This window comes from Sprattus sprattus (genome assembly GCF_963457725.1).
Source record: "Sprattus sprattus genome assembly, chromosome: 5".
NCBI classification, from domain to species: domain Eukaryota; kingdom Metazoa; phylum Chordata; class Actinopteri; order Clupeiformes; family Clupeidae; genus Sprattus; species Sprattus sprattus.
Genome location: NC_137924.1, coordinates 37,148,076 through 37,292,254, shown reverse-complemented (window position 1 = coordinate 37,292,254; position 144,179 = coordinate 37,148,076). Strand labels below are relative to the sequence as shown.

Here is a 144,179-nt window from a genome sequence, read left to right as displayed (position 1 = left end):
CAATAATAGGTTAGGTTCTGTAGGCACAAACCATCAATGTCAAGTTCTGTGTAATGACAACCATTTCAAATCTCAAACAACCATTATAATAACCAGAGTATCACACTGGCGCATCGAAATGGTAGATAATTATCTGTTCTTCTGTAGCAATGAAACAGACACCACCATTCATCAATGTATTTATTTAAATACAACATTACAAACAACACATACCTGATTGCAACCCATCTTTCTGAAATGTCTTTTAGGAAAAAATGAATTGAAAGACTGTGCCCGTCACCTCCTCCGCCATACGACGGAGAACCCGAAAAGATGTACAGCAAAGGCTTGACCAAATTAGGGATGACATGATGACTGACATGGACATGACTGAAATAGGGGCAGGGGACAGGGACAGGGACGATGGACTTTCAGAAAACACCAACTCCATGCAATCAGCTGTGCATGCAGTGTCAGAGGTTGAAGCAGATATCCATCACGATGTGTGTTGGGATGAGTGCCCTGAAAGTGGGACATCAGGCTCCGATGATGAGGACCTGTATGAAACCTCACTGTCTGAAAACATTGCCAACTGGGCAGTAAGTTTGGGCATTTCTTTGGTTGCCCTGACTGCACTTTTGAGCATACTGCAGGAAACCCATCCCAATCTGCCAAAGGATGGTAGGACCCTTCTACAAACAAAAACCCAGTATGCTATTCAGGAGAAGGCTGGGGGGACCTATCATCACTTTGGCATCCTTAACTCCCTGAAAGCCACCCTAGGCAAATATGCCAACACACTGGCAGAGGGCATGACACTGTGGCTGCAGATAAATATAGATGGCCTACCTCTATGTAAGAGCTCCACTGTACAGCTGTCGCCCATCCTTGGCTTACTAGTTACGGTTCCAATGAAGGAACCTGTGGTCATTGGGGTGTACTGTGGAACCCAGTTCTGCGACAGAGTTCCTCTCCGATTTTGTTCATGAATTGCAGGAGCTAGAGGCTGGGTTTTGTTTTGGGGATAAAATCTTTCACATTCTGCTTCACACAGTGGTTTGTGATACCCCTGCACGTGCCTTCGTCAAAAACACAAAGGCCCATAATGCGTACCACGGGTGTGATAAGTGCCTCCACCCAGGGCAATACCAAAACCGCCGTATGACTTTCCCTGGACCAGAGCACCCAAACAGAACGGACGTCGCATTTGACCTGATGGTGGATGAAATACACCACCATGAGGGGCATCATCCCTTCACAAACATCAAGGTTGGCATGGTGTCTCAGTTCCCCTTAGATTACATGCACCTAGTGTGTTTGGGCATTACTAAGAAACTGCTCCAGACCTGGCTCCGGGGTCCGTTGACGGTAAGACTGCCAGCATCTATTGTGGAGAAGATGTCTGGCAAACTATAGTCAATGAGGCCCTACGTGCCTATCGAGTTTGCCAGGAAGCCACGGTCGCTTCGGGAGTTGGACCGTTGGAAGGCGACCGAGTTTCGGCAGTTCCTCTTATAAACTGGCCCTGTGGTGCTGGCGGGGTTCCTAGACAGGAATATGTATCACAATTTTATGCTCCTGTCCGCTGCCATATCCATTCTGGTCAGCCCTGAGCATATAAACCTGGTTGATTATGCTGGACAATTGTTAAAATCATTTGTTAGCCATTTTGGAGAATTATAAGGAGCAGACCAGATTGTCTACAATGTCCACTGTCTGGTCCACCTGGCAGACGAGGCGAAAAGGCATGGCTGTCTGGACTCTTTTTCTGCTTTCCCCTATGAGTGTCACCTGGTCAGAAAACCAGAGTTCCCTCTGGCTCAGATAATTCGGCGCCTTTCAGAGGTCTCCGCTACGGAATTAGATACAGATACATCTTTAATAGCACATAAAAAGGAGCATTTTGTGGGTCCTACTGTTGTTGGCATGGACGTCAAAGCACAATATGCAGAAATGCGGTGTGAAAGATGGACAATTAAATTAACAACGGGGGACAACATGTTTCTGGTAGGGGGGAAAGTCTGTCTAATAAAATGCATTGCATTGCTTTAAATATATAGTTGCAGGGCTGAAAGCAAGGAAATTATCTGCGCCTGAAATGATCAAATATCTTCAAAGATACAATAGAGAATGGCTTTTCTTGGGGTCATAAATGACCAAGCTCACACCTGAACGTCATCAGGCCTGTAGTTGACTACTGACTTCTGACTATGACTTCCATTACTCTGGATCATAATTGGCTGTAAGTATTTCAAAATGGGTAATCTTCCATGTATAGGCTACATGAAACTCAATATTTTATGCTGAATTATTTCCAATGCATTTCACAGATGTATTTTTTTTGTGAGATTATAAAACAATACCCAAACACATTCTGCCACAAAATTGAATTAGCACCCTACTTTACAGTTGACCTGAAGTTCTACCTAACTATTATGACCTGTACTTTTTCCCTTCCTTATACTTCTTCCCACCTTGGGGCCCCATACAGGTGGACCATTTTAGTTGCTTATCTGTATACACTGTACACTTGTGCATGCTTTAGTCCATGTTATTACTTTTTTATGATGAATAAATAACCCCTTAACTTTCTTTCTACTTTAAGGATGCCTTTCCACCTTGTCCAGTTTTTGATCAGCAAGGACATTGCGGTTGTGCCAAGCAACTGGCTGGATGACGGCATGGTGTTCTGGCCCGGGTACAAAAGTACAGAACGTGTAAAAAGGGCAGCTGCCAATGAGGAGGAACACGAAAAGAACTGGCCAAAATATGACATTAAAGTCGTCAGGACTTGTGGTATGCCATTTTTTTATTTTATTCTTGTTTAAAAATGATTTCATGTTTGCTGCTCCTTCTGCCTGGAAGAACCTATTTTGTCTATGTTCTGAAAATGCACCTGAGATTGTCTTGTATTGTTTAAAATGTTCCATTTATATCTAATGCTGCTATTCTTGACCAGGTCTCTCGTAAGAGATATTTTGTGTTCAAAATTAGACAAATCTGGTTAAATAAAGATAACAGTAATAATAATGATAACAATCTGTGCAGTTCTACAGCTAATTTGAAATGTTTATGTACATTTTAACATTCAATTCTAGACAGCTACAAAGACGGCATGATGCTGCTGAGGCAGTATGAAACTGGCTGCAACACCTCAGACCTTCATTCTGAGGCAGAAGAGGAGGGTCAGCTGCCAGTGAGACGCTTGAGGAAGCCAATGTAAGTGTGATTTGTCTTGGGTTTTTGTTATGTTTCATAATTATGTAACATAATTATACGGTTATTTAACAGCCATCGTTTTGGGGACTCTGATGTGAGTGAGGAGGAGGGCGATCTGCCAGGTGAAGCCTCAGGCCTAAGGCAATTGCCCTGGCAGAGTTAGTCAGTGGGCTGAGACCGTCTATCTTGCTTAGTTCTCGAGTTGATAGTTACCCTGCAGCTGTGAAGCTAATTTTTTGAAGGAAGCTGAACCAGATAATAAGAAACATATAGCCGTTTGTTTCCAACGCGGGAAGTTGCACATTTAATAGTATTTTACGATTAAGTTCTCAAAAATATCATCAAAAGTTTTCCGGCGTGACGTCCAATCAAAACCGCGGACTGGGGTATTTCAACCAATTGCGTTTCTCGGTGTCGCATCGTCACACCAGGAAATGCACATCGACTTCATCTCCCACTGGTAAATAGCTGAGCTACAGCTTTGAGGTAAGAATTGTTTAACTTCAAGTGGATATTTCAACACATGACTATTTTTCTTGTCATAAATGAAACCTGTTTAAGGCTACATGTTGTTAATTTCGTCAGTATAGGGTGTGAAACATTGATTACAATAGACGTGAAGCGAGATCCCCTCTCCTCATATGAACATGGCCATAGGCGTCTACTGAACAATTTTCTCCGACAAAGTCTCTCCTCCTGTTAGTCCAAACGACGAGCTTAATTACGACAGTCATACAATTTAAACATTGACAACTGCGTAGCACTTCTGTGAACTAACTTATGTCAAATAATATCTCTACAGGTAGCATCTTATCATGCATATGAGGCAACCAGCTGGGAGTAAACCACATGGCAACACAGACAACATGTAGACAACAAACTCATGCCAACATAATGCATTTACTGTGATGCAGTTTCACATGTAATATGACATGGTTTGTAAAGCAATGTTTGAAATTGCAGTTGAAATACAACGAAGTTATTTTCAGGGGATCTAGTGAAGGTGGGGTCTGTTGTAAAGGTGACCACGTTCAATATAGGCCTAAAGTGCTGGGGGAAAATCCTTTTGTATCCATAGTACGGCCCTTGGGGCTTTATAAAAAAATTGAAATGACATTTAAAATGAATTATTCCTCACCCCTGTTGTAATCCCCTCACCGATGTTCCTGCCTCCTGGCACAGACGAGGGAGCATCATGCTCAGCTGGTTCACGCCAAGGGGAGCTGACGTGTACCAAAGCGTTCCAGATGGCGAAAAGTCCTTCTTGAGCCGCAGTTAAAGTGTGTTTGCACCTGGGGGGATCTTGGCGAGGTACTTTATCAGAGAGGCGACGGGGCAGAGATGCTCACCTGGCTCTTCGTACATAGCCCCCCTCTGATTTTCCTTGGCCCTCTCCATGGGGTCTTTGTGATTTTTCGTGTCCTCGTTGAACGCCATGGAAAAGTATCTGCACCCGTTCTCGTCCTGTTTTAGTATGAATCAGGCTTAAGGTGTCGGTTGCCTTCACTCCCTCTGCGGCCGAAGTGGAGCTGGATGTCAAACCAAACCTTATTCAAAAGGCTTCTGGGGTTGGATGGTTTGAGGGCATCAGAGCCCTTAAGGATGGCCTGGTCCGCGGATGTAATCGGTGGGTGGTGCGTTGATTTGTCCCTTCCAGCCTTTCGCAACTGTTTCAGGACACCCTTGAAAACGTTGTTTGCAGCTGTGAACTCGGTGTCCTGCATAATATTCCACATTCGGCCGAGGGGGGGCTCATTGATGTAACGGTTCAGCCCTGCCCGAAGTCCAGCGTAGCTGCTAACGCTGTACTGCTCCCCCTTGCTGGTTCTGACAGCTGCATACAGTTCCCGCAGTATTGCGCCGAATTCTGATTTACTGATGGTTATTAGATTCATCTCGATCTTCCTTTCGCTTAGCCAGGTTTTTAGGCAGTTAACGGCCCACGAAGTTTGTTTTACGGTGTTGGCTTCATGTCTGCTCCTTTCGATGGAGTCCAGATCAGCTGCACTGATGGAGACGAACCTGGACACAGTGCTCTCCTCCCGCTTGAATGAATTAGGCCTATCATTTTTCTCGTCATCAGACGATTCATAAAATAAATCAAATGTTATCTTTGATAAATCGATCTCCATTTTTTTTTTAATAATGGAATTTGAATTAACGGTAATTGCTAAATTGTATCAACGCGCTATAGAATGTTTCATCATTAATTTCAGTTAATTAACGGTTATCGCTACATTGTATCAACGCGCTATAGAATATTTCATCGCGGAGTGATTTATTATTAGCTGTGAAAAGTCCCGTCCCGTAACTGTAGGTATGTTGACGAATAACCTATAGTATGGGACGTCTCTCGTCCAATCAGAAACAGCTAAATGACGCTCCAGAACCCAATTGTTTTATAATATAGTATATTTTTAACAAAGTCCTTTATGTTCAGGAACAAAAACATTGCAGCTGAGTGGGGAAATCCAGAAATCTCCACCCTGAGGTGATCAAGCAGTGTCAGTGTGGAGGCCATGGACCTTAATGTCTCAGTAATGAAGGAGTTTCATCTACACCATTTCTCTCTCATGTCAATGTCTTGAGTTACTTGCTCAAACCCTGTTTGGTACACAGACCTCATATAATACAGGCGAAAAGGAAATCATACTCCGAGTACAAACCTTCACTGTCGTCCTTGGCTGCCTTTTCTTTCTTCTTTCGTGCTCTTTCAATGTGTGCTTTGGTGAACAGCATGTAGCATTTGCGGTGGTATCCTATTGCCATATTAGCTGGCAATTCTTGGTCTTCTTCCAGATTTAAAGCCTCTAGGGCATTTCGGGCCACTTCCCCCTCTTTGCAGGGTTGCAGGTTCAGCCATGAATGGGCACACTGCAGGAACTTTGACCAACTTATATTTGAAAATTGTACTACAGGTGTTTTTTCTCCAGGCACTAAATGCATACAGCACTTAATTTTGTCCCATTTTGCTACTGCTAGCATTCACACGTGTATGCAATACATGTTATGAATTCATGTTGTTACATTGTTTAAGGGATAGGACCACCCATCATGTTAGAGTAGGCATAGCCTTATGGTTAAAAAATCAATTACTTTCTTAATGTATGAAATTGCAAATTAAGTTCCCATTTAATAAATAAATTCAATTTTGTCAAGTGAATTTTGTGTGCTTGTGTTTTTATCAATAGATTAAGTTGGCTCTGGTCTGAACTAAGGCTATGCCTTATGAAACCATATCAAATATGTGTAGTAACAGTTTTAGAAAAGCAATAAGCCCCGCAAGTCCGTGCTTTGCACTGATTTTAGAACAGGTAAGGGGGTTTTACTTTTTAACCATAGAAAATGATTGGAAACGCAAAGATGAGGCAACATCACCTACTCCAAGACTTAAAGTAGAGAAAATGGTGTTTTAACATTCAGTAATAATGTATTACATATTATAGATAATGTGCCTTATCTAAAATATGTCACTCCAGTTGCAATCTCCCCTGGAGAGAAGAGTATTTGGTAAGGTTCAGCAAGATTTTTTTCTCCAGACAGCGACACCCGAGGTTGCTTACGTCTTCATTGAAACGCACGGTCTCAAATAGTTGCCCTGAAAATTCGCCCAATCAAAAAACAGAGACTCTACAACGATATGTTCGCCAAATGTGCACGAAACGAAGGTGGAAACAAAGCAAATACAGTTTGGTGTATTTTTATGAATCCATCCTTAAAAAATGGGCTTCACAGCTGGACGGTAAGTATTAAATTCACAATTCGGGGGTCCAGCCCACCACCTAAGTAAGGAATAATCTATTAACATCGAAATAACACAATTATTATAATATTAATATTATAGATAGACCTGGTTAACATTCATAGTGCTAAAGATATTCCACTGTCCTTGTATCCATTCCTCCAGCTCCACCATCTCGCCACACCAGTGCAGTACCAGGTGAAGACTGATCTCAGAAACAATATTGAATACAGTGGCCCCATCTGTATTAACACAGGGATGGTCATTCTGTAGTGCATACCAAAAATCTTATAAAACGTACGCCACACACAATTTATTTTCAATGCTTCAATTGATTGTGTATCATAATCAGATATTCACACACATATATACTGATCCACCCATACCCAGATTCACACACACATTTAAACTCCTACTACAAAATACCAAAATATTCCTTTAAAATTAATATTAACTTTAAATAAAGCAGGGAGACAAATGTTCAATGTTAACATAAAAATTCATGTTCAGCTGACCAGATTTTTGTCTGCATTGTTTGGCCCTGTAGCTCACAGCCTACCATCCTTAACAGATCACAACCATTTAAGCCTGATACAAATGTCTCTCCCTCAGCACCTCACCTTGGGGCAGGACCAGCGATGCAGGACCTGCAATACCCTGCACCACCTCAACCATTTCGACTGAAGAGAGTTTCTCAAGGTAGGGACTGAGCTTTGAAATATCATCAAATAGAGAGGCCCCATGAGTATTATAAGTCATAGTTAACAGATGACTACCATTTAATACAATTTTATCCCCCCTCTCTCACACCGCTTACCTCACCATGGGGCAGGAACGGCGGCCCCTCCTCAATTTTCTCCACCCCCTGCACCAGCCCTCAACATGGGGGAGGCCACTCCAAGCCAGGTCTACAGACCAACATAGCGGGGGGGGGGGGGGGAAGAATCCCAGAGAACATTCCCTGCTCTTGTGAGTAATACCTGACAAATACTCAAGGGTCATTTTGTGCCACAGAATCCCACAACCATCATATATTTTCTTCAAACTTTGTCAATAACTGATGCCAATAATGTGGTAAAACACTGAAACATGATATTTTATACACTAGATTTGACCTATATTTCATGTTTGTCAACAGCGTCTGAGGTCCACATCCTTGGCCTGCTGGAGCACACGAGGCAGCAACAAGACGAGCTCATAGCCAAAGTGAACCACCTCAGCAGCAGGCTGAACTGCATGCAGGGGCCTGAGGTCGAAATGCCTGATCATATCCAGTTACCCCTGGAAACCTTTGAGGCAGTGGAGGGGTTTGATGGTTTCCTTAAGGATACAGCAAATGGCCCAGCTCGACAGAAAGTGGTGAGTTTTTTTTTCAGGGTTCCCACAAGTCCTTGAAAGTTTGTGAATTTAAAAAAATGTCAAGGCCCTGGAAAAGTTTTTGGATACAGTCATTGAATCTTGAATCATCTGCTTGCACAGCAACAAAAGCTAACTCATGCAAAACCATCTGAAGTAATGCCTTGTCGATAGAATTGACCTGATTTTTGCTTTTGTCAGATTTGTTCCTTTACAACAACATAAAGTAGACACATTTCTGGACGCTTTCAACAAGAGCAATACATTTTTAAATGCAACTTAAGCTTCGGAATGTGTTCCTTGCTGTCCATTAAAAAAAAAAGTCTTTGCCTTTTAGATTTCTTCTTTGGCCACCATTGGAGGCCAAGATGTTAAGAGGGTGACTTGGAACAACCTGGGCAGGCTGTTCACCGATGGGGTGGCCCATCAAATCAATTGGAAGGGCGTGAACAATAAAAAGCCCTTCAGCCGGCTGGCTACGAAGGCCTTGGTTTTCAGTCACACACAATTTATTTTCAATGCTGAACTGAATCCAAAGTCACATTAATCACGTTAATCAGTATATATCAATTCAAATAACTTGCACGATTCATCAAGTTTGGCACACGCATACAACATAAAGCGTAAGGCACAACTGAATCAAATAACAGCAACAAATCATGTTGCTAACAAAACTTCTACTTTGCCACTAAATTGGCGGGAACTCGCTGGCCATGTAGTTACTAGTCTTTTTTTTAAAGACTGTACTAGCCTACACCACAGCGGTTTTTCCGAAGTTTTATATCTTTCTTTACTCGAAATCAAACATAATAATGATTCCCTATGCAGCTGATGGCTATTGTTGCATACAAAACAAGAGCAATTCGAGATTTCTGACCTCCAGCAAGGAGGTACACAAATCCGGATCCAGACCCGGATCATCCTGAAATTTTAATGGGGATGTCCCAGGACTAATATTTCAGAAAGATCCGCCCAGTAGTTTCTGAGAAATCTTGTCCACAGACAAATAAATAAATAAATTAACGGACCCGATCGCATAACCTCCTTGCTGGAGGTAATCAGTAAGCCTGACGTTACGTGTCACACAATTACGGCATCAGTAAAAACCCGACACGGTCACTTTGTTTAGTACGGAAAATAGCCCACTAAAAATATTCGTGTTAACTATCGGGCACTAATGATAATAATAAAAATCATACCTTTCTGATAGCGGTAAATCTTCGCAATTGCTGTGGGTTTCAGTTTGTCGCTGGCACTGACAACCAAAGATAGTAGAGCGCCCAGACACAGACAAATACGTCTCCACACTGAAAAACATCGGAAACACATCACAGTGTGAATTAAGATCCACACAACAAACAAAAAACACGCCATATACATTTTGTTAAATGCCCTGGCCCAAGCCTGAATCCCGAGTCAGTGTCTGATAACTTTATGCCAGCTACATGCTAAAACTCTCCCTCTATCTCGAGAAATCATCTCAGCTGAGACGGTGCTTCCGTTGATAACGGACGAAAAAAACGGCATCGAGAATATACTAATCTAGAGTTTGTACATCTACACCTCATGGGAAGTAACGTTCGCTACTAACGTCAAAGCAGTCCTATCCAGCAGCAGCTAATCACGGACAATGTGCTAGCGACAAAAAACTAGGGAAAGCTTACAACGAACACTGTTCATTTATGTATTTGATCAGATATTAAATTGGTCAAAATGTGATTCTGTATTACTGCTTACCCTATACGAGACAGGAGATATCTGTCATATGACTAATTTAGTCCATAATCAGTCGTCAATTCTAACTAGTCTAGGTTACGTGAGTTTAGTGCAGTGAATGCAGCTCAACTTACCTTCGGTATAAGGTTAATGAGAATTATTAGAGAACAATTTGTTTTTATATAAAATGTATAATATACATTTATAATATATCATTTGTTTTTTCTTTTCTTAATGTACTCACGTAAAAGAGCTCTGAACGATAAGTAGTATAACGTCAGGATAACGCCACATGTTGCCAACAGGTAGCGTCTGTGGCAGCACTTGAGCATACTAAAATGGCGCCCATGGTGTCATAAAACGTACTTCAACAGTTCCAACATATTTTCCGGCCAGTGATCTATCTATCTTCTATCTTTGCTGACAACGGTGTGGGTCTAAATCAACATGGCCGCTTAAAACCAAACCTCACATGGCATTTTATAGAAAATATCCTCCTAAATATTATATATACAATTGAGTGAAATTGAAAGCTTATAAAATCATTGTAGTAACACTGTTGACATGCGATACATCCACACTTGACTCAAGGACTACTTTATATACAAAAAGAGGAGAAAGCATACCTTGGTGTCTTGCCAGTCTTTTCTTCAGGCGGAAATAAAATCTTCTTCTTCTGTTGAAGTCGTGTCGTGTGGAGCAGGTCATATCATTTGGAATTAGTATGCTTCCTGGAGGGGTGTTTTGTAACGGGTAACTGAAAAGTTTAAAGTGATTTCTCGGACATAGATACGATATGTTATTTAATATATTGACAAAAAAGAAATATCTATGACGATTATCCCTACTTAATAAAAATAACACAATCAAAACCAGTTTTAAATAAGCTCATTTTATTATTGTTTAGAGTCTAGCTAATTAGAAGGTGGTTGTTTTTAAATTGGCACGGTTATTTAGTTGACATTTTAGTGATATCCAGTAATCTTTATTGATTATTGTTTCCATTATACATAACTGTTGAATTTGTAAAGACATGATCTTAATGAACATAAAAACATTATAGATATAGCAAGATATATCCCATGGACTTCAACAGTCCCTCAATTATATATTGACCCGCCTAATGTGTTGTAAATGACCATGTGAGTTATTTAGTGTAGTGTTGATTTTGGAATGTTTTATGTGTAAGTCGTCTTTTTTTGTTTTCATAAACATACAATCTGTCTGTTTGATTACAGGTGCAGTCAGAAAAAACGTTCTGACACGGTCCGCTACGGACGCTGAGGTCACGCGACACATTAAGGTGGTTCAATCTGGCTGGGGATCGGGCCACGAGAAGACGTGCTGTGCCGTCCGCACCTGAGTCCCCACACACGGAATAGCCTATTAAATTGAATCGCCAGACTAAATCAACTGTTGAATAAACTTTTTTATTGCACTTCTCGTCATTCATCAGTTATTCATTTTATGATAGTTAAGCTGTGCTTATGGACAGATATAATGCAAATTGTAGAAACAGGGCAAAGTAGAATAAGGAAACAACTTAGACTGTTTGTGGCGCAGCATTTCATTGAAGTTGAATAGGCAAGCTATTTGATGTCTGCAACGTCCTAGGCCTATTATTATTATTATTATTATTATTATATAGCACTGAATATAGGCTATTTCGATGCTGTTTGAAGATGAGGGTATAATATAAACAAATATTCCTACTTTCATTATCTACATTAGGCTACAGGGTTCTCTAGGAATAGGTTTTGACATAATCTCACAATGAATGTAGGCTAGGCTACTAAACAAAAGAATATGTACAATATACCTCCACCTCCGCGGAGGTAATAAGGTGTTAAGCACGGATGCGGATAGGAGATTCAGTGCGGTGCCACGACGGGTCCACGAGTTATGCACGGATGCGGACCGGATACAGTGCTGAGCCACGGCGGGTCCTCGAGGTAAGCACGGATGCGGACCGGCTACAGTGCGGAGCCAATGCGGGCTCCACCACCGCCTCTGTACCGGATCTGTTAGACTGTGCAAGTTGATCCCGATACGGTCTGTTTCGCAGGTCCGTTGCGGAACCCGCGACACCTCCGCGGCGGATCCGCTGCGGTGTCCTTTTGCTGTGAGGGCCCTTACCCTTGAAGTTGCCCGTTCATGTGAGCGCTAGTGGTGTCTAAATACCAAATTTGATCAAGATTAAGGGATAAGATTGAGGGCTGTATGGCCCTTGGAGTTAAGATGATCCGAGACCTTACTTGCTCCTCCAAGGGCTATCCCAGAGCACACAGCGAGACCAGCTCGGGAATTTTCAAAAAAAAACATGGCTGCTTGAAGTGAGGAATATTTTACATGAATAAAGCTATCTACACAACTTTTTATATGTTTATAATGACTCGGTTTGATCTGAAATGTGCTACACGAACGATGCAGAGTATTGTAGGTCTTAACTGAAGCTTTCAAACAGTAGTTTTAGGTTACAGCTAGCGCGTATGCCACCACTCCATTGGATTATATGGTAGCTTGCTAGGACTAGCCTGACTCCATGCATGTGTACAGATAACTTTATTATCCACGAATTACATTTGATATCTGTGAATGACAGCACTTGCTTTGGAGACATCGATCCGTGCTTTACATGTACCGTCCACAAAAAAATTACGACAGTCTAGTTTTGTGCTCTATACAGTCGTATATATATTTGCAACCATAATTGAAACTTTTTTTAAATCGCTAGTTTCATAGCTCATACAGTCACGCATGTCTACAGATAACTTCTCCGCGAATTCCGTTTGATATCTGTGAATGACAGCACTTGTTTGAAGACATCGACCTGTGCTTTACATGTACCATCCTGTATTATCCAGGGACGCCAAGCCCTTACACTTGCAAGTGCTAGGGTTAAGACAAAGACAAAGAAAAAGGGGCAAGGGGAAGAATCGAGATTCGGCCTAGGTTAGCTAAACTAGCCACTGACTGCATTCGCTCAAGGATGATCGTGGGAGAGAGGACAACCTATTTCCGCTGAACAGGGAAGTCGTGAGTGGATTACTTTTGTTTTTATTTACGAGCTCCAACGAAAGTGCACCAACTATAAATTATACTGGCCAGTAGAACATGTTGGTATTGTGTGCAATGTATGCAGTGTTTAACTGTTTACTTGTTAAAGGCACAATATGCAACAATTATGCTTCAGGATTACGGTTAGGATAAGCAGTTTAACCTTAAAATAACAGCTTAAAAAAAATTGGGGCGTATGGAGAATTGCGTCCGTGCCAATGGCATAGCAGGGTGCGATAGGCGTATAACTGCGTTCTGTAGTTTTGCCTGCCGATGCCCGCCGACCTGAATTTGATTACCTTCTGCCGATCTAGGAAGTAGCTTATTTGCCGTCTTGCTTAGTCTTGTGTTGCACATTATTGATGTTTGACTGTGTAAGGACAGTCGTTGAGTAATTAGTTTGTCATAATGTCAAAGTCAGCATATTTCAAGAGATTTCGTTAGTTTTAGCTGCTAGCATACCTTTAGCGAATAGCTTTTAATATGTTGTGTAAATAAATATGTAATTGTCTTTTCAAAACTGTGTCCGAGTTGGGCAAATGGTTATTTAAATTAGCATCCCACCACCGTATATTTTCTCCAGACAAAATTAAATGAGCCATATTATTGGTGGAGGGCTACATACTCTAGCTTGTAACTATTAATATCTTATTATTAACTCATCATAATACAATAAAAAAACGATCCTTTAAAAATAATGGTATTAGACAATAAAACGTAACGTTTTTTCAGTTCTGATCAGATGACAATTTTAAAACCATAGACATATATACATGTACACAACTAGAGCTCAAAATTACGTAATCACTTCCGGTTGCTGTGCCTCACCAGCTACGAACCTCACAGCACGTCACTGAATAAAACGGAGTTGTTGCAACGACTCAACTGTTGCTAAATCAGGTTTACCAGACTGATGAATTCCAATTCGTCAGAAGTTATCACACGAATGGCTCGCAAATTTCCGTTCAAAATCAATGTTTGATGCCAGTTCGACCACCAACAGTTCACATTTCTTCAGTGGCTGAAGAGCAAGTCTGGAGTGGACAGCTGAGCGCGAACTCCGAACGTTTGCATTTTGATGGCCAGAACTAGCACATGGGTGAGGCATTCTCTCACTTTGCAGCAAATAACCTAGAAAAGTGAACGGCAAACTCCAGCGATCTGTTTTACATTTTCATGTCAATGTTATGTATGCATAATTTTGCACTATACATGTGTTGATGTATATATTATGGTGGTGACTGGTGTGTTTTTGTATATTAAATATTAATAAGAAGATAGCATCACCTGGTGTTTAATTAGCCTGTGACAAACCTGTAACTAGTTAGCTGGGGGCTAACGACTAGCATCATGGTTTTATTTAGCATGCTATTGTTATCCACTGTTGGGGTTGAGCTAGGGTCAAGATTAACCCCAACAGTGGATACCTACGATCCTAGTCGTAAGCCCAAATGCAGTCGCTGTTACCGTTTTTACAACTCATTTTATTCTGACCTTTGATATTTACATACTAGGTCTCACTAGAATTATTGCCCAACAGGTTGGCTAGTCTAGCTAGCTTCCCTCGTTTTTTTTTCAGTGTGGAGCTAGGCTAGTTTCATAGTATAGCCTACTGCACAACGTTGGGCAACACAATGTTTCTTCAAGCCCCACATGTTGTGCATGTCACTTTAAACTATCAAAACCAATCAGAATGCTAGATTAGACATCAAATTAAAATCCAGTGTGGTTTGGGTTCATGTATATTGCAACATTAGAAGACGGGACTTCCTTTCTTGACCAGCAGTCAATGGAGCACATGGCATGACAAAGAGGTAAGACCATTTGCATGATTAATGGAATTAAACGTGATAAAAACTTTAAATAAAAAAGACTGTAGTATGCATGAAGGTGTAAAGAAGATTTTTTGAAGGTTTTAAGAAAGTTTTTCACTTTATAATTATTTAGAAATACACTTTTTCTTTTCGTTGTGCGGTAAGGGGGTAATTTTGTTGATGTCCTTTTTATCATTGCTTTCTTTGTGTGTGGTTGAGTTATCACTCACATGTAATGTATTTTCATACTGCAAATGGTGGGAATTAGTATATCTAAAGGCTTTATCATTTGTAATAACTGATTATACACATTGACAGAAAAATGGACACAAAAGTGTTCTATGGACGAAAGCGGATAGATCTGCATGTTAGGGAAATACCAGCTGACAATGAGGACAGTGAGATAGACAGCAATGCCAGTGATGAGGAGCTGAATGCAGAACAAGGTTTGAGCAGAAGTGGGAAAATAGGGTGTGAACTTTTGACTGTGACTGCTATCTTATTTGTTAACAAGTAAATTAGCCTAAATATAGATTGCCAGGTGTCAACGGAGCATCAAAAGTTACGTTTCATACGCATACAAGGCTAGAGAATTCATATTTTGTTATTTCCTGTTTTTATCATTTCTATAGCCATTGAAGGTGTTGAGGATGAGGCCATTGAGGATGGTGAGGATGAGGCCATGGAGGATGGTGTGGATGAGGCCATGGAGGATGGTGTGGATGAAGCCATGGAGGATGGTGTGGATGATCCAGAAAATGATCCATCTCATGGAGGAAACAATTCCACCCAGACCCCAAGATGGAAAACATCACATACCCCTGCTTCTTCAGAATATCCCAAATGGACAGGCATTCTCCAACAATCTGGCGGTATCCAGTCTCCTTACCGTTACTTCAAGAGGTTCTTCTCAGATGATTTGATTGAGTCCATTATTCAAGAATCCAACTTGTTTAGTGTGCAACAAAATCCAGCCAAGCCACTTAACCTTACAGTTCATGAGCTTGAACAGTTCCTTGGTACAGTAATGTATATGTCCCTCTTCCGCCTCCCAGCCACCCGAATGTATTGGAGCCACAGTACACGTGTTGCGCAAGTTGCAGATGTGATGTCCCTCACATGGTGGGAGACCATCAAGAGATTTCTCCATTTCAATGACAACAATACCCACACAGCAAAAGTACTCCGCGGTGGATCCGCCCCGGAGTTCATCCTCCGGAACGGATCCGTATCATCCGCCGCGCGGACTCAAAAAGGACCCGTATATTATCCGTAACGGATCCGCGCTCAAAGGCTCACCTCCGCAACTGGTCCAGTTCGGAGCCGCGACATTCGAGACGGACTCATTTCGTGTCTGCATATTGCATCCGTCACGGATCCACTATTTTTTATCAGCTACGGACCCATTCCGGACTCATAAATGTTCCGGGCCGGGACCATTTGGATCCGTGTTAATGAACTTGCTTTCTTATTATGCCATAGGCCTAATCCAAATAAACTAAAGCAGTTAAGCAATTGTTTCAAACAGCATTAGATTATCTAATTTTACAGATAACCCACTTGTCTTCAATTTAACAATGCTGCACAAGGTAGACTAGGCTACACAGTAAATATCAAACTTCCAGAAAACAACATTGAACTTCAATGCTGCACAAGATGGACACAAAATAGCCTCTAAGTTTCCAGTACATAAGTTTATTAATCAGTTGACTGACGAGGTGGCAAGTTCGCGTCCCCCAAGTCCCTGGTGGCCCGATCCCCAGCTAAATTGAACCATCGGATGGCGTGCTTGCCGATGTCCTCGTCCATGGCAGATTTAGTGATGGGGTTTTTCCTCACGGCACCTGTAATCAGACAGAATTCATATTCAGACTATGGTGGACGAATTAATATCTTTTCGTGTGTGAAGTAGGCCTATACTCCTTGTCAAATAACTAGCAGCTGGATGTTATTGATTAGCTTGGGCATTCAACGCATTGTGTTAGGTCTAGATACCTTAAAGAAAATCAATTCAGACCGACAATACAGCCGACTGCGAGGAGTTGTGATGTGAACGTGTTTAATTCATTTTAATATCTTAAGTGACCATCATTTCTGGCTACTTTAATAACTCCCGAACGAACCTGAGAAGGAGCTCATTAGTTGACCCCAGGATAGACAGCGCTAGTTAATGGCCTGGCTATCACGTAGATTAGCTGACTCCCATATCTTGTGTTGCTTGTATAAGTAGCAACACGGACATAATTCTGTTCTCAGACCAAACGACCAGTGTGAGGGCCACGGGTTATGTCTTATAAGATATCACGAAATACATGATATGAAGTATGATATGATATCATAGAGTGTATCACTAACTGATATTTAATAGCATTTCATCACTCAATGTGGTTCGTGGTTTTGGCTAGCTCTGGCTAGCTGGCGTTCTTGCTAAAACACAGGCGCCCACAAGATAGATCACTTCTTGCATAGCACCGATGTATAACAATTGTATTCCAAGTCATAAGCAAGTTTGACAATATCCATAACATCAACTTTATATAGGGGCAATCAAGTTTTATGTAACAATCTATAAAATGTGAAAATCAATACTTACTTCCCGAGCTCAATGGATGCTGTGCGGGCCAAATATTCGTCCGTTGGGATGATGGCGCGTCTGCGTCAGCGTATCCGATACTGGTGCGTCGCGGATCTGGTGATAGGCTTCAGATATACTGTTTGTACTTTGTGTATCACAGTATGTCAATACATCAACACTTACTGGGGGGAACTGTTCAGTCGTGTCTGCTCCGGCAAAATTTTTACCAACGTCCGTTAAATGTCACGGCGCGTCCGCGTTTGTGAATCAGATTTGGATCCGGTCATGATCCGCGTTTTGACAGTAGAATGTGCGGCGGTGCGCGGTGGCGGCGCTGATCCTCCAAGCAGAACCAAAACGAACGTGACTGTGACGCGAATGTGATGACTTGAAAGCTGATCCGTACCGGAGTCCTCTGCTGTGTGGGTAGCCTCCCTACACGATAAGGGTGTGCCAAAATATCGATATGACGATATATCGCGATATTTCGTCTTGCGGGACGTTATCGATATACTGACGCCAAATATCGATATTTAAACAATAAACATACAGCCGTTCTAAACAGATTCTTTCACAAAAACCCGCTACAGACTTAATCTACAGAGTCACTACTTCAAGACCCCACATGAGGGCGCTCATGAATTAGAGTGAAGGCTAACGTGCTGATGTTAGAAAGTTGGCTGAGTGACGCCTCGCAAATCACATCAACCTTTATTGATGGTTACAATGATGGTGTTATCGGATACTGCAGTGTCTATTTCTCGGTAACTTTTGAAAAATCTAAGCGCGAAAACGCTGACAACATGTACATTTACATACAAAACAAGACCGTCAGCGGAGTTGGTCCGCCATCTTTGTTTACATTTTTACCTGCGGAACGTGTCTTCTCTACAGCAGGTGACATAATCAGCTCTCATAGGAGCTGTCTCACCTCTGAGCATGCTGACCAGTTGCTCTTCCTGAAGAAGAACATGCTGTTTTGAAACGTTTGCACATTACAGATTTACCGTTAATCCTCAAATAAAGGCCGGGATTCAATTAGAGGCCGGGCTTCAGATAGTAGCCGGGGTCGTGGTCCATACGGACAAATAAAGCCCGGGCCCCGAATACAAGCCGGGGGTAAAATAAAGTAGCCTACCGGTATATTACTGTAGCCTACCAGCATCAGTCCGTCGCCTCAAAGTAGGCATCACAATTTAATTGAATGCATTTCACAAATACATCTTCTCCTCATGTTTAATATTATATTATATGATATTGTTGGCTAATCTCATGGGCTGTTTGCAATTAAAAAAGAAATTTCCTCACGTAGGGCTATAGGCGAATGTTTAGCCTAAATGCACGTATCGTATAGCCTACTGTTGTTTATCTGTAACGTTTTAGTTGGCTAGGTTACTTTTTCCAGAAGGGATCATAAAGCAGTAATAGACTTACGTAACTTTGATATTAAATTCAAAGAGATGGTGTATGATTGCTGAAGAACATTCGGGAGAAAAAGCAGCAAAGAAGTTTGACATTGACCCGAGACGAATGCGATAGGCTACGACTAGCAGGTGGAGGTAGAAAGAAAGAAAGGCTGAATATCAAACCAGCTCGTTGAATATATGTTTTCAGCCCGCGATAAGCATAATAGAGTGTCTAGAAAAATTATTAAATTGAAGGCTTTGGAAATATTTGCCTCCGTGACTGACAGTGAAGACCATAACTCCGATGTTTATTTTTTACGTTGACACACCCTGACCTAAAGCGCTACGCGATGTGCAGGAAGTGTTGAACGCATATGCAATTAATTATATTCGCCTACTGCAATTATGCCCATTATTTAAATAGTACAATTCTATAACAGAAGATAAGTAAGAAATAAAGGCCTGCCCCTAATACAAGCCTGCCCCAAATAAAGGCCGGTGCGCTGTGCAGCCTAAGTAAATACAAGCCCCGGCCACTATTTGAGGATTTACGGTAGTTGAATTGTACAGAAGTTAAATACTAAGCATAGGTTAAATGCTCTGTGTTCACAAAGAACAAAGTTTTCATAAAACAATTTGATTCTGCTTGTTCAGCAGCACTGTGTCCATTGTTTACAGAAAAGTTGATAACTAAGCGCTGAAATATGTTTTCTGCATTTATTTTGTTTTCAAATTTTCTGTTACTTTGCAGAAAATATTTTTGAAGCATTACTTTGCATCATTCTGTACACTGTGCAGTACACTTTATTTTACTTGTTTTTTCTTGATTCTTGATTTTTCGTGTAATTCATGTGAAATGGATTCAGTGCAATTAATAAATTCTGAATTTCTTCAGTGGCACAGATATCGTGATGTATCGTGGGTGAAATTTCTTGCAATATATCGATAATCGCAGAATCGCTGTATCGTGATATTATCGTTATCGTGGGTAAAATATCGTGATAGTATCGTATCGTGGGGTACCTAGTGATACCCAGCCCTACTACACGAGAGATGCCCAATATTGATGAGCTGTACAAGATTCGCCCTCTCCTCGATCATATCCTGCCCAAGCTGAGAGAAATTCCAATGCAGGAGATGCTGTGCGTTGATGAGCAGATGGTACCTTTTAAAGGAAAAAGCAGAATTAAGCAGTACCTACCCAGTAAGCCAAAGAAGTGGGGGTACAAAATTCTACTTCTTTGTGGATCCAATGGCATTCCATACAATTTGGAGGTGTATGTGGGGAAAGCTGTACATCCACCTGAATTGGCAGATATAGGGGCAAATGGCAATGTGGTGCTTCGTTTAGCCGAACCAATCCCAAGACATCAAAATTTCAAGATGTTTTTCGAAAAACTGGTTTACCTCCGTCAAACTAATGCATGTGTTGGCACAGCAAGGCATTTATTGTGTAGGCACGGTGCGTCTAAACCGCTTGCCAGGCAGTTGTATGGTGCAGGAGAAGGATCTGAAAAAGGCAGGCCGTGGGTCCTTCCAGGAAAAGACGGCATTAGTTGGCTCCACTGAGTTGTTGCCGTGAGATGGTACGATAACAGATCCGTTACCCCTCTCAGTACGCATCAAGGAGCTCAGCCCATGTCCCAGGTTGACCGATGGGACAAACGGCAAAAAAAAGTAATCCAAGTGGTCAACATACAACCAACACATGGGGGGTGTTGATTTGCTTGATTCCTTGATTGCATTGTACCGCATACATATCAGGTCAAAGAAATGGTACCACCGCCTTGTCTTCCATGTGATTGACCTGGTGGTGGTGACAAGCTGGCTACTCTATCGACAGGATTGCATAGAGAGCGGGATGGCAAGAGGTGACCACATGGCCCTTTATGCCTTCAAATCACAGGTGGCACAGAGTCTGTGCAAATTTGAGAAAGAGGGGGAAAAAAGAGGCCGACCCAGTGGAATCGCACAACAATATGAGGGAAAGAAGAGCAGACAGGGACCAACGGCTCCCAACCAAGATGTCCGCTTGGACAAAACCTCTCACTGGCCAATTATGTCAGAGAAAAAGGGAAGATGCCGGGTTCCTGGGTGCAGAGGAACACCCAAAGTTTTGTGCACAAAGTGCAATGTGCACCTGTGTTTTACTGCGCAAAACAATTGCTTTGTGAAATTTCACATGGAATAAGACTAACATTTTTGGTCTACATGATGGACAATTCAGTTGATAATGTTATAATGTGTTTAAAGTGTTCTGTTTGACATATCAGTATTAAAAGTTGTATAGCTTTACTGCTTTGTTGGAATTGTCTAGTGTTCTGGTTCTCGTTGTGATTTTATACCTTTAGCGCACAACGTTGCCCTCTGGAACAGAAAAAAATATCTGTGAGGGGGGGTTAAAAAAAATAAAAATGTTTTTTTATCAATAAAATACCCCAAAATAAACTAAGAAATGCCCTGCAGTATTTTTTTCCATCAAAAACCAGATTGTGTGCAGTAGAGGGTTAAGTTCGTGAATTTGAGTGTTTGACTCTTTTTTTTTCTACATTGACCAAACTCTTCTGACGGCCGTGTTTTGTATGTACATTTTCAGTGAATATGTCAACGTAATTGTAAACTGTAAATATATATATATATTGTTCTAAATTGAAAATATTTGCAATGACTGGGTGTTGACTGCTTCCTTCATTTTGATAGAGATATCAGGGAAATGTTTGCCGATATAGGCTAGGAATATATCATTTTTGTGTTTTAAACAAGTTTGATCAGTTGGATTGTTAGATTTAGTTTTGACTAATACTTAACAAACCGAGCTAAATAGATGGCTCGAGAATGGTTGATTGAAGTAAATACTTTTAGTTGTTGTAACTTGGTTATTAGTACATTAAACTTGCATTTCCCATTCTACTCAATGTGGGGTGTAAGTAGATTGAACTTAACAAACTTAGTTTGCTCAACTCATTGCATTACTTAAATATTTTGAGGCATCCGGTTTCTTTAATTTTTTTTAAGTAGATTCTACTTATCCGGGCTAACAGTGTGGATGAGAAGAAGCTGGCGTGTGTAACGACGGATAACGGGGCAAACATCGCCGCAGCAGTGAGAAAATTGGGCTGGACGTGGCTGAACTGCTTTGGACATAATTTACACTTGGCAGTGACAAACGCAATGGCAAGCGTTAACCCTCTATACCCCAATAGAATTCTAGAACACTCCAGCAAAATCTCACGAAAAACAGAGAATTCCTTCATTTTTTTGTTATTCTGTAAACAAACAGTTACAGTTAGAAAACAAAAGAAAAATTACAAGTTTGTTTTGTTTGAAAGGGCATAAATTATTTGTTAATATGATATCAAATATGTATTAGTGACTTCTACAAATATTAAAATACAAATCATGTATACACCCTAAAGTTCAAAACGTACAGCAACGTAAGTTTTGAACCGTACAGCAGATGTAGTTATTATATTCAATATATTCTTAATGTATTTAATTAGTATTTGTTTTATATTTTGTAAATAAATATTAACACTCCCATACAGATTACCAACATTTTTGCTAATTTGGTGAAAAACACGTAACTCTGCCTCTTCAAAAGCATCCTGGTGCAATACATTTGTGGAGGAGGTGAAGGTGTTTGTGAGGATAAACATCCTCATGGGTATCCATCATACACCCTCTTTTCTTGACTACTGTTCATCTGATTCAGCCTTACAAGTGTCCTATGTGGCAGACACCAATGCCATGAAATAAGTATGAGGAGTTATGCAGATACCTACCCTGTTCAAACCCAACGATAGCAGACTCGGGTGACAAGCTTCAGAAAGTGAGACCATTACAGTTTTTTCCAATCATTTTCACACTTGGTTCAATACCATGTACTCTTTCTCAAAACACTTAACACATCCAGCAGTAGACCAACTTAATGGGATACTTTTCCATTGCTTAGATACAAAATGCAGTCAATGACCACTTCCAAAATTCATGGATACCTACCTGTCTCAGTCAATGTTCACCACCAGCAAAATGCTGTGCAACTACGTCCTTAAACTTCTTTAACCATGTACAAATCTTTCAGTGGGTGAGGCCATGATTACATTTGACGGCATGTTACTTTGGAAACAGTATATGCCTAAGAAACCTGTCAGATGGGGTATTAAGATTTGGGGTCTCTGTGACTTCCTGAAAGGATACTGTTTAGCATTCAATGTATAAACAGGCATAGAGGGGTGTGTGGCAGTTGATCTTGGTTCGGGATAGAGGGAAGTAATGGATCTAATGTCAGACTACTATAGACTACAGACTGTAATGTCAGACCACCTATACAAACACCACCACTTGTAAGCTGACAACTTTCCATCTTCAATTCCGTCAGTGAGAAACCTACTATGTCCTACTGAAGCTTCCTTACGCTCATCAGGCCTCTCGCTGTTCCTCTCCCCCCATGTCCTCACTTCTCTTTGCTGCCACAGCACCCTCACTCACTTCTCTACTAGTGTTGCACCGATGCCATTTTTTGGCTCCGATACCGATACCGATACCTGGCTGTGCAGTATCGGCCGATACCGATACCATACCGATACCACTGTTTGAAATTTGAAAAATATTTTTTTTTTAATCAATGGTTTGGTCCCATGTATAATACTAGTGTAACAGTAAGAAAGTCAAATTACATTTCTTGACAGTTTCAGCACTTCAGACATAACTGAGGACTAGTCCTCTATAATTGATGGTTTACCTTACTGAGCAGCACAGTGGCTTTTCTGATTTTGAACACAATAGAGTTAAAGTTTGGTCAGTTCTTTTTTTTTTTTTCTTTCCCTGTAATGTTTCGTGTGTTTGTTTTGTTTGTGGACCAAACCATTGATAAAAAAATAAATAAATAAATAAATAATAAAAAAAAAAAAAGTATCTGCACTATTTGTTGGTACTCGCCGATACCGATACCACCATTTTAGTGCTGTATCGGGGCCCTATCCGATACTGGTATCGGTATCGGTGCAACACTATTCTCTACCCTCAGATGAGGTGGAACAACTGACATCCTGACACATAAAAAAAAAAAAACTATCCTATTATTGTAAGCCATCACAGTGGAAGTCATTATTGTTTCATCCATTTTTATGTCAATTGTTTTATGCCACATCAGCTCAATATCCCAGTGTGTACTACATACGGACAAGCTATATCACATATACTATACATTTTTGTAGTAGTGATGTCCTATACCTTGGTCCTGATTTCATTGTGATTAGCTTTTCTACAGCATAAAAGCTGTACAAGCTCAAAATTTAACATCACAACATATTACTAGTTGGCTGTCGAATAATCTGCTGAATATCATTTCAATATAAGGTTTTCAATATTCAATGATGACCTTGCTATTGATTGTAGCTACTGATGTTACCATAAGCTTACAGCTCAAAACAAAGGAGGGATTTGAATACTAGTAGAGACGAAGTTTTTTTTTTTATACATGTTATTTATCTAAATCTGATCAGTTTAGTAAGTGATGAGGCTGAGTCAATAGCTGGCTATCAACCACCTCCAGACGAACTCCTCAGACTAACGTTACCTCAGTCAATGTAGATAGCTAGCAAGTTAGCTGGCAAACTGGTCATGGAAATTGAGATGACGATACAAATTGTAAGACATTTCTTCTGAAAACCAGAAAACACAACCGAATACCCACGTCGTTTATTTGTGCAAATAATAGCTCTCACCCACAGACGCGGGTGCTTCCTTCGTAAATTGCGAAAGTCACAAATTGACCACCATTTCCACAAGTGAGGTAACGTGAAAATTAGCTTTACTGAACGTCCCTCAAAGACCAATTATTAAATGTTACATATCTCAGGTAATAAAAGTGTCATGGGTTTACAATCTATTCAAACATCACTGATCTAGCTATGACTTTTGTCTATGTATACGATGAGGCTGGTGCTATTTGTAAACCAACACTTCTCAGTTACTGCCATACGAAGACGTTACTGGCGAGTTAGCTAGTCAGAAATAACAGGAGGATACTTATGACAGGATCGTTACTGTCATACAAACGTGATTAGTCGTCTTCATTGGTGCACAAAAATACGGTATCATCCAGTGAGAACAGATGTAGACGTCTCTGATTTCTAGCCTTTACTCAAGAGACACTGTAATCTTCAAGCCATCTGTCAGTAGCGAGGTTAAATTAGCAAATACTTTAAAGGGATAGTTCGGTTTTTAAGACATGAAGTTGTATGGCATCTACATCACCAGTGTAATGCAATCCACGCTGACTTACCTTCGACAGCGTCCTGTGAGCAGAGTTCTCGCCCAGTTTTGGTCAAACCGAAAGTAGTCCGGCAGGTTTCTAGACCCAGGAAAATAAAACGTTTCTCTTCCCAAAACATTATGTGTTCAAAAGAGTGATATATTTGCATCCCAAAACCGTTGTAGTGGAAAAAGTCACACCTCGTTATCACTTGGCCCTATTTTCAATACGCTCGATAATGCAATCTCACAGCTAGAGTCTACCTCTTTGATTCGCGAAAGTTGATTCGCGAAAGTTTGATTCACCAAAGTTGCCTGAGCGAAACGTCCATCACAGGAAAACGATGAAAACTGAGACAACATTTGATAAAATTGACATAAAGCATCCTTTTCCTGTGATGGACGTTTCTCTCAGGCAACTTTGGTGAATCAAACTTTCGCGAATCAACTCAAGGTAGACTCTAGCTGTGAGATTGCATTATCGAGCGTATTGAAAATAGGGCCAAGTGATAACGAGGTGTGACTTTTTCCACTACAACGGTTTTGGGATGCAAATATATCACTCTTTTGAACACATAATGTTTTGGGAAGAGAAACGTTTTATTTTCCTGGGTCTAGAAACCTGCCGGACTACTTTCGGTTTGACCAAAACTGGACGAGAACTCTGCTCACAGGACGCTGTCGAAGGTAAGTCAGCGTGGATTGCATTACACTGGTGATGTAGATGCCATACAACTTCATGTCTTAAAAACCGAACTATCCCTTTAAAAAAGCTAATGACAGCATATCCAGTTTCCGGTTTCAAAATAAAAGTAAGATGTTAATCTATCCATTAGCGGGGTATTTTTTCATATATTAATGTTGTAGTATAAACACTGTGTCTTTAAAAGTTATGGCCGTCAACGGCCGCTATGGGAGAATACAAGAAGGCCGTCGACGGCCGCTATGGGATCTATAGGGTTAAAGATCGCACATCCCGAGCAATGGGCCTGTGCCACACCTTAGTGGGTGCGTTCTCCCAGAGCTGGCTGAAGAGGAGGGATCTGCCGAAAGGGCAAGCGGAGCTTCAAAACCCCGCAGCACGGACTCATAATGGTTAACTAGCTTTCAGAAGTTATATTTAATTGTAACCCACTGTAAGTCCTCTTAATAACACAATTAGCCTATCATTGAGCCTCCATATTATGATTTGTCAAAATAAACACCTAGTTGAAACGCCCTTGCAGCCGACAGGCTATTTTCCCGTCTTGCTGTGATTATTTAGCTTTTTGAGATGCTTAAAAAATATTTTTCTTTTAGAAAAAAATACACTGAAACGAAAAATAATGTTAAATGTTGACTTTTATTTGAAAAAATAATAATAAGCTGGTGTAATTTCAGTTCAATAATTATACGGCCATTACTCCGTCCATGCAGAACTGTCCAACAAGATGGGGCTCCAAACAGAAAATGGTGGACCAAGTCTTGGAGCAAATCCCTGCTATAAAGAGAGTTCTGGATGATTGGCAGCATCAGCATCTCATCCCCAGCTGGCAGGACATTGCAATGCTGGAGTCGGTGAACGCGGCGTTAAAGCCAGCGGCTGAATTTACGGATCTGCTGTCTGGCGAGAACTATGTCACGGTCTCATCCATTAAACCTGTCCTGAAACTCCTCACTGAAGATGTTTTAAAACCATCAGACGAGGACACCACTCTGACCTCAGACATCAAGCGGAAGATGTGCAGTGTTCTCGAGGAGAAGTACAGACCGGCTGCTCTACAAACAACTTTGGCAAAGTCCTGCTTGCTGGACCTAAGCTACACACTAAAAAATGCTGGGTTATTTTCATAACCCATCTGTTGGGTAGCTGTGGATTTTGAGCTGATTGGGTTGTTTTTACCCAAGGTTGGGTTAAATAATTTGACCCAGCAGATTGGGTTGAAGATATCTGCGGGCTGAGATTTCGGCGGGCTTTTGATTCAAATCACTGCAGTCCAATCACTCCAGTTTGAGACCAGAGTATGGTAAGTAAAACTTAAATTATTATCCCACAACATCTAGTTTTGGTAGCTCAATGTGGTAACCAAATAGTTGTGTCTTAGTTATTATTATAGTTAAATTAGTTATTGTCGTATATTCTATTTGTAGAATATTAATTCAGCGCGGACAACTGTGTCTTGACATTACCGGCACTTTATTAAACTGACATGAAGACGTAAGAACCCAGCATCATGTGACCACACACACATAATCCGGTGTACTGTAACGTAACCTGCGTAATACATTAACATTAACCCTTAATGTACTGCATTCAGATACACCACAGTTATTAGGGATGCACCGATACCCGATACCAGTATCGGGTATCGGGTCGATACTTCGTTAAAATACTCGTACTCGTTTTAAATTACCGATACCAAAAACCGATACCCAGTGATGCGTCTTAACGCGTGTGTTTTCTTCTCCTCTACTGTCTATGCCTGCCAGGTGTGAGGGCGGCGAGTTGCATAGAGGCCGAGAGCGGTATTGCAGACAGATAAGTTGAGGTTAAACTTGCAGTTTAAATTAATTCAATAACAGCTTGGATACGATGTGTGGAGGTGGCTTGCGTAAGCTAACGGTTTCGCTAGAGATTTTAAACTTAACACGTACGACCTCCAGTAAAGGTAAGTGCTATCTTCGGCTATTTTATGTTTTGCAGTTAACTTAGAACTGCTGTTACATAGGCAAAGTGTAGGGGCTAGCCTACTGTCTTTAGCGACGCTGCGCCTATAACATATTATTGCCATTTGCTACGGTTGATTGACGGGGACGGGAATGTATTTGTTTTCTCCTCTTTTACCCGGACGCATTTAGGTCTCGAAAGGAGGACATGTGAGGGTAAAAGAGGACGTCTGTCTTGTCTTGTGTTTCAGGAATCTTGTTGACTTTGTCATAAACACCCGCTAGCAAGTAGCCGCTAGCAAGACATCCCGTTAGCGATGTTAGCAAGGTTGTTTTAACACTCTTGGACATTGATGCTAGTATTTCGTTTTTTTTTTTTTTTTTTTCGTTTTTCCGCCTGATGCTAATATTAAGTGCTTTTGCGTTAACTTCTTTGCAATGTTATTGTGATAGCTATGTTGGCTAGGTTGCAAACAACTTCCCTAACACAGTCAAACTTCAGGCAAGTGTCAATTTGGCTGCAAGAACGTAGCCCAGTTCATTGTCAACATTAAACTCTAGTAAGAAATTATGGAAGTTTATTAGACTGTTTATTCAAATGGCAATGCACTTGTCAAATGGCAATTCAATGTGCAAAGTGACAATGCAATCCGCAATTCAAATGGCAAACCAGTTGTCAAATGGCAATTCAATGCGCAAATGACAATGCAATCCGCAATTCAGTTTGTATTATTTTGAATACAAATTTGAATGAATGCTTATTGCATTGCATTTCATATTGACACGTTTTTTTCGTCTCTTTATTCAAATGAAAATACATTTGTCAAATGGCAATTCAATGCGCAAAGTGACAATGCAATCCGCAATTCAAATGGAAAAGCAGTTGTCAAATGGCAATTCAATGTGCAAATGACAATGCAATCCGCAATCCAGTTTGTATTATTTTGAATAACAATTTGAATGAGCATTTATTGCATTACATTTCATATTGACACGGTCTTTTCGACTCTTTATTCAAATGGAAATTCAATGTAGTAGCTAAACAGCGCCCCCAGTATATTGCATTAGCATTTACTTGTCATCACGCTCTTTTTGTTGCAAAATTCAAATGAAAATGCAATCTGTCAGTCGCCCCATCAAGGCGGGTCCCTACCCCTATTAGGCGTATTAAGTCACGTGACCAATATCCATGACAACAACCTTTGCCAGCCATGTTGGGGTCCATGTACGGCACTGTTTTGCAGTGTTTTATACCGCTATTCTCAAGAAGCTCTTATTTTCTCTTCTCTTCAAGTCTAACTCCACGTTTCCAAGACGAATTATCGGCAGGCGGTATTTCGCCTAGGGGTCGTGGTCAGAAAAAAAACATGTTTGGCTGTCATGTAGCGAGTGTCAAGTAGCAAGCTCGGCTGCAGTGCAGCGCTTATAGCATTTTAGCAGCTATCGTCTACATTGATCTCCAATTAAAGTTTTAGCAGCAAGCTAACCATAACGGTCGAGAGCTTAATTTAAGACCTACAATATTCTGTTTGCCCTGACAGTGTTCGTATAGTATATTAACAACAAACCGAGTCGATGTAGACTTATAAAAGTTGTGTAAACACCTTAATTCACATACAAATATTTCCAGTTTTAACAGACTCCCGAGAGCCAGGATTAGCAGCTATCTTCTACATTAAAGCGTTAGCACCCGGCTTGTACGGTCTTCGGCAGTTCCTCTACGATACATTTTTCTAAAGAACAACTTATTGTTTTGAACTGTTGTATTATATTGTTTTGCACTGTTGTATTGTTTTGTGTTATGCTGTATATTTTGAGGAATATGTGTAAGCACAGTGACACTTAACTTCCCCGCAACCTTGACCACAGCAGTCACAACTACAAACGAAATCCGGAGTAGCATGTAAGAATTCATTAACTGCATGTTTTTCATGTGTGCATCCATGTTCAGTGGCAGGTGAGGTGAAGTTGAAAAGCTTTGGGTTACACATATTTCTGATAAGGGACTGTGAAGGCTGGGCAGGTTTTGAAGAACTGTCCTGTTTAGCGATCGAAGCCCCAATTCTCCCGGCTCTGTGTTTGAAAAATGAACCACCCATTGCCTGGTCTCTTGTGTCCTCCTCAATTACTTCCATGTCAGTGACAGAAAATTGTATGTTCATTTTTGATTAAAAGATGATTACTTGGCCCAAAAAAGCTGATTCTGATTCTTCTGACATTTAATACATGGACCCCATGTTGAGGTTCACACTAACATATCACATGACTGACATCACGTGGATATTGATATGTTGCGGATTGCATTGCCACTTTGCACATTGAATTTCCATTTGAATAAAGAGTCGAAAAGACCGTGTCAATATGAAATGCAATGCAATAAGAGCTCATTCAAATTGTTATTCAAAATAATACAAACTGAATTGCGGATTGCATTGTCATTTGCACATTGAATTGCCATTTGACAACTGCTTTTCCATTTGAATTGCGGATTGCATTGTCACTTTGCGCATTGAATTGCCATTTGACAAATGCATTTCCATTTGAATAAAGAGTCGAAAAAACCGTGTCAATATGAAATGCAATGCAGTAAGCGTTCATTCAAATTTTTATTCAAAATAATACAAACTGAATTGCGGATTGCATTGTCATTTGCACATTGAATTGCCATTTGACAACTGGTTTGCCATTTGAATTGCGGATTGCATTGTCACTTTGCGCATTGAATTGCCATTTGAATAAAGAGTCTAATAAACTTCCATAAGAAATCGCTATACCGTTGTGCTGCCTTAACGGCGATTTGGACTCATTAGATAAATGAAGATAAATGATGACAGGAGTAAGGCACAGTGTAAGATCTGCACTGTTACAGTGTCGAGGGGCGGAAAGAAAAGTACTTCGTTTGACACAAGCAATTTGATTAAACATCTGAAGACGCACCATAGTGCTAAGCACACAAAGTTCACTCATGCCAGTGGCTTAAGCAACCAATCTTTACTGACGTCTTTCAAAAGAAAAAAACACGCACGCACACAGACAGAGAGAGAGAGAGAGAGAGAAGGGGAGGAAGAGAGTTGTTGATCCTTTTGTAACTGAACTGTGCTCATGTTCTTATCATCCAGGATATTTCTGTACACTTTTTGTTAAGCAGACTGTGTTGTTAACTATGCAGCAAATTAAATTGCCATCTGTCTATATTTAAATTTTGTTTTTTTCTCTGCCCATTACAGAACCGATTATAACTGGTGAGAAGTGCTTGCAAATGACATTGTGGCTCAGAAATAACATTTGGCCACAAGCTACAGTTAGCCAGTACATGTTGGAGACTGCAGTCCATAGGGCAAACTGGATTAGACAAGATGGGGCAAAGACAATCCAAAACATTATGGCAGAGTTTCCTCGTCTCATGGACACTCCAGGCATGGTGAGCTTACATCTACAATGTTTGTGTGTTGCCCTGTATAAATTAATACATTTGATTTCGAAACTAAACCTAACCCTTCGCTAAAAAAGCATAAAGGTATACAAAAAAAGAATCCTTCATCCCAAAGGGAACCCTAACCCTACCTGGGACGGATGTTACATGTGCCTTAAACTTTTTTGGGGGGGGCGGGGGGTTTAGATCGTTCAGGACTTTGCAGTGATACAGCCAGAGTGTTCTGAAAGAATGTCTGAGAAATGGATCCCTGAGTTGGCTGAGAAAATCATTCGTATGGCCAGAAAGGAGAAGACTGGAGACCTTCTTGCAAACATCGCTTCACTTTCAGCAGGTATTCACATAGAGCTGGTGTAACATGTGGCCCCCAACTTTGTCGATGTCAACTTTTTCTCAGCAGTGCAGCACAGCAGTGTGAGTTTGAGGTCAAACACGTTATAGTTTGAAGTGACGTCTGTGGCTGTGGTTTTCAAACTTTTAAATATCAAGGACTCTTAAATGGACACAAGTTAGACCACAGAACCCAATTTCATAAGATTTTTGCCAAGGGTTTTCCATTCTGATAAGATTTGTGCTTGACCAAAATGGTAGTCATACATTTTGACATTGTGTTACTTAATGGTGACACAGTAAAAAGTAGAGGTCACACACACATCCCCAAAAAACACGTAGTTGGGTGCTGGATCTAAAAAAGACTCAAAGTAAAAGAAAGCAAGAAGATCCGCACACCAAACAGCTCCCATTAAGGATATTTATTGTGTTACGTTTCGAAATGTTTAACATAAATGGAGCTGTTTGGTGTGCAGATCTTCTTGCTTTCTTTGACTTAATGGTGAAAACACATTATTCATGTTTTTTTCTTGGGGCCCCCTGGAACCCTTTCAAGGATCACTGGGGTCCTTGGACCCCACTTTGAAAATCACTGCTCAGCAGATCCACTGGCAAAGAAAATCCCCACACTACATAAAGTTACGAGTTAAAGGACAAATTCACCCATTTCAACGTGTCTTTTGATGTAATTGGTCCTCACTAATGCTCACTAAAATATGATGACATTTCTGTCTAATCTGTCAGAGAAAGACTGGACAGTTAATTTCAAATTAAATTTAAATTTTTATTCAATATAATACATTGCTTCAATTAATGTTTCTTCTTAAAATGTGGATGTCACTGGCTGCCAGGTTTCTCAGCTGTTCACAGTCCTCTTCTGAGACAGAGTGAGTATACATAAGTGGTGTCATAATTTAGTGAGCATTAGTGAGGACCAATTGTATGAAGATAGGTTGAAAATGAGTAAAGTAGTCCTTAAATGTTGACAGATGTTTAATTCATGTTTTATTTTTACAGATCAACAGGGTGACATTGCGCTACAGCTGCTGCCGGTGCTGCTCCCAACTGTCACATATAAAGTTGGGAGAAAAGTGTTCCGCCCCAGCAAGCTGGAGGTTCACCGGGCCTTTATCGACATTCAGCCGGTGAGTAAAAACATTGCTTTTATTTGGCAGCAGACCCCCATCTTACAAGGTTTTGTAGAGACCCAAAGAGAAGACTTACAGTATATTAAATCTTTTCAAAATTATTCCAAATTGTTTAGAATTTTTCAAGATTTGTCAACATTTTTTGAAAGTCAACTAGGCCTTCACATCACGACACAATCTGAATGTACAGATCTCTCAGTTTCAAATAAGCTAAGAGTAATTATTATTATTGGAATCAGACTCCAGATAAAGTGTCTGGTACAGCACTGTGCATTACCTGTGGAGTTGAACCTAACCTGTCGTATAAACTTATAGTTGAATCTTGTTTTTTTTTCTTCTCTTTTTTCTTTTCAGCCGGGGACAAATATAGTGCAATACCTGGCGTCCACAAGTAGCTGCACACCGCATGTCCTCATGCTGGGGGAGGAGCATCGGTGTTCCCAGGCCTTTCTGGTCATAAATGGAATGGCCTCGGAGCACCCATCTCTGTTGGGTGCGGTGGATGGGTGCTTTAAAGCTTTTTTTGTTTTGGATGTAAACTACCTGAAACCGTGTGCCCAGGTTTGGGAGTTCATTCAGACTTGCGTATTTGCGATTCCTGGCCATGAATCAAATTCTGTGAAGCTGATGAGGTCTCAACTTGCAGCGATGGAGTCATCCAACACCCCAGCTATTTAAGCTGCAAGTTGAGACCTCATCAGCTTCATGCCGTTACCAAAAATTGTTGTTATTTGTTCCCGTTTTTTAGTGTTGTATTTTTATTTTTATTTTTTTATATATTTAGGTGCATTTTTGTATTTTAATGAATTGAATTTTGAATTGAATTTTGTACATGATAAATTGATGAATTGATTCATTGATAGATGAATGGATGAGATGTCCCAATAAAATAATGGACATTATGGACTTGTTTCGCTGAATCATTTCATAATTTCATGTTTAATAACAATTTAATTTCATATAAGGTTAATGGACATTAATTAATGCTAATTTTGCTCTCAAAACAACATTTTGATTTTAACCCACTTCTTTGGTAACATTAACCCAACAACATGGCTGTGTTTTAGCCCATTTATTAGTTAATATAACCCAACAACATGGCTGTGTTTTAGCCCATTTATTAGTTAAGATAACCCAACAACATGGTTCTATTTTAGCCCATTTATTGGAAAACATTAACCCAACAGCAGAGTTGTTTTTAACCCATTTTTGGGTATACAGTCTCAACCCAACATGCTGGGTCAAGCCATAACCCAACCCTGTTGGGCTAGAATAACCCAGCGTTGGGCAGGTCCAACTTTGGACCAGCGTTGGGTTATTTTCAACCCAGCAGTTTTAAGAGTGTATCGGGGCAACAATTTTGATGATTATGCGGAGGAGACAAAGTGCTCGCTAATCAATGAGATATTGGACATGGAAGACAAAGAGAGCGGTGCCAGTGCATCAGCTGCTGACCAGCCAAAGTCCTTGGCCCAGACAGCAGTGCCACCAGCCACCAAAAAAAGAACGCTCTGAGACCTGCAGAAGTCACGGACAAGCAAGTCTGCAACCGTCCCGAAGAGCGCCGACCTGGAGCTCACTCGCTACCTGCAGGAGGAACCCATCGACCCTAATGAAAACCCCCTGGCATGGTGGTGCAACAACCTAGCCTGGATACCAGCCCGAACCCCGCCCACAACATTTTTGGGCTGGGAAGTTCGGTCTGGCTCTGCAGTTGGGGAGAGAGTATCAGCGGCCGGATTATGCCGTACCAATCAAATTGTCAGGGCGGGCTTTATACGATGATGGACAGATGACCAACCAACGCTTGAGTTGAATAGATAGATAGATTAGAAATCGTACCAAGATGGCGGCGAAAGAGGAACAGAGAAACGCGATTAAGGCATTTGTCGATCGAAAATATGTTTTTGCCGTCCTTCCTACGGGATCCGGTAAAAGTTTTAATGTATCAGATGGTCATACTATGTTGCTCTGATTGGTTGTAGGTATCCAATTGAGCGAAGAGGCATTTTTTTTCCTGGTTCGTTGAAACACGCCCCATCAGCAGCGCCGGAATAATTTCAGTGGTGGGGGGGCCAAATGCGCGTGCATGTTTCACTCTCCTTAATTTTTGCTATATCAATCGCACGCATGCAGGGGGCCAGGCGCTAAGTGCGAATTCCCTGGTGACATAAGTGCCGTGGTGGTTCACAGAATAAGCAGTTTGACAACATTTTCATAAACGCAACCTACATCTACTCCGCTCTGCTGCTCATCCTACAAATACATGTTCCTTATGTGGCACAAATTAAAACAGGCTTTCCAATGGTATAATATTTATTGCCCAGAGGCATTGATACAAAAAGAAATAATCTACCAAACACACATTTCCTTACTTTTTGTCCGATGTTTATCTATACCGCGAAATAGGTTAGTCTTCATATTGTAAGGCACTCGCTAAAGTCCAAATCTCTCGCCATCTCAAGAGAGCATTCAGTCTCCCTCTCCTGAATATGGGAACAGTCAGGTCCCCCTGTTTAGCGATCTTCGCCATAGACATGATTAGGTCTATGGTCTTCGCTACCGCTATTCTTGCCGACCGCACCACGTCTTCGGACTTGAGTTGTTGTGGGACCGCAGTGCAGTGTGGGGGCAGGAGCACTACACTGCGACAGTTAGCTTAAATTCTAAGAATATGTGTGTTGTATTCATCAATAATATGTGTGGTTTGTCTGTAAGCCTTCCTGTTATTATGTCAATGTGTTCCAATTCATGTAGTTTGAAGTGCGTACCATGCTCATGTACAGGTGTCAGAGTTATGACTGACTATAGGTCTCTCACCATGGTACTGAAAATTAAGCCAAACAGTTAAAGACAGCGTGGAAACTTTGATTATTGTCAAAGTGCTGGAATGTATCTTTCTTGCTGCGAATTCTCCTGTTAATTAAAACGTCGATTCTTTCTAAATACTATACGAAATGTGGGCCTGGCACTTCTAAAGGCCCCCCCACTATGACTATCTTCAGGTTAGCAGCAATGTAACTTCAATGAATGGCATAGGAATGACGTGTGCAACCAATACAAATTTGAAGAAAAAAAAATAAAATCCCGAAAGGTGGGGGGGCCATTGGCCCCGCGGCCTCTATGGTTCCGGCGCCAATGCACCCCATAATCACAGCCCAGTGGGTCAGTATCAGACTCATATTCTGACTAGAGAGATTTCCCTTGCTCTCCACAGTGGCACGCAAGTACATGTGTATTTGCGCAACAAGCACATCATGTGTCACATGAGTGTCGCTGGAAATGTTGTCAACCCTCTCAGATCCTCTCAAACCGCACATGCTGGTTTTCCTTGCGCGTAATAAGGACATGACAGAGCTATAAATCATCGTCCTTTGTGTGTGTGTGTGAATGTGAAATTGTAGTGCCTGGTACCTCTCATTTGGTATAGGCTACTTAATTATAATAAAAAAAACAGGCACCAGCTTATTTTATTTTATGCATTTAAACGTTCAGCCTTCTCCTAAATTTAGTTTTTAAGTTCAATCAGTAGGAGAAACAATTTGCATCTGTGCCGTTACCGCCCTTTGATCTGCATTCAATAAAATAAAAAGTGCTATAAAATTGCCATGTCTTTTTTTAATAACCTTTTTAAAATGTGTATATATAAATTTAGTAATTAACAAACGAATGGAGTGGCAAAGTGGTGACGTATTCTCCATGGCAACTGGTTCCACACAAACCTTCAGCTCCGTTGTATCCAGAGATTCTGGCTGTGTCCGAAAAGATGGCGGACAAAACTCCGGTGACGGCTATGATTTGAATTTAAAATGAGCATTATCTCGCTTACATTTTTCAAAAGTAACCGAGAAATACACAATGTACTATCCAATAACACAGTTACTGTGACCAGCAATAATGGTTGAAGTGATTTCCGAGGTGGCAACCTGCCAAACTGCAAACTTTCTAACGTTAGCACGTTAGCCTACGTTAGATAGCCTGAACGTTTTGTGCGGAACCAGTTGCCAAGGAGAATACGTCACACTTTGCCACTCTATTTGCTAGATCAGGGGTGCCCAAATTCTTTCTCGTCAGGGGCCAAATATTAATCGGAGTGGAGGGCCGCGGGCCAAAACCAGAGTTTCATGTTAGGTCAGGTCCCATTATATTGAAATGTATTGCATATGTGTACCCAATTAACATTACCATTAATATACATACCTGCAAACTCAGAAGGGCTAAAAAAGGTGACAAACCAAGCCCCTGTAGGGGGGTCTGGGGGTATCCCCCCCAGATTATTTTGTTATTTTAACATGTAGGCCTAAATTAAGCATTCTGGTATACTCCAAGACGAAAATAATGGGGAAAGATAACATTTGCTTCAGGTAAAAAAAGAAACATTTATTAACATATCATACTAATTTAATGTAATCTATTAGTATACACAGGGAAGATAGATAGGGGACTTCTATAATGGCCAATCAACTAACAGCAAGTTAAAGGCTAATAAACATGATTGCAGGCAACAAGAGTGACTGCTGATGTTTCGATGGAAATACTCCCATTATTTTCTATTTGTATCCGTCAAAAGAGAAAGATATAACAGTTACGCGTAAGCTGTGCCGTGGAAACAAGCGCCGTGACAGCACTTGACTCCAAAGGCTACCTCCACAAACATTTGTTAAGCTAACACGTACAGGTGAAACTTGTAGCAAGAGAGCGTCATGCCTTGACCTCAACTGAAGGACAGACTGCCCCAACTCAGATAGAGAGAGAGAGAGCTTGCACATTGACTACTGGTTGATTTCATATTTCATATCAACATTCTTTACACAAACATAAGTAAGGTACTTACAGTTGGCAGTTGCTAAACTCGTGTTGACATGTGTGAATTTGAACTCATGAATATGAACTTGTTCTACCTTTTCCCATTATACATGTAAGTTGAGAAGACTATAACATCAGCTAGATAACTAGCTATCATTTCATTCAAACGGAGCTCTTCCATTTAAATCGTTTAAGGTTAAGGTAAAAGCTAGCTAGTTAGCTAGCATAGCAACAAGATAACCATAGATATGGATCTGTATTGACAAAAGGTCAATAGCGCCCCCCTTGACCCATCTGAAACAATGTAAAAACTGTGGCCAAGCAGTGAACTGCAACCAGTCTTCGTTAAATATGACGTTGAAACAGAGACCCTGTTAAAAATGGGTTAAAATGCTGTCTAACGAATGACGTTCTAACTATAATTCTGACCGGAGCGCGGGCCAAAATAAATCCAGCGGGCCCCAAATTGGGCAGCCCTGTGCTAGATAGATGGGAAAAAAAAAACTTAATGGCGCAATAATATCGCATACCGCGATATTGCGCCCCCTGTCTCACCGCAGGAATATAATTCCTCAACCGTGATCGTTTATTTTTTTTCACACTGAGGGTTGCAGTTTGACTCCCTCCACAAGTGCTGCCTGGAGACTTTGGATGCCCTCTCTTTCTAAAATGCCCCCATCAACAGGTGCTAGGGGAACTGGCCTCCTGAATGGCACACCCCCTACTGCTTTCTGAATTTGAGCTCTGGATCTCACCAGAGTAGGAGCATGGCTCATCAACTTTGTTGATGTAAGCAATGTTACACTTTGAATCGACCTGCTTTGCCCCTGACCTCAGTACTTTGTAGCTGAAAATGTTCAGGAGAATATTTGCCCTCTGTCTGGCATCATGGTTCATCCCCTTTGTCACAATGCTTGTCACTATGTTGACGATTTCAGTGTTTCCCTGGTGACTCTTGATGTAAATTATGAAATTGTTACTAACGATCGGCATTTTGTACAGGACTCAATAGCAGACTCAGAGACCGGGGTAAAGAGTAAATCAAAATGTTTTACTTTCCAAGTTCGGTACATGATAAGGCAGTCCAATAATAAGTAAACAAATCCAACAGGTGGCAGGCAGGGGCAGGGGTCGATGTAGTTCCAGTCCAGGTTCGGTACACAGGTAGAAGGTAAATGATCAGGCAGAGGTACAAGTAGGGAAGAGGCGAAAGCAGAGTCGATAAGGCGGGGATTTCCAGGCAGAGATCGGTATCACAAGGAAAAGTATTAACATGAGAAATCGCTGGGACGCTAACAACACGGAGGAAACTTAAACGAACTGGCAACGAGACAACAGGAACACAGACTATATACACAAGGTGATGAGGGACAGGTGACAACAATCATGACGGGACAGGTGACGATAATCAAGACGGAACACACACAAGGGCAGGGCGTGAGATATCTAAAACGAGAGGAGAGATGAGTAAACCAACACACAACACTGAAGAAAATAAGATAAATAAGGAAACAACTTATTTTATGAGCCGGGACTTAACAGTCACAGAATGCACAGCAGAGACACTGACAGATCGAGTCAAATGCGCATGTGTTGATAAGACTGACCTGTGCCTTGTCTACCTGAATAGGTTTTGTAAGATTGGATTTAGTTTTTTAGGAGCCGTGTCAACATGAAGCCACTCAGGGCATGGGGTTAAATAGCTCTTAATGTTTTTTGGTGGTACAGCAGGCCTCTCCAGTTTCCATGGGGTTGTCTTTTGCCTTCCCTTTATCACAGTTAACTGGAGGTGTGTCAATTTTATTTTACTGTGTCTTTGATTTTGACTGAGAAGGCTGCAGAGGAAAACCGCATCTGTCCTTTGATGTTATCGAGGTGTCTGCTGATGAAACGGTCCAGGCGTATGGGCAGGTTTTCGTGTTTAAAAAAAACATATTTCAAATTTGTGGATTTCGCCTCTACATGAGTAGAACTGCCGTTGGCCGTGCTGCTTGCAAAATGTTCCACCATCACACCAGTCCATATTGGCAGGTATGAGCACACCCTTATTAAGTGAGGTAGCAGCTCAGGAAGAAAAAGCAGATTATCCCAGTCACCCCCTTGTGAGGCAAGTCTTCTGCTCTCAGCACAGATTTCGGCAACCCAAGATTTTGCATCCGTGTTGCATTCAGGCTAGCTTTACACGACAACGATCTGAACACAAACCGCAAAAGTGGCGTTGCGTTCCCACTTTTTATTTCGCGTTTAGACGAGCGACTTTGGGTGGAAATCTGCATGCACACGGGGACGCAAAAATGTGTGAAACTTGATGTAGTATGCATGCCAGGTGGCTAGGTGGTACTGTGAAGCACTGTCATACAACAACACCAAGAGCGCGCGCATGCGTTGAAACGTCCTTCTACTTCTCTCCTTAGCGCGAAATCGAAATTCGGAAAACCAAAGCATGGCAGCAATCCGACATGTTAATTTCCTGTATGTGTGGCCATTAAAATAATCTTGAATCTGACGTTTGTTGGTGTTTGGATGTACTGCACATGGGTATGACGTCAACGCGTAGGCAAGGATAGCCAGCGTGAGCAGCTCAGAGCACACTTTTGCGTTTTCAACCCTTTAGACGGGAACGTGACGGTGGAGCGTTTTTAAGATTTCCACTCTGGAGGGTGGGTTCATTTCTTTGCGTTTTCAAGCCCCAAAAACGCTGTCGCCGTCTAAACGAAAGGCACATCTGATAAAATATTTTGTCGTTTTCACCCGGGAGCGTTGTCGTGTAAAGCCACCCTCAGTCACTGACTGGCTGGATGTTCAGTCACTCCACTTTGGCAAATATCATCACCCAGGCATATGTCAGGGTTGTAGCCCTCTGCAATTCGTGTTTTCAGACTTGTTTTTACAAAATTCGGACATGACTGGTGTGCCAGCTTCATCATTTCCCTCTGACTCGCTTAGGGCCACAAGTGCAATAGATTGGATGAGGTGTCTTGCGTCTTCAATTGAGTAACATTGCAAAAGCTGTGCAAAGGCACTCACATAAAAGTGTTTTTCTAGGCGTCCCTTTTTTTGTAGACATTCCCATCGAGTGATCAGTTTGATGCAATGGGCAACATCTACTTGGATGATGCAGGGAGGTAACTGACAGTCTGAGTAGTACACCAAAAGCGGGTATTTATGAAAGACCTTGGGTCGGGCTGAGGTGTGAAGGCCTTGACAAGAGCCCCTAGTAATGCCAGTGAGAAATCCTACACAGCCTCTTTTGGAATTGGTGCCCCTTCTCTATGCCACTCACTTAGCCGGTTTGCAATGCTGTCAATGTTGTGCTTCTGTAGGAATGTTTACATTCAGTAGGTCATTTTATATGGGAATAGCAAACAGCCCACAATCTGAGCCTCCCATCTGCTGCTGGACATCAGGCCACTCCAACCGGACCTGGCTACTTGGGGAACAGAGGAGAGCTGTCACTTGATAAATGAGCTCCTCAGTCTGGCTATGACCCAAGGAGTCATAAATGTTGACAGTACCTACCTTGCACCCGATGTTACTTACCGTAACCCAGTGGTTCGCACAAACATTAAAAATCTGTACAAACCCCTGGGTTGGTGCAGGCACGGAGGAAAGTAGGGCGAGGGACGTCGTGGCGTAGAGGCCTCCTATGTGGGGGATGTTGTGCCTGTAAAAGAGCCTGACAATGGTCAATTATAATGTCGTCTAGCCAACAACACGGAGTGAGGACCATGGCCCTGAGGTCCTCCACCCTGCTAAGTGAAGCTGGGCAGGCCTGCCCCCGCTGGACACCTGTAATGACAACACTGTCACTTTCCTGGACAACCTGTGGGAAGATATAATTGATTAATAGGATGCATGTAGATGTCCTTTAGAAAACACACGTGTCAAATGTTTATTTGCAGTACTGGCACATTCTGGACAGCAAATTTGTAATACTGAACAGTACAAAGAACTTAAAAATGTACCTGAAGTGAGTCCCCCTCCAACTCTGAACATGAACCGCTCTGCTCTGTCTCAGGTGGATGGAACAAAGCCTCCTCGGTGTCCCTGAGTCCAGTACACAACCCTAACACATTACAAACTTACCCTGTATCATGAACCTTTTTGCACCTTTTCGAAAGGAAAGCTTAATCACCTCAGAGGTGCCTTCTTGGTACTTCTTCTCACTAGAGAGATAGAAAAATATTTCATTGAGTAGCCATATTATCTTGTTTAAATGAAAATACTTATATTAACCTTAGCGAAGTCCCAACAATCAAACTATCTAGCTAGTGTTTGCTATTTAACGTTCTTTTTTTTCTCTCTCTCTCTTTCACTCACAATATATCCGTCTATCTATCCAGATAGCTCACTTATCTACCCTACTATCTAACTATCTACCTATTTATCGATCTAGATATCTCTATTTAATAAATTGTTAGCTAACTGGCTCGCTAGCAAGATTACGGTAAATTCAAATACACGTGTTAACTAGTACAACGTTATTGTATATATATATATTTATATATATATATATATATATAAATAAAGGATATTAATAAAGTGGTTATCAGTTGATATTTTCGGTCTCCAAGTGTTTGTTTTCCAGGTAAAATACAGGCAAGCCGGTCTCAGGTAGCGAAGTTCAATGCAAGATGCTCTGAAATAAATCGCGTTATGAGGAATTTAATTCAGCGCCAGGCAGTAGATTTCCAAAAAGAGCCTGGGTGATGTATTGGCGTTGGCATAGCAACTGTCACTCAAGAGACGTTCAAAAGTCAACATTACATAACCTGGGCTCTTTTAAGCACCCGGTGCCTTTTAAGCTTGACAGAGGTACTGTTTGTCCAGTTAGTGGCAGTAGCGTACCTATATCAGTAAATGAAGGTAGGTTGATTAGATATTTGAACAGCTGTTACCACTTTTTTTTTTTTTTTTACTGTATTATATGTAGTATATCGTAGCTGCGTCAGTTAGGAGATAACAAGTTATAAAGGACATATATCTCTCTTGAAAACCGTTAGTTTGGGTAAGCTTATACATAAAGTTCATCTATAAATAGACTTGGCGTATCAATTTTTTTAACAAACTTTCCTTTCTGCAGAGTCTGTCAAAAAACAGAGGCAGGAGTTCCAACAGAAAAAACAACAAAGCTCAGAAGATATAAAACATGGGGATCTCAATGAGGCAAGGCAGGCAGCAAAAGACAGAAACATAAATACTCACAGGCTAGGGCTAGTTGCACAGTCCAAGAAAACCCACAAAGGGTAAAATCCATAATCCAAAAGCATTTCCAGGCAAACAGACAGGCAGAAGGAATGCAACAGAAAAACGAGGCAAGAGAGATTTCCAGGCAAGCGAGTAGATAATCCAGCACTAAATGCTCTTTAGAGCACGGTTTAACACAGGCACTGACGAGGTCCAAATAGACACAGGTGTGTGACCAGGCACGGGAGAGACGAGGTCCAATTAGCCACAGGTGTGTTAGACCAGGCACCTGGAAGAGTAACGCCCGACTCACATTGCTGCGTTGGAAGGCGTTGATGCGTCAGGGTTAACGTATCCCCATTCACTTTGCATGGGGTGACATCATCCTTTGCCGAACTGAATTGTGGCTCCGTTTGGTTCGCGTGCGTTGCGTTTCATGCTTTGCTCGCGACAAGAGTTGAAGAAGGTTCAACTTTTCAACAGGCAATGCATGCGTCAGCCAATCATATTGCCTTTCATGCATAACTGACAGCACAGGCACTAGCCAATCATATCCCGTATATGCTCACGTCTACAGAGCGGCAAACTCAAAAAAAAAAACATGGCTGCCAAACTCCGTAGATGGTCGTATTTGTACCTACAAGTTGGTTGTTTGACTTTTTTTTGGTTAGATTTTTTAAAAGTTACCGAGAAATAGACACTGTACAATGTAAAAAACCCTTTATTGTAACTGAGAAATACGTATCATAGGATTTGCGAGGTGTCTGAGCACACTGTCTAATGATGGGTTAGGGTTAGCATGCTACTACTCACAGGGTAAAAGCCTACTAGTGACGTGATTGGTTTGTTGACCTGTTAATCTCACTATAACGTCTCCGTTATCAACAGAACCGCATGCGCCAGACTCCTCCTCCACCGTCCGTTGCATCAACGCCTTCCACCGCAACAATGTGAGTCGGGCGTAACACACCGTTCACACCATAGATATCCTATATGTAAAGGCTGGATGTCTCACGGTGGAGTCTTGAACGTCCGCACTTAGGGCTGAACGATTTGGGAAAATAATCTAATTGCGATTTTTTTTTTTCCCAAAAAATATTGCGATTTAGATTCGATTTTCGATTTTTTTATACACTTTTGCTAAGAAAACCAGCATATTTACTTTTGCTGGCTTCAACGATGTGCGAGTGCAAGTCACAATATTCCCTCCTATGCTAAAAAGACGCTCTGAGGGAGCACTTGTGGCAGGTACACAAAGATACTTGCGGGCCATGGTGGACAATTGTGGGTAGCTGACCTCGTGCACCCTCCACCAAGCCAAGGGATCTTCTTCTACATCACTGGCAGGAGTCATCATGTAACTGTCTACCTCTGCCTCTGCCACATCTTCTGGTGTTACAGGCAGAGACGGAGTGGCTGCACTGGTCTTGAAAAAGCTGCCAAGAGACCTCTTCGCCTTTTCCCCCAAGGGCTGTGCACTTAGTGGAAAAGTGTCGTTGCGAGATCTCTTCTCCTAGATAAAAAATAAAAAAACAGCCATTAGTTTTCCAGTTAGATTTTACAGAAATATTGTGTTTCTGTGAAATACATTACTATCATTACGACATTACTATCATTTACCCGATGATATGGGCGTTTGGCTAAGTCTACCATCTCTGTCTTCAGTCGGGTCTTGATGGCAGGGATGTTGTCCACACTTATAAACTGAAAAAACAGGTCCAGGAAACAGGCAACATCCAAAAGCTCATGGATGTTTGGGTCTCCATACTTGCTATCGAGGTATGCTAGGACTTTGGTTTTTATTGTTTGAGTGAGGTCAGTGTCCTCAGCATCTTCAGCCAGTACTGATGTGGCAAAAAGGTGGAGAACTGGCTTGAGGTAGGAGGTGCTCACATATTCCTCTCCAGAAAGCGCATCTGTGAATTCCAGTAGAGGATGCAGTGCCTTGTGGATGGACTCCAGCACGCCAGTATCCTGCCAGGTCGGGATGAGGGGGCGTGCATTTCGGTCACCAGACAATACCTGAGTAATGGCTTTGGCCTGTTCAAGCACTCTGGCAATCATCATTTCTTTGGATCCCCATCTTGTTGAGCACTCAGTTATAAGGTTGTGCTCAGGGAGTTTGAGTTCCCTCTGTGCCTCCGTTAGTGCTGCCTTTTTCTTCCAACTGTGGGAAAAGTGCCCCAGCAGCCTCCTGCACACTGCTGTTGCCCTTGACACTCTGTCATCTTTGAGGGCATTTTCTGAAAGAAATACAAAGTAGTGTATTACAATCAATTGTTTTGTGATACAAGGCCATCACCATTACACACTCACATCCTCTGTTATTCTGAAATACACACATCCACACCACTGTCCTCTCTCTATCTCACACAAACAACACATAAACAGTTTGTGTGTGTGTGTTTATTTCGAGCATGTAAAAAAAAATGTTTAAAAAAAATTGCTTGTGGGCATTCCACCACAAACAGACATATAAATAAGCACATAAATCAAAAACACATAATATTTAAATTGACATATTCGAAAAGGAATGGGGGGGTATTTTCAATCAACACATTAGATTTGTATACCATACCTACCCTGATTTTTTACACACACACACACACACACAACATGATAACTTACCAATGGCAAGATGTAATCTGTGGCCAAAACACTGGAGCCGCGTCCACTCATTTATCCGTGCGGCCAACACCATATTTGACGCGTTGTCCGTCGTTATGCAGACTTGCTTCTCCTCGTGGAGATCCCAGCTGGCAAGCGCTTCCCTGAGGCCGGCTGCAATGTTTTCCCCAGTGTGGTCGTCTGGGAAGTAGGCAGCTTGTAGGCAGCGAGCTTTGAGTGTAAAATCGCTCTCAATGAAATGAACCGTGAGACTCTGATAAGGCTCAGATGTGTGGCTTGACCACATATCGGTGGTAGTTGAAAAGAATTCCACCGTCTTAAGCTCCGCGGCGACTTTCAACTTGCACGTATTATAGAGCTCCTGTATGGCAGTCTGGCTAAAATATGTACGGGAGGGTATACCGTACCGTTTATCGAGTATATTCACCAGTGCCTTAAACCCAGGCTTTGTCACCGTGCTGAGAGGCACCATATCTTTAGCGATATACTCAGTTATTGCCCGAGTGATTTCTACGTGCCGTTTGGAATTCCGGTCATATGGAGTGACACTAGTAAACATTTCGGCCAGTGACCCCTGTCTTGATGTGTTGGGCTTGGTTTGCGCACTGGTGCTCGGTATTTTCTCCATGCAACTGTCGAAAATGGTTTTATGATGTTTTTTTAAATGTTGAAACAAGTTGGTTGTGTTATCCTTTGTTGTAGAAACGGTTGACACTGCGCATCATCATCTTTCTTAAAGCCAAAATGGTCCCACACCACCGACTTGCTGTTCCTTTTCGAGACTAAAGTCTCATTTGTTTCGGACTGTTGAGTTGATCCAGAGGCCATTGTTAAAGAGCAGCATGAAACGCTGATACAGCCCAGTGCCCTACTGACTTTCGCTCGCCTTACGTGTCCACGTTGCGTCACGTGAGCACAATGTAATTTTTTATTTATTTTAATCGCGGTTTTTATTTCAGTTGCGGTTTGAAAATTGCGTCTCATCATATCGCGATTAAACCGAAAATGCGATTAATCGTTCAGCCCTATCCGCACTGGAGGCCATCTTGCGACAGGATAGCTTCCTGGAGGGATAAGTGGTACGTTAGGTAAAGTCAGTGATCTTCACAATCGTTTACACTCTTGTTTCGCTGAAATCTTGACGGATTTACAAATGGCTTGGTTTCTTACAAACGTCATTACCGTGGTTTTAATTCTGGATGCTTGAAGATGTTGAAATGTGCAGCTTAATTGTGTATCATGGCTAGTCTACTACTCATTCATTTACATTAATTGGAGAGGCATAATTGTTCTTTCTTTTCAATATAACTTAAAGCAGCACAACGGATCAATAGCTATTCGATAATGATATGCTAGCAGCCAAAACTAACAAAATCTCTTGAAATGCGCTGACTTTGTCATTATGACAAACTAGTTACTCAACAAATTTCAACAGTTTAGCACAGGGTCCAGTTTGGGCTTCTTTAACAAAATTCATGTATGTCTTAAGCCCCTCTGTCACAGGTTTTCTCTTCCACTGACTCCAGGTCATATTATCTCCTGTCTGAGGCATTGAAACTTCCACCTCATTGTAGCAACATTGTGGACAGACTCTATACATACATGACTTGTTTTCTGTGCTGCATGTTATTGAGGACAACAGCTGAGAAAGGCTAGCAGTTTTAAGAAGACCTGTCGCATGTAGTTTGTCAGTTAGAAATTTGACATTTTCATGGTCCAAACAAGCACATGTGTTCTAGTCTAAACCTTTCGGTTGGGTAACAAAGAAAGGACAATACCTAACAAATTGTCTGTAAGACAGCCAGTGTGTCATTTCACAGTTATACTGCTGATGGAGTTCAATCAAGGGTTTGACCAAGACGCGCCGCTGTTGTTTCATTTTGTTTATTGTGACTGTGTCCTTTCTACCTGGCAGTAAGCGACTGTGCTCATCCCGACAGAGGAATTCAGCTACTTTCTCCTTTCTCTGGATGGCCAGTTTCTTCCCTGATCGTTTCCCTTCAGTATTCAATGTATCCTTTTGCTTCTTCGATTCTTTGGCCCTTAATCTTTCTACGCGCTTTCTTAATTTTTCAGAACCTTTCTTGTCAACTTCCATCTCACTTTTAATTTTGCGCATGTTATGGCGCAGTTTAGCCTTCTCTCTTGGCCATTTCATATTCCTGTTGGCTACTCTCTCTGGTGTTGGGGATGCTCTGGGTGGAGCTAAACTGACAATATTCTCTCTAACTCAGGAGGGTTAGGTTGAAACTCTGCTGGGACTTCTATGGGAGTAGTATCCATTGACTCTGGTGTAAAATTGAAAATGTCCTCCATAGCTGTGTTCCTTTCCCTGTGCTTTCTCTGGTCTTGCTTCCCCTGTTGTCTCACTTTTTTCTGTTCTGTTGTGGACAGCTGGCTGACGGGGGGTTTCACAATTTTTCCTCCTCTGATAACTACAAAACATGTGAACTGATCAACTGGCATATTCCCATTACAAAATTTTAAATGTCTGACAACTGTATAAAAGTAACAACTAAAAAAGCCAGGCTTGCATTACAGTTTATCATACCTTTATTTTCTTTTTGCAAGGTATGTTTCTCTTGCAGCCGGATCAGTGCGCTCCCTGTGTGTGCAGATTTCTCCTTAGTTGATAATGGCATCTAAAATCATTAAAAAAAATCATGAAAATGTTTGAAACTGTATACCATCATTAATATTAAACTAATAAACATTTTTGAAAATTAATAGACAATCTAAGAGCCTTATACATCATATTATAATTAATTAATAATAATATTATAATGTATAGGTAAATTCCTTGCAGTTGCGCCACCTGACTGACTGGTTGCACCATAGATATCTATAATAAAGGCTAGATATCCTGCCTGCGTTTCTGGCCGACGGAGTCGAATGTCCGCACATTTCGGCCATTTTGAGGACAGTATAGCTCACTCCCCCTTAACATTGTGTTGGTAGTGGTACTTTTTAAATAACCAGAACTTGCTGAATTTTCAACCGATTTTCAAACGGGGTTGGTTTGTTATAAACGTAAGATATTTCTTATGGCACTACATACTTATGAAGAATTATAAACATGGGTTTTCATATGAAAATAACATTGACAGGTCTCGTTTTAAGGGAGTGTTCAATAGAGCAGGTTGCACAAAATTCTGGCATCTTCATTGGCAATAAAGTCAGCAATTTCCTGTCGAAATCATAATGTAAGATGTTTAACAAACCAACCCGATTGGAAATCATGTGCAACTTCAGTTTTATTATGTGCAACTTAAGTTAGGCTATATTGAAAAGAAAGAACAATTACTCGCCAATTGATGTAAAATGACTGATACACAATAGCCGTGATACACAATTAAGCTGCACATTGTTCAAGCATTCAGAATTATTACCAAGGTAATGACGATTGTAAATCAAGTCATTTTTAAATCCGTCAAAATTTCCGCGAGATAAGAGTGTAAACGATTGTGAAGATCACTGACGTTACCTAACGTACCACTGATCCCTACCGGAAGCTATACTGTCCTCAAAATGGCCTCCTGTGCGGACATTCAAGAGTCCGGCATAATCCATCTAGCCTTTATCTAAGATATCTATGGTTGCGCCACCCTGACATTTGAGAAACATTGCTGGACAAAAGTTGTTCAATTAGCTCAACTAGATCAAAGTATTAAAGGCACCCAGTGCAACTTTATAGGCTTGAGACTCAAAAAATAAACATTCAATTTCTAGTCTTTTTTACACATAGTAAGTTTCAATAACTCCATACCATTACATATCGACATTCAAGGAGCAAAGATGAGACGTTGTTGTTTGGTGAGAACTGATAGAAAATCGTTAATAACAACAAGCGCCGCCGGTGGGGAGACGCCATTTTGTTTTCAAATCTTTATTTATTGGTGCCACCAATAAATAAAGATTTGGAAACAAAATGGCCGGCGATTGTTGTTGTTTACGATTTTCTATCAGTTCTCACCACACAATGACGTCTCATCTTTGCTCCTCGAATGTCGATATGTAATGGTATGGAGTTATTGAAACTTACTACGTGTAAAAAAAGACTAGATATTGAATGTTTATTTTTGAGTCTCATGCCTTGAAAGTTGCACTGGGTGCCTTTAATATTTAGAAATTTGGATTTATTTAAAAGGTTACAAATATAAAATCATGCCACAGTATCTTACTTTGAATTTATTATTATTAAAACACCATTTTCAGTACTTTTTTTGGTCTGTTAATTTGCACGGACGGTTGCGCCACCTGGCATATAGGGGGTTTGACATGCCAAAACACAAAATAATATTTGTTTTTCTAATACACTGAAAATGTATTCAAACTAAATAGATTAAATAGAATAAAGTGATGCATGTCATGAATTGATTAAAACTATTTAAAAAGAAAATGTTGCAGTCGGACACAAAACTATGCATGTCATGTCATTGACCCTTATCCTAACCCTAATCCTGAAGTATAATTGTTGCATTGTGTTACTTCAAGTTGCACATGATGATATAACTGAAGTTGCACATGATTTCCAATCGGGTTGGTTTGTTAAACATTACATTATGATTTCGACAGGAAATTGCAGATTTTATTGCCAGTGAAGATGCCAGACTTTTGTGCAGCCTATGCATGCTCTATTGAACGTTCCCTCGAAACGAGAATCTGTGGGATCACCTTTATTTTATTATATCAGTAAAATTGCTTTTATAAAGATGATAATAATAGTATACATTTATCTCCTGTTGCCATTCTGTATGCTGCGTTTTAGTAGCCTAGATATTGTTAACAATAATATCTATCAATAATAATATCAATAATATAATTTACATAAATAGCTTGTGCATGTGTGTATTTATTGCACGTATCTGTTTTGTTCAATGTTATTTTCATATGAAAACCCATGTTTATAATTCTTCATTACTATACAGTGTCATAACTACATATCTTACGTTTATAACAAACCAACCCGGTTGAAAATTGAGCAAGTTCTGGTTATTTAAAAAGTATGTACCACTATCAACACAATGATAAAGGCACCCAGTGCAACTTTCGAGGCTTAAAAATAAACATTCAATTTCTAGTCTTTTTTACACGTAGTAAGTTTCAATAACTCCATACCATTACAAATCGACATTCAAGGAGCAAAGATGAGACGTCGTTGTGTGGTGAGAACTGATAGAAAATCGTAAACAACAACAATCATCGCCATTTTCCCCCCAAATCAGGATTCCAGTTAATGGAAAAATGGCCTCTCCCCACCGGCGATTGTTGTTGTTTACGATTTTCTATCAGTTCTCACCACACAACAATGTCTCACCTTTGCTCCTTGAATGTCGATATGTAATGGTATGGAGTTATTGAAACTTACTTTGTGTAAAAAAGACTCGAAATTGAATGTTTATTTTTCGAGTCTCAAGCCTATAAAGTTGCACTGGGTGCCTTTAAGGGTGAGCAAGCTCCCCTGTCGCAAAATGGCCGCCATGTGCGGACATTCGACTCCGTCGGCCAAAAACGCGGGCAAGACATCTAGCCTTTATATAGGATATCTATGGTTCACACCTACGCGTTAGAATGCGTTGATCCAACGGATGGCGGAGGAGGAGTCTGGCGCATGGGGTTCTGTTGATACCAGAGACGTTATTGTGAGATTGACAGGTCAACAAACCAATCTCGCCACTAGCAAGCTGTTTACCCTGTGAGTAGTAGCATGCTAAAATTAAATAAGGGGGCTCAGACACCTCGCAAATCCTATCAGACGTATATTTCAGTTAAAGGGGTTTTTACATTTTACAGTGCCTATTTCTCGGTAACTATGAAAAAAAATATATTTGAATGGGGTGACGTCCTCCTTTGCCGAACTGAACAGAGCCACAATTAATTTCGGCAAAGGATGACGACACCCCATTCAAAGTGAATGGGGATCATCACTCTTAACGGATCAACGCATTCCGACTGAACCGTGTGAGCGCTTTGTATTGTAAGGCATCGCTCACACAGTTCCGTCGGAAAAGGAGAGGGAGAGAGAGAGCACAAGACATGGGGCACATGACAAATAACATGGATCCAGATCAGATCATGACAGATTCAGTTGTAGGTGCAGTCTATTCACTTAAACAAGCACAAAACAAACATGGCATGATTATGGATGTTGTGTATTAAAAATGAAGACTTATTATAATGGTATTGTAATTGTACTATTGTTCGCGGAAATACTACATTTTGATCAAATTCAACTTTGTTTAAGTTAAACTGTAAACGCAACTACGGAAGGCAACCTTCCTCACCAAATGCATAGAGCCACCAACGTCCCCCCCTCAAAAAAATAAAAATATGCGCATGCACATTCACACACGCGCAAATAATTCTCCTTCTGCCAGTTGCATCAAATTGTTTTAATACTTCTTCGCTGTCAATTTCCAATTCAGTGTGAATATTCATGAGCGACAGTCCAGTCAGTCTTTTTTCATATACCCTGATCTTGCAGCATTTGGTTGTGGAAAAGATGGAAGAGGATCCTGTGTTAGAGTGAAAATTGTAATTAAAGATGTGAAAACACAACAGGTCAATACTCTAATGCCATAGCCATAGATTTGTACCATCATCAAATTCATTTTGATAGTGATCATTTCGAAACCCTGTTAATGACTTAAGAATATATTAATCAAGTGCCTTGCATTAATATATATCTCGTATGAATTGTGGGATATTTTAATAGGAGTCAGAAGTAATGTTAGATAATTAATTTAATTAGTTTGAGTGTTAGTCACACACACAATATGATGTCAAAATGGGGTTTTACCTAGAAAATGGGTGGGTCATTAGATTCAGGTTAGGGCTTTCTGATTGGGTGGAGTAAGGTTAGAGCAGTGATGGGCAGTAGCGTCGCTACAAGCTTAACTACATTTGCCAGTAGCTTTGCGGTAGCGTCGCTATTTATAAAAGCAAGTAACTTTTCAGTAGCTAAGCTCTTTTATTGATCAAGTAGCGAAGTAGCGTCCTCGAAAGCTATTTTCTCCTGCACATTTCGCTTCCCTGCAGCCATCAAACACACACAAATTAAGAAGACAGGATGTGTATGTGTGTCACGGGGTGGAGGAACCAACACGCCCGGGAATTAGGGTCTTAGGGGAGCACTAATACCGTGGCCCACTGAACATAGCCGGGTGCTAGTTTGGCAAACTAGCTGCAGCTGTAAGGCAGGGAAAATCTCCGCTAGTCATTAGCTTACCATGCGAGTGGAGTACTTTTAAGCCACAGGTTACCAGCAGCAAAGGGCGGACAACACACACGCTAACGGTGGACCTGCACTCTACTGCTTCTAAAGACACCGCCTGTTGGTCCCTGCTCTGACTGTCGTATACCCACCTGCCTTACGCACATTATTACCCTGCACAGCCAGATCGTGGAGCTTACTGCCCGGACTGTTCAGTTTCACTGTGGACATGAGTTCCCTGTGTTGGGTTATTACTGAGTGACCGTTTAAAGTGACATTTCACATTGAGTGCTGTGTTTGAAGTGTTTACACAAATTGTCTGCATCTTTAATAGTGTGGACTTAACCAGGCTGTTTTAGTAACATTACAGGGAAACCAAGTAGCCTACATGGAATTGAGTTGTATTATTGTCATTTTATTTTTCGTTTCAGGTCCTGTCTCTGTAAAGCGCCTTGAGACAAATGTATTGTTCTGGAGCTATATAAATAAAATTGAATTGAATTTATAAATTATTTTAAAAGTAAAATTAGTTAGCATTGACTTGGCTTGTTTAACTGAAAAGTAGCTATTAATGTAGCAAGCTACTTTTGACAGGTTTTTGTAACTTCCCAGCAAGCAAGCCTCCACGGGCCCCATGCGGGCATTCTGTGGGCACTGTGGGCTAGGGCTAGCCCACACCAATCCCACACAGGCCCGGTATGGGCTTGCCAAGCGAGGCCCGCAGCTTTGGGTTCACTGCGGGCTCACTGCGGGCTCTCGCCGGAGAGATTCTAAATTCTAAAACTGCCCAGAAAACCTATGCTGGCCCCGTGCGGGCTGCCACATTCGGGGCCAGTATAGGTTTTCTGCCTATGGCCCCGCACGGGCAGCCCACGGCCAGCCCACAGGATAAAAAAAGAACGTTACGTCTTGTAGCGATACCCATCGATTCAATGTTAGGAGGCGCATACATGTAAAAAGAAAGTATCTTCTCAAGACCCCATTAAAATGGTGTTATGTTACAAAGTCCACTCTCCATACCTCATGAATTTCCACGCCTTCATTTCTACATACAATTACTCAAGAGTTTGGTTTGACAAAGATCAATGTTTTTTTTTTTTTTTTTTTTTTTGTTTATTGAAACACATCATATGAAATAGCATAGATACATTACAATTAGCTGTGTGATCCATCTTTTTTTTTTTTTTTTTTTTTTAATAGACAAGACATGTAAAAAATAAAATTGAAAAATAAAAATAAAAATAAAGAGATACAAGAAAGAAAAATATACACAACTTAAAAACCCACCCACGCTCCCATCCCATGTTGGTCCACCTTTCTCTATCAATGTATCGAATCAGTCAAAGTGTCTGTATGTAACAGTTAAACTGGTACTGATAATTTAGTTCTAAGTAGTAGGAGAAGTAGCTACTTTATCAAAATATGAGAGGAGAGGCTGCCATGTAGCGTAGAAATTCCCAATTGACCCTCTAAGTGAGAATTTAATCTTCTCCAGCTTAAGGAATGACATGAGATCATTCTCCCAAGACTTATCTGCTGGGGGTTTGGGTGACTTCCAGTGTAGAAGGATACATCTGCGGGCAATCAAAGAGGCAAATGCTAAAACATTTAATTTCGGTTTACTAAATTGAAAGTGGTTCAGGGGTACTCCAAATATGGCAATAAGTGGACAGGGAGTGATATCTGCATCTAGAGCCTCAGAAATAATCTTGAAAAAGTTCTTCCAGAATCCTGTTAGTTTTGAGCACGACCAGAAGGTATGGGCTAAGTCAGAGGGGACAAAGGCACATCTATTACAGGCATCACTCGTACCAGGGAAAAACTTTGCCAATTTGGATTTGCTGAAGTGCATTCTGTGCAGTACTTTGTACTGTATTAAGTTAAGGCGGGCGCAGGATGAAGAATAATTTACTTGTAGTTTGGCCCTGTCCCACCAGAGGTCTTGAAATTGGACTCCTAGCTCGTTTTCCCATTGCTGTTTAGCTCTGGCCAGCGGCGAGGGGTTGAATTGAAGAATATCTGTGTATAACTTAGACACCATCCTTATCAGGCTTTCAGGTCTGTCAAGAATTGTCGGTAAATCTGCTGGCAGAGATGGGAATGGGCTGCAATTATCTTTGACAAAACTGCGAACCTGGAGGTAGCGGAAGAAGTTGCCATGGTGTAAGTCATGCTCTTGGGCCAAACTTTTAAAGTCGATAAATATCCCATTTAAAAACAGATCTCGGAATGATGTGATACCTTTCTCCTTCCACAGAGTAAATGTAGAGTCAAGTTTAGAAGGTAAAAAATTATGATTATTGCATAATGGACCAATGATGATGAAATTGTTTAGTTTGAAGTGTTTGCGAAACTGTGTCCATACTTTCAAGGTTGACAAGATTACAGGGTTTGAAGTATAGTTTGTGGCTGAGAATGGTAAAGGGGAGCATGTCAGAGCTACAAGTGAGGAGGTGGGGCAGGAGAGGGACTCCATTTTACACCAGTCCAACTCACTCTCATACCACCAGCTGAGTATTTTCTGTATGTTTGCTGCCCAGTAATAGAACATGAAATTTGGTAAGCCTAGGCCCCCCTCTTGTCTTGCTGCCTGCAGAGCGCATTTATTAATTCTGGCAGCTTTGCCTGCCCACAAGAATGGAAGGATAATTTGATCAAGCTTCTTGAAGAATGATTTTGTCATAAAGAGAGGTAGACATTGAAAAAGGAACAAAAATCTTGGCAAAACATTCATTTTTATAGTTTGTACTCTGCCTGCTAATGACATCGGCAACTTGGACCATTTCTGAAGGTCAGTTTTCACTTTATTCATGAGTTTGCTAATGTTATTTTTATGCAACCCCTGAAATGAATCGGTAATATTAATTCCTAGATATTGAAAACTTTCTGGTGAGAGATTGAAAGGTATCTGTCCCTCTGTGAGTGTTTTGGCTTTAGAGTTTATTGGAAAACACACTGTTTGGAGATTGATTTTGTAGCCTGAAAATGTACCAAATTCTTCTAGAGTCTGTATTATTTTATTAGAGCAGGCAATGGGATCAGTTATATAAATCAGTAGATCATCTGCATACAGGGAGACACGATGCTCAATATTTCCCCGTCTGATACCCTGCAGATGTGTTGATGTTCTCAGCAATATGGCCAACGGTTCTATAGCAAGGGCAAACAGCAGTGGTGATAGTGGACACCCTTGGCGGGTTCCGCGGAACAGAGGGAAATATGTTGAGTATTGCCTGTTTGTGTTAACCCGAGCAAGGGGGGATGAATAGAGAAGGCGTACCCATGATATGAATTTTTTCCCAAACCCAAATTTTTCAAGTACCTTAAACAGATACTCCCATTCTACCCTGTCAAAGGCTTTTTCCGCATCTAATGAGAGCACTATCTCAGGCTTTGTTGCATTGGATGGTGCAAAGATAATATTGAATAGACGTCTTATATTTGATGACAGCTGACGACCTCTGATAAAGCCAGTTTGGTCTTCGGAGATTATTGAAGGAAGACAGACTTCCAATCTTCTTGCCAGAATTTTTGCTAGAATTTTAACATCAACATTAAGAAGTGATATAGGTCGATAGGAGCTGCATTCAGCAGGATTCTTATCCTTTTTAAGGATGACTGAAATAGATGCCTCCGTCAAAGTTTTTGGCAACGTTCCTGTAGACAGGGAGTGGTTAAACATATCTAGTAATAAGGGCGCTAAAATAGTGGAGAATTTTTTGTAGAACTCAGAGCCCAGGCCATCAGGACCTGGAGTCCGGCGATTGTTCATTTCCCTAATACTATCATATATTTCCTCTAGGGTAATTGGTTGATCTAGTGATGACTGTGTTAGAATATCAATAGATGGCATGTCTATGTTGTCCAAATATGTGTTCATGTTTGAGTCTGTAGGAGGAGGTTCGGAAGTATAAAGTCTGGAATAGTATGCTTTAAAAGCTGCATTGATCTTCAGTGGACATGTTGTAAGACCAACTGACTGATCATTAATTTGAGCAATGTGTCGTGATGTTGCTTGGTGTTTAAGCTGGAGAGCCAGCAGACGGCTTGCCTTGTCGCCATATTCATACAGCATCCCTTTAGACCTCAGTATGTTCCTTTCTGCATTTTCTGTAGAGGTGAGATCAAACTCAGTTTGGAGATTAACTTTTTGTTGGTGTAGCTCTGGAGTGGGATTTGTTGCATATTGCCTATCTATTTCAGATATTTTATCCATTATGTCTGTTTGTGTCTTTCTGCGTTGCCTATTTGAGTAAGAGGAGTATGAGATGATTTGTCCTCTAATGTTAGCTTTTAAGGTTTCCCAAAGTAATGATGAATTAATTTCTTCTGAATAGTTAAAACACAAAAAGTTTTCAATGGCTTGTGTTATAGTAGAACAGAAGAAATCATTGGACAGTAACGATGCATTGAGTCTCCATTGTGGGTTCCCTACTGATGGAGAGTCAAATCTGAAATCTATCAGTACCGGGGAGTGATCTGATATGACTATTGCTGAGTATTCAATGGAGTGTATAGATGGTAGTAATACTTTATCGATACAAAAATAATCTATCCTTGAGTAGACATGATGTACATGTGAGTAAAATGAGTAAGCTCTAGTATCATTATGTAAGAATCTCCAAGGATCGCAGCTTCCATAATCCTCCATGAATGACTGTAGTGTCGTCGCCATTTTTGATACATGAGTCACTCTAGGGCTTGAGCGATCCAGCTGAGTGTTCATTACGCAGTTTAGGTCTCCTCCAAAGATTAAATGATGTGTATCCATATTTGGGATAGAGGATAAGAGTCTAGCCATGAATTCAGCGTCATCAAAGTTAGGAGCGTATACACAGACTAATGTAACAGGTAAGTGGAATAATCTGCCTGAAACAATGATGAAGCGCCCATTGCGATCAGGTATTATGCTCTCTGATATAAACTGAATTTTTTTAGAAACTAGAATGGCTGTGCCTCTAGCCTTTGAATCAAATAATGAATGAAATACTTGTCCTATCCATGGCCGCCTAAGCCTTGTATGATCTTGTATCTTGAGATGGGTCTCCTGGAGGAAGACAATGTCAGTCCTATGTAGTTTAAGATGTTGAAAAACCTTTGCCCTCTTAACAGGACCATTGAGGCCTCTCACATTCCATGAAATTACTTTAACCTGTAGCTTATCTATCCTACCATGGGTATTTATTTCACTCATGTATACTAATGTATCTGATAAAAGAAAAGATGTGATAAACAAATGAAGACAGTATATGAAACCAGTTGTACACATAATAGATACTCATGACATTTATATGTAAAGGGTGCGACCAACATACCCCCCCACACATCCCTCCCCATAACAAAAAACTGAAAAAGAGGAAGCCCTGCAGCATAACAGTCTGCCGGTGGTTCCAAAGCCTATGCTCGTCCTTCCTGGGAAGCGAGCCGCAGGTCTACTACACACAATTCCACTCCTAACAATGCAATACAAACGATTCCTTTATCTAACAAAAGAAGGAATTCGCTCCCATAACTGAACGCATACACGAGTGCACTGTACAAAAAATATATATATATATATATATTTGTATACACATACATATGCATACGCACACACAAACATCAAAATAAGTCTCGTTCCACGCCTACCCAATTCACCCTACTAGATACGGTTAATTAACACAAAACTCGCCTAATAACCTGTCACTTAAACTGTTGGCACATTTCAAACCCTTCAAATGTAGCAGGCATCCTTTAGCCTGTTATTCATCAGTGTTGGTTGTAAAGTTCTCTTTTATCTGATCGTAGAATGTTTCTGCTGCTGCCGGAGTGTCGAAAAGATGTTTGTCCCCATTGACGGTGATGCACAGCCGAGCAGGGTGGCGTAGGGAGAACACGATTCCATCAGCATAGAGTTTGGCCTTGATTTCCTTGAATGTCGCTCGTTGCTTGGCGAGGCTTGCACTCATATCAGGGAAAAACAGGATTCTGTTGCCGTCGAACTTTATTTCTTTCCTCTGCGATCTTGCCCATCGAAGCACACGCTCCTTATCCTGATAGCGATGGAATCTAACGATAAAGGCTCGCGGACGTTGTCCTCTGGCAGGCTTCGGAGCTAGTGTACGGTGCGCTCTGTCCAGTTCTGGATGTTTAGGAAAAACATCGTTTCCAATAACTGTTTGGAGAAGCTTCGAAATGAACTCCAACGGTGAACCGCCTTCTAGACCTTCAGGTAAGCCAACGATTCTTACATTTTGTCGTCTGGAACGATTCTCAAGGTCCTCTGCTTTGGATGCTAGTGCAGCGTTGGCTTTCTCCATCTGATCAAGTCTGGTTGTCAGTTCAGCTAGCTCATCACTATGGGTGGAAAGTGTATTTTCAATGGTCGTTATCTTTTGGTTGTGAGAGTCCAATGCAGTGCTGATTGTGTCGAGAGACGTCCGTATAGGTGTTAGGGAGGTCTCTAAAGATGTCGAGAGGAACGTTTTGAGTTCTGCGGCCAAGCTTTCTTTGTGTTTTTCAAGTTCCTGCACCAGGCTAGTAACAGTTAGCACCTCCGCCATCTTAGCCGTTGATGCTTGAGTTGCAGCAGAATCTTTTCCCTGACGTGGTCTCAACATTATAAGCCAGTTAAATCTTATCAGAATGTAGGCGAGTTTACTTTTAAAAAAATGAATAAGGTGAAAAAGGGCAAACGTCGAAGTGGTGCACGTAAATTATGAAATATACGGGAGCTATCCCAAAGCGTGACCGCCCTCTTACATTGCACAGCCGGAAAAAGATCAATGTTTTAATACCCATCAAAATGTGTTCTTGAAAACAACTCGTGTTAATGAATAGACAAACTCTGCAGGACGGTTCGCATTCGGTCTTTTACCTCGTTTACCAACCAGCATTTCAGTGCTGCTGTGAACCATGCTCATGAAAGACGGCTCCCTTATGATTGTGTATAATCACAGCTTTTCTTCCCCTCAAGTTTTCATGTACCATTTCAGTGGATTTTGAAACTGGAGCTGGCTTACTTGTGCCAACCATTAATGCATGACATTCAAATACACTGCAAAAATGCAAATTATAACTCTTTTGGCATTGTAATGTCTATCACATACAGCACATGGAGGAAAAACGAATCAAAGGGGGGGGGGGGGAAGACATTTTCAGCCAGCTCTTTTGGGTATAGAGCAGCACTGTGGGCCAGTGTCTTGCTGCTGGGGGTTAGGGTGCAGACAGGATTCCTGGAGGCAGAGCTCAGTGGTGTCCCTGTTAAAGCCATGATGAGATGTGTGAAGCTGTTTTCAGGGTACTGTGGATGACAAATGAGGTTGCTTCCACAGAGGAAGTACAAATGTTGACTCAATGTCTTAGTCAGGGGTATGAAAGTTAACAAGATAAGACAGACTGTTAGTAAGACACACATGGAGGGTAGAGGGTGGCCAATGTCCTGCTCCTTGTGAGTAGTAAGTTGGTACTGATGGTTAGACAGGGTGGCAGAGGTGAGGGTTAAGTGAAGGGTGGTAGAGATGGGGATGGAGTGAAGGTGGGAGTGCTTTGTGAAGGCTTCACACAAACCTAGACCTCAGAGTGAAGGGAGGTAGAGTGAAGGGAGGTGGAGGCAGGTGAGGAAAACGGCTTAACCCATTTACTCCTATAACATCTAGGATAAATATCCTTATTTCCTGAGGGTTTTATGAGAAAATACTAAGAATTCTCAACGTCTACCAAAACCCTAATATCTTAGCCTCTGTAGCACATAGAAACATGAAATAAATTACATTGTAAAGGTAAGAAATCGCATTTTATTAAAATATGCTCCCTTAGCACTGCAAATGGGTTAATTACAAAGGGAGCAATCAGCCTACATGGGTTCAAATACAGACATGTTTTAGTCTTCTAGGTAATAATACTAACAATAACGTAATAACTAAAACTAAGGCTAATACTAACACTTATTACAAACACACTACTAATAATAGTAATGATACTAACAATAACAAACGTAATAACTAAAACTAAGGCTAATACTAACATTAATTACAACACACTATTATTAATAACGTAATAACTAAAACTTAATAACTTATAATAGTGATTAGGGTGATGAGGGTGCCACAGATCAAGATGATTGTGCAAAACTGTCGAAGGTGTTGTGTGAGTGGGCTCTGAAGAATTGTGCGCCACATAACACCCTTTCAGATCTTCTTTGTGTGCTACAGGAGTTACATCCTAATTTACCAGATCAAAGGAGGTGAAGGTGTGTGAGGATGCCAAAATGCACACATTCAGACATCAACGTCTCTCAACGATATTGGCAACACTGTTGCCCTCCAAATTAACATTGATGGGTTGCCATTGTATAAGAGCTCTGCTTTACAGTTGTGGCCAATATTAGGCAAAGTATCTTCTGAAGAAGAACCCTTTATCATTGGAAGATTGTGTGGCCATAGCAAGCGTATTAGAGTAGAGTATTTGTCCGACTTTGTTCAGGAAGTGGATAGTCTGCAGAGAGGCTTTGAGCTGTCAGGGAAAAAGTTGACATTAGAGATTGACTGCTTCATCTGTGATGCTCCAGCCAGATCGGAATTGGTTTACAATGTGCATAATTTAACTCATTTGGCTGATGATGTTAGGAGGTATGGTGCCTTAGACGGAGTGTCAGCTTTCCCTTTTGAAAATTACATGAGGAAACTAAAAAAAGCTTCACGTAAGCCACAGCACGTGCTCAAACAAATTTTGAACCAAATAACACTGGAAAGGGCCTTTCTTAAACCACACATAGCAAAACAGACAGAGAACACACCTTCATTGAAAATGCAACATACAAGTGGTCCATCAATACCGAATCTACCTCATTGTATGCAGTACCAAAAAGCTGTCTTCAAGCAATTCTGCATTGCCACAACCACGGGAGACAACTGTGTTATGATAGATGGGCATTTGGGAGTAGTGCAGAACATACTTCATGATGAGAAGACTAATTTAAAATATGTTATGTTTAGAAAATTTATGAAGATAGAATCACTGTATTCCACTCCTCTTGAGTCAAAAGAAATTCATGTTTATAATGTAGGCCACCTTGAAAGTACATACCAGATTAACTTTCTATCAGCTGTTAAGAGGAAGTATGTCTTGCTCCCCAAGGACACAGAATGGGCAGCTATTCCTCTGATTCACTGCTATTGAGGGACATAAGGATTTAGATGTTTTCCTATCTTCTTGCCTTCTTGTTCTTTTCTAAATAAATCAACTTAATGATCCACCAGCCACACTGTCGAAAGACTCCATTCATTGCTGCTGTGTTTTAGAGGAAGCCAAGAAGCTTCGCCGACATACAAAACACACACACATTTTTCTTCTAAAAACAGTACAAATCAAATATCAACATTGGCAGAAATAAAGGAAATGTGTTTTTTATAAACAAATCTTAAATTACTCAACCTACTGATCCACCAGCCACACTGTTGACAGACTCCATTTATTGCTGCTGTGTTTACTTTGCCTTTAAGTACAATATTGAATTATTAAATATTAAATATACATGTATGTTCACTTCTTCCAGGTTACAGCCATGGTGTTTACCATTGTTGAATTCCCTGACAATTCCGTTGGGATTGTCAGCAACAAGTGGCTGAACGACGATGCCTCTGCAACCATGTGGCCGCCTTATTCTGATTCAGCCAAATACAAGGCAGCATTGTTGCAACACGACGGTCCAGGCGAGACCTGGAAAGCCCACCAAATCGTTGTATTAGGCACAGCAGGTATGTTTTCACCCTGAAATTGTTGCGAGTTCACTTAGCATGCATAGTGTCAAGGAAAATGTGAATTTATACAACATATTTTGTTTCTCACAGTGGATTATGAAAAGGCCAGGTATAAGGCCAGAATGGCTGAAACGAATTTATTCGTTTTAAGCGAGCCAGAGGAGCTGGACAGGAGACAGCGCTCAAGACAGTAAGTGATCTTAATCTCTTTTTTGGTAGTATTGTTTTTTTTAGTCTGAATATGTCCAGGTATTTACTGCTTCAAATACTATAATGTACTCAAGCCACTGCAATTGATATCCCTGCCTGCACACATGTGACGTGTCTTAAGTTATCCATTTTATTTTGGTGAACGCCACATCCCTTAATTCCAAATGTGAAGAACATCATTCTGACAAATGACTATTGTCAATGTGGCAGATATTCTATAAATGTGTGTAATAAGCATTCTTGGATTGTTGTTCCTCATTTGATGCAGGCCTGCCAGACGATTTGCCGATCTGGAGCCTGGCCCTGTGCCAAGAAAACGCCAGCATCATCCGCAGACTCACATTACCGTGCACCAGCCACCAGTGCCACCACCACCCATGGCTTATCCTAATTTCAGCCAGCCTTCCCCAATGATGAGACAAATAAGTACTCCACCTTCTCCGCAGTCTCCACCACCATATTGCCCTTCACCTGTGATTCAGGCCCCTCCATCATTTACGTATCATCCCCTTGCCAATTATCCTCCACCAGCAACAGCACCTCAGCCAACACTTAGTCCAGTACTCTACCCACCAGCAACACAGCCCCCACCAGCACCCTACCCCTCTATGATGAGGCCCACTCCATCAACAGGTATGTTTAGTAGCCTGTAAAAATCTACACCTGCCATAACGCTGTAACGCCATAATCTTAAAACTACATGCAAATGGCAAACATTTGTAGAGCGGCATAAAGGTGGTGGAGATGGCAGGTCAGAAGAGTTTGCATGCCGTCATATAATATGTAGACTACGAGGTAAAACCCTGTTCATTTTTTTTTTCAGGTATTGAAAGATACATTGTTAACACTTTGGAGGAGATAAAGGAGAGGCTCACAAATCTAGAAAGATCAGTGGCAGCCATTACGAGACCAACAGGAAGGGATGCCACTTTGCCTGACGGCTTAAATTTACCCCTCCAAACCCCACAGGACCTGGAGATGCTGGAGGGCAAAATGGAGGACGAAATGTGGCGCCGAAATTTGGTATGTCAATGTCAATAGTCAGAGAGAGTGAGCCGTTGAAACAATCTTTTGTCGTGAACCCAATCTTTTTAACAATGCATGTCATTATTATTCGTATTATTGTTATTATTATTTATTTTCAATTCCTGTTTTTGATTCCCTTCCTGTTAGACCAATTACCTGGTGACCATTGGTGGGCACAACGCCCAAGTCGCAACAAGGCGAATTCTTGTCACACTGCTTGGGCAGGGTTTGGCCCTCCTAATGAATTGGAGTGGCACTCATGGGAAGTGGCCATTCCAAACATCAAAATTAAGGCACATCGTAACAGGTAAGCTACCTTCATAGTATTACAAACATTACATTAAATATAAAAAGACACCGTTCTACCCAACACCATTCTAGTTGTTTCATACCTATTTGCTCTTTGCTTTGCAGAAGCTGTTAGAAAAAGTTGCCCGCAGAACCCAAAGAATATAGAGGTAGAGGAGGAAGTCAAAGTATGGCTACGAAATGCACGAGACAGAGGAGGAGGACGGAAGGAGCGCTTCCAGAGGCAACTAACAAGGAGGGGAGAAGATGAATAGAGACACACACACACACACACACACACACACACACTTGCATCTAATAAAGTCATTAATTTGAATTCCTTTTGTCTATTGTACATTTTCTGACAAGTGTTAGTAATGCTGTAAATGCATCCATTTTGGATTTGCAGAATAAATATATTTTTCCTAAAAAGAATATATATATATATATACTATAAAATATAAAAATATTCACTATAAATAAGTGAAAAATTAGTGCGGGCTCTGTGTGGGCTATGTGAGGGCTCTGTGTGGGCTATGTGAGGGCTCTGTGTAGGCTATGTGAGGGCTCTATGTGGGCTATGTGAGGGCTCTATGTGGGCTATGTGAGGGCTCTGTGTGGGCTATGTGAGGGCTATGTGAGGGCTATGTGAGGGCTCTGTGGGCTATGTGAGGGCTCTGTGTGGGCTATGTGTGGGCTATGTGAGGGCTGCCCACGCAGGGCCAACACAGCGGGGCCAACGTTTTGCCAATGAGCAAAGTCTTCCCTCACAGGGCCCTTGTGCCAGCCCAGAGGGGGCCCGCATGGGGCCCGTGGAGGCTTGCTTGCTGGGTTAGCTTGCTACATTTTCATGAGGGGTAGCTTCTGTGTAGTGAAGCTGAATTTATTGTAGAGTAGCTTGTAGCTTAGCTCACTACACATATCAAGTAGCTTGCCCATCACTGGGTTAGAGGTAAGCATTTGATTGTGTTACATGGTCAGCCAGTTAGGGCTGAAGTGGGAGTGTCAGGTTGGTTTTTAAATTGGTTCATTTTGTCAGAAACTTTACTGGGAACTTTCTCTTATTGTAGTTTAACATCTGTGACCCACCATCTGCTGTTCGACTTCTGCTTAAATGGGACCGCGTGTGTGTATATTTTAGACACCACAGAATCATGTGCTTATGTAAGCAGGAACATGGCTTTTCTGTGTGTGTGTGTAAGATTATTAGGTGCCACTTAGTCTGCATATGTGCAAGAGCATGTGTCGGGAAAGAAGACGTGATGACCAGAGAAAAGGTCATGAAACAGGAAGTCATCACTTCTCTCCGGTATCTGGTTGGTTAAACCTTGTTATCTGACCTGAACAGAAAATGAATTAATTAAAAACTACTTATTTGACACGGTGTAAACGTTTGATTAGCACGCTAACTGTGTATTTTGGTCATATAGCTACGTAAAACAAGTTTTACGTTCGGTTTACAAGTCACTTGTGTGTTTAGTTGTATGACTTCGTAAAAGTTCAGTTAACAAGTCAGTTGAGTATTGAGCCGCATATAACTTCACAAAAATAATAAATAAATAAATAACACGATCGTTTAAAGGTCAGGCGACCAACACAAGTTTTCAACGTAAAAGTAAAGGTATTAGGCAATTAAACGGAGTAAATCACCCACTTCCGGTTTCATGACCTTTTCTCTGGTCATCACGTCTTCTTTCCCGACAGCATGTTTGGTTGAGCTCATTGGTGACAGGGACGAAATGTGCTTTCTCGACCCTGGGAACAACAGACATCCTTGGAAGACAAGAAGCTCAGACGAGGACCTTGAATGACTGTGATGTTAAACATTTATGGCGTTAGCATTAGATAAACTTCTATCTATATAAACCTTGTGCGTTTTTAATATTGCTTCTCTCTCTAAGAGAGGGGCCGTGCTTCTCTCCGACCTGTGTCTTCCCCACTAGCCATCAAGGATATGCCCTATAGGTAGGGTGACCAGATTTGAGTTGGTGAAAAAGAGGACACTTCAGCGGTGACGGTCGGGGGGGGGGGGATGGGGTAGTTACGACAGGCCCTCGTGCATGCTATTATCAAGGGCCCTAGTGCAGACTATTTACTAGTTAAGAGGCGCGCACACACACACACACATTAGGCGTGTATATATATATAATAGTTCAACTTTCCTATGTTGTAATTATGTATAATCCATTGTGTCAACTCTCCTTTTGCAAAAGATAAAGCAACAACAAACTCGGATAGCTGGCCTCCCTCTCATTAATATTAATGTCTTAAAATGGACAGTCGAATTAGTTACTTCGGCTATTGTATTGGGAAAGTAGACATGTAAAAAAGAAAGCTATCAACAATAGCACTCTGACACACTAACGTAAACAAACAGTCAAAGTGCTGAAAGGTTCTTTAAAAACACTTATGAAAGGCACGATTTGTTGCGGCGGCACAGCAGCTTTACCAACATCTGAAAAACACATATACAATGAAACAGGAGCTCGGCGGCGACCTATCATTCAGGCCCTGTTTTGGAGTAGATTGCCTAGCAGTCCGTAGTCTCCCAATTTGCCAAGATGCTGATTGTGGATTATCATTCCCTAAAATCCACCTTCGGTAAGGTGTGCAGTGCACTGCTCTGCTATTGTTTCTGACATCTGTGACAGTGGCAACAGCCGAGTGATCTTTTTCCAAATTGAAACTCAAAAAGACCTACCTGAGGGGCCGCATATATGGAGCAGCAGAGGCTGAATTGGCTGGCTATCCTTTCCATTGAAAAAGAATATCATGCATCACCACTCACCACCTTTATGTTTGAAAGGTGCTTGCCTGTGTACTTTGCCTCTAGGTCTTGACGTTTAGATTTTGCGTCTAAATTAGATTGTCTCGTCACATGATCAAATAGAGACTTGACATTGGACAACAAAATATTACCCACAAATCATTGCATATCTATATATGACAACAATACCAATGAAAATAAGAAATTATTCACTTAATTGAATAGTTTTTTTAATAGTTTCCATAGTTTATGTAGGATAAGCATATAATTGTGTTATAGATTGCTACTGACTATTTCCTTTCTACAAAATAATACACACCATGACCGAGATAGGTTGGCCATTCCGAGGGTATATACAGCATATGGTACTCTTAGCTACTTATGAAGCCAGTTATTGAACACTGTTGTGTTCACAACACTCGGTCTCTTCGCGGAAAATACTACACACCAGGACGAGTCAAATTCCCGGACGTTTTGGGAATCCCTGCTGGACGCATTTTTTAGGTCTCTAAAAGAGGACATGTCCGGGAAAAAGAGGACGTCTGGTCACCCTACCTATAGGGCCTATGATATAAACATAGCACAAAAAGTAAGGACATTTGTGTTTAGTAGATTATTTCTTTGTTGTAACGATGCTTCTTGGCAATAAATCTTATACCATTGGAAAGCCTGTTTATTTCCCTTTCAACTGGTGCCACATTTGTAAGGTACTTGTATTTGTGGGATGAGCAGCACAGCTGTTTATGTGGGGATCGCCCAAGTAAAATTTGCCAAAATTCTCTCCCAACGCTAAACAGTTTATTTTCATTTTGGTATTCACTCTTGTTTTGAATTGTTTGGATGATTGAACAAACAAGACATATTGGCAATTTTACACTTTATTCATTTAATACACCGCCAGGAGCGGATGGAAGATCCGTACGCAGCCACAAAAGCCTGGCACCTTCTCCTCATGCTGGTCACCAACCTGGTCAAACGTTGCTGTGGGATGGCATTTCATTCCTCAAACAGGAGTCATTGCAGGTCAGCCATCATGGTTGTGTTGGTCACTAACACGTACAGCTACTCCCAAACTGATCCCACAAGTGTTCAATTCAGTTGAGGTCTCGAATCATGGCAGGCCATTCCATTCTCTCCCTGATGGTGTATTAAATGAATAAAGTGTAAAATTGCCAATATGACTTGTTTGTTCCTTGTTACTGATCGAGAGTTCAATCATCCAATCCAACAAACAACTCAAAACAAGAGTGAATACCACCAGGAGAATAGGAGAATTTTGGCACATTTTGCTTGGGCGCTACCCACATACTCAGCTGTGCTGCTCATCCCACAAATGCATGTTTCTACAAATAAAAGTAGACCATATAAAAGGGAATAAACAGGCTTTCCAACGGTATAAGATTTATTGGCAAGAAGTATTGTTACAACAAATAAATAATCTACCAAACACAAATTTCCTTGCTTTTTGTCTATGTTTAGTTCTGTGTACCAGGCTGGAACACCCTGCAAAAATGAAAGAAAAGCTTTCACATGCATGACATTGCCAGCTATACTGCCAAAAGACACCAGTTAGCAAGCTGTTGGTGGTGATTGCAAGGTTTTTGCATGCCTTTTAGGTAGTTAGCTTACTAGTTTTGGAACAGAACTCTGTATTGCTGCTTTAACATGCATTACAGATATTCCAGCAATTGAATGGTGTTTTCCATATATAGTTATTGGTCAGTGATACCACAAGATGTATGTATATTGAGGATACTTCATCTGCAATTTCCCAGATCCTTCGCACTCTCTCTGTACACTACTTCATCAAGCATCATTGGGCTGGGTTACAGGCACATTAACAGGCTGGGTAACCAAACCCTTATCTGTCATGAATTCAAAACCTACCGTTCTGTTGGTTGTACTCGCTCTGAAATGTGTTGTGCGTAGAAAATGCTTGTTAGCGTGTGAACGTATGTAGACTGTAGTCCCTAAAAGAATAAGGCCCTGAGTACCTGCTAATACCTAAATACATTAAAACATCACAATAATGCAGTGCTCTACGGTGCCACGCTTCTTAATATATATATTTATATATATTGCTAACCAGTGACGTGCGGTGAGGTTCGCAGCTGGTGAGGCACAGAAACCGGAAGTGATTACGTCATTCAGATCTCTAGTTGTTTAAAAAAAAAAATAGAAATGTATACATCATACATGTGTATGTATGCTTATGGTTTTAAAATTGTCATCTCACCAGAACTGAAAAAACTTTGTTTTATTGTCTAATACCATTACTTTTAAACGATTATTATTATAAGAAGTTAAGCGGCTCTTGTCAACTGACTTTTACGAGGCTATAGGCCTACAGCTAAACGTACAATCGGTGTGGTAATTGAACTTTTACACCGTGTCAAATAAGATATTAATAGTTACAAGGTAGCGTATGTAGCCCTCCCACCAATGATATGGCTCATTTCAATTTGTCTAGGGAAAGTATAACCTTTTACACAACTCGGAAGTGATGGGCAGTAGCGTCACTACTTATAGCGACGCTACTAGCTTAACTACATTTGTCAGTAGCTTGGCAGTAACGTTGCTATTTACACAACCAAGTAACTTTTCAGTAGCTAAGCTCTTTTATTGATCAAGTACCGCAGTAGCGTCCTCGAAAGCTAATTTATCCTGGACCTTTCTGATGTTCATTCATAACAGGCTTCCCTGCAGCCATCAAACACAAAATTTAAGCAATACATCACTTTAGGCGAGACGAGTGAAAATAGATAGATAGATTTCGTCATTTCAAGTACACCAGACGCTGCTCATACATTTAAAATGAATTCTCCCCTAATTTTCAATTGGTAGTTTGCATGCAGATTCTAGACAACCGGATAACTAGAATGCTGTTGATATGTAGATACAGCTGAAGATGATGAAAGTTAAAAAGTGAAAAGTCCGTGCTGTCTGCTCAGGGAGTCGAATTGCGAAAATGCTAGAAATAGACAAAAGATGAGGGTAGGCGAGGTCTTCTGCATTTGTTTTCATCTGCGTTTGAATACCTGACTCAACAGCCATACCTTCAAAAGTACGTCACTTTATAAGAGACGAGTGAAACTAAATATGTTTTCAGATGCCTTCTTTGTAATCCAAAGAAAAAGTTCGTCAACGTCAATGACATCCAACACAAACATACGAACACACGAATTTCATCCATTCAACCGTTTTTATCTGACTGACAGTTGTGTTGATCCCTAAAATTGCATTGACTTGGCATGCAGTTTGTTTAACTGAAAGTAGCTTCTAATGTATCAAACTACTTTTGACAGGTTTATGTAACTTAGCTTGCTACTTTTTTTTTTTTAGTGGTTGCTTCTGTGTAGTGAAGCTGAATTTATTGTAGAGTAGCTGATAGCTTAGCTCACTACAAAAATCAAGTAGCTTGCCCAACACTGCAACTCGGACACTTGAATTCGAAGTTGACACTTACATATTTATTTACACAACGTATTAACAAGCAAACAGTTAAACACCACAGACATAGCACACAATACCAAAATGTTCTACTGACCGGTATAATTTAAAGTTGGTGCACTTGCAAGCTCCTAATCCATTCACGGCTCCCCTGCACCTAGCAGCCTTTAGCGAGGTTTGTGTTCCGCATGAATATGTCCCGTTGGAAAACATGAAACACTCCAATGCAATGTCAATACCTTCGGTCCCGTCGTTTGAAGCAAACATTTTAGCTCCGCCATTGGTCTCCCATTATTAATCATTTCACGTTTGGACTGCAAGTCCAATTTTGAGAACTGCTTCAGCTTAGCAATACAACCTTCCATGTTCGCCTAGAGAAGCCCAATTTTTAAAAAAACAACATACCCGACAATTGCGCTCTCGCTCGCCTCCCTTCTTGAAGCAGTGGTACTGTTTGCCTCACTCACGCCCGACTCACATTGCTGCGTTGGAAGGCGTTGATGCGTCAGGGTTAACGCATCCCCATTCACTTTGCATGGGGTGACGTCATCCTTTGCCGAACTGAATTGTGGCTCTGTCAAGCTAAAAAGGCACCGGATGCCTAAAAGAGCCCGGGTGATGTAATGTTGACCTTCGAACGACTCTTGAGTGACAGTTGCTATGCCAACGCCAATACGTCACCCAGGCTCTTTATCGCTCATAACGCGATTTACTTCAGAGCATATTGCATTGAACTTCGCTACCTGAGACCGGCTTGCTTGTATTTGACCTACAATAAGCCAACCAAAACAACCATGTACTTGATGTTTGACTTTGGTTGGAAAGTTGTTGATTCGCTAGTTTATATAAATCAAATGTATGTATCAAAGTAAGCACATTCCATCAGCTAGCTAGCTCGTGCTAGTGTAACGAGCTATCTTGTTAGCTTGAAGCTATTCATCTGTTGTTGTGCTTAAATTAAGAAACTCCTTAATGTTTTGTGATTTTTAGACATATATGACGGCACCCACAATTACATTGGAACAAAACAGGGCATTGTTTGCACAACATTTTACTAAAGAACAACGGGGGATTGCTAGCTTTGATATGCTAGCAGACATTGCTAACTTACAGAATACCATCAGGCAGGTGTAGCTAAAACTTTTTAGTCGCTTAATATTGTGCCTAAACGGACACTATGTACCCCGACACTTTTTGGCTATCAGTCAGAGAGTCTCAAGAGTTGTTCGAAAGCCATCAGCTACTTCTTAGTCGCTTAATATTGTCGCACAAAAGGAGGAATTGCTATTAGCAATATAGATGCTAAAACCTGTTGATGAGTGCTTACTTACAAAAGACCGGCAGCCAATATTAAGCGGCTAAAAAGTACCTGATGGCTTTCGAACAACTCTTAAGACTCTCTGACTGATAGCTAAAAAGTGTCCAGATGCGTAGTGTCCGTTTAGGCACAATATTAAGCGACTAAAAAGTAGCTGATGGCTTTCGCCAAGGTACGCGGTGACCGGGTTACGTAATGCTAACGTTGGCATAGAAACTGTCACTCAAGAGTCAACATTACGTCACCCGGGCTCTTTTAGGCATCCGGTGCCTTCTTGGCTTGACAGCTCCGTTTGGTTCGCGTGCGTTGCGTTACATGCTTTGCTCGCGACAAAAGTTGAAGGAGGTTCAACTTTTCGACAGGCAATGCATGCGTCAGCCAATCATATTGCCTTTCATGCATAACTGACAGCACAGGCACTAGCCAATCATATCCCGTATATGCTCACGTCTACAGAGCGGCAAACTCAAAAAAAACATGGCTGCCAAACTCCGTAGATGGTCGTATTTGTACCTACAAGTTGGTTGTTTGACTTTTTTTTGGTTAGATTTTAAAAAAGTTACCGAGAAATAGACACTGTACAATGTAAAAACCCCTTTATTGTAACTGAGAAATACGTATCATAGGATTTGCGAGGTGTCTGAGCACACTGTCTAATGATGGGTTAGGGTTAGCATGCTACTACTCACAGGGTAAAATTTTACTAGTGACGTGATTGGTTTGTTGACCTGTCAATATCACTATAACGTCTCCGTTATCAACAGAACCCCATGCGCCAAACTCCTCCTCCACCGTCCGTTGCATCAACGCCTTCCACAACAATGTGAGTCGGGCGTAACCATATTTTTCAATGCGTTTTGAGCTCATCTACGCTTGCGCACGCATGCGTAAAACCCAGTTTGGAGTGGTTGCGCAATCTTTAGTGCGGCACTGGCTCAGCTGCCCATAGACTCCAATGCATCTGCCTCCCTTGACGGCACGTCCATGTTCATTGGCTGATCACTGTCACTTGGAACTGGAAATGCTCAAATTCAGCGATTTTGATAATAAAAATGCTCGAAATGATCGGAATCATGCTGAAATGACACTCGTAACACAGATAACTAGAGAAATATGAATTTATTTTATAATACATAAATATATATGATTATTATAATATTTGTTTTAATATATATATTTTTTTACTTTTCAAAATGACAGGTGAGGCTATGACTGCACGTCCCTGTTGCTAACATTTGTAGCTGTCTGCAGACTCCTGCATCCACTTCCATTGCTCATTAAGTTAGTTCAGAGGTCTTAAATAATCTTCTGTTCGATGTTGAAAAATGAATTGCATGGATTTAGATTAATTTCTTTCTAAATGTTTGAAAAAGTGACATTTGAATATTGTAGCCATTTTTTGATAGTGGTAAATATACCAAATCTGAGCAGGATTGCAGCACGTGCAACATTTTACAAACGGCAAAGTTAACGCACTACTTAACCTTCTGATGCAATAGTTAGCGGAGGAATAACTGAATACATTCTGGGACAGACGCATTTCGTCTTGTTGCCTGGAGACGGCCTGGCACTATCTCTCCATCCTATGCATTTAGTCACGGGAACAACAGAACCGTGATACTGTCAGGACTTGAAAAACTATTGAAACCATGACATAGCAAAACAACTTTGTGTGCTCTCTAATTTCAGTCTCATCAGTAGACATTGGACATTCTAACTTTCATTATCATTATATGGTTCAATCAGCGGTCGCCGCTCTGCGCCCATGGTATGTGAGGCAGCCGAATTCCGTAGCTCGAGCTCGGAAGGGCAGCGGGAAAGAAGCAACGTCAACTACTCCCTTTTCACCCCTCCGTAAGTTAACGTACTATTTTGAGAGACTACAGGCAAGCGAGTCAATAATATTTATGTAACGTCAGTTGTGTTGCGTTATTGATGGTAATGTGCGCGCTACTTTTATAGTTTGTTCTGTTCTTACTGTCAAACTGTTTGTGGCCTAACGTTTATTATCTGCGGCGGACTAGGAAGGTTAGCTATTAGCTGGCAACAGTTAGCTGTGGAAGCTAAGTAGCAAGCCAGAGTAATTTGCTAGGTTAGGTCCCGGTTTGGGAGGTCTGCCACTCCTCCTTGTAGCTCATGACAATATTAACGTACCCTAGCTGACGTTAGCTAGCTAGCTAATATGTTGATTTTGGGTATGGATATTCTGCTACGATTTACATCAGATAGCTAACGTAACATTTAAGATGTGCTTTTAATGTCCCTCGGCTGTAGTTGTTGTGTCTTCTGGAAAGCTGATTTTACCCGCGGCTTGTAGTGTGCTAGCGATAGCATATATGCAGCGATCGCAAAAAGCGTCTAATAGCAACGTTAAGGAAACACGTACGCTAGCAATGGTCCTTTAAACGGTAACGTTAGTGGATTAAATCTGTCACGGTAGTAAGCGGTCATCTGTACACTATCTCAGCTGCGTCAGACCAGCCTGCTAAATGACAGGCCCACTGAGCTCTGTGTACAACTCAACGTAACTGCTTTTCGCTCAGAACTGACGTGAAGTTACACAATGTTGGGGCGTAACATTTGCTAGCAAACGGTACGTTAAAGTTACGGTAAGTTAGTGGTATCTTTGAGCTTAATCGACATTAGCCGTAAATTCGCGGTTAACGTTACGTTAGCCAACTGCCAACCTCTGAAACAGATTTAAGAGCATAACTTGACAGTTTTGACGACATAGCTCCGTGTAATAAGATAACGTTAGCTCTCTGTTGTGTTACGTGTATCGAACTATAAAAGAATGAGCCCTATTGATGTGTTTGGTACGAACGAATACGGCCACAGTGCAGCACTATGGACTACAGTTAATATTAACCAGCTAGCTATAGCGTTATCCTAGTGGCCCTATAACGCGCGATAAAAACTGGCTCTTGGCTAACAGCTAGATTCTGGATGACATCTTTGCTTGTCATCAGCAGCAATGGCAGTCCTGCTAGGGTAACGTACTACTTGCCATATCTACTTTGACTGAAATTTAAAGTATTTTTGGTCAATGTCATCACCTTCAACTAACGTTATGTTCATCTGCACATCTTATAATCAATGTCTTAAATGTCATCTGCCGTTACGTTGGTTGTAACGTTAAATTAACATTCGCTACCGGTCACTCATGTCGCAGAGTAACTTAGCCATAGAATGTCAAGTAAGTTATGCTAGGTGTTTGCTAGCGACACTTTTGAATTAGATCTGTCTCTAAGTTGGTGTTTGGTAGCATAGATGTATCAACTTACTCCGGTAATTCACGATTTTGTGTTAATTCAGTAGACTAATTTGATATGCAAGGTAACGTAAGCTAACGCAAAGGTACCTAACGATTAGCTACAGCTCCCTAGGTTTGAGCTAAACAGCTAACGTCATCTCGTTGGGTGTCCTTTGGAAATAGCATTACGTGAGTTCCAGCTATTATTAAGATGATTATTTATCGGTTCAGTGTAACTTGCACGTGTATTGCAATGTATCTACGGAGGACATATGTCGCTGATATTGATATGGCAGACTTGAGTTTGTCTGGTTGGCAGTTATCTGGTGGAAGTTGGAAGTTGACACAATAATGGGCTAACGTTAGCTAATTACTAATGCTGTTTGAATAACAGCTCTACGGTTAAACCAGAGATAACCTAGGGACTGGACTTCTAGAAAAAGCGGGGTATTTTTTGTTTTGTTTTCGCAGACAGATTTAATAAATACATAGTAGATAAGTAGTTAGGATCGTCTGTCCAATCCGTTTGGATAAGTGCAATTATTGGCTTGTAGACTGTAACAGACTACAGCAAAGCTTCCTTGTATGCTGCCTTGTAAGGCCAACCCTTAACATGCCTCTGTGAGTGACAGGAAAGCAAACCAATGAGGGTTGAACCCCTTTTGCATTAATCCTGGGTCAATTTTCAGCCATGACTGTTAATAACAGAAGCATGTGACAGAGGCTAAATGCGTATTTCACACATTGTGTAAATGCATTTAAATTACACAAGTAGGCCTACATTGTTCCTATCATATAGCTGTTAGTTGTACACTGATAATTCCATAAAGGAAGGAAGAAAGTTGTTTTGTATCTGAGATTCCTACAGTATTCTGAGGCATTTTTTGCCTTATTCCAGCTTTATATAATATATCTTAGAAATTCACATCTAATTCACATCTTTCATATCATTTAACGTAACGGAAAGTCATTGTAACTTGAAGTCAGCAATTAATGGGTTGCTACGCAAAACACACCTGAGACTTTAGAGTTCTATTTGCCTGAAGAACAATTTTTTCTAAGCGGAAATCGCAAACAGAAACAAAATCGTAAAAGAGGTATTTTGGAGGAATATCTTCTATCATTTTGGCGAGTAACCGAATAATTAGCGAGATGATGTATAGTTCTGAGGTCATTATCTAAAAATAAATCGATTGGATTTCGAAATAAGAGTATACCGCAGTTGAAACGGTATAGCCAAATCTCTCCTGGTAGACACGTTTTTACCGTTGCATGGTATATACCGTCATACCGCCCAGCCCTAGTGAGGAGTGGAAATACTTTGACAAAGTTGAACACAGTTTTAAAACACAGTGCAGTGCAAGATATGTAGTGCAATGCTGTCGTATAACTCTTTAATCTGTACTGTGTGAGTACTCAAGCGGTTGGTAAAACCAAAATGCACATCCCTAGAGTGTACAGGCCTTGTGTCCTGTTAGTTTCTTCAGACATGTTTTTTTGATATTGGTAAGATGTGATTAGTTTTGAATGTAATCTTTGTTGTACTTTGTTTTTGTGTTTGTTACTTAGGTTGAGCAAGTGGTGAGTTCTATTTCACCATGTACTTCTGCGACTGATTGTGAGCTCAATTTGGTGACCCCCTCATCACCACAACTCACAGATACAAGTCACACTCACTCAGCCATGGCCACTGAATAACCTCAGAAAAGGTGAAGGAAAACCCCGCCACTGGTCCTTTATGTAGCCCTCCATCTCTGCCCCCTCCTGGAGTGAAGCCACTGTCTCCCATCTGACATTTTTGCACTCCTGCAACAGTCTAGTCCTGCGTCGGTCATCATGCTGCTCAAGCTTAGGATGGCTGCCACCTAGGCCCCCATGCGTCCCTTGAGTGGCGAGTGTGAGCACTCACCCCTTCCCAGAAGTGTGTCGAGCCCCACTCTGCCTCCTGCTCTCCTCAGACCTTGCTCAGAGATGTCTTTGCTGCAGTCACTGGGGCCTGTGCAGAACTGGCTGGGTCAGGAGCTAGAGAAATGTGGAATTGATGCTGTGATCTATACCCGCTATGTGCTCAGTCTGCTCTTGCATGACAGCTATGACTACGACCTGCAGGACCAGGTAAGACATGAGCTAATTTGTGTGTGTGAGATTTCCCTTTGGCAAAAAGGCCATGGTGAAAACTTGGGACCTTCATGCAAATATGACGTGCATACTAGGCCTGCATACGTTTTTTAATAGATCAACTTTATTTTAGTTGAACCGCATTTGCCCTGTTGTTTCCGCAGAGATCTATGACCTAACACCATGGAATTACCAAATGTATGATACCATTAATTCAATAATGAAAATCCCTTCAATATCTTCTTTTCATCATTTTAATTTTCAGTATATTTCCATATAAGGTTTGAGACAAATGTAGAAATAATGAAAGCTTTTAAAAACTGTGAGTTGTTTAACAGCAACAGCTAGGGGTGTAATGATTAATTGTGATGAGTTATATTGCCAGAGATGCAAACTCCTTAGCTTTGGGTGAACTTTTGGGGTGTTCTGGGTCTGTGAGGACAGTCACAGAGAATTAAATAAGAACCACACTTTTCTCAGTTTACAAAAAAGAAGGCAAAACTAAAAAAAGCTACCGGGTTCTGTTATTCTAAATTCCACTTAGATAACGTTACTAAAGATTCTTTCTTATATGAAATCCATAACACAGTCCCCCCAGGATTTTGCGGGCCTTTTTGTGATAGTTGCGGCTGAAAATTACTGATTTCGCAGGGGCTTTTCCCAAAAAATTGCGGCGTTTTCAGGTGTTTGTTGCGGTGAAATTGCGAGAGCAAGTGAAAGTTGCGATAAAAAGTAGCTTATTTCCCTCTTTGTAATTATAATTGAGTTATTTGTTGAAAAATAAATAATAAATAAACAAACATTCTCATGGATTAAAGTTTTCCGTCGCTATGACGGATTTCCGTCAACTCGGCTCGCATAAGGCCAAAAATGAGACACTGATATGATTTGCACATTTCAGCGTCGGAAATACACGAGAGCAAAGGGCAAAACTACCCCTAAGAAATATAATTTTGCCCCTAAAATTACTTGGAGAGTAATACTTATTCAATGAACGTGTCAAAAACATTGTAGCCTATATGACCCGGTCAGTTGCCATTTAATGTTTTGATTTTCGCCTTGACTGTTGCGTGAAGAAACAAACGTTCTAACAAAACACATTTGGAGCGCTTCCTAATCAGACCTGTGACTGCGAGAGTGAGGAGAGATGAGGACCAGCGCAGTCTCTGTCACCATCTCAGGTTCTAAAAGATAAAATTCACACACCCAGCGACTGTCAAAAATGAAAGCTAGATTGGCTTGTGGTGGAGGATGACGACGACGTTGATAAAAAGACCCGGTTTTGTTTTCAAGGCATGTCGGAATTGTGGACAACGAGTTGCCCAAATCGTTGTCAAACCAGCACAGGTAAATTCTTCTACTGGCTCCATCAAGGGGAGCGAAAACGTTCAGAAATACATGGTACTTCGTCACCAAGCGCCAAACAACACGCATCACCTACGGTGAATGATAACTAGTAATAATACTTTTAGAAATGATTTAGTTAGGTTAAGCTAGTTTAATGTTAGTTCGCTAACGTTAGCTATCTCTGATAGTACGTTGGCTACAAAGGCTTGCTTGCAAACTAGCTAACTAGTCTAATCTGTATTTCCTGTAGGCCTACTATGGTAGGTACATGAATAAAGGTAACACAAAAATCCATAAATATAATGTGTTATTATTATTAAAAAACAAAGAAACAAAAACGATTGTTAATAGTTGTTACCTTTAAAAAGATTGTATTAGTTGTTGTTACTATAAAACCACAAAGAAAGAAGAATACGATTGTCTAATTTACGTTGTCTGTTTGGTTTTTGTTAAAAAAATCTAAGAAAACACTTTGAATCTGTAGATAATGCCTAATAGTCTTATTATTGCCACTTGATGACAATTGTTCATATTCATATACTGTAAGCCTAAATAAGTGTGTTTATTATTTTGAACAAAGGTTAAATGTTATTTCACAAGTTTCTAAAAGTGCCCCCAATTTTTTTGTTAAATGCCCCTGGATTTCAGTAAATCATTTTGTCATTTATAGCCCATTAACAAGAATGGTGAAGTCTTGCAAAAAATATTGGTTTTATGCCCTAGCTTTGAACTAGTAAGTGATAATAGACCACGTGAAGTTCAAATATCGAGGCGGTATGCAGCCACGACCCAAAATGAGGGCCGATTTTTTTTTTTTCAGTCAGATGATTTTTTTTTGCTTTAATCCCTGCATTCTCTAAAGAGCCAAACCGTTGAGTAATGTTCCTCTAAATAACCTTACCAACATGCCAAACAAAAGATTACCAGTAGTACAAAAATGTAGCATAATAGGCTGTTCTGCCCTCTGCTTATTTTGGTCAGAAAATGTATATTGTTTGTATTGTTATGGAAACGAACGCAGGACTTTAACTTTGACATCATTCAAATGTTCGTCTCGTGGGAATGGCAACAGCTGTTAGACTGTTATATCACGATTTGAATGGGGTATTTATTCATGTATATTTTGTCATCACTCGATCTTGAGAGATGTCTTCAAGTAGCGAAATCAGGAATTTTAGGCCGCAACCAGGTTTCATGACTGTAAACTTTGCTCTCCCAGCTATCTTACTCTATTTTAGAATTTTTCAGTTGCAAAATGTGGTTGATACTAGGGTTGCAAAGGGGAGGAAAATTTCTGGAAACTTTCCATTGGCAGTAACATTTGGAATTTAGATTTTTTTTTTTTTCTGATTTTAATAATTATAATAATAATAATAATAATAATAATAAATATCAGAATATTTGTATCATTAAAAATTACGTTTCACAATTATAGTCATTAATCTACGAGGCATCGTGATGTCCTAAAATAAATAAAAGGACTACACGAACACTGCAAATGTAAGTGAATAAATAAATAAGCACATAACTCAATCGCATTGATATAGCCATTGTGGAATAGAATGGACACATCTACATCCTGCAACAGTACCTCCACCTCTGCAGCGGTGAAGTCAGAGCTGCGTTTTCGACCGATGCTCGCTTTCCGCTTTGACATGACTCGCTTACGAGTTGCTTTGTGTGGTTTCGGACGAATCCGACTGCACACATTACTACGGTTGTGTGCCCTTATAAGGAGCTGGCGGGGCGTTAATGTATGCAAATCCAGGTGCACGAGAACACTCTTTCAATTTAAGAAACCTCTTCCGGGGGAGCACAGCTCAGAACACTTCTCCTGCGTACACATTTTCAGGCGTTCATGAATCTGGAGATGTTTTTCTTACGTTGGTTTTCCGAAGTCCGTAAGAAACATTTCAAAAGAAACTTCAGAAAATGTTCGAGAATGAGGCCCATTGTCTGCCAGAAACGTAAACCTATGACTTTCTGTTGTTATTGAACGTCTTTGTCATTACCTAGCATATTGATAACTTGTTACACTGAAGCCATGTTCATTTTAATACCAAGTTTATTTGTATACTTTAAGCTAACTTTTTACAGCAGTGAGAGTAGGATGTATGTATGTCCACACAAAAGTACACCATCACCTTGATTACTTGCGGCTGTTGGGGTTCATCAAAAAAGCGCAAGTTGGGCGACTTGTCGAGAATAAAAGTTATTACTGTAAATTAAAGTCTGAGCATTAAAAACGTCATCCGAAACTCTATTTTAAAGATGTATGAAATGCAGCACACAGTGTGTTTCTTTGCAAATGATGTAGCTAGCTATTTTAAACCACTATGTTTAAAACAGATGTTTTATTTTTCTCTCAACCCAGCATCCTGCACACTACAACAGGGCTATTGAGGCCACACTACTGCGTTTGAGCCCAAGGACTACAGTTAGTATAAATTACTCCAGAATGTTCAGTTTATTCCCGTTAATTCTTGTTTATTTCTGTTAATTCCCATGGAAAGTTTCCCACTTTGAATATACCGTGAATTTTGCAACCCTAGTTGATAAAGTGTGTACATGTTGAACCAGGTTCAATTCCCAATCTCTACAGGTTGTGTGTAGGTCACTTAAGATAAAAGCGGCTTCTAAATAACTGACCTTTACCTTTAAAATTAACTAATTAACTTCTAATTAAATGTCTGCATTTGGGGGCCAAGCAACGAAGCTGCAAAGGAACCATGAATGTTTCTACCTCTTCCTATTTTAATTGACAAGACTGTTATGTCAGCTAGATAATTAGCGACCATTTCACGCAAATAGAAATCTGCCATTTAAACCGTGTACGATTTATATTGAAAAGTTCCTTTGCTAGCTAGTTAGCCAGCATAACAACAAGACAATACCGTTTGCTGCATAACCTGAAACAAAGTTGAATTTCTCAAAATCGGTTCAAGGGCCAACTCTGATACCAAGTTATGAAGGGGGGGGGGGGGGGAGTCCCCCTGTGCCCCTCTAGAAGACCGGGATATTCTAGCTCTCATTCCCCACTTGAACAGTGACCGATGATTGCTGTTCTCTTCCTCTTCCAAAATTTAACATAAACTGTGTTTTCCATTTGATTTATCAGTTGTTGTGATACACTTTGCACACAGTTTTGGACCTGGCTCTGCATCTTTTTCACCCCTGATGAGTTTGCATCCCTGATTTCTTTGCATTTTTTTTTTACTGTGAATGTGCACGTTGTAGAAGTTGGAGGACGAATGTGGGCGTTGTGTAAACTCTTTTCATTGTTATTATAATTTTTTTAGCATTTATTTTAGGAAATATGCTTATATCTTATACTCTCATCCCTCTATACCCTAAACAAATGCATCAGGTTCCTGAGAACTCACACATTCTAATAAACATTTTAGATATCTAAGAAAAGTTAGTGTCAATTATAGGTCTGTTTACAATTTAAAGATAAGTAAGAGATCCTCCTCCAACTGATACTCCAAAGCAAACTTACTTTCCTCTTTAAAAAAAAAACAATGGTCATAGAGAGGTAGTCATGTTATGTAGGCCTATTTAATTATTATTTGGTTTAACACACCAAACCTTCAGGTTACAGAAGAGTTTAGTTACACCTTTTATTTGTCCAATGTGCAGAGCATGGCAAGTGGTCTTGTCAACATTTAGTATGGGCCTTCTGGTCAGTGCCAGAATTGTTTTAAAGACGTGTCATTGGTGTCTGATTCAGAATGGCAATGGAAAAACTGACAAATACTCTCTAACTGATAACGTGCCATTTGGTCTGCTATATGGAACTCTCACACAAACATCAGATAGAGATGGCAAGCGCTTAAGGCCCATCAGTACATTAAACCTTAAAAAAGCTTTCATCTGCTCTTCTGTAACATCATATCTTGAGGCAGTGGGGGTACATGAGGCATACATGTACATGATGTCATCCACTCCTCTGCCTCAACATCACCAGGGCTGTTGTCTTGCCTACCTAACAGTACCTCTCTGAAACTCAACCAAAAATGCCACTTCAACTGAACAGAGCTCTCGACTTTGCAGTTGTTTTAATTACATGATTTAATTACCTGGCTAACTGAGGTGGCTAACCTGAGCTTTAATCTGAGTAGTCAGAAGTTGAAAACTGGCAACCGAAAAATCTTACTATAAATTATGGGAAATGTCATGCTTCAGAAATAAAGTGGATTGCTGGTGCCTTGTTTCCCAACTTAGATCATGTCCTCTTTTGTTGTCAGTTTCTGTCATGTTCATTAAGTGACTGATGGTGAGTGCACCTAAACCATGGTAAACATGTCTTATTTTTTTTTTCATCATTTACTTTAATTGTTTTCAGGAGAATGACATCTTTTTGGGTTGGGAAAAGGGAGCTGGGAAGAAGTGGACCAGGAGCCGGAGGAAGGGGGGGGCAGATGTGAGTCTGGAGGAGATGAAGAAGCAAGCAGCTGTGCAGTGCCTGCGTTCTGCATCTGATGAAGTAAGAGGAAATACTTTAAGCCACATATATGTGATGACCAACATTGATTGTATTTATTGTTTATTGTCTGTTTTAAGAAGCAAGGTATTGGTGCAAAGCATGACTAATGTCAACATCCTGTGAAAGACATCTGGCTTTTGTTATAGCTGGATTATATAGCCTGTTTCTGCACATACAATATTTTAGAAGCATAGTGCAAGTGTCTCATATGCCAGAGCTAGAGAAGTTGATGGTGGTGATTGATTCCTTAATTGAGTGTATGCGTCTGTCAATAATAGCTGATTTAGTCCACCCCCAAATAGTTGTCTTGAAGGAACAGATTGTAGAAGGTCATATATATATATATATATATATATCTTTCCCCCACGAAATTAAGGGTAGCATCTGGGTGAGCCTAAAATATTTTATCTTCCTCATTTGTAAAATTGCATCATTTGCCGGAATGTCCAAAAGTTCCCTTATATTGAGGTTTTGGAAATGCATTTACCAAAATATGAACAGTCCCATGACTACATTCATCCATCCATCCATTAATTTATTCGTTTGATTTGATCAATGCAAAGTTGCTTATTTTTCACCGATTTGTTTTGGTTGACGATATCAAATGCTTAGCTTTTGTCAAGCTACATGAAACCCCAGTCCAGTTTATCCACAAATTCTAGTGCTGTAGCGATGCGTAGATGACGTTGACTCCTCAATTTCAAAATTACGTCGACGCCTTGTTTTTACGTCGACGCCTCGCCACATACACGTGGCTGACCCAAACAGAAACAAACATTGCACAATTAGAATGGAGATAGAAACGCCAACCACCTCACAGCAGGATGTCCATCAAAGCCCTGCAAAAAGCCCCATTAAAAGAAAAAGTCCAACTACCTCGCCCTAAATCATCGAAAGTATGGGAATACTTCAAATTCAGACCCAAACGTAAAGGTGTCGTTATTTGCAGTCTTTGCCAAATGGAGTTGGCATACCACACCAGCACAACAGCGATGTTGGAGCATCTGAAGCGGAGGCACCCAGGGCTCGAAATTAACTTTTTGCCTTACCAGCCAACATGGCTGGTAGATGAAAAAATGTACCAGCCAATTATATTTTTTACCAGCCAAAATTAAGCCTGCCATTTCAGACCTACATTGTTTGATACAAACAATCTTTACCTATGATTTTAATATCATCGTTAATCACTCTCTCAGAAGGGATTTAAAGAAATCAACCAATATTGCCCAATTGGCTGGTGACAGCCGCAACACGTGCTGTATCATGCTGTACCCGGAAATCCTTAAAGGCCCTCCTTCACGATACGTTAATTATTTAATTTACTTTTGCATGACCTTTTTTTTAAAAGCACATTCAAGAGTTGGCTATTAAAAATGTACTTCAGATGAATTAATTTAACCTCATAAGAAGCGCTGCATTAGGTCTTCTAAAAAAGAAAATCTAAATTAAGCTTTTAAATGACACCTTTATGATAGATAAATATTGTCCAACTAACACTACAGCATAGATATTCAAAAGCTTATTATACTATAGTCTTACTGATCTGACAAAAAAAAACGCATTGAAAAAACAGAGGGAAGGCAAACAGTACCTCTGCTTCACTGAAGGGGGCGTGCGAGAGCCCACTGGTAGGCGATAAGCTTATTCAGCCATTGCTCTTCTACTAAGCTTATACTACCACCGTCAACGTATTTCGGCTCCCCATTATTTGTAATGAGCCACCTACTGCAACATGCTCTTGGTGTAGCTGTAGCTGCTGTTGTGGCTGTTGTTTCTTCCTACCTAGATGTTCTCTGCACCTTTGCTTGAGGTGATGCAACGGCAATGAATCGGCACATTATTTTAGCTTTCGTTTAACTGCGTTAACTTGCGTGTGGTCAACTGAGTGGTTTTCAACTTTTGATTCGTGCTCAAAATATTAGAACTTTATAAGCTCAAAGTATTAGAACTTTGTATTCGCTGGCAAAATATTAGAACATTGTATTCGCGTGCAAATTGTTATTGTTGTATTAAAATTCTAAGAACTTTATATTACCCTTTCACTTCTCCCACTGTTCGTGTTGGCGTTGCAAGCTATTTTTAACCATGACGGGTGCAATAATCGGGAGATTTGCTCCGCAATGTCACTCGCCAAGTGGCGGAGCATCGGAGACAATTTAGTCGCCAGCCCAAAAATCGACACGCCATTGACGCTTTGCGGGTGCCAATTTTGAGCCCTGGAGGCACCCCATTGTCTCTCGAGAAGGGGACAATAAGTAACGTTGGTTACATTAATTTAATGTTTGTTCAGTGTGTTCAGTGTTCAGTGTAATATGAGTTGTTGGTGGTTGAAATATGATCCACTGTAAAAAATGTAAAATGTTATTTCTCCTCTATTATTCTGCAATTAACATTCTGGTATTTCAGACTAATTGGTCATTACCTTTTCAGTAGAGAGGTGGAAACTATTACCTGTGCCAACACCAATATATGCCTGATGCCCCAAAAGGGCACTGACTTATATTTAAAGAAAATTTGGTCACAGATGTTCAGAATTTGTGTTTTGTTACCAGCTTATTGTGTCTGAGCACTTTGCGACTAAGATTCGATTTGAGATTAGAGAAGATATAGTAAAGTTTCAGATCTCATTACTGTCTGATGGCTCGAGAAGATTAATGGAGGTTACCTCCAGAAATTAGTAGGAAAAGAGTTAATCAAAAGGGGGACTCGGATGTTGATCTTTATTAATTATTTTCTTCTTCTTTTTTTTTTTTTTTTTTTTAATGATGCAGAACTCTAATGCCTTTTTTTTTTTTTTTAGAACTCTGGAATTGAGAGTCTTGTTGAGGAGCTCTGCTCCAGACTAAAGGAACTACAGAACAAGCAGAAAGGTCTGTTGCCGTATCTATAGATACCTATCAACATTTTATTTAAATATGAATTACTTGAGCAAGACTGCTGTAATATCTTCCTGATTTACCTTTTTTAAGAGAGAGGGAGACAAACAAACAAAAAATCTGAAGGAGGTCGGTCACCAGATTTGGCTGTATCACCATCTTTGAAAGACCAACTGGAAATGTTAGTGCACTTTCATAAGTCATGTTTATCTGCTAAATGTTACATATATTCTCAGTCTAGATCTCATATGTGATCTATCTTCACTGAATTGGTCCTTGTTTTCCTTTGTGTTAGGTACAATGAAGCCTTTCCACCCCTTTCAGAGAAATCTGTTTGTCTTCAGGAGATAATGACCGTGTGGAACAAGGATAAATCCTGCACATCTTCCTCGGCTACCCCAAACACCAGCACTGAATCCTCTGCACCTAAAGATTTTTGTAGTGATGGTGAGACCTCCAGAGGTGAAACCTCAAAGACCTCCGGCATCGGTACAGCCATCACCTCAGTAATTGGTGAAAGGATTCCACAAAGGCGTAACAAGAAAGAGAAAGAGAACAGACAGCATGGATCATCTTCAGGGATGGTAGAGGAGCGAGCCTCTCAAAAGAAGCAAACCCGGAGTAGGTCGGAGGGAAAATATCGCCGCCGGTCCTGCTCTTCTGGCTCCAGTGAGGCAGGTTCAAGCTCCAGCAGTTATCAGGGTGACATGAAAAGACATACCAGCAAAGCCATTCAGATGAGGCATAAATCGCGTGAAAGAGGCACAACCAGAGGCAAGAAAATTCGGAGCCAAGGGCAAGTTAAACTGTCATTTAAGGCCATCGACAAGGAAGATCGGAAAAATGCTATGGGAGGTCCTCAAAAACAGCAGCTACCAATCTGTCCAAAAAAGGGAAAGAAGTCTCTTAAAGAGATCAAGAAAGAGCCTTGTGGGATGGAGTTAAAGGAGTCACTCTATGATATAAGAAACAAAAAAGAGTATGTGGAAGAACCACTGTGGTACACAGAACCTCTGACAGAATATTTTGTACCTGTCAGCTGTAGGAAGAGCAAACTTGAGACAACATACAGGAACAATCCAGACTCTCCTAGTGGATCCACTTTGTCTGGAGATATGGACAGGCTGACGGAGCGGATGCAAGGGATTTGTTATGCCAGTGCTAATTTCCAGAGGGCTTATCTTGCAGCAGGGACTTTCGTTGATGGGCACTTTGTTGAATTGCCAGATGAAAGCATTGAGGAGCCTGTTGAATTCAGTAGGACCTCATCCAGCCCAGCACATGAGGATAGTCGAGATTTAGATGATGAGCATCTGTCTGAATTCACTGACTTCTATGAAGTCGATATTTATCCATCCATATTGGATCCTTGTGCCTCAGACTCTGTCCAAGAGAGTCGAATCCTAAACATGATTCGCCAAAAAAGCATAGAGCAGAAAGAATTTGAGGCAGAATGTTTAGTGTTAGATGGCCTTCAGCTGCATGGGAAAAGTGCAATAAATACAGAGACACTGGGAGCATCTGGAACTGATGGGTTCCTTTGGAAAGATTTTGAAAGTATTGCTCAAGTCTGTGAATGTTTTTCATCGTCCAGTTCAGAAGATGTAGATCGAGAAAGCTTTGTTGGGGACTCCCCTGTTCAGCTCTCCCCAGTATTTGATAGTACAATGTTTAATTTGTGTGAGCTGTCTGAAGAATGCATCGCTCCAGAAGCTAGCTGTGATGGCCAACATCTGAACACCAGCTGTTTCTCTCTTTTTGAGCTGCAGTGTGAAAGCCCCACTTGTTGTTTTCCATGTGACTCTATTACTGGTTGTCATGAAACCACCAGAACTCACAAGACAAGTAGCAGTCTAGATCCACATGGTAACAACAAACAGTCTCGTTTGCTCATATGGACCAAAAATAGTGCCTTTGATGGAACTGAATACTGTTCTAATCTTTCAACACGGACTTGTAGCCCTTGGTCTCACTCAGAAGAGACTCGTTCAGACAATGAGCAAATAAATGTGCCGTCAGAGGAGTTAGCTCAGAATGCTAGTGAGGAGATAACATCCATAATTCCTTACATCCCAGCGACGTATCTAGAGGAAGATCCCCTTGATTTTTTGAAGGATGCTGAAGTACCACAACAAAATGCAACACATACAGTTTCAAAAACAATATCAAAACTGGAATCGATTTGTGGTATAGCATTGGAGACAGAAGAGAGTGGACAGTATGACACTGGCATATTTGATGATGCAAATCAACAGAACAAAGACTACACCTCAGGGATAATTAAGGACATTTGGACAACTCTTGGAGATTCTACACACATGGAAGAGAAGCCTCATTTTGAGGAGCTACTTTTGGAGGATTTAAGGAACTACCACTGTGGTTGTCAGGAAAGGAAGCTGACTGGTGCTGCACATGTACAGACCACACACAAGAAAGCAGTGCAGTGTTCTGTGTATCACCTGTGGGAGGAGGAAAGTGAAGGTCAAGAGTTGGCTAAAAATAAGCTGTCCAAGACTGATAGTGGTGACTATACGACCCCCTCGAAGCCCTGGGACGTGAGTGCAGACAAAGACAACTCATCATTCATCCTTGGGGGAGTGTATGGTGAACTTGGCTCTTTTGGAGGTGACCCTGACTGGGCTGCTATTCCATCTGGCAGTGCCCAAGGCCTGCTGCAGTGTGCTGCTGCAGCAGCCTCAGATGTTGTAACTATTACAGGCACTGACTTGTTCATGAATACAGGAAGCTGCTTTGCTCCTGGTCACAAGCCGCTCTGGAGACCACTGGTCTCCTTTGGTCAGAATGACCAGGCCGTGAAAAGAGACCGATTAACCAAGGGGTTTTCTTTTATCTTCCATGAAGATTTGATTGGAACCTGTTCAGGTCTCTATGGGGATGAACCAGACCAGGATTACTCATTCTCATCATTTGACTTGAGCAATCCCTTATCTCAAGTGCTCCATGTGGAGTGCTGTTTTGAGCCCAATGACATGACCTCATTAAGCCCAGGGTTCAAACCTAAGTCAATTCTTTGCTCAGACTCAGAGAATGATATCTTCTCTTCTCGGTTATATGGCATAAATCAGACTCAGTATCGTGCCATACGCATATCCCCAAGGACTCACTTTCGACCAATTTCCACCTCAGAATTGTCTCCAGGTGGAGGGAGTGAATCAGATATAGAGTCTGAAAAAGATGAGCATAGTCTTCCTACTCTGGTTCAGGCCAATGTGTTTGATGACCCACAGGCTGACCTCAAACCCCTGGAGGAGGATGCAGAGTGTGAAGGACCTTATTACGGAAAGTCAGAACTAGAATCTGGGAAGTTTTTGCCCAGATTGAAGAAATCTGGTATGGAAAAGAGTGCTCAGACTTCATTAGATTCACAGGAGGGGTCTGGTGCACTTTTGTCAGTACCTGAGCAGAATTTTGCTGACTGTCAAGTGGTGCCAGCAGCAACTATAGAATCCATGTCAGAGGAGGCACCAGCACAACAGTCCTCTAGTGACCAGGTTCACAAGGAGGAGACCTGCAGAAGAGGAGAAACCTTTGGCTATTCAGCAGGTGGCCCTGTGCTTCCCCACCAATGCGAGACAACACTTGACCTTGAAAAATTGCATGAGGTTAGAATTTGTTTTTTCTTGGCTTTTTGAAAATGTTGCTTGATATTACTTTAAATGAATTAATAGTGAACAAATACCAGATGTGTCCATAAAAGTATGGAGTCCAGTGTTTCCTCTGTATGTATTCAACAACGGCGCACTGCAGCTACTGAATTTGGAGCAGAATTTGAACTTTCACAGTAAATTATTAATGAATGTTCTGCTTTAGACCTAGCATCTCGTACCCTATCTCACCCAATGTAGCATCTCATCTTATCAGTCATCCAACAAATACAGATTTGTAATTGAAAAAAAAATTGATCATTCGCCACTTTATGGCTCCTAGTTATCTTTTGGTATAGTCTGCTTCCTGTGAAGAAAGCCTCCCATGGTAGCATTACGAGATCCAACAAACCCAAACAAATTCCCCTGTGTTTTTTTTTTTAAACTTGTGCACTAGGCAGCAATCCTATCTCAAAAATCGCATGAGAGGACATCAATTTCACCAACTAATTGACTAGTACACATTTGTTGCCAACTTTAAATAACACTTCTCTGTAAGCTGGCTCTATCTACTATTTATAATGAGTAAGAAGACATAATATCGGTTATATGTTAATATATTAATGTAATAGATAATCAATAACAATAATATGCATTGATACTACTGCCTTTCCTTTTTTTCCAGCTTTTGGTGTGCTTTGCAAACTGAGAAATTAGCTGTAGTCGACATAACCTTGCCCTCTTCTTTCCACACGTATTTGAGCTTAATTTAGATTAGGAGTTTAACCTTATTTTCTTTGCACACAACAAAGCCAGGAAAGGTTTTACCGGGACCGTCCCGATTTTGAGTTGCGTGTCCCGCGTCCCGACAAAAACCTGTCGGGACGCTAAAATGGCCCGGTTTACACCAACCACTATGAAATTGTCCCAGTTGTCAGCAATTACATAGCCGATGTGGTCTTATTATAGCCTGATCAATAACTAAACCCATGTAGAAATACTAATAAAGCGTCCAGCGTATGATTTGAACAATGTGTGCGTGTGTCTGTCAATCATAGTGGTCTGCATAGCCTGTGCAACTAGCGTTACAATGTTTGTTTCTGCCTAGTAACGTCTCTACAACGACAGCCAGGATTATAGCCATGGACACGGCATGAAATGTGGGATTTACGACAGTCTTCGACCCTGTGTATTGCCGTAGAAGCCCACATTGGTGTGAAAACCCCCCACCCTTCCCCTTGGCCAGGCCTAGCTTTTGTTATGTTAATTGAATTTACCTGGATTGAAAACAACTTCCCCCGCCAGGGGAGGCACCCCGTCACTGCTTCACTGATTTAAAAAACCTGAAAGTCACAGGTTCGATCCCCACTAGTGGCAACCATGGCCCAAGTTGCTTAACAACTCTTAATGACTGTTATCAGAGTAAGCCTGACTCTGTATAATTACATGCCAGAAACGAGTCTCAAGAACATTAAGGTGAAATAATAATATATAAGTTAGGAACATTACACATAGCCTAAGTTAAAACATTTAAACACATACCCCCATAAACATGTGAGATATTTCGACAAGAGATATTGAAAGACAGCTAACTCAAATAAGACAGATCAACTATATACAGCCGCGGAAAAAATTAAGAGACCACTTCAAAATTATCAGTTTCTCTGGTTTTACTATTTATTGGTATGTGTTAAAGTAAAATGTACATTTTAGTTTTATTCTATAACCTACTGGCAACATTCCTACCAAATTTCAAATAAAAATATTGTCATTTAGATCATTTATTTGCAGAAAAATGACAATTGGTCAAAATAGCAAAAAAGATGCAGTGTCTTCAGATCTCGAATAATGCAAAGAAAACAAGCTCATATTACTTTTTAAACTACACAATACTAATGCTTACACTTAGGAAGAGTTCAGAAATCAATATTTGGTGGAATAACCTTGATTTAAAATCACAACTTTCATGTGTCTTGGCATGCTCTCCACCAGTCTTACACATTGCCGTTGGGTGACTTTATGCTACTCCTGGCGCAAGAATTCAAGCAGCTCGGCTTCTTTTCATGGCTTGTGACCATCCATCTTCCTCTTTATCACATTTCAGAGGTTATTTATGGGATTCAGGTCTCGAAATTGGGCTGGCCATGACAGGGTCCTGATCTGGTGGTACTCCATCCACACCTTTACTGGCCTGGCTGTGCGGCATGGAGCATTGCCCTGCTGGAAAAAACACTTCTCAGAGTTGGGGAACATTGTCAGAGCAAAAGGAAGCAAGTTTTTCTTCCGGGACAACGTTGTACTTTGCCTGGCTGAGGTTTGTAAAAGACCATAAGGATTGAAAAAGCGGACTGGAGGTTCTTCTTAGTTCGTCTTCTCTGATGAGTCCAATTTCACAGTAGGTGCAAGACTCTCTGGCTTGTAGGCCTCTCCAGGTCTCCGTCTAACCATCAGACGACCATGTGTTGGGCAAAGCTGAAAATTGGACTCATCAGAGAAGACGAACTAGAAGACCCTCCAGTCCGCTTTTTTCAATCCTTATGGTCTTTTACAATCCTCAGCCAGGCAAAGTACAACGTTGTCCCAGAAGAAAAACTTGCTTCCTTTAGCTCTGACAATGTTCCCCAACTCTGAGAAGTGTTTTTTCCAGCAGGGCAATGCTCCATGCCGCACAGCCAGGCCAGTAAAGGTGTGGATGGAGTACTACCAGATCAGGACCCTGTCATGGCCAGCCCAATTTCGAGACCTGAATCCCATAAAAAACCTCTGAAATGTGATCAAGAGGAAGATGGATGGTCACAAGCCATGAAAAGAAGCCGAGCTGCTTGAATTCTTGCGCCAGGAGTAGCATAAAGTCACCCAACGGCAATGTGAAAGACTGGTGGAGAGCATGCCAAGACACATGAAAGTTGTGATTTTAAATCAAGGTTATTCCACCAAATATTGATTTCTGAACTCTTCCTAAGTGTAAGCATTAGTATTGTGTAGTTTAAAAATGAATATGAGCTTGTTTTCTTTGCATTATTCGAGATCTGAAGACACTGCATCTTTTTTGCTATTTTGACCAATTGTCATTTTTCTGCAAATAAATGATCTAAATGACAATATTTTTATTTGAAATTTGGTAGGAATGTTGCCAGTAGGTTATAGAATAAAACAAAAATGTACATTTTACTTTAACACATACCAATAAATAGTAAAACCAGAGAAACTGATAATTTTGAAGTGGTCTCTTAATTTTTTCCGCGGCTGTATAGGCCTCTATCTGGAAACCACTTACAGATTCAGATTAGCTAAATTTGCGTCTGGATGGACCAGTACCATTAACCTGAAGAGCGCAGGTTCGAAGCTCGCGTAAGATATCAAAATCTACCTGAAAAGACACAGGTTAGATATTCACGAGTGGCAAACATGTCCCAAGTTGCGAAATGAATATCTCAATATCAGAGTAAGCCCGACTCTGTATAATTACATGCCAAAAGTGAATCTCAAGAACATTACAAAGAGGAAGCTCCGGAATATGAGTGGAACAGCCTCGAAAGTGACATTGCAACCCTCGAACTTTGAAACTGAAAGGCAAAGCAAGAATCGTGATAACCCCGAAATCCAAACCCTAAAGACAGAACTCTGAAAACGGAAGGCAAATCAAGAAATGTGATAACCCCGGAGCAAAACCCTAAAGACAGAATATTAATTAAATTATTATCGAGTACATTTTAATTTCGTTTTTATGGGGCAATAGCTGTAAATGGGAGGGGATACGTTTTGTCAGTTGAAAGCTGACCAATAGACAGAATCTCATTCCGTCTCATCACAAGACGTTTTAATTCAATTCCTTTTTCAACCAATGGCTGCAGCAGGGTGTGTGTGGCTAGACTGCTGACAGTCAATATGCTAATAAGAGCATTTCACACCTCTGTCAGCGGGAGGTGATAAGTAACACATCGCCCCCCCTCTCCCCTCTTGGCCTGTACGCGGGAAATTCCGTTAATTTGCGGCAGACTGATATTTCGGGGGAATGTCCAATATCAACCAGGAATGCTTATCATTCGCGGCTGTATCACAGCCTTTACGGGCCCGATAATCTTGCTTTTCGTGCAGTGGGAGTTTAGCTCAAAGTAAACGGTGCAAGGAGTGAAATTGTAAGTATAGGTAGGCCTAGTTACAAAATGTGGCTGTATCTGTTATCTGTAGTTGTTAACGATTGTTACCTGCTCAAATGTAGGTTTACTTGAGGTAAATGAAAGGGAATATTGTAATGTAGTGGGCTATGTTAACACTAAGCTAGCAACCTAGCAAATTCGAAATACAAGAAAAAACTATCGTCATCTCTCTATTCTTTGCATTAATATATCTCTCTAGTATTTCGAAACAATAATATCAGTCCCTAACTATAGAATGTTGTTGTTTTATAATCAGTTAATGCTAGTGAAGCCTAATTTGACATGATTAAAGTGAATGCATTGGGTGCCTTCCATTTCAGCCCATTCTACAATATTTATAATTTGATAATGAAGATTTATTTCAAATGGGCACCCCAAAAATTGCCGCGCGCAAACATGCCCTATCCCCTTAGGGATAAGCCCCACATATCTTTGATACCTAGAAACGCTCCTGTTGTTGGCAAAATGTATGTTCCTGGCATGTGTTCAGGATAAAAAGTGTGTGCGTGCACTAGCATTATGGGCACGCGCAAAGTGTCCCGGTTTTAGGTCCGACAAATCTGGTCACCCTATTCCCAGACCAACTCGGCAAGTGGTTTCAGTGATCGGATCACAGTGGGTCTTGGTTAGCGTTAAGCATTTTTATCATCATCAGAGCCTTATTGTGCTTTTTGCATATTTATATGTAGTCATACTTCATCAGCTAAAGGTGTGAAACACTATTTTTCATATTACTTAAATGCTCTCTCTGCTCTTCCCCAACAGTCAACTATTTTGAATAACAAGGATGATGAGAGGAATGACTCTCAACAGGATGATTGCTTGTGGCAGAGTTCTCTCATGTCCCCTGTATTCTCTGGAGCACAGTGCACAGGTAAGTCCAGTCACAGCTTATTAGAGGTGTTAACTTCACTGTATGACTATTGTCATACTCAATTTAAATATATTTGACATTACTAACAGACCACTACGATTGGACTGACTTTACACTTACACCGAATGGACACCGTAAGAAGCCTTGACAATGTTTTTAGACAAGAAGTTTATTAGAATCATGGACTGCTCCTTTCCCTTTCAATTTTCTCTTCTGGAGCTTTATGCTGGGTTTTGCCGTAGTCGGTCACAGATACACAAATGAATACAAAAGCAGCAATCTGAAATTCATTATCCAGGTGCCAAGCATAACCATTCATATCTACCTGAAGGCCAAGGTGGATATTACGCTTTGCACTTCCACAACTGTTGTGTTTGCTTACAGCTGTTCATCTCCATAAGTCTGACACAGATGTCTGTAATATGTAAGGTAAACTTTTACCATATTCTGAGCTGGCAGAGAAGTTGAAATAGCATAAAAGTTAGCATGAGCTCTATGAATGAACTGAAAAACAATGTATACTTTTCGTGAATATAACAGAAGAAGCTTTTTGTGTTCATTTTTGACCAAAACATATCTTTTTGGTGGATTAATTCACACAATTCTAAAAATTGCACACAGAACATACGCTCAGTTGGCAATTTGTTAGGTAGACCTTGCAAAAATAAATGCAGTTTAGTACAATAGTCCTGCTATAAATCCCCCTTCATGATTGTTATAATGTTTAAGTTAATGTTCAAACCGTTTAAGAGGTGCAAATTCAACAGTTTGATCATATTGGAGGATGTAGTTTGTGATGCCTTTTAAACAGTATTGAATTAAATGAAAAGGTGTTCATGTTATCTGACCTAGCTTATTGAAATGGGGTGGTCAAAATTATGGAAATACGTGTCAGGACAATTCAATTCACAGCACCACAAACCGCAGCCTTCATTTTAAATTCACTTCAAATTAACACACATGTGAATCAACAGCTCTCATAGTTAGTTTGAACAAATATTGAATATAATAACCTTTTTTATCTTTAATTGGTGTATTATAAAACAATTGGGTTCTTTCGCGTAATTTAGCTGTTTCTGATTGGACGAGAGACGTTCCGTGCTATAGGTTATTCGTCAACATACCAACAGATACGGGACTTTTCACAGCTAATAATAAATCACTCCGCGATGAAAAATTCCCGTTGATGACGTTAATTAAAAATTCTTAAAATTCCTAACCAAGACGTTGACAATGGAACTATTTTTTGTTGCGGAGAAACAATGGCGAAATAAACCATTTTTAATCAATAACTTTGTGTTGAAACTATGTCTTATCGTCCTTGTATTTTAAAAGCATTAGTTATATAAAGGGTTATTACGTTTGATAATGTGGTGCGAAGATTGGATTTGCGATTTTAGAGAAAATCGTTGTCATTGTGCTGAGCTCAGGGGGTTAATATGGGAAGACGTGAGATTGTGTCTAATATCCACCAGCCATAGAAGACGTGGTATTGTGTCTAATATCCACCAGCCATAGAAGGATATTTTGACTGATTGTTTAGTATTACCTGCAGTAGTGTTATGTGTTACATGGTAAGTGTGCTCACCTAGATTTGTGCATGTGTCTGTCTTAAGCAGGTAGCAGCACCATGTGACGAACCAACTTCAGTGTGGAACTGGAGTAAAGACAAGACTGAATCCTCTCATCTCTCCACATCATATTTGTTCTTGATCCCTGTTAACACAACCTCACTGACCTTGTGTGTTTGACAACATAAGAAAGAAACTTAGTAGAAAAAGGAATTTATAAGATATATCTTTTGATGGAGTTATTTGGGGCATTTATTTAGTGTTTGTTTATAGTTCGTTTCATTGAATTAGTCCTCCTTGACCAGAAAGTCAAACCATTACAGGTAGACTGATGAGACTTTTCCACATCATACATTTTTTCCCTCCAATGTCTCTTATGGTTTTGAAACTAGCAAGCTGTTAATCATCTGAGGTTTTGTGCATGTTCCTGTGACACTTTCCCTTACCTCCCCTCCCTTCCAAAAACCTTAATTTTGCCACTACAGTTCAGACCCTTTTTTGCTCTATAGTAGATTTAAGGGGAATTTCATGCAACTGGAGACTTGCTGTTGATTCTAAGCAATGCACCTGCTGTGTTCTGGTGGCATAATGTGTGTGCAACTTCCCCTACATGTACAAGTTTTTTTTTTTTTTTAACAAATGTGTAAAATATTGTTTTTGTGATTGCTTTTTTTCTCTTAAATTCAAAAATAGGTCTAAAAATGTATGGGAATCAAAAATGACTAACAATAATTACAGAAAAAAGTGTGATGCAAAATAAGTATTTCCCTTTTGAAGTGGGTACTTGTGAACAAGAATGGTAAAAAAAAAAAAAAAAAAAAGTGGCAAAAAGCTCATTTCTAGCTTGATTCCTGATTTTGAGAGATATTTCCAAGACATTTTTTAAAGCCCCCCCGCTGACATATTCAAATGCATGAATATACACACATGTCAGGATTGATACAACTGGAAAAAAAAATAAAGTAGATAAAAGGAATTCACATTTTGCTTTTTTGTGTAACCTCAATGGTCACATTGTTTGTGTTCCGAGTCTGATAACATCAGAGTATACACACATGCTGAATATTATAGGTTGCGTGCTGTCTCAAACAAGTTGTTGACATATACAAAACATCAAAAGTTGTGATAAACTTGGGCCTTTAAAAAGGTTACATGTGTGGGGTGTTAGTTATGTTACTGCATGTAGCTTAAGCTGCCCCTGTATCCCCCAAACATGTCTGCTTCACAAATACTACATCATTTTACTTGTGCACTGCTGCAGAGACTTGTTTTGAGTAGATTGCTGTGCAGAGCATGTCATGATTCTATCTGATACCATGAAACATGCAACAGTTACATTTTGTGTGTGGGTGCGTGTGTGTGTGTGTCTATTTATACAAAGAAGTAGCTAAAGTTCCAGTGTAGTGCAGTGTCCTGAGAAACGGGCTATTTTATACAGAAGGACTTCATCAGCTGTGCAAGCAAAAGGCTTTGGAGGTGACGTTCGGTTGGATTGCATTGTCAGTGACGTTGCATGAAGCTCAATGCTTTACACTTTTATTCTCTGCTTTTGTATCCATGTAGAACATTGCATCTGCCAAAAACTGTATACAGCATCATTTGGCTTTTGCATTGCAACTGAAGCCCTTTCTACAATTTTATGCAGATCTTGCTGTAATGTCAAATACCATGAAACATGCAAGTTAATTTCACATTATTTATGTTTGTCTATATTAGGAGTTTTCCTCTCTTTTTTTCTCTCACAAAAACAGTGATGTTCAAATAACATCGAAGAACATTGTGGCCTAAGAAGTGCTTTGCTTGCACAGCAGATGAAAGATTCCCAACTGTAGAATATAGACGAACATACATAAATAAGTAGCTAATCAGTTCCATTCTATGTACACACACTCAGGAAAAGACTATGATTGCCACATGTCCACAAGAACAAAAAAATAATCCAGTTTTAGTTGTTGAATGAAAATGGTTTATCTCCATACAGCAGTCTTACAGAATATGATCGAGTTTAAGAATTTCATCATGTTCGAATTTCAAGAAATCTAAATCCCATTTAAACTTTTTATTTTGTCTTGCAGACAGTATAATAGTTTTAGGAACAAGTTGACATTCATATGTAGACCCCATTAAAATTTCAAAAGCTGGGAGTGCAAAGTCACCTTTCATATTTATTTATTGTGGTGTGTGTGTGTGTGTGTGTATTTATGTGTGAGGAGTGTTCATAAAGCCCTGGCACAAGAGAAAAAAATTATTATATTAAAAATATATATATTAGGGTAATAAAACATGCCTCAGAAACAAGATTTTTTTTTTTTGTTTGTCCATTCTGTTAAGATAAGAGCGTTCAGTCCTCTTGTTCACCGAGATAATCCACTTCAGTCTTTATAATTTAATGTATATTCTGAGTAAATGATTTGTTTCATTGTCGAGTATCAACGTATAATAAAGGATCACACAGTTCTACCCTAATGTCTTTTCTCTTGAAGTCCTCATTCAGTTGACTGGTTAATGTTGGTAGCAGGCATCCTAGCTCAGTCTTCACATGTGTGAACCCAACTGTTGTTTCTGTTAGCCAAGCATTTGGGAAACTTAATTCCATAGTCCCACTTATTTGGATTAAAGTGTTGTTGACTGGACTCTCCACAATTGTAGCAATGACATTAAATAACACCTTAACAGGAAAACGAGAGAAAATGAAAACATTTAATGGAAAACATGACAACCACGTTCATCCCAACCAGTCAACCAGCCACACCACAAAGTTCCCTTTATTTCCATTCTGCTGAACTGTGAGAGGATGAGCTCGGACCCCTGGAGCTAGTGAGAGGCCCCTGGTGATTTGTGAGGAACAACAGGATGTGACAGAAATTAATGCAAGAGCACTGGAAAAAATATCCTTCAGTAAACCTCCACTATTGTGATGTATTGAGATCTGCTTCATGGAACACTTTGGAATAAATACGATTCTTCCACTAAATCTTTGCTCACTGCTGCAACAGCAGCTTACTTTAAGACTAAACTAGAAGTCATTAAAGAATTTGCCACAGCATGGTGTCCTCTCCACAAAATCAAAGCATACATATAGTAATAATTTGCTTCAAGGAAAATGTAAGTGCCATTTTTAGAGCAAAATATGATACAATATACAAACTTCAGCTACCTGCCCAAAAGTAACTTTTGGTAAGCAAGTCTTTGAAATAAGAGGACCTTCTCTTAATTAACAAAAATGACATCTTCAAAGTTGGAGCGAGGATACAAGTTATTTTATTAAAGGTACTGTGTGTAGTTTTTACTGGCATAGAGTGGTAAAGTTGCTGTATTGAAACCAGCTGAGTTCCCTTCTCTTTACAAGCACCTTTGGTGGTTCTCAAATGGGACACAAAAAGCCCATATGTTAAGGTAGTGTTTTGGTCTGTCCATTCTGGGTGATTGTAGAAAGTCGAAGCTCTACCTCTACCTGGCCGGCTCCAAGCAAATGGGTCCCCCCTTATGAGCCGATGTTCTTCTCAAGGTTTATCGTTGCCCCTGTCGTCATTGTGCTTGCCCCAGTAATTTACTGAGTAGACCAGGGTTGGACCCTGTCCCAGTTCAACAATTTTTTTTTTTTAATTTTCCACTGTTTCCTTTAGATATTTTTCTTAATTTGTTTATTTTCCTTTGTCAAAAAACAAATTGTTTGAGAAAAGACAATCTATATGAACCCTTTTTGTAGTCAAGGTAATTAAGTAATAAGCATCCAGCAAATATAGACTGTTCACAAATAAGTGTTCCTGGTGCTAGGTGCTAAGTGCTAAGCAAGACAATAAACAAAGAAAGTACAGTTAAAATATTGTATTTCAGTCTCTTGATTTCATGTGTCTGGAGATATGTATCCATACAGAAGAGATAAAGCTGGAGGTCCTTTGTTGAAAGGCATCATTTTGTTGGTCCTGATGAAGATCTTGTTTCCAGTAGTGCTTTGTGGTGCCTGGGAAAGCCTCTACTGAAGTTGGACTTGGGAGGGGCCTTTGCACAGCTGTTCTGGGAGTCTGTGTTATGACACTCCTGGTCTTTCCTGAGATACAAAGTGACATTACATTAAGTCATACAAACTTCTGCAACTTTGCAACTAACAAGGCAACTTTTGCATCCCTGGTATTTTGGGGGATAAGAATCTGATCACTCTCTACAAACAGTTTGTTGTCTGTTTTGAAGAAGTACATTTATGAGACGTTATGTTTTACTGTGTAGTTATATAAATTTACAGCGTCGGAGTTGAAATCTTTGTGTCTGTACTGGAACATTTGTTTGGCATGCAACACTGTGCATACAGTTTCCCCAATGTTGAGCAGTAATCAACTATCCTAAACCAACCTATTAACACCCTCGACATATTAACACCCTCCCGCGGGTACACATTACTTAATATTGATTTCGGTGTCAACCAGGATAACGGATTTTAAACAACATACGCTCCTGCCCAAAAGGGGTATTTAAATTGTATGTGTGCAAAACATTACAGTTGTACAGCGTAATTAAGTGTACTAGACAGCCATTTATTTCTGTGTGTACAAACTGTCATGGAACGAACTGAACGAACTCGATTTCGCAATGAGAACTTGTGAGGGTCATACAGTTTTCAACCGACACCGATACCTCTCTCCCTCTTTAAATTGAGGTTTACCCGCTTATCGCAGTGACGACAGCTGACGACCAAGTTAGGAGATGTTCACAAGAGATTACGGATTCTAAAAGAGATCATACTTTACAGAACACTTTTTTAATAGCTGGGGCGTTAATAGGTGTGTTTACTATACAGGTGGAAGGAGGGAACAGTCTACTCTAAAAAAGTTATGTTTCTCCAGAGGCCCTTGAACATAGGATGGAAGACAGTCAATGATGATAACTAAATAATGATTATTGTGTTAATCACACATCATATGCACTCCTATAACTTTCACCAGACAAAAAAACGAAAGGGTGCAGTGGTGACGGTATTGAGCTCAACACTAAGGGAGGTATCATATGGTTGCAGTATTGTGGTAATTTAGTTATTGTCACAGCCATAGAGAGAAGTCCTCTGATAAGATGCCTTTGGCCCTCTGGACAGAGTTTGGAACTCTGAGGGTCCGTTGTCCATCTTCAGAGTGTCTTCTGCCTTACAGTTACAACTAATTGCCATTCCTTAATAACATTTTGGTCATTGTAAATTGCTGGTTGGAAATGCTTTGAGCTCTATATCAAGCCTTCTGCTGTTTTATGGATGTCAAACTGCTTTATTCAGATCCTCTGTCAGTGTCTTAGACGAGCATTGAGTGTGACAGTGAACACTGTCAGGCAGAATGCACTCTGAAAATGATACAGTCTACACTATGGACACCCAGATCTCCAAGGTCATTTCCAGAAGGCCACATGGTGGTTTAACAGAGGACTTTCCTCTAATCTCACAATTACACCCCACAATCCCTATGAGTAGGCCTCATCACCTACTGAGAGGGAGTCAAATTAATACCGGTGAGGTCACATCCCCACCACCTAGGCACTAGTTGACTTAGGATGACTATCAACTCAAACTATCTGAAAATGTATAAACATGTAACATATTCCTGTTTGTTCAAAAACGCTTATGCACTGCATTGATTCAAATATCTATATCTACTAAAGTTAGCAGTGTTGACCAGCTAAAAAGTCATAGTCATTACATTACAGACAAGAGAGATGAAATCAAGAAAGATACAGGATATACATACAGGATACAAACAGCATATGCTTTCTATATTCACAAAACTTACTTGGGTAGATTTGAGGTCATGGTCTTTGAGTGGTTGCATTTGGGCGCTGGGACAATACCAAGGTCACCAGTCTTGAAGTGAGAGAATTGGGGAGTAGACTTGAACTGAGTAGAGAGTAAGCCTAGCCTGCAGACATAAAGTACAGTGGAAATGTGTGTCATCATCATGCAATCTCAACTTGGATCAAAGGTTAAGATTTCAACTTGAGGGGGGCACATAAACAAAAACACTAACTGTGGCTGTGTGTGAAAGTATTTAAAACATTTTCTAGATGAATGACGTACAGTGACCCAGAGCTCCTGTAACTCACTAGCACCAAGCTGCCATTGACTATATCTTTGGTTTTCTTTGCGATCCTGCTGAAGACAGCTGCATCGTTGCTGATGCAGAGAAAATGTAGACAAGTTTTGTCTGGAATCTCGATTCAAATCTTCGTATCACGTGATAATAGTGCTGTCATGCACCTTAAAGCCTTCTCCTTCCATTAAATCCACCGACAAATACAATTACTGTTTGAGAAACTTCTCGTATTTTTTGTTGCACAAGCTGGTTTCACTTGAATGAATGTACTGGCAGACCCTACCTATGTTCTGAGGTAACTGTTGAACTTGATGTGCTACAAGTAATGTCTCCATCAATAAGGCAGTGATGCACTCTTAGTAGATTCATGCCAAGCAGTGCTGAGCCTGACTTTCAGCATCCAACCACAGGAATTGTGTCTTTTTGGTGTAAGGGTTAGCACATACTAAAGTATATCTTGTTCACATTTTCTGGGATGGGTCGCTACAATTACCTCAACAGGATGGCTCTCTAGTTGGTTAACTTTGCTGGCGGAATAACCAGGTAGCTAGTTCATATCTGTAACAAAGGCATTGCTATAGAAATGTTGGTGCTGTTGCAAGCAGTCGCACCGGTCTGAATTCCCTGATCTACTGGTCTGTAGGTGTAAACATGCCCAGGATATATTGTAATCAAACAAGTTTTCCACCACAGATGCATTCTCTGGGCCTGTATGCATTTTATAGTCAAATACCACAGGTGCTTTATACATGCACAGAATGACTAAAATAATCTGTACAGAGAGCAGCAATTCAGGACTGGCCCAAAAATGTCCCACCTTTCCCCCTCCTAAGGGTAAACCTGCATGTGGTTTAATCATTGGTATTGGTTCTAATGGCTGGAAACTGAACCTGGCAATGACGTAGATGTGTTTAGCTGTGTTATCATTCTTTAATGAATGAAGAGACTGTACCTTGCCATGCCTGGCTCAAGCTGATGGACATCTTTTGTGTCTTTGAGAAACTCTGACAGAGCAGGGCCTTTCCCCAGTGCTGCAGCACTGTCAAGCACAGCCAAGAGCTTCTGCAGCATCTGACCGCGGCGAGCCAGAGCCTTCACCTCTGAGTCCTCCACCTCTGGCACCTCCTGTCAGATTGTAAAGGTTACAACAATGCAATGATCAGGGGGGCCATTGATTCAAATGTAATGTCTCCATTAAAGTATTCTTAACTGACTGGATGACTTGATGGATAGCAAATACACCGTATGCAGATAATGTTTTTAAATTAAATTCAACTGTAGTGTTCAAGTTTACATGACCACAAATAATTCAGTATTCATTTCTGTTCATATAGTCCTCTGAACCATTTTTAATATGGTTATTCACCCTTCTGACAACAGAAAGGTATTTAGAGGAAATTGTGTGTTTCCAATGAATAAGTGTGATACTATTACCAGTTATAAGAAACATAATCATTATCTTACAGTTTTTATCGATTGCTTTGGGCAATTTGACGAAACCGAAATTACATTCTCAAAGCTCTTAGTGCATTTGGCAAAATAGCCTATATGGTTCAGCACAACTACATAGATAACCTTCAAAAGGTCATATCTCACCCATAACAGTTAAGTCAAGCTTCAAAACCAAATCATTTTCTCATAAAAATAGTCAGTGCCCCCAAAATGAAAAGTTCCTTCCCGAAAAGAAAAGGACATTCTCCAAGCTTTAAATATATTTGCCAAAATAACCTAGATGGTTTATCAAAACACTATGGCACACCTGCAAAAGGTCATATCTCTCCCAAAACAGACAACTCATCAATTAAAACGAATTCCTTTTCTCATACCTATAGTCAGTGCCCCCAAAATGAAAAGTCCCTTTGGCATTGTTTAAGCACTGCAGGTCAAAACGTTTAGATGTTTTGTCAGTATGTCAGTGGACCATAGAAATATCCCTCATGTGCACATTTCAATCTTGGCTTAGTCCTTTGACACTGAATGGTTACTGTAGTAGATGTTTTCTTTCCAGAATACTATGTGTATCAAACAGAAACAAATTCAAGAGGAGCCAACAAGGTTTCACATGGTGAACTGTATTGGACTCATGCCATGGAAATTGTTACAGTATGTAATTGCAAAACAGAAACAGAAAATGTGTACAGCAAAAAACACTGTCAAACAAAAAGAGCATCAAAACTAAAATTAAGTATAGCCTACACTACTGTAACAAAACATACAGAGGAAAGGAAGTCTTCAGTCTTCGTCCTCACTCTCCTGCTCAGCCTCATGCTCATGTCTGTCTGGCCACAGATTCTCATCTACATCGCATCTTATTTTCTCCCTTACAATGCAACATGGGAAGAATCGGCGTGCATGCCGCAACCATCCCCTGCAATGATCCTCCGTTACATCCTCACAAGCAGCATCCATTGCTTAGAGGAGGGACCTCTGATTTACAGCCCGATGCTCGTAGACCCTCCACCTCCAAGCTGAAAAAAACTCCTCAATAGGATTTAGAAATGGGGAGTAAGGGGCTAGGATTACCATCACCATCCTTTGATGGGCAGCGAACCACGCCCTGATGAGCGGGCCACGGTGAAAGTTGACATTGTCCCACACAATCACATGTGTCGGCAAGTGAGGCCCTACCAAACCCCCCCTCATGTAAAGGGGTAAGATCAACGTAAAGGCGGTCTAAGAACACCAGGAGCTTCTGGGTGTTGTATGGGCCGATACTTGGAATGTGGGTGACTACCCCGTTTTCGGATATCGCAGCACACATTGTGAGGCAGTTGCCCTTGCTAGTTGGGTGCTTCCATGTTCATACTTGTCAACTGTACTTTGTCAAGCCCTAGATGTTTGATGGAAGCATTTATACTCCTGGATAGCACCTGTCAGCTAACTAAAATTACTGAGTGATTGGTGATCGGATGTGAGAAACTCCCTCTAGATAACTGTAGTAAAGTTCTAGTTGCACCTGAAAAAATTAAGCCGATGATCCAAGAGATCCATATTACAGTATATACCACGATGTTTTTCATGGTATTATGTGCCTGAACGATTGTGACAGTGGAGTGAACTATTTTGCAGGTGATGAGAAGGAGCAGAAGGAAATTATGCCAACATGTTTTGCAGCGAACAACCACTTGACTGAGAAGCAACAGTCAGTTTAGACCAGCAAGATGTATTCAATTGGTAATTGGGCTAACTGAAGGCAGTTGTACCTAACCATTTTCACAGATGTGCTAAATCATTTGAAATGTGTGCAAACTGTAGGTAATTGTACTTGTCATTTGCAAGGAGTTTCTAAAACAATTGCAATTTGATTAAAGGAATGAGAAATGCCAATCGGTTTTGAACAAGTGCCCAGTGGTTTGGAAGTTTGCACGTGTTGTTTTGAGAATGTAATTTCTGTTTCGTGAAATTGCCCAAAGCAATGGATAAAAACTGTAATAACAGGTGTCACAGCTTCTTTTCCTTTTCCAAATGTATAGTAACAAAAAGGCTGGTAGCACCTTTAGGATGTCTTTAAGAGCAGCAGCAGCTTCCTGTAAGATAGTCTCCAGTTGTCCCCTGACTGTCTGTTCCTGTGTCAGCTCCTTAGTCAGTCTTCCTGCCTCAGCTTGGTGTTTCACACACTCCTCCTGACCTGTGATAAAGTTCTGCCTGCACATGCATGCACACAAATACAGAAAAGAGTTTCACATAATATTGTCAAATATGCTAAATGAGAAAGCAGGAACTCTGGATATTGGCCCAAAAATGAGGGTGGGCACATCAAATACCAATGATATGATAAGGAATAACACCAGAGTGGAAAGAGTGATGAAGTTAGCCCTGGTAGGTACAGTCCTTATGATGATCAGAAATAACTAGGCCCAAGTGTCAAAAGTGGTTCAGCTCAGCCTCCTAAACCTGTGAATTCTAACAGTTCTTTCAAACCATATGATTCTGATGATTATGACAAAGTGTTATACCACCAATCAAACACATTAACAAGCTCAAATTTGTTTAATAGTTTAATAGTCGTACTGATTAACATATATATTTTTAAAGCCTTATGAGATATGTTGACCCTTGCTTGTCTCCATGTATTCGGAACACCTTGCCATCCAGCTTTTTTATGCATTTTTAGCTCCTCAGTGAAAGATCTACTCCAGTTAAGCAATGGTATACAAGAAGCATTTAAAATACGCCATTGCTGTGTTCTGTGTTGGCATGATGCAAAGAAATCTGCTTTACGACTGTAGCTGTGGTATATTTTCATATTGGGATTACTCGAACCTGAAGCATACCGATGTATCCTAGGTTTACCACTCATGGAGTGAGTATTTTGAGTTTGTTTCAAACCTTATGGAACACCAATGAATATAGGACCCTACGCTACATACAGATATTTAACAGACATCCTTACCTTAAGACCTCCGTCTCTGTTTGTAAAATAGAATGATTCATCTGCAGTTGCTCATAATCCTGAGAGTTCCTGTCAGCTGCCATCACCTCAGCATTCATCTGTTTGCACTTCTCTTTTAGCTGATAGACCACCTAAACCACCAGAGAAAACTGCATTATCAAAATTAAAAAGCAGACCAATGCATGTACTGTATGTTCCTTTATATTGTGACCTTTTAATGTGTTGTTATTCTAAAGCCACAATGGAAAATGGCTCCAGCACAGCGAAGAGGGAGGGTAAGGGACCTGGAGCTGGTACTCATTCAAATATTTTCAAACGTGTAACTGTAACCTAATTTTCACAGATTGTTTGTCTCAGGACGGTGAAAGTTTTAACAAATATGACAAAAAGTTGTTTTTTTTATTATTTATGTGTGGTCACATTCAGTCATACCCTCAAATGTACGTTCATGTGATTGGCTGAAATTGTAAGACATATCTGTCAGGCTGCAGAGAATGTTCTTTAAAAAAAAAAATGCATTTGTTAATCATGCCACGTCAGGGTAATGTTAAAAATCCACAAATAAATGTAAGGATGTCACAGATAACAAATGGTTTGTAAATGCAAGTTCATTAGCCTGTATATATGTTACAGCATTTACATTGTGAACTGCGTGTCAACTGTATGTCAGTCAGGAAATACGATTGTGAATCGCATGATATTTGTGAATTTTGTGTCACATTTTTGTGGATCTCTGGGTAAGGGCGTTATACCTTTTCATTGGCCAGGCTCTTTCTAGTCATCTCATCAAGAAGTGGCTCAAGCACATTCACTTCCTGTTTGAGTGTCTTCTCTTTTTCTCTAAGGGCCTTATTCTCGTCCAGCAGGTCCTTACTCTTGTCTGAGAGCTGCTTAAGCTGGGCGGTCACTGACACGTTCTCATGGATGGCTCTCATGGTCGTCTCTGGCATCTTCCTGTCTGAGACGCGTCTGAACTCTGCTGCCACCGCTGCCACGTGCTGCTGCATCTCCTTCTTACGCCTGAAACCACATCCACAGTCATCATTGTTTCTCCATTCAACTGCTCAGGACTGAAATCACATCCACAGTCATCATTGTTTCTCCATTCAACTGCTCAGGCCTGAAATCACATCCACAGTCATCATTGTTTCTCCATTCAACTGCTCAGGCCTGAAACCACATCCAGAGTAAGAGGTATTTCTCCATTCAACTGCTCAGAGGTGTTCCTTCATTTATGCACATGACAAGAACATTTATTGGTATTAATGGTCAGTAGACATTCAAAGTAAACTTTCAAAACATGATATATTGCTCATTAAAGCACATTTCATGAATGTCACTTCCATTAAGTTAAAATGAGCTTGAGCTGCAGCCTCAACCTGTCATTGTCTAGCACAGCCTTCCTTTCCAGATTGTAGATGATTGCCTGGTGCTCCTGTTTCTGTCCTTCTAGCTGCTCCTCAAGGGAGTCCACCTGTGCCATCAGGTCCTCTTTTTGAGCCCGAAACTCCTCCAATGCGGCCAGCTTTCCAGCTGAGATAGAAATAACATACATGGAAACATGGGTGAATGCACACTCTGTGGGGTCTTGGAGAATGTGCCCTATGTGAACTGTCCACAGTAGAAACATTTACACTAAGAACACTAGCAACCAGCTGTGGGGGTGATATAGTTAGTGGTCTATCTACTAACAATGCTCAAGCAGCCTAAAGTTCAATCCCTCAGACCTTCTGTTGCCTAGTTTATTTGCCATATGTGGCAGTCCTTAATGCAATGTATTAACTAAACAATGTATTAACTTTTCCCACAGTGGTACTGCAGTGACTGTGGCCATGAGCCTACAACATTGGACCCTTGGTCCTTCTCTAACTGGAACATTCTTTAATCTGCTAAACACATAAATAGTCTTTACCAAGGGCCATATTCTCTGAAGTCAGTTTATCTTTGACCTCCTGGAAGTCTTGACGGAGTTGACTTAACTGCAGCTCAAAGGTCTCCTTCTCTGCTTCTTTGGCTTGGTTGAGGCCAATCAGTCGTTCCGAGAGCTCTGACAGTTCATCCTCTTTCTGTGCAACAGCTCGTTTCAAGTAAAGGACAATGTCTCTCTTTTCTTTCTCTGCATGACTAAATTTTGAGGAGAAATCTTTCTCTCGAATCTCCAACTCATCACATTTATGCTGGTACCTATGGAAAGAGACAAAATGATGGGTTTGTTATCATTTAATCAGCTGGGCTTGCTGTAATATTAAATCAGCTGCATATTTAGAATACTGCCTACCAGTAACATGCAGTGTTATTATTTTACCAATGGTTTTAAGGTCCAGTCCGCGATTCTGGTGAAAGGTTGTTGATACTTAAGCGCAACAGTCAATCAAATTACAACCCTTCCATCCATGCTCTGGAAGCAACGTGCTCATTGCCTGGAATAGTGTTTGGTTTAGTCTGTGTCACTTTCTTTGAGTTTTATTTGAGCGCACAAACAGAATGTTTCGCTAGAGAACTGTAAGGAGCAGTGGGAGGGTGTATTGGGTTAGAATTAAGAATTATGCCTTTAACTTATACCGGATGTTTTAAAAATGTGTGTGTGTGACTGTGTGTTCGTTAAAAAGGCATTGTAGAGCTTTACCAACAGCCAACAGACTTGGCCTGTGAAAACCAAAATACAGCACACTTGGCGCTGATAAAAGTAAGCTAGCTTCCTAACTGTTCCATTTCAAGGCCAGGATTTTTCTCTTTAATATCTAACTTCACTCACTCTCTCTTTCCATCACTATTATTATCACATTCTCACTATCACTCTACAGTATGTTTTATATAAAATGTGCTCTTGTATTACAATCATATACTATGTTTAATGCAGGTCTGTAGAGACCATCTCTAGAGACCAGAGATTGTGACCATTAACACCAGGAAAATATATGTAGGGACATCTAGAATGGCATCACTGTTTAGCTGGAATCAGCCTAAACCAAGGATGGGCAACTGGCGGCCCGCGTGCCGCATGCGGCACGCCTCTTCATTTATTGCGGCCCGCCGATACTTTAAAAAAAAAAAAAATGCTTCCTTCTGTTGACGGACTTTTACTTTGACATCATTCAAAATGCACGTCTCAGTAATCTAGCAATATGCTAACATAGCTCCTAAATTTCCTAAAGGCACAGAGCTATGCAAGCACAACATAAATACTTTGAATAGTCAGTCAGAGAAACAGACTCAGCTTTTTCTGAAATTACTCTGAAAGTACTCTGAAACGGTAACGTTGGCATCGTATCAGTTGGCAGGGAACATAGTCATATAGTGATATAAAAGTCATATAGTGAGGGAGAGTTTGTGAAGTCTTGTGTACGTGATGTCGTTGCTATCCTCAACCCTGAAAATGACGGATCATAGCGGTTTGTGTCAGACCTGCAGCTGTCAGGCACGGAAATTGAACAGAGCATATCTTTAACAACTTAATCGAGACACAGTTATGTACAGATCTTGAGAAGTGCCCTCTCAAAAGTTTCCTTGGCCCCACCAATAAAACTATTAAAAAACGTTTTATTTTGAGATCGTCAAATTCACACTTAACTGCAAATCGAGTAGCACAGGAATCCAGCCTGTTTGAGACTGCAATGGGAAGCACACGCCTCAGTTTGGTCGTGATTGAGTGAGTGAACAGACGGTGATAACGTTTAGCTAGTAAACAGACTTGGACCAACAGTCCGACCCAAGCTGGTGTAAGCTGCCATTATCAGCTGCTGGATATAAAGGTGATGAACATGAAGTTTAAAATAGTAAAAGAAACTAAATGATTAAATCATCTCGAGTTAATTCTAGATGTCATGGCTCTCTTGTATCATGCCGTTCATTGATCCTGTGGTTATGCTACCTTACTCAGTTGAACTCTAGCCTACAACGTTAACCTACTCACTTGAGCTGCAAATCCCTACCATACTACAGTATAATTATCACCCATCTCAGCAGATGTCTTCAATATGTTTATTGTTGTGTCATATTTTAAATCTACATTTGTTCATTTCTCTTCCTAAAACTCACTAGAAGACACTATTTAAAAGGTTATTTTCAAAAAAAAAAATCTTATGGGGGAGCATGCCCCCAGACCCCCCTAGATTTTCTTGGTCACAGGAAAAATAATAGGGGTTTTCTAGGGAAAGCCTGCCCTAAAGTGGGAATTGTCCCTCTGGTAGCGATAAAGAAAAGTTGTGGCCCTCTCCAGCATTAAAGTTGCCCATCCGGCCTAAACAATACTATAATGTGCCAAATAGGCTATGGCTGATTGGAAGAGAGAGAGTAAGTGAGTGAGTGAAAGAGAGCAAGAAAGACAGACAACTAATTAAAGACACAGTGGTAACAGTGACAACAGCATAAAGGCTTGTGTTACAAAAGACAGCATAGGAATGCTAGATGATACATACTTCAAAAGAACAAGAATGTAACGCTATGGCTCTGATAAGTGAAACAGAAGTTCAAGGGAGAACATCCATAAAACCTTCCAAAAAATTGTCAACTCAACGAACCTACCTACTTTATCTACTATCCTCTACAAATTTAAACATGCAAAATCCTGTAACCGGGTTTGATTTTTCATTATCATAATTTGATCATATCATAAATAAAAATGTGATAAATCATTATCATACGTTTCTGTTCCGTTCTCTAATTACTCTTTCGGACGTTCGATCATTTCAATCCACTTTGTGCTCGAAGCGCCACAGCAGATGTAAGATTATGGTGCATTTTGAAAAACTAACATAACAATTTTCACATGGTAACGTTTCGTCGTTAGGCCGTTTTCACAATAATACAATCCAGCGACCCCTGTGTTGTTGTATGATAGTTACCATTCACAAGCTAGCGTAGTTGTAATTATCTGTTGGTAAAACAAATCTTACTTCTCAAGTCGTTCCTCTAAGTCTCTTATTTGAGCGCGATAGAACTCTCTGCCCTCCGTTGAAGATTCGTCCTTGTCTAAAAATCCCATGGCTTCGTTCTTAGTTGGTTTATCTCCGCTCTTCTTGCCGTTCTTCTTGTTTGGGGCCATAGTAGTAGTCTATAGCAATTTAAGGGTGACCCATAGTTTACTTCTCTTGCACTGACCGAAACTATCAGATGTACACATGTCAGCGTTGCTAAGGGTTACGAGCCGTGACGTATGCTTGCTAGTCTCACTAACACAGTGGTTCTTAACCTTTTTGGAGGTACTGAACCCTGCAAGCTTCATCAGTGCATTCGCCGAACCCTTCGTAATTTGAAAAATAAAATATGATTTCTTCAAAACGTAGGTATGTATAAAAACGGCCCAACATTGCTAGTGAACCGGGCTATACTGCGTGTCTTGACCCCTGCCGAACCCCTGAGAGTGGCTCAAGGAACCCCTAGGGTTCGATCGAACCCAGGTTAAGAACCACTGCACTAACATGTATTCTACATTTGGACGAGAAGGAGGTGACAATAACAACAACAATAACAACAACTTAATGTATTTATGATATGTCAAGTAAAAATAATAGTACTTTTGTTTTGTAAAGTATCCCTCCGGCAGGTGGCAAAAGTGTTTTTCAGCATGCATAGAGAATACAGAAGTCAGCATGGGTAATCAAATAAAAATACAGAATATACTATATAACTATAATGATAGAGTATGGTATAAAACACTATGTTTGAACAAAATAACATATTAATTAAAAATAACTAAAATAGGCTACAGAAGAAGATTAATTAATTAACGAAAGGCCAGTTTATGAAAAATAGTTTTTAAAAGGGATTGGAAAGAGCCCGGAGAGGATGCACATCAGATATTGAGGGGAAGACTGTTCAAGAGTTTTAAGGGCCAAGACTGCAAAAGAATAGTCACCCTTGGATTTTACAGTTTTTCTCCATTGCTTTGGATCATTTTACGAAACAGAAATGACATTCTCAAAACAACACGTGCAAACCTCCAAACCACTGGGCATTTGTTCACAACAGATTAGAATTTCTCATTCCTTTCATCAAATTGCAATTACATTAGCACATTCTTGTAAATGACAAGTACACTTGCCTTGAGTTTGCACATATTTCAAATGATTAAGCACATCTTTGAAATGGTTAGGTTCAGTTGCCTTCAGTTAGCCCATTTACCAATTGAGAATCTTGCTGGTCAAAACTGACTGTTGCTTCTCAGTCAAGTCGTCGTTCTCTGCAAAACATGTTGGCATAATTTCCTTGTGTCATCACCTGCACAATAGTTCACTCCATTGTCAAAATCCTTTGGGCACATAATACCATGAAAAACATCATGGTATATACTGTAATATGGATCTCTTGGATCATCGGCTTAATTTTCAGGTGCAACTAGAACTTTACTAAGCAAGGGGGAGATTCACAAGTCCCATCACCGATCACACAGTAAGTTTAGTTAGCTGACAGGTCCTATCCAGGAGTAAAAATGCTTCCATCAAATATATAGAGCTTGACCAAGTTCAGTACAATTTATGAACATGGAAGCACCTGGCCAAGGAAACAACCAATGGCAACTGCCTGCTCGAGGAAGAGGAGGAAGAAGAAGAGGAAGAGGAGCAAGGGTGGATGTCCCAGGCAACATCACCATGTCAGAGAATGGTGTAGTCACCCACATTCCCAGTCTTGGCCCATACAACACCCAGAAGCTCATGGTGTGATTGGACCGCCTGCTCTCTGATCTTATCCCTCTACATGAGGGGTGTTGGTAGGGCCTCACTTTCCTACATTTGTCATTGTGTGGGACAATGTTAGCTTCCACTGAGGCCCGCTCATCAGGGTGTGATTGGCTGCCAATCCAAGGATGCTGATGGTGCTCTAATCACCTTATTCCCCACACCTCAATCTTATCGATTTTTTTTTCTGCATGGACGTGGAGTGTCTACGAGCATCGGGCTCTAAACCAGAGGTCCCTTCTCCAGGCAATGGATGCTGCTTGTGTCAATGTCACAGCAGATCAGTGTAAGGGATGGTTGCGGCATGCACAGCAATTCTTCCCCCGTTGCATAGCAAGGGAGAACATCTGATGTGATGTTGATGAAAATCTGTGGCCAGACAGATATGAGCGCGAGGATGAGTAGGAGAGTGAGGACGAAAACTCAACTCCAGCTTTGCTTTACTTTCCGACTGTATGTGTTGTTATAGGGGTGTAGAGTCTATACATAATTTTAGTTTTGATGTGCTTATTGTTTGACAGTATATTGTGCTGTACACATTTTCTGTTTCTGTTTGGCAATTACTGTAACAATTTCCATGGCAGTATGAGTGCAATACAGTATGTGATGTGAAACCTGGTTGGCTTCTCTTGAATTCATCGTTTTTCTGTTTGATACACATAGTATTCTGGAAAGAAAACATCTACTACAGTAACCATTCAGTGTCAAAGGACTAAGCCAAGATTGAAATATGCACATGAGGGATATTTCTATGGTCCACTGCCATACTGACAAAACATCTAAATGTTTTGACCTGCAGTGTTTAAACAATGCCAAAGGTACTTTTCATTTTGGGGGCACTGACTATGTGTATGAGAAAAGGAATTCGTTTTGACTGATGAGTTGCCTGTTTTGGGAGAGGTATTACCTTTTGCAGGTGTGCCATAGTGTTTTGCTAAACCATCTAGCTTATTTTGGGGGCACTGACTATTTATATGAGAAAATGATTTGGTTTTGAAGCTTAAGTTAACTGTTTTGGGTGAGATATGACCTTTTGAAGGTGATCTACGTAGTTGTGCTGAACCATATAGGCTATTTTGCCAAATGCACTAAGATTTTTGAGAATGTCATTTCTGTTTCGTGAAATGATCCAAAGCAATGGAGAAAAACTGTAATATGGACTCTGGAACAGCCAGAACACTTTGACAGAGGTCGGAGAAGTCTAAAGGGAATATAAGGGTGGAGAAGCTCTGAAATATATTAATGTGTCAGGCCATGCAGTGTTATATAAGTAATCAATAGAATCTTGAAGTTGATGCAATAACATAGTGCCAGTGGAGTGTTGCTAAAATAAGGGTAACATGCTCCGGTCTCTGAGTTTTGGTTAATAGCCTGGCTTCTGAGGTCTGCACCATCAGGAGCTGAGCAATGAAGTGAAAGCATTAATAATCCCGTCAGTGTCATTAAAGGATAATATTGTTTTTAGTGTTTTATGAAAAATTCCCCCTCTGTTCCCATTGCAGCATATGGAGGCACATGTATGCTATATAGGCTATATACTACATCAGTAGGCTATATACTACATCAGTAGATGGGCTTTATACTACACCAGTAGATGGGGTATTTCAAGTACTTCAGTCACAACCTCAGTCAGATTTTTTGTTATCAATCAAATATATTGTATTTCTGTTAATAAGATCTAAACATAATTTATCAGCTAGCCTAAAGTAATGTCCAAGTTGCAGTGGGGAAAATAAGTATTTGAATCCCTACCTTTCGCAAGTTTGGCCACTTGCAAAGAAATATTTGATCTTAAATTGTAATGGTAGGTGTATTTTAACAGTGAGAAACAGAATATCAACAAAAACATCCAGAAAACTGCATTTTATAACATTTATGACTTTATTTGCATTTGATGCAGAAAATAAGTATTTGAACCCCAACCAAACAGCAAGAATTCTGGCTCCCAATGACCAGTTATGTGCCCAAGAAGCACACAGATTAGTCCTTATTAGGTCTAACAAGGTACACCTGATCTCAACTGGTGACGTTTATAAAAGAAACCTGTCCAAAGAATCATACTTAACACCTTCAACCACCATGGGCAAGACCAAAGAGTTGTCCGAGGACGTCAGAGATAAGATTGTAGACCTGCACAAGGCTGGAATGGGCTACAAAACCATAGGCAAGCAGCTTGGTGAGAAGCAGACAACTATTTGTGCGATTATTCGTAAATGGAAGCAACACCAAACAACTGTCAACCGCTCTAGGTCTGGGGCTCTATGCAAGATATCCCCTCGTGCGGTATCAGTGATCATTCGAAAGGCGCAGAATAACCCCAGAACTACACAGGGGGAGCTTGTGAATGATCTCAAGGCAGCTGGGAAACCATTGGCAACACACTACGCCGTAATTTTTTAAGTACTACAGCACTCGCAAGCTCCCCCTGCTCAAGGAAGTACATGTACAGGGCCATCTGAAGTTTGCCGTTGCACACTTGAATGATTCTTAGGAGGATTGGGAGACAGGATGTGGTCAGATGAGACCAATATCAAGCTCTTTGGCATCGACTCGACTTGCCGTGTTTGAAAGGGTACAGGACGACTCCACCGCATCAAGGGGACTATGGATGGGGCCATGTAACGTGGAATATTGGGCTTGAATCTCATTCCCTCATTCCCTCTCATTGAAAACGCAACCTTAAGGATTTGGAGAGGATCTGCAAAGAGGAATGGACCAAAATCTCTCATGAGATGTGTGTAAACCTGGTGACCAACTACAAGAAACGTCTGATATCTGTGCTTGCCAACAAGGGTTATTCCACTAAGTCATGTTTTGCTAGGGGTTCAAATACTTATTTTCTGCATCAAATGCAAATAGTCATAAATGTTATAAAATGCAGTTTTCTGTTTTTTTTTGTTGATATTCTGTTTCTCACTGTTAAAGTACACCTACCATTACAATTCTAGATGCAAGTGGCCAAACTTGAGAAAACGGCAGGGGTTCAAATACTTAAGCCAAGTTTACACGGAGCCTAGATTCACTGAATCGGGTTCATTTTTCACACGAATCGAATCTTTTAATTGCGTAAGGACAGAGCCTGGTAACGAGAGATTTGCATAAAGACGAACCCATCCGATTGAGAACAGCCAGTAGACAAGCTACAATTAGCAAAGTTTAGCCTAACCGCATAGCCTTCATCCCATTTCCCATGAGGCTTTGCTCCGACCATTCTACATTAATTTATAAACAAAAAAGCAAATTAAATCGCTGGCCAATTTATATTTGTGGTCATGAAAGTTATGTAACGTCTGAATAAAAATAATTAGATCAAGAAAGGAGGCTAAACAAAAATCAGTAGGCTGGATTAATGAGAGTGAGTTCAAGACACACCATGAGTGAGATGTAGAGACTTTATTTTCCCCACTGAATGTCCAAGTTTCAACATAGTGGGTTGCATGTTCTTTCAATGAATGCTCCAGCAAATGTGCAATGCATGGATACATAGCGTCCACTTTAGTGCATCAGTCACACAGAAGGGTACAGTAGGCTGTCCTGTAAGTGAGAGAAAGCAATTTAAATGTAATTCTAGCAGCTGGAGGGAGCCAGTGTTAAATAAACACTAAAACTAGCTCATGTAATCAGCTTTGACCTGACCAAATCGATTAAAAAAGTAGGCCTGACAGAGCTTGAAATACATCAAATTGTGGTATGAAGGTGTTTAAAGTTTCAGTCCTTCATTAGAATCCATTACACTTTTTGTTGAATTTAGCAAAATTCTTCGTTTGTGCACAAAATAAATCTGGTGTCCGTGCTCAACCTGGGTTGTGTAAATAACACAAATTAGGCTTGGACCAAGACATACACTATTCCAGCACCTTAACCAAATAGGCTCCCCACTGTCCCATTGCCTTTTCTAGCTAACTTCTGAATATCTGATCCTGTGCGCCATTCGTCTTTACCTCTTCCCCAGATCCCTTAATCTGTTCAAAGCTCGAGTCAACGATCCATCTGGACAGGTATTGTCGTGAATAAAAGTGCAGCAGTCATGTTCAAACATGACACAAACTTCTCTTTCTATAGCTTAAAGAAAGTCTAACGCTAATCTGTTCTATAGGATAATTTTGGATGTAGGTTCCAGCTGTTCTCCTAGGGCTTTTTTAAATATATTTTCTTTTTTGTCATGAACTGAACATAGCACATATTTACAAAACAGTCATCACGGTCATGAACATAATGTAGTTCCATACAGAGTATACAAAATAAAAATAAAAACATCCAAAAGAAAACATTGATCGGGTATACAGTATTAGGAGTCAGTCATTGCCCTTTATGTACAGCAGTAGAGCGTCCAAGATCTTATTATAGTATTTCAATTTATCATTGTTATCGTTGATATCTGATCTTTTCATGGCTAACTACATTCCCCATTTCTCTTCGCCACATTTCATAACTTGGTGCTGAGTCACTTTTCCACATAAGCAGAATAATTTGCAACCAATGGATCTGGTTTCAAATTCTTCTTAAAAGCTTTAGAGAACTATTGGAAAATATCAAACCAGTAAGATGACAACTTTGTACAAGACCAAAGAGTATGAGCAAGTGTTCCTTCAGAAATCTTACGTCTGTTGCAAAGTGGGGATGTCGATGGGTCAAACTTATGTATCTTGGTCCTGCAATAGTACAACCGGTGTGGTGTCTTAAACTGTATCAAGTTATGTCGGACATTAATCGAACAATCACTTATATTTGCCAGATATTGTTCCCAGAACCCCTCGCCTATCTCCTCATTAAGCTTGCTGGCCCATGCCTGTCTGTGAGCAGAGGAATCTTTAGGTGTACGCTCACTCCTAGGGCTTTTAACAGTATAGTTCATAAATCGTTGTTGGTAGTAATATAATTAGCTCAATTCTTGACTTGTGCGTGGTTAATACAGTATCTCTTTCATTCATTGGATAAATTGTAAATGGGTTACGGTTACCCTATCACAAACTCCTTTCCTCTTTGGGGGTAAAGTGGGGCATAATCCTCCTTGGGGCTGCACATCTACATGCATATCATGCATATGGAACATCAGTTTTTCTTTTAGTACCTCCTTAATTGATGATATTGAACTTGTACTATTTGTTTCGGTGATTGAGGTTCAGTTAAGAATCCACATAATGCTGCATCTACCAGGGAATATTTCCAATTCAGTGCTTCCCCCGGTTGTATTGTAACATTCATAGATTAGCTGGGGATCTATTCTGATTTGAGAACTTGGAGGTGGACTTTCACTATTCTTGCATGCTATGCTATGCAGTATGCAGAGCATGCTTCTGTGCCAAGAAAATGTGGACACAACTGAATATAAAAGTAAACTCCGACAGCACTTCAGGCTGCTGTTAAGGGCAGTGTAGAGAGCCTGGGGGAATTTGTAAAGTGGAAAGATTCTTTTTAAAAGATTTAAAGATTTGTGTATTTTATAGATTAAAATTCCATGTGGAACAGTTTTGAGGGGAGTCTCAGCAGTGGGTCAAACTGAACCTAGTTTAGTTAAGCCTAATATCTCTATGCAACGTGTGACGAGGTTCATTTTGGTCAGCTGGCTGAGTCTGTTAAAAGTTAATAGTTTAATAATAATAATATGAATAGTCTGTTATGTATATAAATCACCCCTACACCACTTCTACCCATCATCCCTACTCTCACTCCTCCAAAAAACAATCAACTATCCAACTTGTGGAGAACAGACTTTTAGCTGCTTGACGTGTGCAACATATACGTACTGACGTCATTACGCATTCTAGGGACTTTTAGCGTAATTTCAGTGAGACTTCTGGGGGTTTCTGTGTGTGAAGGAGTTGAAAAATATACACATAAATCGATCTGGCGGTTGTGCATAATCTCAATTGTGACTGGATCTGAATATAGATAGTTTTGGGAGAATGGAGGGTGAGCACAAGGAAGGTGGGGAGGGGAATGGAGTTCGGGTTCAGCGCGTGGTATAAATGAAGGGGCGACCAAAAGAACACGTTAGGATGGGGGAATTGAGGGTAGAGTGGTGCGAAGGAGAGTTGTAGAAGATGAGTATAAGGTGGTTGTGAAGTTCAAGGATGGACATGATATTCAGGCTGTGTCTCTCATTACGTTAACTATGGCACTTAAAAAATCAGTTGGGGAGGTGGAACTGGCACAAGTATTACATGATGGTAGACTTTTGATTAAGTGTAAGGATGTTGGACAACAAGATAAGGCTATGCGATTAACGGCAATTTGTAAAAATTTGGTAAAGCAGTTTGGTGCAGGATCTCTGGAATTCCTCTTGGTGAAAAGTTGGAGGAGTTGAAAAGGATCATTGTGACGGCCTGCTGGCCTGTGCTCATTAAATGTATTTATCTCCCTCTGGAACGAAATACTGTTTTCTGATTGGCTAATGGGGTGTACATTAAGTTCGTATAGCCGGACACCTTGGACGTAGTCCCAGTAGAAACGTTAAATCGCCGTTCCATATCAATGCTCTTGAATGGTTACCATTGACAACCAACGTAACGTTTATTTTTTGACAGCTAGGATAATTTGAACCAAGATGGCGGCGTGTTGGGACAAGTTAGTGGGCAATGTTTTATGTCAATTAAGCGATCTACACGACTTTTTATATGTCTAAATTGACTCGGTTAGTTGTTTATGTTCTACACGAATGTTGCAGAGTATTGTAATTCTTAACTGAAAGTCTCGAATATTATTTGTAGGCGGCTGTTAGCGCTTAGAAAAAAAAAACATTGAAACAGATGGTAGCTCACACGGCTAACTAGCCGGCTCGATTGTGAGCCTTCGACCAAAATTACTAAACTTGACCTCCCTGTTGCTCTGCCTCTGTCCAACTTCACCGTCAACGGAAACGTGGAGTTCAACTGTAAATAGTAAAACCTTATGAACAATACCTGTGTCCGTGTGTCCGTTTACTTTACAGAGGTGAGCTCATGAGTGTCACTTTGCAGCAACGCCCGGGGAAACTAAAGGTCCAGTTCCACGCACTACTTTCTCACTACTTTCTCTAACGGGAGCACTAGGCTTCAAATCAAGAACTCATCAGGTTATTATGCATATTAAATTTCCTAAAGATAAAGTAAATTCTAAATAATAATAATAATAGAAATAAAAAACGTTTTGGATGTTGTAAACGGGAGATAAGCGGGATAACGGCCTCCGAGCTGTCCAGTTCTACGAAGTTAATGGACTTCTGCGGAGCAACAACATCCGCGTCGTGGTGTTCTTTGCCCCGCAGCGTCCATTAACTTCGTAGAACTCGACAGCTCATCGGCCGTTATCCCTTACGTAACCTCTGTTTGTGTCCTCTGGTCTCTGTGCAGTTTGGCTGATTGGAGGTGATGAGCCTTGATTGGGTGCACCTGGCAAGCAGGTTCACCGGACTCTATACATGGGTTTCTCGGCTACGTCATCACTGGTTGCGTGCGCAATCTCGCGGCAGAAAGAAGCAAGATAACGTTGAAGTGGATGAGAAATCTGTGGAGGAAGGCAACATGACAGGGAGTTGTTGTGTGGTGAACTGCTCTAACAGAGTTGGTAAGATGTTCAGTATACCTAGGAGGAAGCATCTGTTTGCCAGGAAAAATAAAATATCAAATCAAATATAGAAAAAGGCTCAACAATGTACAAGGTTACGTTTGGGAATATGTTGAGGGTGTGTGCAAGCATTCATGGCAACAGAATAGGGAACGGTAGGCTAAATAAGTAATAAACAATACATTTAAACTGGGCTTTCTGTATTCATTTGTATTAGGGTAGATGGCTTTCTGCCGCGGATTTGCGCGCGCAGCCTTCAATGTTTGTATACAAGAAACCCATGTATAAAAGATCTGGCTCCTCCTCCTTCAGGAGAGTCGACATGCAGCAGACACTGCCTAAGCGGCTGTTCTTGGCCCAGCATTGGCGTGTTGTACTGTTCCGTTGTTTGTCATTGTCAGTGTCTTTGAATTGTCGCTGTTATTTGTTATTGAGAGTTGACGAATACGTTTGCGTACGTGTTTGTTTGGGTGATTGCACCGCCAGAGTTTTAAATAAAACTATATTTGGACATAGTGAAACCTACTCCGTCCGCTATTTGTATTGACACTTCAACCCTAGGTGTGTCACAATCATTAATAGAATAGAAAAGCCTTTATTGTCATTGTATTTACATACAACAAAATTTGGAGTGCTTCTCCTGTTGGTGCGACGAGGGACAACATATAACACAACAACAACATATAACACAACAATATTGCATATCTAAAAAACGGTAGGAATAGCACAAAATATATATAAATATTAAGTGTGCAACAAAGCGCAGTGGAATATATTAAAGTACCTATGGAGGAAAGATAATAGACATTAAGCGCCTACAGATGGTGAGGGAGGGTCAGAAAGTCGATAGCACTTCAATTATTTTGGAGTTTCAAGAAGAGGGTGCTAGCCAAAGTAATGATAGGGTATATGTGTTTTAGTGTGAGGGAGTTTGTCCCTCCTCCAATGCGTTGCTACAAGTGCCAGCGTTATGGCCACATTGCAACATTTTGTAAAGGAAAGCAAAGGTGTGGGAAGTGTGGTGAAAATCATGAGTATGATACATGTGAGAGTGAGGTCAAAAAGTGTAGCAACTGTGGGGGAGGTCACACTGCAGCATATGGTGGATGCCCTGTAAGGAAAAGGGCGGTGGTAGTACAGCAGGTTAGAACAGAGAAAAAGCTAACATATGCTCAGGCAATCAAAGTGGTTGATTCAGAAAAGAAGGAAAGAGAATTAATAAAGCCAGTGACAAACTGTGCTGAACAAGTCAGCTCAAAGAGAGCTACGGTCAAGATGATTATGAAAGCTGCAGGATTATTTCTGAATGTTCAGGAATTGACTTTTGAAAGGGTATGGGGTGGCCTAGCACAGTGTGAAGGGGTTGAGTCACCATCCCAACCAGAGCCATTGTAGCAATTCTGCAGTGGAATGCTAATGGGTATGAATTTAAAGGATTTATTGAGAGAATGCCGGTTAAACCAGATGTTATTTGCATTCAGGAAACCTGGCTTAAGGGGGTTATATATTTTGTTATAAAAGGATACACAAGTTTAAGGAGAGATAGGCAAGGTGGGAATGGTGGAGGGTGTGCTATTTTTGTGAAATAGGGCTTGCAAATTAGAGAGTTAAAGAGAGGAGATGAGTTGGAATTTATTAAAATCGAAATATGGAGTAAAGAAGGGAGTATTAAGGTGGTTAAGTTTTATAACCCTTGCAAGCAGTTAGAGGTTGAGCACTTGGAAGAGGTATGGGGGGGGGGGGATTAAACGGGAAGATGATTTGGTGTGGGTATTTTAATGCGCACAGTACAGTTTGGGGATTTAAAGATGATAGTTATGGTAGAGTAATTGAAGAATGTATTGAAGAGACAGGGCTAGTTTGCCTAAATGATGGAACAGGTACAACAATAGATGTATCTAGGGGTGTAGAGTCTGTGGTAGACATCACACTTGCGTCTAAAGAAATAGCTAATAAGCAGGCTTTTAGCTAGGGACGTTTCAATTCAAAGTATGTACCTTGTGCTTGCACAGCTCTTTGCCTTTAGGAACTCCTGGGCTATATGTTAGCATTGTGTGTGGAGAGAAGGCGCTGTCAGGCGCTCCAAGTTTGAGGCTTTAAAATGCGACAGTGACGTCTGGCATATTAAGCAGAGGGGGTTTCCATTTCGCTCCGCAAATAATTCCTTCCATTCAGGCAAGAACGTGCTGTGTTTATCTTCATATTTTCGTTTAGCTTTACGCTTTGCTGGATCCATGGCATTCTTTCAGTAGCTACTGCTAGTTTGGCTAGTAGTAACTATCTGCGACTGGGTGCACACATTAGAATGTTTCATGTTTGGAACATTAACGTTACTTGAAGACATCTCTCAAGATCGCGTGATGACACAATATACATGAATAGATACCCCATTCAAATCGGACAGCTTTTTGTCTGTATTTCGTGCAAAATATGCATTTTAGATGTTTATTTTACAATATGAAAATTCTGTACACCAAGGGAAAAGTCAGTGAGCACTCGCGCTGGAGCCGAGCCCCACGTCAGCCGGCAAAGAGCTGCATGCGGCTCGCCACTTGTCTGGGAATTCCCTGCCCCTTCACTGCATTGCATTTGCTCAGTTAGTCTGGCCAACTACTCATCAGCGATCCACTTCACTCACGTAATTGGACACGCCTTTAACCAATCAGACCAACGATACTATACAACGATACAACGATCGGTAATAAAGCAAACACATATTTTTTCTGTATGAATTGTTCCAGGGCAAGTTTCTGTTCTGTTTTCAAAGAAAACTTGCCTTATCGAAGTTTTGCGGTGCTTCGGCGGCCACCATGTCCAATGTTTAAAAACTCTCCGTGCAGTAGATTTTGTAAAGTAGCCGTGGTAAGTTTAAATCCGCCAATGGCGCGCCAGGTAGCCAAAAGCCAGTTTGTGATTGGCTCCAAGGATTCTGGAAATCTTGAAATGAACGGGTATCCAAAGTTGGCCAGACCCACTGCAGAGGCAAAATCAATTTGGCCGAAAGAAGTGGGGCGGGACTTCCCAGACTAGCTCGCCACCCCTAATAGCGGTAAACTGTTGTTTTACGTGTTACAACGTGATTACGCTCATTAACGTTTGAACAATGTTGAGAGTTATTGTGAACACGTTTAAAAAAAGTTTGACTGAGTGAAAAAAGGGACGAAAACTTAAGGCGTCTGTAGGGCGTCTGCTTAAAGTACTGCGTCCAATTTCTTATTATTTTAGAACAGTGCGTCCAAAAGACGCACGGACGCATGCCTAGCTAAAAGCCTGCTAATAAGTGTAAATGGGAAGTACTGAGAGGAAGTACCATAGGTAGTGACCATTACCCAATATTGATCCACACTGATATGGAGTTGATTAATGAAAACATTAGTAGGGAGGGTAGGTGGAAGATGAAAGAAGCGAATTGGGAGATGTTTCAGGAAATGAGTGAGTATGGGATGTTATTTATTAGAAATTATCAGGATGTTGAAGACTTGTGTAGGATAGTAAGTCACACTATAATATATGCAGCAAATGAGGCCATCCCGAAGTCCAAACCAGGCACCCGTAGTAAGATTGCTCCTTGGTGGACTCTAGAGTGTAAGGAAGCCATTAAGAAAATAGAAATAGAGCGTTTAGAATTCTGAAGAAAACACATCATTTTCAAAACTTAGTTGAATATAAAAGGAGGCAATCAATAGTGAGGCGAATTGTAAGAAAAAGTTAAATAGAATACTGGGTAAAGTTTTGTAATTCTATTGGGAGGTCTACCCCTAGAGAAAGAGTTTGGGGAATGATTAGGAGGATGAGAGGATGTGGTAGAAGCTATGGATGTCCAGTGATGCAAGATGGTGATAATATGGTGACAAGTAGTGAGGGAAAAGCAGAGCTGATAGCCAAAGCATTAGTGAAGGTGCACAGCTCAGACAATCTTAGCCAAGTGGAGAAGGAGGTAAGGGCAGACACTGTGGCTAGGTATTCTCATGTCCTTCAGGATGAGGGAGCAGGGAGTAGTGAAGAGGGAGGAATGCTAGATAAGCTGTTCTCAGTGACCGAGCTTAGTAACGCACTAAGAAAGTTATAACTTGGCAAATCTACACCAGGTCGGGATAGCATCTGTTATGGGATGTTGGAAAACCTTGGGGTAAGAGGAAAAGAAGTGTCAGTCAAATTATTTAACAAGGTGTGGCAGGAGGGCAGTATTCCAAGTTGCTGGAAAGAGTCAGTAGTCATTCCCATAAAGAAGCCAGGAAAGGACCCCACACTACCTGACAGTTATAGACCAATAGCACTGACCTCTCAAATGGGACCTCTCAAATCCAAGACTGTCTTTTTTTTACCAGAAATAGGCATATTAATGAGGATCTAAAGATCAGGATATATGGCAGTGAATTAGAGAGAGTGAAGTTTTTGAGGGGTGTTGATTGGGGGGCAAACAGGACTGCATTAAGTGCAATTTACACAGGGTTAATTCGGTCTGGGATTGACTATGGGTGTTTTATTTATGGTTCTGCTGCACCAAGTCATCTAATAAAGCTGGATATGGTCCAATACAAAGCTCTGAGAGTGTGCTGTGGAGCATTTAAGACCACTCCTGTGGCAGCAATTCAAGTAGAAATGGGGGAAATGCCACTCAGACAGGAAAGGGAGCAGTTGGCATTGGTTTATTGGACCAACATTAAGGGACACGGGAATGATCACCCATGTCAAAAAGTGTTGTTGCCCTGCCAGGAGAAGGAAAGAAAGTAGAGTTCAAGTTTTGGCTGGACAATACAGCAAGCTGCTAGGGGAATGGAAGTTTCTGAGAGTAAGTTCCACAGTGGCATATTCCAGGGTTCCTCCATGGATGCTTGAGGAGGTGCTAGTAGATTACTCTCTATTAGACCGTAGGGAGAATGGGGAGTGTGTGGATGAAACCATGGTTCAAATGCACTGTAGTTTGCAGTATCCCAACAGCATCCAGATGTGTACTGATGCATCTAAAATAGGAAGCAAAGTTGGGGTGGCTTTTGTGGTCCCAAAGTTAGATGTAAAATGACAAAAAGAATGACTGATGACTTGGCTGTGTTTACAGCTGAATTAGCTGCTATAAGACTAGCTTTAATGTGGGTGGAAGAGTATAGGCCCAAATGAGTAGCATTTTGGTATGACTCCAGTTCAGCTCTAGTCTCACTAAAAAACATGCACTCTGAATCAAGACCAGACATTGTTTATGAGGTGTTGGAGTTAGCAAATCGGGTGCAGAAGGCAGGAATTAGCATAGATATCTTAGATAAAGGCTAGATGGATTATGGCGGACTCTTGAATGTCCGCACAGGAGGCCATTTTGAGGACAGTATGCTTCCGGTAGGGATCAGTGGTACGTAAGGTAACGTCAGTGATCTTTACAATCGTTTACACTCTTATCTCGCGGAAAATTTGACGGATTTACAAATGACTTGATTTACAATCGTCATTACCTTGGTAATAATTCTGGATGCTTGAACATGTTGAAATGTGCAGCTTAATTGTGTATCACGGCTATTGTGTATCAGTCATTTTACATCAATTGGCGAGTAATTGTTCTTTCTTTTCAATATAACTTAAGTTGCACATAATAAAACTGAAGTTGCACATGATTTCCAATCGGGTTGGTTTGTTAAACATCTTACATTATGATTTCGACAGGAAATTGCTGACTTTATTGCCAATGAAGATGCCAGAATTTTGTGCAACCTGCTCTATTGAACACTCCCTTGAAACGAGACCTGTCAGAGACCTGACAATGTTATTTTCATATGAAAACCCAAGTTTATAATTCTTCATAAGTATGTAGTGCCATAAGAAATATCTTACGTTTATAACAAACCAACCCGTTTGAAAATCGGTTGAAAATTGAGCAAGTTCTGGTTATTTAAAAAGTACCACTACCAACACAATGTTAAGGGGGAGTGAGCTATACTGTCCTCAAAATGGCCGAAATGTGCGGACATTCGACTCCGTCGGCCAGAAACGCAGGCAGGATATCTAGCCTTTATTATAGATATCTATGGGAATTAGTATTTCTTTTGGGTGGGTTCCAGCGCTCATGGGAGTTGAAGGAAACAAAATGGCTGATAGATTTGCAAAACAGGCAGCACTGAAGCAAGATGTAGACATCAATGAACATCACAGTAAACATGTGTGTATATGGCAGTACATGTGGGACCATGAAACAACAGGAAGGAATTTCTATGAAAATCAAAGAAGAGTTGGGGGTAGCAGGAGTAGGTACTGGAATAATCAGGAGGAAAACATCTTGTCAAAAATGAGATTTGGACATATGGGACTAAATAACACTCTAGTCAAAATTAAAAAACATGTTGATGGACTCTGTTGTGTTTGCGGAGATAGTCAAGAGACCATAAAACATGTAATAGAGCTGTGTCCAAGATATCAGAGGCAGAGAAAGGTGCTTAATAGTCTCCTGAAAGAAGAGAAAATGGTATTGAAGATTTCCAACATTTTATAGAGAAACTCGGGGAAAATTTGTTTCAATTTTATTTTTCATTTTCTCGAGAAAAAAAAAACAGGTTTATTTTATGGGATTTAGTAAGGGTGTTCAGATCCACACTCCAGTACAGAAGGTGGCGGTAATGCACACTAAAAGTTGCTTGCCAACCGCCATAAAACAAAACAGAAGAAGAAGAAGAAGAAGAAGAAGAAGTGAGACTTTTGGTAAGAATTTGATGGCAACACACTATACAATGAAGTGCTGGCCAGGTGCTGGGAGGGAACCGCGGTTCCTTTCTGCAAGAGATCATGGAAATAATAGCACTCACGTTCAGGATCCTTACCGAAATTAAATCACGGTTACAACGCAACACGAGATTTCAGCCGGACCAATCCAAAAACTTAAGCTGTTTGGACTTAACGTATTTTCATTTAGATCTATCATGGAAGTTGTAGTCCAAAGACTATCGTTAGCAATGATGCTTAAGGTTATAGTGTTGGTGTTATATTGTAACGTTAATGCGTTGGTTTGTGGATTTGAGATGAAAACTATTTATTGCACAATAGCAGACAATTGCGAATGTGACTTCAAACCAAATATAAGAGGTAAGTTATCCTAGCATGTCTACAACTGACAACATAAATGACATGACTCACTTTTATCTCCAGGTTATATCAAGTGCTACTGTCCAATAGCCTACCGTTCAGTCTTGTTCTGGTTTACCCAACAAGCAACATATTTCCGCCGTGTTTTTTCGCTATACTGAAATGTGTAAAGTTATGCCATCTGATAACGCTAGCTTCATAGTGAAATGGCTGTGTGGCTAGGGTTCGTAGGCGAGCTGTAGGACATTTCTCCTTACCCTAACAGTTATTAATCACTTCCGGTACGCGTATATGTTCTTAATGGATATGCTGATGTGGAACAATGATTCCGCAACCATCATCATTTGCGAGCAAAGTTCACGCTAATTTGGTAAACAGATAAATATAGGTAAGCAATTAACAGTAGGTATGGCCACTTTATCAGTATTAGCAATGGCAATATGATAAAGAAAGAGAGGCTGCCCAGCAAGGTGAATGGGAATTTTGTTTATGTTTAGTTTTGATTTATGTTTAGTTATGGTTGGCTGACATGTTGGATGCAGAATTTAGTTAAGATAGCAAAGATGGCAGGATACTGTACCCAGGATCCGTAAAGGCCCTCCTTCACAGTACTACATGCACAGTCTGTAGCCCAGTTTTATTATAATAATACTTTATTTTTACATAGCACTTTTCGAAATACTCAAAGACGCTTTACACAGGGCAAAGACAAACAAAACAATACAACAACAGAAAATATAGGAAGACAGAGGATCAAACAAAACAAACAAACAGAACATTTTAGTAAAAAGCTGTGTGACATGAATCATGTAGTGGAGGGTAGGGAGCAGGGGTTAGCAGGTGAAGGCGAGTTTAAAGAGGTGAGTTTTGAGGGTTTGTTTGAATGATGATAGGGTGGGAGCCTGATGGATGTGGATGGGGAGGGCGTTCCAGAGGGAGGGTGCAGCAACTGAGAAGGCCCTGTCACACCGGGTCCGGCGCTTAGTCCTGATGGTCTTCAGAGTGTTATTGATATTGGAAATTTGATATCTGTTTAGTTGTGATGAGTTATGTTATGAAGTTATGTTGGCTGGCTTGGTATATGGGGATTTTTAGTTAGAACAACATGCTCCACCCAGGATCCGTAAAGCCCCTCCTTCACAGTACATGCACAGTCTGTAGCCCAGTTTTATTAATATTGGAATGTGTTTAGTTGTGATGAGTTATGTTTAGTTATATCGGCTGGCTTGGTGTGTGGGGATTTTAAGTTATACAAGCATAGTAAGGGTGGAAGGATACAGTAGTTCACAACTGGCTGGCGATAGCCGCAACATACGCTGTATGCTGTACCTGGGATCCGTAAAGGCACTCCTTCATGGTACATCATGCGCTGTCTTTGGCCGACTCCTGCTAAACACAACAACATGGCTAACAAGAAAATGCATTAATCATGAATATGGGATGCATTTAAGAGGAATGTCTTCAGTCTCGATGGAACGGGCGTCTGCATCCCAAATGGAAGCACGCAGATTATTCCAGAGGAGGGCGGCTCAATAGCAGAAGGCTCTGCCTCCCATTGATATTCTAGGAATTACAAGAAGACCAGCACTCTGGGAAGTTACCTTGGTAGGTAATAGGGGACAACTTATTCCTCAAGGTAATTTGGAGCTAAACTGTTTAGGGCTTTGTATGTTCGAAGGAGTACTTTGAAATCAATTTGACTTTTGACAGGGAGCCAGTGCAGAGAGGCAAGTACAGGTGAAATATGTTAATGAAGTGCGCGAGCAGCAGAGTTCTGTATAAGTTCGAGGCTCTTTATTGAGTTGTTGCTACATCTGGACAGGAGTGTGGTTACGACGTAATAAAAACGTGGAATCGTTTTTCTGCATGTTTCTGAGTTTGGAATGACCTTGGAAATTCTGAGTTTGCTCACCCAAGCAAGGTTTGAAGCTACCATAGAAACTGTTGAGCGAGTACCTTGGTACGCAGACCGTTTTGAGCCAAACCCCGAGTCAGACCCTGAACAAGAAGAGGCTCCCGATCAAGTTCAAGAATTTGGGCTTCAACATGACAGGACGTTTCTGGATGGTTAGTGAATTTTGTCACTTCAACGATTCTTTTTGTATGATTGTACATTGGCAAAGGTCACACAGTCTTGCTGGCTGTGTTGAGGACAACCCAATGCTAGTGACTCAAGTAAATACAATGTGTGTTTGTGTATGACTGTACTAAATACAGTGTGATTATGCAAGTTACTAGTTGTGAAAAGCTAGGTTTCAGGGGCCGTATTCACAAAGAATCTTAGGGCTAAAAGTAGCTCATAAGTGGCGAATTTAGGAGAAACTCCTAAAAATAATGGGCGTGTCAGTCTTAAATGTAGGACTCCTCATTTTTTTTACTAAGAGCAATTCACAAAATATTTTATCCCTAAAAGTAGCACCTAAGTCTAGGACAGCTTAAAACTCCTCATGAGGACTCCTAAGTCACTAAGACCTATTCACAAAAAATCGTAAGATGGCTGCAGCCGACTTGGAATTGATAAAAGACATTGCTTAAACCGTGAAGGTATTAATATTGTCGTAGAATTAGCGCGGGATGCAATGACGCCTTTAAACAACGATGTGTCCCGAAGTGAAATGTTTGGAAACATAAAGATAGCCTATTTTGGCTTCGCGGAAAACGCAAATGACGACACTGGGAATCATCATTCAGCCGTTTAATTCATCAAACCATCAACGCACTGTAGACCCCACATCATCCAACAGTTGGATGTACCGATGACTTGTGCATTTCAACGGAGAGCGGTCTGCAGCAGGTTTTTGAGAACTTACCAGCTGGATGCCGCTGGGGTGACAGTGGCTATTGGTCCTGGGACCAGTAGGCTTTCGCTTAGGCTATACGTTTCACGCTCGTTTCGCTTTGATCAATTAAGATTGGAGGGCTTAAAGGGCCGCATGTGCTGATATTTGAAGTGGTCAAGGGCTGGAAATATAATAGCCTAACAGTTTGCTGGGTGCTTTAATTATTACTGCCTTGATTACATGCAATTGCCATATTTTATATTGATCGCTTTATATTTCTCTTAACGTGCAAAGTGTCATTCCCGTTGGATGCACAAACTTGTCATCATGCGTGTGCATTCTGCTAACTGCACTGTCCATAACTATTTAATATGACTTAATTTGAAGCCTAGGTTATTCTCTTATTTTCAGTCGATATAGTGGGATTGTTAGAGAGACGTCACGAATGAGTTTTTAATGAGAGAGCCTGTCAACAACCAATCACCGTCCTCACCCCTTCTAAACTCTGGCATGAGAAGCGACGTCATCCATAGCAACGGAGTTTTTATCTTAAGCTTAGGAGTTGGTATTATCCTTAGTATGAGTAGGTCTCAGAGCCGTTGTGAATCACTTTTAAGAAATTACTCCTACGTAAAAGGTTTTAGCGCGAGTTAGGAGCACTCCTAGTGGTAAGATAAAAGGCTTTGTGAATACGGCCCCTGGTGTTTAAGTAAATGCAAGTAGGGGGAAACCACAGGTAGAATTAAACTTTATATATACTTTTATTGTTAGAAAAGTTGTCAAATTGAATGCCACAGAGCTTTATTTTAGCATACATACCGGCTTTTACTGAAGAGCTGATTGTCTATGGGTAATAAATACAAAAAAGACAAGTAACAGTATCCACACCAGAAAATAGATGCACACACTATAATATGTGTCACCATTTATTGTTCTCTAAATACAATGTAAATTTTGCTCAGCCACTAGTACAGAAGCTTCGTAAGAGGTCTTTTTGGGCAAGATAATCTGAGTATTGCTGCCCTCCTGCATGGTGCTGCGGGTATGGAGAAAGTTCCCTGATGCTCAAGGAAGGTATGTGGGGTTCAGACCTGCCCTTGATTGAACCATGACACAAAGCTGGCTATCACTTCCAGCTTGTCTAGTTTGTAAAACTGGGCAGAGAGATCCTCAGGGATGGGGATCTTCAGCACCGCATCCATATATGGAGCCGGGTCCTGAAAAACCTTGTAAAAGAAATGTAGTTTTTGTTAATAATCCAATAATTGTACATGTTATGTATGGTCCGTTTGTTGTTTAATGGCTGTCTGTACATTGTTTTACTTTATTGAATTTTCAATAAAAGCTTGTGACAAAGCTTGTGAAGGTTGGATCTGCTTTTGTTGGCTTTGCTAAGCATTCTTTATTCTTGTATTTTGGGAAGTTCACTCTATATAGTGGCTCACCAGTTGATGTTCTTGCTTGTGGATGCCCAGCATTTTTGTTGAAGTGCAGGGCTGCCAGGTAGAGTCTTTGGAGGAAAAATAATAATTTGATATATGTTGAGAAGCTTATGTATACGCTATGTGTGTAAATCTGTCTTCTGACAGACCATTAACCTTGCACTCCTATGCAAAGAACATGGAGAAACTAATATTAGTATTATTCTGCCTCCAAACCGACCACATCATTAGTGATTGCATTCATTGCAACAGTGATTGCAACAACAGTTGGCTCCAGGGCCAGGTCTCACAAACTACACACCCGCACATTACAGAAAAGTGCCTGTTAGGTTTAAGTGGAACACAGTGGAACACTACATGCTACTGGTCTCCCCCATGCTAATGGCCTCCCCCACTTCAACATGCTAACTTCACTAACCCCTACACCTAGTCTCTCATTTCACTGTCTCGCCATGTCATCTGGCAGACCTTAAACTAACAAACCGCGGTACTGTAGATCCTGCAGTAAATTACCAATTTTCCATAAAATGTATGTTAGCAGAGTTATTACCTCAGCATTTAGAATACGTGCTAAATGGGCAAAGCAGCAAATACCACAATTATACAAAAATAAAAACTTTTCCCTCATCTGAAGTTCTCCGACAGCAGATTCGAGCATCAGCTATTGTCACCAGCTGTTTTAGCATTACACAATTGGTGATGATCTTTACATTGAGGCTTTCAAATTTGCTTTTACCTTCATGTATTAAAAGGAAGATTGAAGAAATATGTGGCTGTTGCAAGATTCTTAATAAATCTTAACACTGGCTTCCAGTAAGTTATAGAATATAAGCGCTGCTTCTAGTCTTTAAATCACTGAACGGTAGGGGCCCAGAATATATCTCCTAAACAAGCATGTTTAAAGAATATAAACCAAGTAGGGCTGTTAGATCCATGGACTCAGGTCAGAGTCCAAACCAAACATGGAGAAGCAGCATCTGGCTGTTGTGCTGCCTGCATGCAGCAGTAACAAACTGCCAGAAGATCTTCCATGTGCCCCAAATGGAATCCAGGTTTAAAACATTCCTCTTTGATTGAGACATAGAACTTGCACTTCTGCACTTCATTCTTACAACGCTTTCCTCTTCATTCAATTATATTACTTATATTTGAATTGTGTACTGTGAACTTTCTTTTAATTTTTTTTATATATATATATATATATATATATATATATATATATATAATGTTTTATCTTTTATTATTTTGCACTCTAAAGCACTTTGTTTTTATTTTTCCTTTGGATGTTCTTTTTGCTTTTATTTATGTAAAGCACATGGAATCGCCTCTGTGATGCGAAATGTGTATGTGTAAAATAAATAAACTTGCCTTGCCGGGTCTAGTTGCTGAAATCACAAACTATCATCAAAGCTGAGATTTAGTATGTTCTAGACAGGAGACAAGCAGTTGGCATTAGCTCTGCTAGCTTTAAGCCACTGCTAATGTCTTTGTTAAGGCACCTTTCTGTGGTTTAATAACATAAGAGGTTAAATAAAGGTTGGAACTTGCATTCTTCAAAAAGGGTTCAAAATAGGTGGTGCTGCTACTCTGATTAGAAGGGGTCAATCAATTATATTGGCGCACTACCCACACCACAACAAACTTTTTTTTTGTACCTTTTGCGCTGTACACAGCAAATTTGATCCAATCGGATATTCAAAACCATTGAAAACTACTGAAATCGGAAGTAAGATCAGCAATGCTTTGGTGTATTGACACCAAACATGCATCCTGCCTGAGCAGTAAAACATTTGTATTTATGCTTTTTCTTTCCAGGGCTTGAATGGGATCTCTACAAGAATCTGTATGGACAGCATCTGGCTCAGGACATAGTTGCTGAAGCAATATCACATTTCTTACGGAAGGAGAATCCCATCCAGCCTCTGGTTCTCTCTTTCCATGGTGCATCAGGAACAGGCAAGAGCTTTGTCAGCTCGATGCTGGCTAGACATCTGTATGGTACAGCCATGGGAAGTCCTTATATTCACCAGTTTGTGCCCACACTCCACTTCCCCTTACCTGAGCGGCTGCAGCAGTACAGGGTATTTCCTTTCTCTTTTCTGTTCAAAAACTAATGAAAACAGCTTGCTTAATCTATGTTGAACAGTGAGTCACATAATCATGATAATGACTTACTTGTCAGATGAGAATAGCTTCATAATTAATGTTGTATTTAACATCATGGTAAATCTTTTTCCTTTTTACTCTTCTTAGCGTAACCTTAAACAGTGGATAGAAGGGAACCTCACAACCTGTGCTCGCTCTATCTTTATCTTTGATGAGATGGAGAGGATGCCCTCTGGTTTGATTGATGTTATCGAGCCCTTTCTTGGCCCATCGCACGTAGTCTACCAAACCAACTATCGCAAAGCCATCTATATCTTTATAAGGTCAGTGATCACTGTTTCAGATGACCTACAATTGAAGTATTACATCTAAATCCCATTTTGTATTTAGGAAAAGTACAGTATTATAATAATTCTAAAATGGCAAGATCAAGATCAGCCGGTAGTGCAGGCCTATGACAGGTATCCATTTTCCATGAAGCAACTAAAAAATAAGCTTTTGTTCTGATATTGCATGTTAAATTGTAAGTGCAATTTGGATGAATTTGAATTTGAAAGAAACCTTACTACCTTGTTGAATGTGTTCGCTCTCATTCAAAGCTGAAGTGCTTGCAACAGTCGGATCAGACATGATTGCCAAGGCTGAAACTGTCAGAATTATATTATAATTTAGTATTCAGCAGAATGCTCCCTCTGGGACCTCTGCCTCATTAATGACCAACATGAGGTTCGTTATTTTAAATAAAGTAGTGAGGCCTTGTGCCTAGTCATATTATTAATAATAATAATACTGCTACTAATAATAATAATAATAATTTGAAGCGGGAACCTGTGGTTGATTTGACAATATTTGGTCTGCTTAAGAAACTGTTAATCAAAAAAGCTACCAGATCCAAGTTGCAATCATGCAGAAATATACTCCAGAGATACCTTTTGAGCAAATTACTTGGTTAGATAACCACAACTTTGAAGAAAACGTTAGTCATACAACTTACAATAGTACAACAATAACTATTAAGGATTTTTTTGTTAATTATTTTTTTTTACTTAGTATTTACTGGAAGAAAGACACACAAACATATTGTACAGACAGTAACAGGAATATGGTCAAAACAGTTAACAGTAAAAAATAAGTAAACAGAAAGAAATGAATACAAAAAAAAGAAATACAAAGGGGTGGGGTGAACCTGGCCTTTAACAGGAGGAGACTTTTCAGGGGCCATATTATGATACATTTTTAGTGACTGTCTTCCTGCTCGCCGTCAGAAGAATTTTCACCAGATATAGATCATCTCTAGCTACACACTCTTCTAAATGTCCTAGGTATAAGACTGTACATGTAAAGGGAATTGGATATCCCAGGGTCTGGCATACAACTTCATGTACCTCTCTCAAAAAGTTGGCAGGTTTTAAAGTTACTTGATGTTGGCTATGGTTTGCTACTATTTGTCAATATTAGCTAGCTAGTAATCTGTAACTAGCATGGTCATGTTTACCTCTATAGTGACTTTTTGAAGGCACCTAAGCATTTGCGCAACATCTTTTATCCAACATAAGTGTGCTAATGCAGTTGATAACCAGCTCATAAGCTATATTTACCTTTTTGCAGCACTACGGGACAGGAGGTTCTTCACAAGGTGACCATAGAGATGCGAACGGCAGGTCGTGACAGAGAGGAAATACAACTGCAGGACTTAGAGGAGCCCCTCATAGAGGCAGTCTTCAACACTAGTAAAAGTAAGGGCTAAATACAAGACTCCACTCATTTCCAGTGTTTCCAAGGATTACGAATTATGCATTTTTTTTTTTACCGTTTTTAGAAAGTATGCTTTTTGTAGGTAACATGTTTGATAACATCTTCATATTTATTTTGTTGGTATATGGTCGTGTGAAGGTTACCACTAGCTGTCCAGGCATTTCACCATTAGCAGGGTGTCACTTTGGAAACAAAGAAAGCCACAACAAGAGTTGGGACAAAGACACACATTCAGCAACATGATGGGTTTAAAGGGTATACAGTGCATCCGGAGTATTCCCAGCGCTTCACTTTTTCCACATTTTGTAATGTTACATTACAAATTCTACACTTCACACAATACCCCATAATGATAACGCGAAAAAAACACTTTTTTTTAAACTTTAACAAATCTATTAAAAATTAAAAACAAGTATTCACAGCCTTTGCCATGACACTCAAAATTGAGCTCAGGTGCATCCTGTTTCCACTGATCATCTTGAGATTCAGTTGATTGGACATGATTGGGAACTTGTCTATACTACAGTATATAAGGTCCCACAGTTGACAGTGCATGTCAGAGCACAAACCAAGCCATAAAGTCCAAGGAATTGTAGACCTCTGGGACAGGATTGTATCGAGGCACAGATCTGGGGAAGGGTACAGAAATATTTCCGCAGCATTGAAGGTCCCAATGAGCACAGTGGCCTCCATCATCAGTAAATGGAAGAAGTTTGGGACCACCAGGACTCTTCCTAGAGTTGGCAGCCTGGTTACCAAGAACCCGATGGTCCCTCTGACAGAGCTCCAGCATTGCTCTGTGAAAAGGGGAGAACCTTTCAGAAGGACAACCATCTCTGCAGCACTCCACCAAGCAGGCCTGTATGGTAGAGTGGCCAGACGGAAGCCACTCCTCAGTACATGGCACATGACAGACCGCTTAGAGTTTGCCAAAAGGCGCTCTGGACCTCAGACTGGGGTGAAGGTTCATCTTCCAACAGAACAACGACTCTAAGCACACAGACAAGATAACAAAGGAGTGGCTTCGGGACATGTCCTTGAGAGCCAGACTTGAACCCGATTGAATATCTCTGGAGAGATCTAAAAATGTCTGTGCACCAACGCTCCCGATCCAACCCGATGGAGCTTGAGAGGTCCTGCAAAGAAGAATGGGAGAAACTGCCCAAAAATAGAACTCAAAAAGACTTGAGGCCGCATTTGCTGCCAAAGGTGAATACTTATGTACGTTTTATATTTTCATTCTTTATTTTAAATAAATTTGCAAAAAATTCTAAAATCCTGTTTTTGCTTTGTCATTATGGGGTAATGAGTGTAGAATAATGAGGGGAAAATTAGTTTAAACAATTTTAGCATAAGGCTGTAACAAAATGTGGAAAAAGTGAAGCGCTGTGTTTACTTTCCGGATGCAGTGTACATGTGAGCCTGACTAGCTGTCACCCAGCAAGCTAAATTATTTCATACTTCCCATCCCAAGCAGATAAGGGCCAGTGTATTACTACATTTGTGCACCCCTACCTCCTTGCCCTTTTTTTTTTTTACATTTATATAATTGAAATATCCAGGCTTCCATTAGTGTCTCCATCAACATCGATTGATATGTGTGTGTTACATTAACTTTGTCTAGGCAAATAGACCCCTGTAGGTCTTTTTAAGCACTCAAGCTTTTGAGTTAGCTGATTGTCTAACCATTAATGTCAACTGATGGGCTGGATACTGAGCGACTTGTTGCTACCAGCTACAGGATTGCCATGCTTACTAAGTGTGTGTTTGTAAATTCAATCCAGCACTCTTGTCAATTTCGTGACAATTTCAGCAACCAAGTAACCCTGTTTGCTGCATAATCTGAAGCAAAGTTAAAAAAATTTCAACATCAGCTCACCATTGAGAGGCAGTCTCAGAGTGATGGCTTCACATAGACATTAAACAATCCTGAGAGTATTAATGGTACATCAGTGGAGCAAGGGCTCTAAAACCAATAAAGTGAACTAAGGGGCTGAAGTCCCCCTTCCCCGCTGCCTTTCTCAAACCCATTCATTTAGTGGTCGCCATGGGATCTGTTAATGGTGAAACTTAAACATTAACTGTTTATTCCCACACAACACTGTAACACTTAATAAACCCTTAATAAATGTTTTCTCTGTGAATGGGAATGAGGTTGCCTGTGTGTGTGTGTGTGCGTGTGTGTGTGTGTGTGTGTGTTTTGTTCAGCAGAAACTGTGTGTCATTAGCGGAGCAATGAAGGTGATGTAGTCTCATAGCAATACATGCTAATCTAAGGACATTAAACAGCACTTAAAATTGACTCTTGAGTAAAGCACATAATGAAAACTTTCATTTGAAGCAGCAAAGAAGTTGATATCAATGATATGTGATTTAATAGAGTATGGTATTTCCTCTGCATATTGGTGAAAGTTAACGATTGAAATTATTTTCATGTCTCCCCCAGGTGGTTTCTACCACTCCAGGATAATTACTATGAAGTTGATTAGCAGTTACGTGCCCTTCCTGCCCTTGTGTCCGCACCATGTCAAGCGCTGTGCCCAGCGGGAGCTCTGCCAGCGCGGAGAATGTCACCGTGTGGATGTGGCTGAGGAGGTGAGCAGAGCTGTATTTTATACACCTAATGGTGTCCACCACTTTTCCAGCACAGGCTGCAAACAGGTGCCAGCCAAGGTTAACGTCTATCTGTGAAAACTGAACGAATGAAAGGAAAAGAAAGTCCGAAAGATCCTGTCCGAAACACTCGTCTGTAAGACTCATCCAGAAGACCCGTCCGGAAGATCCCTGAAATCCATTTGGAGTCTTTGGATCAACGTCATGTTGTGAAGGTGATCTAAATATGCATTGGATTGAAAGTGATGTCCGAGTCCCTAAGGAATCATGCCTCACCTGTGCCTCAAAGCTTTCTTGGACCGCCATGAGTAGAGTTCCCACAATGCTTCTCAGTATACAGTAGGCACAGAGGAGAAAATCATTCTGAAAGACAAAACTGTACAAAAGACTTGAACTTGGGGTTCAGAGTTTCCCATTAGAGATGCATCGACTGCTTTTGTTCTATATCAGTTTTGTAACCTTTCTTTAATGGAAAATTCAATTGTCTGTTCATAATTAAAATATTGACTGTTAAAGAACTTACATTTTCAGGACCTTCTCTCACTTGCACTCAAAATGCTGTATTTTATCCAACTGAAAATGAATTGCAGTATATCCCACTTCATCTAACATGTTTTACTGTACCGAATTAAAAAGGTGTGTTTTTGCCACACCCTGCTGAACGATTGGAAGATTTCACAAAGGGGCTGGATTAAGACTTTACATAGCTGGAGCGGGGAGGGGGGCGGGGGTGGGGGGGGGGGGGGGTGGGGGGGGCGGCTGGGTAAACAAATCCCTCCAGGACTGTACGTTTTCACAAATTAATGCAAATTCGAGGATTCTTACCACAATAACTCAAACCTTTTTCATTTGCAATTTAACTAAAAATCACTGCAATTTCAACTGCAATATTTGACAATTCCCACAATGAGCAATTGTAAAAAGTAGAACACATCATTTTTCTATCGGAAGATCACAGTGTATTCGTTTTCTTATTCACTCATTCAGGTTGGGATTCATTTCTTTGCAATTGATGCATTCATGGTTTATCGTGATTATCTGGTCATTTGGTTTTATTGGCATCCAACCTGTAAATTCAAGTGTTATTATTTATATAGTTGTACTTATCCCCAAAAAATATTTTTTTACCTTACATTCAGTTTTATCGATTCTTGTAACATTTAAGTTTACCATTTATTGTAGTTATAAACTGTTCATTCATTAACTTTCCATTTAATGATTTGAATAATTTCATAAAGTCAGATGAGGCATCCAACATGCTGGACATGTTCGTGTAAGATCATGCCACAAGCATATCCCTACCTCACTTTTACAAATAAGAGGGACGGCCTGTATTACATGAATGAAAACCTTTATTACTTTTGAGTTGTCCTCTTCTGATCTCACTTTCAGTTTTAATATCTATATGCTCTGCCGTTACACTTTCAGTTTAATATTTATATGATCTGCCGTTACACTTTCAGTTTAATATTTATATGATCTGCAGTTACACTTTCAGTTTTCATATCTATATGCTCTGCCGTTACACTTTCAGTTTTCATATCTACGTATATGCTCAGCCATTATTTTACGAAGTAGCCCATACCACTGCATTGCCCCACACCTGTTATAGGCTGATAATGTCTTCCTGTTCGCATTACCTGAAAGGTTTATATACATTTTTCATGGTCTCATAGACTGCAACTGCTTTGCTATATTTGCACGCTGTGCACCTCTAAATGGTCACACCTTCAAAGAACTGTGTACATGACTAACACTCCCTTTATATTGCACAGTTCATTCAAGATTCTACTGTATTTCTTTCTAGTAGCCTTGTGGAAGTATTAGCTTTAAAAACTAAGACACAAATTAAGGCTTTGTCTTCTTTAGTTTTCCTGCAAACAGACAGACCCCATTTCCATTTTGGAAGCATGTATGTTCATTACTTATACATACCATATCCCACCCATGTCTTTCTGATGTCAATACTGCATATAGAGGTCAACAGGCCATGCACTTCAAAGGCTGTGGACGCCAATTCACACTTCATTTTCTACAGGCTGTAGATGACATGCGGATGACAGTTCCCCACTTTTTTATTTACCTTGAAACAATAAGATTTTACAATCATTGTACCTCATATTGAAGCAGTTTAAAATGTTTTCAGCCTGTCACCTTTTCATGTGTCACTGAGTCAGTTTGACTCATTTTAACGGCTTATTTAATTCTCCACATATGTGTATCAGATGACAGATTGGCTAAATGTCAGATAAACTATTATGATTAGCTTCACGAATATGCCTATATTCTGCCTCTGCAGACACTATGCACACATAGACAATTCTGGTGTCTTAGATGTTAAGAGAGTGCTGATAGTGATACATTAAGCATATGTTTCAAAATGTCACTGGCTATTTTGTATTATTATTTCGTGTGCACTGTGCACATGTAACGTTAATTTTGTTAAACAACAAGCATATTCTCACAGAAGTGCGCAAAATATGGAGAAACGTATAGATTTAACTGGCTGAGGAGGCCATTTCGTTAAGTAGATATGTTGGGCTTTTACTTTGACTTTTTACCGTCTCCAATCTCCAATCCTAAACCGGAAGCGAATGTCGGCATTTGTCCAGAGCCCGTCCTCTGATTCGTCCTAGGGTAATATGCTAGGCTAATTTCACAACAGACCGCAATATCTTCCGGGTTTAAGGCATAGGCACCTTTTCCAAAGGCAAGTAGCCTACTTTCAATATGGCGACCCACATGTCAAGATTTAAAGCTTGGGGACGAGTACAGAGGTAAAAAGTAATTTGAAGAAATTTGGTAGAGGGATCATGCTAACGCAGTAGTTAATTAGATGTCAGGAGGGCGGTGTCTGAATAAATAATTTAATGTAGGGCTTGCCATTTCAGTTTAGCTTTTCATTTGCAGGTATTATGTAGCCTAGCCCTCCACCACTAAAGAAAGACAGCTAACTTAGTTAGCTAATAAATTGCTCCATAAACTCAAGCGGAGGGCTCGTATCTCCAGGTCATGTTGCATGAAACACGAGTTACACAGTTATAGGAGGAAATGTGTAAGCAAATGTATTAACTATCTGATATGTCTGCAATGTTACAGGTTTGGCATTGCCGCATGTAGGCAATACAGCAGTGGCAGCAGCAATGGTTATCCAAATGTATCTCTTTCCGCCCCCTTACCTGGAATCCCAAAGCCAGTGTTCGCTTCTGTGGACGGACAAGAACAGTACGAAACAAAGATCACAACTCTTGAAAACGGCCTTAAAGTTGCCTCACAGAATAAATTTGGCGAATTTTGCACAGTTGGAAGTAAGTCTGTGTAGTTTTCAATCTGTTTTTGAGTGTCCCTCAACCATTTTGACCTTTTATATTTAATATTAATATTGTTTCTCAATCTTTTGTTAGTTTTAGTAAACTCCGGATCAAGACATGAAGTTAAATACCCCAGTGGGATCTCACATTTTGTGGAGAAGCTTGCCTTTTCTGTAAGTGTTCATTTTCATGTTATATTTAGTCAGTTAAGTAGATTTGTGATATTCTGTTAATATCATCCAAACATAGTGCTGTCTATAGAAATAATACTATGCTGTAGTCTTATCAGCAGACATTGTTAAGTGACTAGGGAGTTAAAAATACTTTGGGACATTTTTAAATTAATTTTACTGTTTACTAAAGTCCACAGCACAGTTTGGAAGTAAGGACGAAATTCTCTTGACTCTGGAGAAGCATGGTGGCATCTGTGACTGTCAAACATCCAGGTATTTAATAGTACTAAGAGTTATTTTGAGGCAGTAGTGCAAATCCTGCTTGTATTTCTACATGTTTTTTGTATTTGCCTGCAGAGACACTACTATGTATGCTGTGTCTGCGGAGGTAAAGGGTCTGGATACTGTTGTCAGCCTTCTCTCAGATGCAGTTCTGCAGCCACGCTTGCTAGGTGAGTGTGGATGTTCAGGAGCTGCTCTAGTCTGCTGTCTGCAGGTGCAGGGGTTACACTTTCACAGTTGGTCTTTCACATATGAAATCCGCAATAATGTCAGATTAAAAACAACCCGTAATCTGGCATTCTACGTCAATTCACCCAGGGCTCAGCAGGTCATGCGGAATCTCTATGCAAATGTTCAAGCACAAACATCAAATTATTTTATGCAGATATGCCAACATTTTTTTAACCAATTAGCTACCCCCTTGTCATGTACTGTATTTCTTGGTTTAGAATATGGCACAAAAGGGCAGTCACATACATTTGCTTTTGAATGTATTCATCTTTACTTTATCCAGTGTACAGATGTGAGTTTTTTTTTTATCCATCAGTATGTGTGCTCCCTGGGTATTTAAATCATGCCCTTGATGTTGGGCAGCCTCTTTCTGTACCAGCAGAGCTTGGTAGTGTTGGCACCACTAGTTAAGCTCCAAGTCTGTCTACTCAGCCATTTTGGTAAAACCTCCAGACAGCTATTTCAGGAAGCTTCTTTCTAAGATTAAAGATCAGAAGCACATTTAAAAAATAAGGTCAATATAAGAATGATGACACTAAGATGTGTGTAATTAAGTGGTTTGGAAATTCTGTGTTCCTTCAGATGAGGAAATTGAGATGGCAAGGATGGCAGTACGTTTTGAGCTTGAGGACTTGAACATGAGGCCAGACCCTGAGCCTCTGCTCACAGAAATGATCCATGCTGTAAGTCATCTTCTTAAAGCGGTTCTGATTCTGTTCCGTATTCTAGTGGCTGAAATTAATAATCATTCTCTACATGTATTTGTGTTAGCTGTATGCGCATGAACAAAATATTGAGGTTTTTTTTACATCTGATTGTGTTCCGTATTCTAGATGCTGAAACTAATAATCATTCTCCACGTGTTTTTGTGTAAGCCGTATGCGCATGAACAAAATATTGAGTTATTTACAACTGGTGATGTAATTGTTTGTGGATATAGGCTGCATATCGTGGAAACACAGTTGGGCTGGCTCGCTTCTGCCCTGTGGAGAACGTGGAGAAGATAGACCGTGCACTACTCCACTCCTATCTCAGGAGCTACTACTGCCCTGAGCGCATGGTCCTGGCTGGGGTGGGCATTGAGCACGAGCAGCTGGTGGCCTGTGCCAGGAAGTACATGCTGGATCTGAAGCCAGTGTGGGGAGCCAGCACATCAGGCAATGTGGACCTGTCAGTAGCTCAGTATACTGGTGGCATCATCAAGGTATGCTCGGTTTATATGGTATGGTTTTCAGCCTTAGCTAGTGTGCACCACATGCCACCAATACATAAACTTACCCAATCAATCACCACCTGTAAGATCACTGAGACCAGTTGATCTGGTTCTATTACATTATGCTAATATTTGTAATACTACCGTGCACTGTAAAGCGTTTGGCTAGATATTAAATGAGTCAAGGCATGGTACAAAAGGGATTGTATGATTGCTGAATGAATGAACAGTTTATTCTTACAGTAAAAAACATGAAACATAGTTGTTATAGCCACAGACCAGATTGAATGTAAGATGGAAAGCCAAATTGGTGCTCATAACTGTAAACAATGACAGTAGTCATGGGATGGTTGCCAGTTGTTAAATATAACAGGCAGTTAAACCATATAAACCTTAAATACGTTGCATTCAGATAACCTGTAAACAACATCAGTGAGTGAATGAGGTCTCATAGGAGAGAAGAAGATGCCTTTTAATCCCTGGTCCAAGAACCTATAGAAAATAACTGTTTCTGCACTTTCTTTATAGTTACTGAGGTAAACAGACACAGATCTATCTCTGTAGGGATCCTTTCCATGCAGTCAGACACTTGTATTAACATTATGAGCCTGTCAATGGTAGGGATGGATATCGTTTGGGTTTTTTCCGATACCGGTACATAACCGATACTTTTAAAACGATACCGGTGCCTAAACGGTGCCAGAACCGATACTTTTTTTTTTTTTTTATTAAAGACATTAGGCTTATTTATTGCCAAGGCAAATAGTTTTCTTCAAATTTAACAATATATTAACTGTTTAAGGTATACTATAAATAAAAATAAATACAAAACACTTGGCTTCAAACCTTTTAACTTCAACTATGAACAATATATTAACTTATAACAACTGTTTACAGTATACTTAAATAAATATAAATAAATACATAAC

General features: G+C 40.5%; 5 protein-coding genes across 8 annotated transcripts in view; 3 read left to right on the top strand and 2 right to left on the bottom strand.

Annotated features, from left to right (window-relative positions):
• Positions 1–41,184: 41,184 nt before the first annotated feature.
• LOC308366174 (E3 SUMO-protein ligase ZBED1-like) lies at positions 41,185–45,856 on the bottom strand (the record flags this gene model as incomplete). The annotated part of the gene is made up of 4 exons (XM_080839809.1): positions 41,185–41,305; positions 43,932–44,182; positions 44,290–44,912; positions 45,298–45,856. 4 exons carry the CDS (start codon positions 45,854–45,856, stop codon positions 41,185–41,187), a joined length of 1,554 nt encoding a protein of 517 aa, XP_080695935.1.
• Positions 45,857–73,105: 27,249 nt separating this feature from the next.
• kiaa0232 (KIAA0232) lies at positions 73,106–96,575 on the top strand. 4 transcript variants are annotated; one of them, XM_080839971.1, is made up of 9 exons: positions 73,106–73,163; positions 76,132–76,677; positions 80,402–80,464; positions 82,373–82,513; positions 85,314–85,383; positions 85,483–85,570; positions 85,685–89,012; positions 93,920–94,028; positions 95,648–96,575. In XM_080839971.1, the coding sequence occupies exons 2-9, from the start codon at positions 76,438–76,440 to the stop codon at positions 95,662–95,664; spliced, it is 4,056 nt and encodes a 1,351-aa protein (XP_080696097.1). In that variant the 5' UTR covers positions 73,106–73,163; positions 76,132–76,437; the 3' UTR covers positions 95,665–96,575. The 4 variants fall into 4 exon arrangements, with proteins under 4 accessions (XP_080696097.1, XP_080696095.1, XP_080696098.1 ...); XM_080839969.1 differs by having other exon boundaries at positions 95,645–96,575; XM_080839970.1 differs by lacking the exon at positions 73,106–73,163 and adding an exon at positions 74,276–74,300 and having other exon boundaries at positions 95,645–96,575.
• A 2,936-nt stretch (positions 96,576–99,511) lies between these two features.
• On the bottom strand, positions 99,512–111,104 carry cfap157 (cilia and flagella associated protein 157; the record flags this gene model as incomplete). Its single annotated transcript, XM_080838640.1, has 9 exons — positions 99,512–99,650; positions 101,368–101,493; positions 102,620–102,792; positions 105,162–105,312; positions 106,061–106,191; positions 106,813–107,080; positions 107,440–107,593; positions 107,973–108,244; positions 110,956–111,104. 9 exons carry the CDS (start codon positions 111,102–111,104, stop codon positions 99,512–99,514), a joined length of 1,563 nt encoding a protein of 520 aa, XP_080694766.1.
• A 15,914-nt stretch (positions 111,105–127,018) lies between these two features.
• tor2a (torsin family 2, member A) lies at positions 127,019–138,463 on the top strand. Its single transcript, XM_080838218.1, has 5 exons — positions 127,019–127,344; positions 133,382–133,647; positions 133,820–133,995; positions 135,281–135,408; positions 137,874–138,463. Exons 1-5 carry the CDS (start codon positions 127,182–127,184, stop codon positions 138,116–138,118), a joined length of 978 nt encoding a protein of 325 aa, XP_080694344.1. The 5' UTR covers positions 127,019–127,181; the 3' UTR covers positions 138,119–138,463.
• A 2,307-nt stretch (positions 138,464–140,770) lies between these two features.
• The window catches only part of pmpca (peptidase, mitochondrial processing subunit alpha), a gene marked incomplete at its 5' end in the record, with an annotated part of 10,749 nt that continues 7,340 nt past the window's right edge, over positions 140,771–144,179 (top strand). Inside the window, 7 exons of the mRNA XM_080838850.1 lie at positions 140,771–140,817; positions 141,140–141,348; positions 141,445–141,524; positions 141,715–141,797; positions 141,882–141,976; positions 142,620–142,720; positions 142,978–143,241. Coding sequence (XP_080694976.1) covers positions 140,771–140,817; positions 141,140–141,348; positions 141,445–141,524; positions 141,715–141,797; positions 141,882–141,976; positions 142,620–142,720; positions 142,978–143,241 — 879 coding nt within the window. The remainder of the gene's footprint in view (positions 140,818–141,139; positions 141,349–141,444; positions 141,525–141,714; positions 141,798–141,881; positions 141,977–142,619; positions 142,721–142,977; positions 143,242–144,179) is intronic.

Excerpts from the sequence above, each read along its gene's own strand:
- kiaa0232 (XM_080839969.1), top strand. The coding sequence starts at position 76,438 with ATGCGTCCCTTGAGTGGCGAGTGTGAGCACTCACCCCTTCCCAGAAGT. Across the intron at positions 76,678-80,401 it reads ACTACGACCTGCAGGACCAG|CATCCTGCACACTACAACAG; the intron begins GTAAGACATGAG and ends CTCTCAACCCAG. Across the intron at positions 89,013-93,919 it reads ACCTTGAAAAATTGCATGAG|TCAACTATTTTGAATAACAA; the intron begins GTTAGAATTTGT and ends CTTCCCCAACAG.
- tor2a (XM_080838218.1), top strand. The coding sequence starts at position 127,182 with ATGGAAGTTGTAGTCCAAAGACTATCGTTAGCAATGATGCTTAAGGTT. Across the intron at positions 133,996-135,280 it reads GCCATCTATATCTTTATAAG|CACTACGGGACAGGAGGTTC; the intron begins GTCAGTGATCAC and ends ACCTTTTTGCAG. Across the intron at positions 135,409-137,873 it reads AGTCTTCAACACTAGTAAAA|GTGGTTTCTACCACTCCAGG; the intron begins GTAAGGGCTAAA and ends TGTCTCCCCCAG.